Raw genomic sequence first — 144,179 nt, 5'->3', positions numbered from 1 at the left:
ATTGAGATAGAGCTTTATTAAGATAAAGCAATTCATATCACTTTTTTTTTTTTTTTTGATTTTTTCGAGACAGGGTTTCTCTGTGTAGTCCTGGCTGTCCTGGAACTCACTCTGTAGACCAGGCTGGCCTCAAACTCAGAAATCCGCCTGCCTCTGCCTCCCAAGTGCTGGGATTAAAGGTGTGCGCCACCACTGCCCGGCACTATTTTTTTTTCAAAACAGAGTCCCTCTATGTAGTTCCTGGCTGTCCTAGAACTTGCTCTGTAGACTAGCCTGACCTCTGTAGATCCAACTGTCTCTGCCTCCAGGGTGTTGGGAATAAGGTGTGTACTATCATGTCTGGCTTCATATTGCTAATTGCTAATTTCAAGTGTCAAATTCATTGGGTTTTGGTATAGATGTGGTCACTGAATTACCATCGTTCAACTTAGCCGTATTGTGGACTGACCAGTGACAGTCCTCAGAGAGTGAGTACACCTGCATAACCACTGTTTTCTATCTTTAAGATAAGTTACACAAGGCGTCTGATACTTTACAGTAAAATGGATTTTGGATTAGATGGTGTCTCCACTACTGGAAGTCACTGTCAGTGTGGGGAGCCACTTTACCAGAGGCCAGGCTGAGATAGAGCATCAGTGACCAGCAAGCTGAATGGACTCAGTATGCTGTGTGCACTGGGTACTGAATCCAGGCCTACACATAAGTATATATCATGCACCTTCTACTTTGTACCACATCGCTATCTCCTAATGCATTTTCTGAGCCAGCCTAATAGGTCAGGAGAGGAAAGAAAAAAAAAATGCTTCCTCTGTGTGTGTGTGTGTGTGTGTGTGTGTGTATCTAAAGTTATTTTAGCATGGAGTTTTTCTCAATATTTACTTGTATTCATTTCTATTTTAGGCTAATATGACCTTCAAATTAAGTTTAATATAGGATAATAGTTGCTAAAAGAATATTATATATTTTTACATATACTTTGTATGTAATAAAATTTTAAAATAAAATATACTTGCATATATAAATCTCTCTGACGAGTGTCTTCAAACTTTTATCTGCACATTTTTAGTTATAATTGAGAAATTTTTCATGTGTGTGTGTGCACGTGTGTTGGGAGCCGACTTTAGTAGAAAGCGGCTAGATCAACTTTGCAGCCATCTGGAACCATATACCCTGATGAAAGACTTGGTTGGCAAAAGCCTATAACAGCTGAAGCACACTCTGATAAATATATTGTTTATCCCACATAGCTTGTTTTGCTGTTTAGTGACCTCAGCTGTATGGTGCACGTGGTAAAATGTTTTCACCTGTGTTCTCCTACTTGTGTATATAAATACCTCAGAATTCCCTTCAATAAGAGAGACTTGAGAAAATAGAAGGACTGAATCACACCCTGTCTTGTCTCCATTCTTCGAGTCTCTTGCCCCAAGAGCCCCACTCTCTCTCTTGACCAGAGCACTTAGCACCAAAGTGTTGAGGCAAAGTGTTGAGGCAGAATGTGGGCCTCAACACACGTGTGTATTTATGTGTTATATGCGTGTGTACATGTATACATGTCTGTGTGTATGTTCATGTATGTGCTCATGTTTCTGGAGGCACAGAGATCAATGTCACGTCCTCTGTTATGGTCTACCTTATGGTTTTGAGACAGGCTCACTCACTGAACCTGGAGCTCATTGATTTGTCCTGACTGGATGGCTAGCAAGCCCCGAGATCCTCTCGGCTTTGCCTCACTAGCGTTAGGACTTGCAGGAACATGAGCGTGGGGGGGGGGGCGGGGGGCGGGGGGTTGTTGGAGTTCCAGGAGAAGGTTTGTGGTAGAATATATGTTTGTGGTGTGTGCACATATGTGTGCTTGGCTGTGCATACATACTCAAGTGTTTGCAGGTGAAGACATCAGAAAATATGAGTGTCTCATTCTCATTCTCTGACTTGAAACTCATGATCCACACACAGCAGCAGCAGCAGCAGCAGCTCCTAGCACAAGATTGGGACCCTGACATTCCACCACAGATAAAGGAGGTGCCCACATAAGGCAACTCCTTGAGACATCACTAGCTACTGAGGAAAAGGACATTATGTCTTCAGTGAAGAGGACAAGGGAGATGAAGGGATGGATGAGGGTGAGTACAGAGCAATGTGGAGAAATCATGTATGAAACTGTCAAAAGTTTAAAAAATGAAAAAGGCTTCTGAATCCTCCTGATGCTCCCAAGACCCTAGATATAGATGATCCTAGGTCAGTGTATATCAGATCGATTTCATTCTTTGTAACCCCTTCCCAGTATAGCATCATACAGACTTGCTACCATTTAATCACATCCCAGTTCATGAACATTTAAGTCAATGTCAGCATTTTGCTCTGAATGTTGCTAGGATCATAGTTCCTGTGATAGCTTGTTTCGGTTGTCAAGGTGGCTGAATTGAATTGAGAGATGCCCTAAGAATTGGTAAAGCACACATCTGGCTATGTCTGTAAGGGTGATGCTACAGAAGATTGACATGTGGGTCAGCAAACTGAGTGAGGAAGTGTGAAGACCCCTCCAATTTACCTTCCCTTACTAAGCAGGTCTGGTGTCCTCAGCAGTGGTCTGGGGATATCAGACCCATGACTCTAAAACTTCCCACTCGATGGGCAGTTGTGGTGCAGCTGTAATCCCAGCACTTGGGAAGTAGAGTTAGGTAGATCTATGAGTTCGAGGCCAGCCTGGTCTAAAAAGTGAGTTCTGGGACAACCAGTGCCACACAGAGAAACCCTGTCTCAAAATAACCACTACCACAACAGAAACATAAAAAGAAACAAAACAACTAAATATAAAAAAAAAAAAAAAAAAAAAAAAAAAAGGCAAAACAACAATAACAAAAGCTTTCCACTCCACAATACAGAGACTTACACCATGGGCTATATGAATGACTTCTGCACATTTGATTCTCTCTGTCTCTCTCTCTGTCTCTGTCTCTGTCTCTCTCTCTCTCTCTCTCTCTCTCTCTCTCTCTCCTTCCCTCCCTCTCCTCTCTTCCCTTTCCCCCCTCCCCCCTCCCCCCTCCCTTCTCCTTCCTTCTCCTCCCCTCTCCCCACCCCTTTTGCTTTCCTCAGATGTCTACCTTCTTGACTAATATCTAACTACATGTTTCTCTGACTGTGCAGAGAGTGGACAGCCAGCCACTGTGGAACTTTTCAGCCTCTAACTGGATGAGCCAGTCCATTAAATCCCCTTTATACTTACCCTATCTTTATACTTACCCTATTGTTTGTTTCCATGGAGACTCCTAATACAGTTCCAAAGCATGCTATTGTGAACTCACATAGAGCATCACAGAATATTTCCAAACCTTGAATGAAATATAGCAATAGAACTATATATATGCATATGTATATATACCAGAGACAACATGAAATAAGAATCACTGAGACATTAAGAGTACTATGAACTAAAAACATTCAAGAAGTAAAACGAAACACTTTCAATCTTTTTTAGGGCTGGGACTCAAACGGGAAGTTCTGTGTGTATCACATAAGCTCTGCATCACTGAGCTTATTCTGTATGCTTAGCCCTTGTATGCTTTCTTTCTTATAATTTTTACAAATTTAGTCTCAGTGAGTCCTCAGCAAAACATGCAGCCACTTTAGCATTCATATTTACTGTCACCATGACAGTGCATCTCATAGAACTTCTACTTCTCCAGCTTTTATGCCTTAAAGGGCTTGCTCTTTATTCTGATCTCAGATATAATATACACTGCTTTTGTTCTTGTTTTGAGACAAGGTCTTATTATAGCTCAGGTTGGCCTGGAATTTACTATGTTGTCCCAGCTGTCCCAGTCACTGTTCATCTTACCTCAGGCGTATATGCTACTATACCTAACTCATATATTTTTACTTAAAAATACATTTACTGCAAATATTTCCTGACATAAAGAAATACTAAAAACCTTTGATGTTGCTTTATCTTGATATTATTATTATTATTATTATTATTATCATTATCATTATTATCATTATCATTATCATTATTATCATTATTATTATCAGGGTTTTTTTGAGACAAGGGGTTCTGGCTGTCCTTGAACTTACTCTGTAGACCAGGTTGGCCTTGAACTCAGAGATCCACCTGCTTCTGCTGCCCAAGTGCTGGGACTAAAAGTGTGTACCACCACTGCCTAGCTGTTTCTTGATTTTTGTGTTTCAAGAAGTAAACTGATTAACTTACCAACAACTCTCAACCTTATTTCTACTATGCAGTATTTATGGCAATAAAGTTTAGCAATTATTAACATAATTTCAGTAGATTGGTTTGTGCAATTGCTGGGTTTCAAAATAAAAGTCTGTTTTGGCATTTAATGTTATCTACTAAGAGACAGACCCACAAAGTATCCTACTGGTAATAAAAATATACTGAGAGCTTAGAAGAAAGATAGCAGCTCTCAGTCTTCCATGAGGTTTCATATCTACTGTATAGTCCCAAGCATTTTAAAAACAATGATTCAATTGTCTGCCCAATAATTACAGAATCCATTAGTGAATAAACCAGAGGACAAAGGTCTCCTAAACCATGTTACAAGATATTCCTCTGTGGTTTCGGTGGTTTCCTAATTATGTCTTACACAAGAGTCATGAGCATTAGAGGCGAGGCCACTGCCATCTTATTACTGCTGTCACTGCACTCAGAGACTTTCAGTGCATGTTCATCAAATGGCTAGGTTAGCCATAGAGTAGTCATGGTTTAAAGAACTAATGGCCACCACCCCTAATGTTTCTATTGCTAAATATAAGTACCACTTACTGCCTATTTCCTGAGACCCTAAAAACAAGATTAGTATAATTTTGACAGATGAAATGACTGTAAAATATATCACCACAAACATCTTGTTAGCATAATCCAGAATATAAATCTGAGGATGGTGTTCTTTAGCATCTTCAAAAACAGTTTTTCAAAACTTCTCATCTACTCATGTGACAATTATGGTCTCAGCTGGAATTGTGGTTGAAACTAACCTGAAGAGAATACAGGATCTAAAACCTTCAAACAGGAGGTTTTAACTCCTGTCAGTGCCTTTTAGTTTTAAAGTGTTAGTGGAGATACATCTCAAACCAAAGTACTGAGAGGTACTTTCTTAAGAATCTAGGGGACTGGCAGGGGTGGGGTTTCTAGATAGCAAAGTGTTCAAGCAGACAGAAGACCTACAAATCCCCAAAGTGCAAATAGCTTTTGATGTGGATACTTGAACATCTGAGTTGCTGTGAATTGCCTGTGAACTCTATGAACTCATAAAACATAAGGGAAGTGTCATTAGGCCCTTCGTGCAGACTCCACCCTAAACTGCAGTCACCTTTCAATATGTCTGAGAGTCCTGTCAAGAAAAGACCCAGTATCCACATTTCTTATTCAACAAAGGATTTTAATGGGAACTAACAGTGGTGCCTAGTTTAGGGGGTATCTTTAAAACTTTAAAATATACAATTAGGGGAGAGTGCTAAGTGCTTTAATATTTGAAGACTCACAACTATAATGAAGAAGGTGGCTTAATGAATTTTGTACATCTCTATTACCTTCTTTACAATCTCAAACAGTATTTGTGTGTATTAAAATTGTCTTCTTTGAAAACTGAACATCTAAAGTGTCGAGAGTCAAGGATAAGAAAATATAAAGGCTGACTGAGCTAGAATCCCAAACTAAGGCAATTTAGAGTGGCAGCCATGCTGAGATTCATCAATGTGGAATTTATTTATTCTACTTACACTATGTAATATGGGATCAGATTCTCCATGAGCCCTAATTTCCTTCCTGAGAAGCCATGAAGCAATAACTTGTGATTGAAGAATGATAAACCCAGCCTACATTTTTGCATCACTGAGACACTTAATATGCATACTTTAAATTAAAAACACTTTGCACAATGGAGAGTCCTTAACAAAAAGAGGGGTGTGTGTTTGAAATGAAATCATTGTCCTATTAGCTCCTTGAAGTATACATAACTGACCTTATAAAAATTCTAGACTATTAGCATTACTTGGTAATGTAAACATTTTATAAAATTCATTGAAACATACAACAAAACTTCACACTCGCTGTACTTCCTGTACATAGTAACTGCTGTATCCAAGAGACTTTCCCAGTACTGACCTTCCCCAGCCTTCTACAGGATGAGTCCAGCAGAAAAAGATTCAGAAAAGGCAGGATTTAGGAGGTCAGACGGAAATGAAGTCTTTAGTCGGTCACACTCTCCAGCAGCCTATGTCAATGCATAGATTTTCTTTGCTCCTGAAATTCTTTGTGTTTTCCTTTAACTCTTTCTATGTGGTTACAGACGTTAATGTTTCTGTGTTATTATAGTCAGGTCTTTTTGTAGACTATCTCTCATGCCTCTTCATACGTCTAATTTCTGTGAGTGTTAAAGTACTATAAATGAGTAAATGTTCACAGCATTTTTGTGATATTCAGAAACTAGAAACAACCCAGATGTCCCACAACAAAAGAATGGATACAGAAAATGTGGTTCATTTACACAACGGAAGACTATTCAGCTATTAGGAATGAGGACATGCTGAGTTTTGCAGGCAAATGGATGGAACAAGAAAATATCATCCCGAGTGAGGTAACTCAGACCCAAAAGGACATGCATGGTATGTACTCACTAATAAGTGGATATTAGCGGGGGAAAAAAAAAACAAAAAAAAAGTACAGAATACCCAAGATATAGTCCACAGAACTCCACAAGGTCAACAAGCTGAAGGGCCCAGGTGAGAACACCTCAGTCCCACTTGGGTTGAAAAAGAAAGCAATCACAAGGGGGGCGGGGGGGGGGGAAGGAAGGAGAAACATGGGAAGGAAAGTGGATGGGGGAGGGGAGAGAGGAACATAATGTGGTACTGGGCGGGGGTTAAGGGCTGAAGTTTTAAGGGCCAGCAGAGAGAATGGAAACAGGCAACCTCAGGAGGTAGGAAGTTGGGGGAACCCTCCAGAATGTATCAGAGACCTGAGAGGTGAGAGACTCTCAGGACACAAAGGGAGGGACCTTAGATGAAATGCTAGACAGTAGGGAGAGGGAACTTGTAGAGTCCACCTCCAGCAGGAAGACAGGGGCGTCAAGTGAGGGATGGAGTTGCCATCCCACGGTCAAAATTCTGATCCATAATTGTTCCTGTCTGAAAGAACTGCAGGGATGGAAATGGAGAGGAACCTGAGGGAAAAAAAGGCCCAGCGACAGACCCAAAGTGGAATACAGCTCAAGGGGAGGCCCCAAGAGCTGACACTATTACTGAGGCTATGGAGCACTCACAAAAAGGGACCTATCATGACTGACCTATGAAAGACCCAACAAGAAGCTAAAAGAGTCAGATGCAGATATTTGCACCCAATCAATGGACAGAAGCTTCTAACTCCTGTAGTTGAATTAGGGAAAAGCTAGAAGAAGTTGAGGAGGAGGGTGACCCTGTAGAAGGACCAGCAGTCTCAATTAACCCCCGAGATCTCTCAAACACTGGACCACCAACCAGGCAGCATGCACCAGCTGATATGAGGCCCCCAACACATATACAGAAGGGGACTGCTGGGTCTAGATTTAGTCAGAGAAGATGCACCTAACCCTCAAGAGACTAGAGATCTCAGTGAGTTTAGAGGTCTGGTAGGGTGGGGGGTGGGGGATGGAGACATCCTCCTGGAGACAGGGGCCAGGGAGGAAGTATGAAATGTGGAGCAGTCGGAGGGTGAACCAGGAGGGGAATAAACTCTGGAGTTTAAAATAAATAAATAAATAAATAAATAAATAAATAAATAAATAAATAAAGTTAGATTATAGATTTCAGACCTGAAAAAATTAAAGGTAAACTTGGTTGAGCTGAGCTTGCTGTGGTAGTACAAACCTATGTTTCTAGCATTTGGAAGGTAAAGGAAGGAGAATCAGGTCATCAGCTGTGCAGAGTTGAAATCCAGCCTGGGCTACAGGGATCCTGCCAAATGAATGAATGAACAAATGAATGAAAGCTTGATTCCTAGAATCTTAGCTTTATAATACCTACTCATAGAAACATCTGTAAAAACCTATAAATTCTAACTCACATTTTAAATATTATATTCCTTCTTTCTGTCTCCTTCCTATTTCTCTACTCCTTACTATTTACTGAAAAGCAACGTACAGGTGCAATGGATAGGAAGGCAGTCTGGCAAGCCTAACAGATGACTACACGTAAGGGAATTGAGCAACTAAACAGCAGGACCATTATCTTCTTACTGTCAGGGCAAGAGGACACTTCAACAAAGAGTGACTCTGTAATAAGCCATGATGAGAAGATGTAGAAACCACAGGTCTAGTTGTGCGCTCATGGTCAAACATAAATGTATATAGTGATACACATACGTGAACATATAAAGAGAACACATATGTAGGAGCAGTGTGTGTATAAATCTGTCTCTTCACCGAGAAATGCCTGACCAGCACCATCTGGCACCCACCAGCTGGTTTCTAATACCACTCTCCTCAAAGAAATGACTTCTTAGAGAAATGGCTACTTTTAGTATAGGGACAAAGAAGTGAACCTGGATCATCCAACTGTGCCAGAAACTGAGGAGGTGCTGAAAGAATGCTAGGGACATGTCAAAGGGACGCAGAAATCAACCTGAGCATGGTGCCTCATGTCTTCAATCTCAACACTGAAGGGCCGGAGGAAGGCAACTACCAGGCCAGCCGGGGCCTGTCTCAACAAAAATGCTAGCACTCAGAACACAGGAGCAGAAGGATCAAGAGACTCAAGGTTACCTCAGCTACAGAGTGAGTTCCAGACCAGTCTGCAGTCAGAGCTTCATGAGATCCTGCCTCAAAAGTAAAATAAAGAAGCTGGGTGGAGGTGCACATGCCTTTAATACCCGCACTCAGGAGGCAAAGCAAGCGGATTCAAGGCCAGCCTGGTCTACAGAGTGAGTTTCAGGACAATGGGGCTACACAGAGAAACCATGTTTTTAAAAAAATGAAAAATAGAAAATAAAAATATAAATAAATAAACAAGAAAGAAAGGAAGAAAGAAGAAGCAAAAAAATACACACAGCATCCACCTTGAGAGAGCTCATTGTTACTACTCAAATCTCAATTTGGTTACCAAAGTAAACCATGATAGACTACAGTAGAGCTCACTGGGCAATATATGGTTTCAGGAAATCATAATTATATAAACAAATCAACCTATAATGACATAAGTAACATGAATAAGTGGGAATTTAATAAGTAATATGGAAAGAACAAAAGTGCTAAAAACTAGAACGTTTTAACCAATATAGTACTTAATCAGGCAATAAGTGCTAACGGCAATAGACAAAACAGGGCTAGCAGAAGGATAGTTCAGCCTCAAGATTTCTCTTTACAGAGTAATTCCTAATTACAAGTTGTAACAAAATAGTATGCGTCCAATAGAGGAATTTTACAAACATAATCTTGTTTGATTTGTTTGTTTGCTTTTGAGGTAGGGTCTTATGTAGCCTTAGAGACCCTGAACCCACAAAGATCCTCCTGCCTCTGCCTCTCCAGGGTCAGGGATTAAAGTGCCACTATGCCTGGATCACTAAAATAACGAATCCAGACGTCATCAATAAGAGTAAAACACAGACACTGAATGCCAATGATTGGATCTAAGAAAAATCGCGGAATTGTGAAAGTGTTGTCAAAAGGGGGATTGGCACAAGCACTCTGGAAATCAGTCTGGCGGTTCCTCAGAAAACTGGACATAGCATTACCTGTGGACCCAGCTATACCACTCCTGGGCATATAACCAGAAGATGCTCCAACATATAACAAGGACACATGCTCCACTATGTTCATAGCAGCCTTATTTATCATAGCCAGAAGCTGGAAAGAACCCAGATGCCCTTCAACAGAGGAATGGATACAGAAAAATGTGGTACATTTACACAATAGAATATTACTCAGCTATTAAAAACAATGAATTCGAGAAATTCTTAGGTAAATGGATGGAACTAGAAAATATCCTGAGTGAGGTAACCTAATCACAAAAGAACACACATGGTATTTACTCACTGATAAGCGGATATTAGCCCAGAAGTTTGCAATATACAAGATACAACTCACAGACCACATGAAGCTCATGAACAAGGAAGACCAAAGTGTGGCTGCTTCAGCACTTCTTAGAAGGGGTAACAAAATACTCATGGGAGCAAATATGGAGACAAAGCATGGGACAAAAACTGAAGGAGGGGCCATCTGGAGACCATTCCACCTGGGTATCCATCCCTTGTGCAGTCACCAAAGGTAGACACTGATGTGGATGCCAAGAAGTGCATGCTGACAGGAGCCTGATATAGCTGTCTCCTTAGAGGTCTGCCAGAGCCTGACATATACAGAGGCAGATGCTCACAGCTAACCATTGAGCTGATCATGGGGTTCCCAATGAAGGAGTGAGAGAGAAGACTGAAGGAGCTGAAAGGTTTTGTGGCCCCATGAGAAGAGCAACAATACCAACCAACCAGAGCTCCCAGGGTCTAAACCACCAGCCTGGGAACACATAGGGAGGGACCCATGGCTCCACCTGTATATGTAGGGGAGGATGACAGTGTCAGGCATAGGGTGAGAAAGTCCTTGGTCCAGTGAAGGCCGGCCGCCCAGTGTGGGGGAAATCGTGGGTGGGGTGGTGGGAGTGGGAAGGTGGGTGGGGCCATATCCTCATAGAAGCAGGAGGAGGGGGGATAGGATAGGGGGGTTCCTGGGTGTGTGTGTGGGGAATGGGAAAAGGGGATTACATCTGAAGTGTAAATAAAATATCCAATAAAAAAATTTTGTAAAAAGGAGGGGGATTGGCTAACAGAATTATAAAGAAATTATTAGATAAAGCCAAATTTAGTTCAAAGGCTATTTCTGTAACACCTGACCTGTAATCTTCATAAACAATGTGGCATCAAAGTCAAGGAAGAAAGAAGGAACTGTCTGAGGGTAAATGACATTAGCTGCCTCCCTGAGCCTGGACTGCATCCCTGTGTCATAAAGAACATTGTTGAATCCGCTGGCCAGGAGGGTGGCTCTGGGTAAAAGGTTGCAGATATTTTTGTGCTACATTTGTAACTCATATCCAAGTTTGAAACTGTTCCAAACTGAAAAGTGGAGAATACAGTCTCAACTTCTCTGTCAACTCTGTGACTGTGACTCCAGTGAATGGATAGCCACACTAAGAATACCATCTTAACCTGTTAGCCTATGACTATGACTTCCACGGACAAATGTGCATTAAGAAAAGTGGTGCATCTGCAGGACCAAGTTTACTCACCATGAAAACACAGTAAATGCTGAACAGCCAGATACCTGACCAGGCCATTACCAGTTATTATTAAACAGTCATGCAACACTCATGTTGTTATTCATAATTCAGCAAAAGTAATGGCTCCTTCAATGTATCCTTCAAAAAGACCAAAACTAACATAATAACACATACATCCGAGCACCGTGTTACATATGCTTACAAAGATAAGGAAACCTCTTTCAGAAGGCAAATGCCATGAAGGAAAAAAAAAAAGAAAGAAAGAAAAAAAACTAGACTCATGATTCTTCTCCCTTTTATTTCAGGTTACAGAAGGAACAAATCCTGGTGTCTACACATTACCAAATTACTGTTCTGTAGTCGGACAGGAATGACAATGACATCCTGTTTGTACATGGCCAATTAAGTATTATGCTACACCTCAGAAACCCCAGGCCGTTCCCACTTCACCAAGGCTGTGCAATCAAAGTGATGATACTCATTACAGAGAATACTGGTGTCTTCCCGGGGACAGTGCACAAGCTCTCTGTGCTGACTCTGGCTGGGCTGCTGCTTCTCCCTTCAAATCAGAGACCCCTGGACATTCATGTTTGTTACAAGGAAAACAAATTTAATGCTACTTCTTCAAAATCGCTTTCATCCTCCAATGGTTGTGTACCCCAACATCTCTGCTTCCCTCTTCCAACACTGGGTTTGACATAAGCATCTGCTTGTTTCTATCCATCATCATCCCAACCACATTTGCTACATAAAGAAAGGACAATACAATCTCTTGTATGAAGTGACCATACAGACAATATCTCATTGAGAGAGGGGGCCATATACTCATGTGCACTGGGAACCAACTCTAAAGATGGCATTACATGACAGGATGCCAGGGACTTCAGATTACCTACTTAAGCCCACCGTGTCTATGGCACCTCAGATAAAATTTCATTTGTAAGCTAATAGTAATGCACTGAATGTATACTAAGAATACTTGAATACTAACAGCTTATTGACCCTTCAATTTTAACTTTCGGCCAGTATATGAGTATCCCATTCTGCACCTGAGAGTAGTGTGGTACAGAGAGGTTTAGTATCCTATTCAAAGCAGCTGGTAAGTGGCGATTACAATTAGATAGCATCGTTAGTATTCTGGCTTGAGAAACCAAGTCTTATTAATTGGCAAATTTTTCTCTCTTGACGAGGTCTTCTAAGTCATTGCCAACTCCTGTGTTGCCAACTTTTTCCAATTTATCTGGCAGCTCTCAAGTTACAGCATGGCAAATCTAGAATTTCTAGATAATCACTCCAGTAGACATAAGGAATTGACTGGTGAAAAATTATTAGTTAGCTCAGTAAAAGAACAGTTGCCTATCATGCACAAACCTCTAACTCAATCACCAGCACCTGAAAAAAAAAATCCTACTAAGTTCAAATCATATAAAAAAATTTAAGGTATACTTGAAATGGAACTTCATAATTTAATAAGACAAGAGTTCACAATAGACACTGGGGCTTAGACTAATGGATAATTAAGAGAAAATTTTAAATTTTATTTATTATTTATTGTGGTGCTGGAGATTGATATGTATAATTCTATAGCTATTCTGTCAAAAGAATACAAAGAAAAGTACCCCTAGACACACAAACAATTTGCCAAAAAATGAAAATAAAATACAAATAATCACAAGTGGTCAGAGAATAAAAGATGATCTACTTTCAGCAGCGCATATTATTCTCAGCTCCCTTGCCAGCAAAAAGTATGGGAGCAAAAAGGCAAATAGAATCACATGATTTAAGGAGCTGATAATGGGCTGGAGAGATGGCTAAGGCTGCTTGTGGCTGGAGTTCATTCCCAGCTCCTGTGTCGGTCGCATGGCTCACATCCACCTGTAACTCTAGTTCCGAGAGATCTAACTCCTTCTTTTGCCCTCCATGGGTATCCAAGTGCCTATGTTTGAGTGGCATCCACGCACACAAACACCAACATATACGTATAAATGAAAATCTAAGAAAGATAAATCTTTAAAGTGCTAATAAAAATTAGTGCCAGGCATAATGGTTCACACTTATAACCCTATCATTTAAGCACCTAGAAAGCAGAGGCAGAAAGTTCACTGAACATTTAAGGCTAGCTTAGTCTACATAGTAAGTCTGAGTTCAGAGAGTACCATACAGAACTTTATCATATAAACACTCAAATAGTACGAAAAGCTTCATAATAACTTTTGCAAAATATTATTGAATGGACAGACTTGCTAGCCCAGTCTACTTTAGTAGCAACAGCCAAATGTGTTGCTACATGAATTTCTGTATAAATTTAAGCCATAATTTTTCACATATACAAGTCATATTTTAAGTGCTAAATAGTTACAGAAGGTTACAATATTTGACCATATAGAGAATAGATTCAGCATCGTAAGCAGTTCCATTAATGTCATTAAAATTTGGACAATCTATAACTTAACATTACAAAAAAAGAGAATCCGAAAAAGCACATAAAACATTAACACACAACACTACTGAGATGCATTCAGCAAGGTCCAGAGCATACAGTTCTCAACCTTCCTAATGATGTGACCCTTTAAGATCCACAACCATAAACTTATTTTGTGCCTACTTCATAACTGTAATTTTGCTAGTTATGAATCATAAATGTCTGATATGCAACCCAAGGGCTCGTGACCCAAAGGTTGAGAACCTCTGTCCTAGAAGATGGGAAACTACATGGGGGAAAAATAATTCAATAAAAGAGAAGGGACACCCAAGGAGACATGTATGAACAAAGCACGATATATGATCAAAACTGGTAGGATCTGGATTCTAAGACTGCAATTTTTAAAAATAATGGAGGGGAGGTTATGTTCACATGAGATACCAAGCATGTGGAGGTCAAAGGGCAACTTGTTGAAGTTGGTTCTCTACTTCCACCATGTGGATTCTAGGGATGAAACTCAGGTAACCAGGCTTGGCTGCAGGCATGTTCACAGGCTGAGTCCTCCCACTGGCTCATGATTTTAAAGTTTAAAAAAAAAAAAAATTGTCATCAGGGAAATCTAAACACCAAGTACACACCAGTGGAGGAAGCCAGATTGGTCCTGAGTTACCATTCAAACGACATGAGTTATTTTGAGTGTTGGTAATTGCTTTGGTTTTAGACATGGAATAAAGACTCAGGGGCAGGACAGTGAGGAGGGACCTACTGAAAGAATTTTAGCCCTTTGGGGGCATGTTTCTAACAGAAATACTGGGACTTCAGATCCTTCTGTACTTTCTAGCTACAAAGAGCTAAACACCCTCTTCCTCCTCTACATGTTCCTGGCATGATCTACTATGCCACCACAGGCCCAGTGCAAAAGAGACAAGCATCATGGACCCAAAGCTCTGAACCTGTGAGCCAAAACAACAAACCTTTTCTCTTTTAAAGTTATCCCAAGGATTTTGTCACTTAGTGGAAAGCTGAGCAACACAATTATGCTGGTCTAACTTCTGAGAAGGTTTTAAATTTAATGTAAGATTTTACTACAAAATCTTACAACAGCATGTTAAATGAATCTGCTTGAATATCCTCAATTACACATGCTATCTATGCACATCTTAAGATACTCAGCTAGTTCAAAAGCAAAGCTCCTTCTTTTATATGTATGGATAAAAATTAATTTGTAGGATTTGACACTTAACAAAATAATTGGCACTGATGAAAATTCACTCAAGATTTTGCTAAGTGCTTATTATAAAGCAACCATTGTATAGACAGGATGGTAACTCTTTAATCTTAGCACTCAGAAGGCTGAGGCAGGAGGATCACCTGGGCTCAAAACCATCCTGAACTAACACAGCAAGTTCGTTCCCGTTCACACTAAGCTACAGAGTGAAACCGTGTCTTGAGAAATAAATAAAACAAAGGCAAGCACTGTGCTTCTATAAAAATACTTTTATACTGTCTTCAAAACAAAACAAAAACAAAAAAGGTCTAAATTATATAGTATTAAACAATTGTTTTTGAATTACAAAGTTATTTTCGATTTTCTTTCCAGTACTGGAGACTAAATGAAAGTCCTCAAACACAGACTTTACCAGAGTCATCTCCTCTGTCTCACTTTCTGTAACATCCTGTAACAACTGGGTTTTATGTTAATGCAATGGTTAACTTTAATGAGTACCAGAATCACCTGGATGTTGTAAGCAGGAAGATTGCTGGGGCCCAACCCTAGAGTTTCACATTCCTAGGTATGGAGTGGAGGCTGAGGTTGTGTGCTTCCAACAGGTCCCTACCTAACGCTTCCAGTCCATCACTGTGTTATACCAGTTGCCGTCATTTAGAAGCAGTATCACAGCAGTCTATTCACATCTGCTCTATATGGGACAATCCTCTAGATAATTGTTCCAGTGATGCTTTCAAGATTTTTATTTTTTTTTAATTATGTGTACGTGTGAGGGCAGATGCACATGAATTCAGATACCTAAGGAGGCCACAGATTCCTAGAGCTGGAGTTACAGGCAGCAATGAGCTGCCCAATGTGGGTGCTGGGAACTGAACTCTGGTCCTCACAAGAGAATGTGTGCTTTTAACCAATAAGCCATCTCTCCAGACTTTCAGCAATGCTTTAATTGTCCCTTATCAAACTGGGGTAAAGACCCACCTCCCCCCAAAATAGGGCTTAATCAGGCTAATAATTTGGGGGTTTTTTGCTTGTTTTTTGGTTCCCCCCCTCCCCCCAGTTTACTTGTAAAACCATTTTGCCCATTATGGGTAAAACCAATTGCAGCAAAAGAAACAAATTTTAAAAGCATGACCAGAAGAGGTAGGGAGATAGCTCAGTGGTAGCATGCAAAGCTCTGGTTTCAATCTCCAGTATGGGATGGGAGGTGGAAAAGACCTCCAAATTGAAAGTAATTTAAAAACAAGCATTTGAAAATCTACCCTTAGTTTTGGATTTTTAATTTTTGTGGAGCAAAGTACTATTTTATCACTACGTAGAAAATAACCAAAACTTTCACTTCTGTTTCTGGGGAAATGTTAAGACTTTTATCATACCCAAACGCTGTAAAAAGGACTAAGACTTCAGAACTGGGGGTGTTTAGACTTTCAGAAGTCCTACCATACTGCCATTTTGTGCTATGGCACACAGATTCAAGAAAAGCCACACTGTGACCTTTCATCATTCCTATTCCATGTCTTTTCTTCAAATATATATGCAAGGAACATTCCAACAACAACTACTACTACTGTGTGTTCAATGTTTACTGTGTGTCAAGTCCCCTAACTACCAAAGCATTTAATCCTTTCATCAACAAAGCAATCCCCAACGGCAGAGATGACCCTCGGCTTACAAACGAAGGAACTAAGAAACGGATATTAAACTGACCAAGACAAGTCTAGAAGTAGGTTCTATTATCAAGTATGGGCTTGGGTGGCCATCACCAATGATGTCATACTTCACCCCAACAAATCCCTACGCAGTAAGAATGGCTTACACACATCATTTCCCTCAATCTTCTCAAGCTGTGAGTCTACGTGTTACTGGAACACTGACAAGTTTCAAAGGATTTGCTCAAAGAGTTATATTTATGACAGAAAAATGCCAAGATTTAGCACCAACTCTGATCCTCATGTTTTTCGTACAATTATTCTTCTCCAAATCTATCCTCTCCTTAAATACCCCGGTATTTGGAATTTGCATAAAATTGGAACGTTCTCTGGCTGAAGTCTACTAGGAATATCTTTGGTCTTCAAGTACTTTAATATTAATTTGTAATTTTTTGGTATCATTTGCTCATATGGAAGCAACTAAAAAAAAAAAAAACTTGAGTAGTCTACATCAATACTACCCATTTCCAGAATGTCCTGCAAAAAGAAAATTTTAATATAAAATCTTAATCTAAGTGTGATAGTACATGCTTATAATCTCAGGCAGCATCCAGGAAGTGCATACATAGACCTTCTTTCAGAAAAACAATAATAAAAAATTGAACTTCAAATGACAGTCTAACGCAAGACTCCAAGTTGAATTAATTTATTTTGAAGAAACGTTTTTGTGTTTGTTACTGCTAAAAATCATTGTTTATATGATGAAACTGTTACATTAAATAGAACACTGAAATACCATACCAGATTTCTCTCACGGCCACTATAAACAAACTCTTCTAAACCAACCACTCTGGTAATTGGTTTATTTTTCATTTGCAGTGCTAGGACTCAAACCCAGAGCCTTGTACCTGATAGGCAAGCACCTATCATACCCATAACCCCAACTCCCACAAAAACATTCTAAATTATGTGCCTTTTACTCTTGTTCTTAAGCCATCATCCAGTTACCTACAGATTAGTCATTGATTTCCATCTGCATATCCTAACACTGCACTTTTTAGCTTCCTGTAAGGATTTTATGATTATTAATGAATCTATCTAGGCTAAACCATAACACTGATAATCTATTTTAGCATAAGTTTGGATATATGAATCTTCAAATATCAAAGGCTATTTTAAAACTTTGCTCTACAGTAGTAATTTGAATTTAGAATGTTTAACCCATTAATACTCTGTATAAATCAACTCATTTCCCTTACAGTTAACTATTTCAGAAATATCCTTTAGGGGCTGGACATGTAGTTCATTGGTAAGACGACTGCTTCACATACATGGGGCCCAGGGTTTGATTGTTGACACTTTAAAAAGACAAATAGACTTGAAAAAGGGTGCTTGTGCTCGCTTCGGCAGCACATACAATACAGAGATTAGCATGGCCCCTGCGCAAGGATGACACGCAAATTCGTGAAGCGTTCCATATAAAAAAAAAAAGAAAAAAGGTGCTTTTAACTTAAAATTAAAAACCTACATAGATTCATTCATTAGCTTATGTGATTAATAGCTAGCTCTAATAAGTGATAGAAAATTCGAACTTAAATTTTTAACTGAAATGGCTCATATAAACACAACTTTATGCAATGGCCATTTTGCTGTTCTATAAATAAGGATAGAATGGACATGCCGGTCCAGTTCTTAGGTACAAAACAAGGATCAAGAGCTAGTTAGCATAAACTGTTTTGTTTTTTGTTTTATTTTGTTTTGAGACAGGGTCTCTTTATGTATCCCTGGCTGTCTTTGAACTCAGGAGATCTGCCTCCCAGGTGCTGAGACTGAAGGCAGAGTGAAAATTTCCACTGATTTAGAATTGAGGAAGACAAGCGTTATTATCCCATCATAGACTCAGGGATTTGGGAGAGGATCCTGAATTCAGTATAAGTGTGTGGGGGTCTGGGGGGGGGAGGAGAGGCGTGGGGGCGGAGTGTGGGGGAAGCTCCTAGAAAATAGCATTCTGTGGAAACCCCACCAGAGAAAATCCAAACGAGTATAAAACTCAATAGCCCAGCTGATAAAAGTTCTTCTTACACAACTAATTAAAAGCTGCAGAAGTGAAAATACATATAAACTCAAAATGAGACTGTTCTCCTAATGCCTCCAGCTGTTTTTTGGTAACTATTCTATAAACACTCTAGGCGACCATTCCTAGTGAAGGTACATATGACATGGAAGCTCCACTGGATGCTACTTCATTTTGTAACAAGAATCAAAATTCCAAAAAAATCACCTGTGTCACTGAAAAAAAAAAAAAAAGTAAAAGCTCAAAACCAAACTAAGTCCTGCTAGCAAAATGCACTTCCTTTGGTGATTTCAGAACAAACAGCTGTTGGCTTCAAACATAGAAAACATGCTGATTTGCTATATGTGATTACTGGAGGAAGTAAGTCTTCCTGGAGAGAAAAATTAAAGTTCTTCCCTCCTCGTAATTTCACTTTGTTTTTATGACAGTAGAAACAGCACCAGTTAATTGTCTTAAATGGCTTTGCTACTTTTCCTCTACATTTTCTAGGATCCTAACTCAGATCTGCACTACTGTAATGTACCATTTCTTCCTACAGCCAGAGCTAGGACTCTCTGAGAATACTGTTCAGCCGATTAACAAAAAGATTAAAGCTCAGAGCGCATACTGAAAGGTACCTTACATTTTCATTCCACGGCGCATCAGGTGATTATAAAGCTTTCATTTCTCCCAAATGCTACAAAAATATATGAAAAAAATCTGTTTCCATCCAGTAAATAGTAATAAAACAAGTATCTTTTAACTGGATTATTTAGAGACTATATATTACAGTAACTCCCTCTAACTGAATTCACCACCACCTTCTCTATAAATCCATTCCTGTGTTCAAGCATATGCATTTAGTCAACATACCCATATTTACATCAGTCATTTTTTAGGTTCAAGTAACAGTGCGCTTCTGACAATGAACTATTTCTACAATAGCTCCAAGACCCCAAAAAAGTTGTTTTAAACCTGTGTAGACAGATGCATAGCTATTTCTAAAGACTATACACCAAAACATGCTTGTCAGAAAAACTAACCCATGCATTTGAATACACCCCAAATATTTTAATTAATGCTAGACCAACTAAATTAAACATTTTCTAGAATTAAAGAGATAGCATTAAATTGTTTCCAGAAGAACGTTTGACCAGGTAGTTAACTGGTCAAAACCTCCAAAAATAATACTACTTCCTTCTTATCCCAGCGTGTTCCATTTAACTGTGTGTGCACGTGTACACAGTGATTTACCTTAACATTCCATTCATTAGCATTTTGTGTTTACAAAGCCTTGTTTGCAATTTCTTGGCAAAGGCTTCCCCCCAAAAGATACAAGCACAAAACACTAGGCATACACTCTTCAAAGTTTTATTTCACTAACTTCAGGTCAAATTTCCACAAAATTGTTTTCTGGTCAATTACTAGCCTTTTTGGGCTTCCCAAAATGGTAGTACCAAAAGATTTGTGGGTCAAGGAGAAGAGACCACTTTAAGAAGCATTGCATTTACTCATCTTCCACAAGGCAACAGAGTTGGGTATCTGACTGTTCAACAAAACAAAGCTTTAATAGCATCCATGAGGGCAGACAGGCAAACCAGGCTGTAGACACTCTTCAGCTTGTCAGAAATCAGACCAAGGAAAACCTATTCCACACCGATATAAAAGGTACTGCCATTCATCTCTTCTTTTTCTGTTGCCGCAACATTTTTCTCCTTTTAATTATCATATCATGTAGTTTTTCAAGTCCTTCCTTCAGCCCATCTCCTATGATTGCACAGGTGGGCTGCAAATGCCAAGGAGTCGATGAGCTCAGTTCACCCATTGCTAACAACTTCTCAATCTCTGAGAGAGACAGTGAGTTCCTCAGGTCTTGTTTGTTAGCAACTATAAGCACAGGGACTCCCTGATTTTCTGATATCCTAGTTATTTTATGAAGTTCAGTTTTGGCTTCTTCCATTCTCTCAACATCGACCGAGTCCACCACAAACACGATGCCATCTGTGCATCGGGTATATGACTTCCACAGTGGTCTTAATTTCTCTTGACCACCTACATCCCAGAAGTGAAAAGTGACTGTTTTGGAATTGCCCAAGGTTACCTTAATTTTCTCAGTGTTAAATCCTTTGGTAGGTACGGTATTTACAAATTCGTTGAACTGCAGCCTGTATAAAACTGTCGTCTTTCCAGCACAGTCCAAACCCAGAATAACAATGTGAAAGGACTGAAAGGACGGCAGGCTGGACAGGATGGAAGTCTGGTCTGACAGTCCATTCCCCATCTCCAGCTGCAAATGGTGTCCCAAAACGAACGCGTTCTTCTTATCTGCTTACAATTTCTCTTCCTGGGTGACCGAGCTACACGATTGCTGGGGAGGAAATGAGTAAGTTATTACTGAGAGCGCATTAAAAATGGGGTTTCTCTACTTTCGCCAAAAATAAGCACATGAGGGACTTAATAAAACTCGCTGCGAGTAAACAGACCAGACGAGATAGTAAATAAACTCAACCCAAAACAAACGATGAGTAACTGTCACCGAAAAGCTTTGATTCACTCTAACTGCAGTAACGTGTACTCTTCTCTGTTCTCTGCGATCCCCGAAGCTCAAAAGCTCATTCTGGAGACAACCCAGGCACCACTATCTCTGGTTCCCGTCACCGTATCCATCACCAAAGTGCCTTTTCTTGGCAGAAAACTCAAAAAGGCAGCCCTATCTGGGAGATCTAACCCGGCACGTCTCACCGCGTACCCAGGCTCACTTTCCTGGCTCTGTCCCCGATACCAAAGCTCTCACCTCCGGGGCTGGAGTCCGGATTCCAATGGGGGAACATTGGCTGGTGTCTCTCCAGCGCGAGGATCGCGCCCCAGCTCCTCTCAACAGAGACCTCCGCGCCGCTCTGGCGGCAGCCCCACTGGGAAGCCCAGACTCGGCCTCTGGCCACGCCCACCCTCACGGCCCACCCAGGCCCCGCGATCCCATTGGTCAGCGCATCAGGGCGGCTATGCCACTCCCGCCCCGGCGCCCTAATTGGCGAGGGTGCCTGCCACTCCCAGCACGGCCGCACCAGGGCTCGCTCTCGGCCCTCCGGCACCACCTGTTGCCCTAAGAGGGAAAGGAGGCTTGGCGGAGGGCGTCGAGCCTTAGCCGCAGGTTTAGCCGCCCCGCGCACCTGCAGCCCGGGCCACGGTGACGCGGCCCTACACGGCGGGAGCCGCCCACCGCGCCTCAGCTCGCCCTGCGCCGGAGCTCGCTGGGCCGCGCCGGCCCCTCCAGCGGCTCCGGCAGTACGGCGTCCACACGCGGGCCTCTTCTCCAACGTGACCCCACGCCACTCACCTGGCTGACGGTCCTCCGTCGTCCCGCCTCCGCGGCTGTCAGCCGCCGGGGAGTCTGTCCCCGGGCAGCGGCGAGGCCTGACGGCGGCCGGGCCGACGCCGCCCGCCAGCCGGGCTAACGGTGCTCGCCAGCCTCGCTACGGGCCGCGGCTCCGCCCCTCGCGCCGCGCCTGCCCGCGGGGGTCGCGCGCGCGCGTGCTGGCCGCGTCTCCTAGCAACGCTCAAACAAGGTCACGTTCCGAACCTCTCGGCGCCAGCCGCGGGCGCAGACGGGCGGGGCTTCGGTCTCCGTTTCTTGCTCTTTCTGCCGCCCCGGGGCTGGATGCAGGAGGGCGTCGCCGGTACCGCCCTTCTTCCTGTCACCCTAGGGCGGCCTCTGGGCGTAGGCGGTGATTCAGGGTCCGGGATGTTGGAGGACAGTGGCCGGGTGGGTCCCTTACGTCACGTCACAAGGCAGCCTGGGGGAGTCTGCGCGGCCGCCTTCCCCAGCACGTGCTGGCTAGGATGGTAACCTACCTTTTGTAAGCCAAGCGTTACCTCCTGAGTCTAGCTACGCCCCCACAAGTTGGAAAAGGAACCGGTGCCCCTATTACGGAGGAAGAAATGCACTGAAACGCTAAATATTGCCCGTGACTCAAGAAAATCTAGTGATGAAGGTACAGCTGGTAACTTACAACTAGTGGCTAAGCACATTGGGTTGCATAATGTAATTGTATCCCACTATGTTTGACCATAGGAGGCAAACTGTCCTTTTGTGACTATTCCAGTCTTTGTAAAACAGAATGAACCAAATTGATCATGAATCCATTATAAAATGTGACCAGCAATCCTTTCAAGATGTTTATAAAAAAAAAAAACAAAAAACAAAGGGCATTTTAAAGCTTGGTAAAACCCACAGGAATTTTTTTTTTTATCTGGAAGGCTATAAGAATAGTATAAAAGTGTATTTTAAACTAGATTCTGGCCAAGCACTTGGGAGGCAGAGGCAGGCAGATTTGGATGCTTCAGTGCCAGCACGGTCTACATAGAGAGATGCAGGCCAGCCAACTTAGTGAGACCCTGACTCAAAAAATAAATAAAAATTAAGAAAAATAAAATTAGAGATTGTAACTTCTCTAAGAAATGACATGGCTGGGCAGTGGTGGCGCACGCCTTTAATCCCAGCACTTGGGAGGCAGAGGCAGGCGGATTTCTGAGTTCGAGGCCAGCCTGGTCTACAGAGTGAGTTCCAGGACAGCCAAGGCTATACAGAGAAACCCTGTCTCGAAAAACCAAAAAAAAAAAAAAAAAAAAAAAAAAAAAAGTTACATGACATTACATGATCTCAAAACTACCATAGCCAGTGGTGGTTATTTTATGAATACCAGAAAGGGCTGGACTTGTTTCTGTTGTTCTTGTTTCTTTGTGGTTTTGGTTTGGTTTTCTTTTGTTATTTGATTGGGGGGGGGGGCTTTGTTTGTTGGTTGGTTTTTTTTTGGGGGGGGGGGTTGTTTGTTTGTTTGGTTTTTCAAGATAAGGTTTCTCTGTGTAGCCCTGTACCAGGCTGGCCTCAAACTCAGAAATTTGCCTGCCTCTGCCTCCTAAGTGCTGGGATTAAAGGCATGTACCACCATCACCACCTTATTTCTGTGTTTTTAATAGCTGATATAAAAATCTAAGGACTAAGCACAGAGCCTAGCTTTAAGACCGCATCATTAATTTAGGAAGAAAAAGCTAGAAATCTCAAATGAAATATTCTATAAAATTATTGAATGTAATCGGAGCTAAAGATTGTAATTAAGTATGGTATCTCATTAGCCATTTACAGTTATTAGCCTAAAAAGTGAGAAAAGCTTTTGTGCAAGAACTGCTCTCCTTGGGAATTTTAACAGGGATTCTTTATTAAGCTGGAATTGCTTGCAAATCTCCTTAACTAATTTAAGGTAAAACTGCACCGTTTACAGTAAGTAGTTTTGAGATCAAGACCCTACTGGTGTTTCATGCTCAGTTGCAGTCTTAGAAGCAAAACAGACGAAATCTGACAAAACTGAGACTCCAGCCTAGCAGAAATCTCCATGCTGAGCTGTGCTTCAGTGTGTTACTCTGAGCTTTTGGTTAGGACAGTCACTAGCAGCCTTCAGCCTGGGAGTTGAATTTGAGAGATAAGGATTTTTCACGTCGTAAAGAATTCCAACAGAAAGAAAGACTATTTAATATAGACAGACCATCTGTGCCCCTACAAAGCTTCAAGTATTTGGCCTCTACCACTGTATAGAAAAATGTCTGGCATGCCTAATCTATAAGCAACAATAACCATATTAAAACAGCAGCAAATGATTTAAAAGCCACAAAATTTCTGAAACCCACTCTTCATTTTGCTGCACAGAGCCCATTTAGGTTTTTTACTTATGTGCTCTTTGTTCCAGAAGGATGTTACCTTTGGGCTATAGTTCAAAAACTGCACTGCTGCACCCTAATGTGCCCTGGAGAACATCTGGAGGGGCTGTAGATTTTATTTTTTGAGGACAATACTGCCATCTGTTGTATTGTGTTTGAAACTACAACTGTTGAGTTTGCATCTACCTAAATAAGTGCAAGTTTGAAACTCTCCTGAGAAACACTCAGGAGAGTTTCACTATGTCCTGAGAACTTCTACTTTTTAGTTTCAGTTCTCCAGACTCAGCTCAAGACCCCTCCAGTCAGAACCATCAAAAGAGAAAGAGGGGATTGATGATCATATTTCAAGTAGGTGTTATGATTAGCTAATGACAAGCCATCTTGAGCAACTATTTTAAAAATGTATAAAGTTTTCCTTTCCAATAACTCTGCTGGTAAACTGCTACTGTTTCCACTTTAAACCACAACCCCAACCTCAGAGCAATTCTAATGTTTGTACTGTCTCTGTGAAACAGAGAAACAGTGAGAGTTCATTGCTGATGTTCTCAGAATGTCTCGATGTACCCAGAGATTTCCCCTCTCGTCCTGACAGAGATATGGAGAAAGTCTGTGGTACCTGCTGGATACTGATAGGTTAAAAGGATCATAGTGCAAGAAGACTCTCATCCTTAAACTTCTCTGAATCACATATTTTCTCTCCAGGAAGCCTGCTCCAAATTCTAATGCAGATCAGAGCAGATGTTTTTATTAACAGGAAGAAGTGTTTAAATTCACTGGAATCATGTCCATGTAGAAATTGGCAGAATACACATTGGAGCCAAGGTACCTGGGTTCATGTCATGCACTGCCAGTGTTGACTAGTCTCCAATCTCTATTCTATTAAGAAAGGTGATTTTCCTCATTGTAGTCCTATCTAATTTTTTGCCTTAGGGCAGTTTTGTAGAGAAATACGAGTCACAGTATTAATGTGTATTTTATTATTTTACTTTATGGTAGCATCATAATCTATAGAAAGAATTACAGATATACAATTATATGTAAATGATTATGCTCTGGATTTCCTTGTGTACTGAATGCTTAGTCTTCACTGTGTTGGTGTGGAAACGATGAAAATCTTAAAAGATGGGGCCTACTGAAGGTAATTAGATCATGATGGTACTGTCCTCAGACCGGGACCATGTTGGCATCAAGTAGCTAATCACTAGAGTGGGCTATTAGAAAAAAGGGTGAGCTTGGTCTCTCCTCTCTCTCTTTCTTTTTCTCCATGTTTCCCCTTTTCTGAAGACCTATGCCATGAAGCCCTCTACCACAGCTGAGGACATCTGCACCATTCTCTTGAATGTCCAGGGTTGTGAAATGCTTAAAATTCTTGTGTTTATAAATTACCTATTTTAAGCCGGGTGGTGGTAGTGATTAATGCCACTTTAATCTCAGCATTCAGGTAGCAGAGGCAGGTGGATCTATGAATTTGAGGCCAGCCTGGTCTACGGGGAGTTCCAGGACAGCTAGCTACACAGGAGAGCTACATGCACATTGTTGAGAACTGCACTAGCCCCACATTGGGCGCCAAAAAATGTTGGGAACCTCACTAGCCCCACATTCGGGCGGCCAAAAAAATGTCGTGGCTCAAGCAAAATGTTGAGGCCCGGGCTGCCCCGAGTTTGAGGGCACTGTATCCCAGTCCAAGCTGCCGCTCCAAGAGAGAGAGTGAGGACAAATGCAAAGAATGGAGACCAGACAGAGTGTGATTCAATCCCGTTTATTCTTCAGTCTCTCTTCTCTCCAAGTCCCAAGTCTTGAGTTCCTAGTCCCTAGTCCCTAGTTCCTCCAAGTTCCAAGTTTCTTCTTCCAAGTGCCAAGTGCCTAATGTCTAATAACTACTCCAAGTTGTTCTCTCTAAAGTGTTTCCTAAAAGTGTCTGATTCTCTCTGTCTGTCTCTGCCTTTTATATGTCTCACTTCTAAGCCACGCCTCTAAGTCACACCTTTAATCATGCCCTTAGGTCTTGTCTCTAAATCTTATCTCTACACTTCTAAGTCATACTCTTAAGTTACACACCTTTAATCTCACACACCCAAGGTATCTAAACCAAGATTATCGGAGTGTGCTCAGCTGTTGTAGGCTATTGTAATCCAAGACTCATGTCAGGGTATATGGCTCAAGATGGCTGCAAAGCTGATAGCCACTTTCTGCTAAAAGTCAGCCCCCAACAGCACACACTAGGGCTTGTGCTTGATTCAGTTCAGTGGGTCTCTAAATGGCTCTTCAAGACACAGATAACCAGGATCTCCATCTGACTAAGCTAAGTATTCTCCATTGGTATCAGGTAGAAATGAGGTTGACCCCTTCTGACAATGACCTTCTGGGTCTTTCTGCCCTTCCTAAGTTGTAAATATTGCACAGATATGCCAATATATCACTTGGAAAGAACACCAGTGTATCAGCTTGGGAATATATTAGCTTTCTTGAGAAGACCCATCTTCCTCTCTCTTGGTACCCACTCTAATACCTTTGACTTTAGATTATTACTTGTGTTTGACAGTTTGGTGCTTTATGTATGTGTTTAAACAAAGACCACTCTGCATGGATCAAAACAACCTAAGCACCCTTTAAGAGTGGGCTGATAAATCTGAATCCACCCCTTAATGACTCCTAATGCTTCACATTTAAAAATTTGCCTATTTCACAAGTAGACAAAAAGATTCTTCTGTTATATGAATTTGATTATGAATGCCTTAGAGAAACTAATATTTCATTATTTGGTCCTTTATTGTGAATTATATGCAAATTACTAGTTGGAAAAGAACAATGGTAAATACTCAGAGCCATTTGTCAAAATGCTGAAACCATTCTGAGTAAAAATTCCAGTTTCTTCTCTGATAATTGGTAAGTTTGTTGATAAATTTGTCTCTGTTACAGAAGACAATGCCTTGTATTTCTACCCTTCTGTCTTTCTGTTTCCAAGACTTTGCCTTTTGGGAAGTTATTCCCTTCCCATAATGCTCTGGGTCACATCTGCATCATTTTGGGAGGCGTACATCTCTTCTTCAGTAGATGTGAGGGTAGACCAAGGATCCTGGGTTTTGAGCTGAATACAGCATGAGTTTCTCAGCTGATAGAGAATTTGGATCTCAAAAGGTGTTCAGTGGTCCAATAATCACAGGCATTTGTGGGCCAGGCATTTCAATATTTGGCAAAATAATTTGTTCAAACACAGAAGACTTCTGGTCCATTTGGTTCCAGAGTTGCATGTGACAGAAGCCACAGCCAAAGGCTTTGTCTGAATAGTGTCCTGACTGTTATTAGCTCTTTCTCTTTTGAGTTAATAGCAGCTACATTCAACATGAAACCAACACCATTAATCTGATTTTGTGTCTGGCTTGGCTCACATTTCTGGAAAGCCCTTGAGCAAGGTCTGAGTGACATCTTTATCTATGGTTACTTTTGTTTACAGACACTGGTGGCTTTTCCAAGCTACTAATCCTGAGTCAATCCTGATTGCATGCCACCTGATGAGAGTAGAGTGGACCTCCTTTCATTTCTGCTTAATTCCTTAATCCTGTTCCTCAACCTGGAGTCCCTGATTTGGAGCCTGCTGCTAAAAGCAGGAAAGAGCAGTTCATTCTCATTAGTGTCTTAAATTTTTCCCTTAATCTTAATCTTTTCCCAGGAGGAACATAACCTACCTTCTTAGTACTGCTGGTAAAAGTGTTACTGAATGTTTTTAAACTATAAAAGGATTGCTTTACTCCCAGCCTACGACATGTGTTTCCGACCTCTCAGCCAGTCCACTATTAAAAAGGGCCAAACACCATCATAGCAAAAACCCCCTTCTGACACCAGATTTTTTTTTTATTACACTGTAAGATGGTCTGCTTTAGAAAGAGAGAGGCTTCAAATGCTATGGTTCAAATACCACAGGCTCTTCTTTCTGTTTGCCCATCTTAAAATGAACAGAATCTCTGCCATTTGCTACTGGCTTCTGCCTCTGACCTCAACAAGGGTATCCAAGTGTTCATCAGATGGTGAAGAATGGAACAGAAGAGTGGATGGCTAGAAGCTTCCTTTTGAAGAGAGTGTTGAGAAACATGCCCTCTTAGCTCAAAAAGCTGCACAACATTTTCCAGAACTGTCAAGTGACCACAATTTTGACGGGTAGAGGATCAGTGGATGAGATCTACAAAAATATGCAAGTGGGGTTTCTGTTGTTAAATGGCAAGATAGAACACAAAATGAAGATATCAAACTAATCGATAATTTTGTTGTCCTTTCAATTTATTTTGTATCACTGGGGGTTGGGGGGGGGGAGGAAACGTGCATATTTAGTGTCTTAGTTTGCCTTCTATTGTCTCAATAAAGACCATGACTAAAAGTAACTTGAGGAGGAAAGGGTTTGTTGGTTTATATATCCTGAGTCATGGTCCATTCAGGGAAGCCAAGGCAAGAACTGAAACAGAGACCATGAAGAAGTAACTGCATGTTCTGATGGGTTAATCAGCCTGTTTCTTTGACTACCTAAGATTTCCTGCCCAGGGGAGTCCCCACTCATAATGGGCTAGGCCCTCCTACATCAATGGTAACTACGAAAATGCCCCTACAGACTGGCGTTACGGGTCAATTTGATGGAGGCATTTCCTCAGCTGAGTTTCCTCTTCTCAGATGAGTTCAGCTTGCCTCAAGTTGACAAAAGTAGCCAGCAAATTTAGAAACAAATGTTTTTAGCTTCTAAGTGACTCACAAAGTTCTGTATTTTCAGCAGAGATATGATTTTAAAAATTCAGACTTAATCAGTCCTAAGTTAGCAATCAGCAGGAACATTATAGCACATTTTGTTTCATTCTCTGTGCCTTTGGCATTACTCTCGGGTGTATTTTCAGTGCTGTGGAGAATACTCTAAATTTCTACCTTGTACTTCCTGAATTGTTCCAGAAAATCTGAATTTCCTACCAATGTGTCTGATTTGTGGCAGACATAAAAAGTGGGAACGGGAATGTAGCTGAGGTGGTAGAGTATTTCCCGAGCATTCATGGAGCCCTGGGTTTGCCCATGTGTACCTGGTATGGAGGTGAAGGCCTGAGGACAAGAAGTTCAAGGTCATCAGGCTACAGAGTGAGTTTCAGGCCAGCATGGGATACTTAAGACACTTCAAAAAAAAAAGGGAAAATAGTAAACAAGATAGTTAAATGTTTTTATAAGAAGTGGAATTTTAGGGGAAAGGAGTGTGGTGTCTTGAATAGGAATCACCCCCATAGGCTCCTTTGAAAACTTAGGCACCAGGGGATGGTACTAAGGATTTGAAAGTATGGCCGCTTGGAGGAATTATGTCACTGGGAGTGGGCTTTGGGGTTTCCGAAGCCTAAGCCAGGCCCAGTGGCTCTCACTTCCTGCTGAAATTTGGATCCAGATATGGATCTCTCAGGTACCATGTTTGCCTGCAGACCATCAAGCCCCCCACCATGAAGATAAAGGATTAAACCTCTGAAGCTATAAGCAAGCCCCAATTAAGTATTTTACAAGAATTGCCATGGTCGTGATGTATCTTCACAACAATAGAACACTGGCACGGGTGTTTTTCTCCTTAGTTTTTACTTCTCACCTCTGTGAATATATATACAACAAACACAGCTGATCACCGCTTAGTTGAGACTACAATAGCAATAGTTTCTGCCTTTAGCATCTCCCTGCTCTGACCACCACTCTTTCATTCATTCACTCGGTTACTGAGCTTTTCCTAAGTTCACTTTGTTTTTCCTAAAAGCTTCTGAATAGTGAAATCCATGTATACCCAGTGGGGTGTGTGTGTGTGTATGTGTGTGTGTAAGGATGAAATGTGGAATACTGCACATGCTACATAAGTGTTCTACCACTGAATTATTTGGTCTTGGTCACTGAGGTCTTCCCCTTGATTATTCCTTCTTTTCATTTGCCTTCCACCAGGTTCTGCTCCCCTCACCTGTAGCAGATGCCGATATTTTCCCAACTTATACTCACCAGTGAAAGTCTGTGAGGTAAATAAGTAGGTGTAAAACATGCTTCGATACAGATAAGCTGAAGCTGAAAATCAATGCCACAATTTAGCACGTGTACTCAGCCACTAATGATAGTGCCAAGGTTTCCCTGAGGTCTTTTGAAGGACCTATCAAGATACCTGGCACTGTTCCATGACATTGCATCAACACTGGACTCAACCACACTGCTTTCAGACCAACCAAAAGAAGCTGAAATGCAGCAATCCTTAGTTAATTGTATGCTGGATGTATATAATTTGCTTCCTGATTTTACAGGGGATTACAAATAGATTGCCTGAGTTTCAGAAGACGGTTTGGACTTTTAAAACAGTGTTGAGACTGTAAGACTATGGGGACTTTTGAATTTGGACTGTTTGTGTTTTGCACATAACAGTAAGTTATATGATTTGTTACAAGCCTTTGTGGAGCAGGGAGTGGAATATGGTGGTTTGAGTGAGAATGTCTCCCAAAGGGACATTTGCATGCTTGGTCGTAGTTGTTACACTATTTAGGAAGAACAAGGAGGTAGGCCACCAGGGTTAGGCTTTTGAGATTTCTAAATCCCACATCAGTCTCAGTCCTGCCCTCTCTGCCTCCTGTTCGTGAATCAGATGCAACCCTAAGGTTTCCTTGGGGTCTTTTGAAGGACCTTTCAAGACCCTACTCTCTGGCCACTACCCTGGCACCATGCTTGCCTGCCTGATGGCACAGATGATGCCATGGTGGAAATGGACTAACCCTCTAAAACTGTAAGCAAGCCTCCAATTAAATGCTTTCGTAAGCTATCTTAGTCATTGTGTCTCTTTACAGCAATAAAATAGTAACTAAGATGGGTATCACAAAGGGAACTGGTTCCAGCAAGACTTAACTAGAATTGCTGTTCTACCTGGTAGGAAAAGTGATTGCTAGATAACCGGGGAAAATTATACTCTTGCACTGGATAGCAGCGCAAGACAACTTGACACAAAAGTCATCTGAGAGGAAGGAACCTCAATTTAGAAAATGCCTCGATAAGACTGAGCTATACACAAACATGTAGGGCATCTTCTTAATTATTGATTGATGGAGGAGGGCCCAGTCCATTGTGGGTGGTATCATCTTGGGCTGGTGGTCCTGGGCTCTATAAGAAAGTAGGCTGAGCAAACCGTGTGGAACAAACCAGCAAGCAACACTCTTCTGTGGTTTCTGCATCAGTTTCTACCTTCACATTCCTGTCCTGTTTGGGTTCCTGTCCTGACTTTCTTCAGCGATGAACAGTGATATGGAAGTGTAAGCCGAATAAACCCGTATCTCCCCAAGTTTCTTTGGTCATGCTGTTTCATGTGTTGCAATAGCAACCCTAACTAAGTAATTAAACTCTATTAAAGTACCTTTAATTCTTATTAAGAAATTAGACACAATCCTATGTTTTTGTGATCAGCTTTTTCATTAAAAACTGAGGAATCATTATTTTGTGGCCATCACTACCTATATTCTTTCTGAGCTTAGAGCAGTTTTGGCTCTGGAATACAAAGTGGTGTCCCTGGGTCATTTATATAGTTCATAAATGAGAAGGACTTGACTGTTGTGCTGGCAGGAGCTGCTCATCCTAAGGAATATTGTCATGAAATTATTAAGAGGTATTGTGAATTCCCAAGGGCTGTGCTCAGGTCAGCAATTCACATTCACTAAGGAATTCATTGTCTCCCTCTCCTTCCCTCCCTCCCCCCACTCTCTCATATGTGCACATGTGTGTGCATGGGTGTGTGTATGTGTGTTTCATCTAGTGTTCATGTAAGTTCATATAAAATAACATTTGCCCTTGTAAAGCATGCTTGACATTTTGTAAGCACTATTATATTCGGAAGTCAGAATCTTAACACAGTGATTTTTCTTGTTTGAACCTGTACCATTAGAGGCCCACTGGCTACCTGAGGACCTGCTGATAACATCATTCTAGTAATGTCTTTACTGGCTGTCCAAATTCAGAAAATCCTATGGTCAAGAATAAGAAAATGGTACTCCAAAGCAAAGAGGAAATGGGGGGAGGGGGCTGGTGTTTCAGCATTTTCTTATTAAATCAGATCATTAGTTTAAAGTATTTCTAGTTTGATTAAACACCACTGAAATCTTCTCCCAACTCTATGGTGTCCACAGATGCTCTCTTATGCTTCTAATTTTCCAGTAGTGTTCCCAGAGTTCTTCAATCAGCAGTAGATGTCTGTGAACCCAGCATGAGACATTTCTTTTTACCTGGGTTTGTGAATTTCCAACTTGAAACAACAACAGCAGTTTTATGAGTATTGGGACAGAGAAGAAACACTATCCATATTCTCTCATCCCCTGGTCACCATCTGTTTTTTTTTTTTTTTTTTTTTTTTTTTTTCTATTTTAGAAATAAAGCTATAGGTCAAAGGTATGTTTGACAGAACATAGAAACGTCTATCAGTTTTTTCACTGTGTCTGCTTTTAACCAATACCCCAACTACTTAGAACACTAGCTTTGTTGCAAACCTTTCTATCAAGGCTGACTAATAAATAGCCCCATGTCCCAAAGCTATCCATAGACCCTAGCAACGATGTGTGGATTTTGTATGTTATCTCTCACAACAAAAGAGACTTTGCAGTGTAATAATAACACTGAGATAAAAATATTATCTTGGATCATTCCAGGACAGAATGATCCACTAGACCTAAACTAAACAAAAGGCTCCTTATCAATGAAGGAGAGAGACAGGAGAATCAGAGTAAAAAAAAGAAAAAGATATCACCAATAACAAAGAAGAGGAGGCCAGATATGTGGGGTGGGGGGGACACAGGAGGAACTGGATAGAAGAGAATGTAGGGAAATGATAAAATTATATTTTAATAACAAAATGAAGACATGACCAATGGAGGAAGAGTCAGACAGGGACACAGATTTTTTAAAATACAATTTTGGTAGTTGGTAAGCAAACCAAAGAGTTCAGATAGTCACTAGAATCATGAAAATGAAGGAAATGGATTCTTCCCTAGAACTCCAGAATGTATCTCTGTTCACCTAATTTAGAATTCCTAACATCAAAAGTATACCACAATCTATGTGCATTGTTTCAGGTCACTGAGGCTGTAGTGGTTTTTATATGGCATTAGAAAAGAGATTCAATATGGAGCTCACTAATTGGACTTATAGGGTTATTGATAACAATAACAATAATATAATAATAAAAATGACGTTGGAGGAAGTTGGAGAGGTGTAGTAAGTACATATGATCAATATACATTGTATATAGATCTACGAAATTTTCAAAGAATAAATAAAATGTTATTTAATGAAAAAACTAAGAGATCCAATTAGAAATTTGTATAGTTAGTAAATAATGCCCTATATATTGAAGTATGAAATATATAATATTTGAAAGCATTTAAAAGATTACCTCATGTATATACCTCTATCCATACATATAGGTCTTGGATGGAAGATCTATTTAAAGAAGCTGGGATATGATAAGTGTAGCCAACTCTGTTTCTTACTTGGTCTTTTTTTGTGAAACACTATATTTTTAAACATGAAAACTCCTGACACTTCAGTTTAGGTTGTTTTCTTTAAAATCCATCATAGTAACAGAACGCTGTGTTTCTACTTAAAGACTAGAATTGTTCTCAACCTTCCTAATGCTGCAAACCCTTGAATACAGTTCCTCATGTTATAGTGATGCCCAACCAGAAGATTATTGCATTGCTACTTCATAACTACAATTTTGCTACCATGATGAATTATAATTTAAATATGTGATGTGAAGATTTCTGATATGAAACCCCCAAATGGGTTGTAACACACAGGTTGAAAACTACTGGTCTAGAGTATAGTCTACAGATTCTTAGCTCTGGCACTGTAGACATAATTCTTTGCTGTGGTAGGTGACAGTTATCCTGGGCATCATGAGATGTTTAGAGCATCATCCGGCTCTGCTTATATGCCAGCAGCATTAGGATGTTCATGGTTGTGAGAAACAAAAGTGGATCTAAGTCTTTACGGTTGTCTCCTGAGAAACAAACTTGGCCCACAGGGATATTTGGATGTTTTGAGCAGGGAAATTATAAAAACAACATAGATGGGTGTTTCCACAAAATTCACATTTATGTGTAAAGGAAGTCAACAACCATGGACAGATGGCTTAGGGGTTAAGAGCACTGACAACTCTTGCAGAACTTCAATTCCCAGCAACCACATGGTGGCTCCTAACCATATGTAATGAGATCTGATGCCATCTTCTGGTGTGTCTGAAGACAACATTAGTGTACTTATATAAATAAAATATGTAAATAAATCCTAAGGAAAAAGATTTTTCTTTAAAAAGATTTCTTTTTAACTTTTCTTTAAAAAGATTTAAAGAAAGTCAGCAGTGACAAGAATGCATTCTCTATGATAACTTGGTTCTTCCTGGCTGCTTTGAGATCACCACATAGTTGATGGAAAGTTCCAGGGCTCAGCACTTAATTTATCATCTCTGTCAGCATTCATTTCCTAAGCTACACACTCATGGGTTGTTGTTGTTGTCCAGGTTTTTTTTAATTGGATATTTTATTTACATTTCAGATGTTATCCCCTTACCCCATCTGACACCCCCCGCCCCCGCCCCGGCCAGGAACTTCCCTATCCAATCCCTCCTCCTCCTGTTTCTACGAGGATTTCCCCACATCTACCACCCCCAGTCCCTCCCCACCCTCAAATTTCCCCACACTCGGTGTTCAGCCTTCATGGGACCAAGAATCTCCTCTCCCACCTATGCCCAACAATGCCATCCTCCCCTACATATACAGCTGTAGCAATGGGTCCATCCCTATGTGCTCCCAGGCTGGCAGTTTAGACCCTGGGAGCTCTGGTTGGTTGGTATTGTTGCTCTTCTCATGGGGCCTCAAACCCTTTCAGCTCCTTCAGTCTTCTCTCTAACTCCTCCATTGGGAACCCCTTGATCAGTTCAATGGTTAGCTGTGAACATCTGCCTCTGAATATGTCAGACTCTTGCAGACCTCTAAGGAGACAGCTATATCAAGCTCCTGTCAGCATGCACTTCCTGATATCCATATCAGCATCTACCTTTAGTGACTGCACACGGGATGGATACCCAGGTGGAATGGTCTCCAGACGGCCCCTCCTTCAGTTTCTGTCCCACACTTTGTCTCCATATTTGCTCCCATGAGTATTTTGTTCCTCCTTCTAAGAAGGATGAAGCACCCACACTTGGTCTTCCTTCTTCATGAGCTTCATATGGTCTATGAGTTGAATATTGTATATTGCAAGCTTCTGGGCTAATATCTAATTATCAGTGAGTACATACCCATACCGTGTGTGTTCTTTTGTGATTGGGTTACCTTACTCAGGATGATATTTTTCTAATTCTATCCATTTACCTAAGAATTTCTCAAATTCATTGTTTTTAATAGCTGAGTAATATTCCATTGTGTAAATGTACCACATTTTTGTATCCATTCCTCTGTTGAAGGACATCTGGGTCCTTCCCACCTTTCCAATAGTCCTTTCTGGCTATTATAAGTAAGGCTGCTATGAACATAGTGGAACATATGCCCTTGTTATATGTTGGAGCATCTTCTGGGTATATGCCCAGGAGTGGTATAGCTGGGTTCTCAGGTATACCTTGAACCTTGGTAATGCTACCAAGTTTCTGAGGAACCACCAGACTGATTTCCAGAGTGGTTGTACCACTTGCAATTTCACCAACAATGGAGGAGTGTTCCTCTTTCTCCACATCCTCACCAACATCTACTATCACCTGAGTTTTTTATCTTAGCCATTCTGACTGGTGTGAGGTGGTATCTCAGGGTTGTTTTGATTTGCATTTCCCCGATGATTAAGGATGATGAACATTTCTTTAGGTGCTTCTCAGCCATTTGAGTTTTCTCAGTTGAGAATTCTTTGTTTAGCTCGGTACCCAATTTTTAATAGGGTTATTTGGTTTTCTGAAGTCTAATTTCTTGAGTTCTTTGTATATATTGAATATTAGCTGTCTATCGGATGTAGGATTGGTTAAGATCTTTTCCCAATCTGTTGTTTGCCATTTTGTCCTATTGACAGTGTCCTTTGCCTTACAAAAGCTTTGCAATTTTATGAGGTCCCATTTGTCAATTCTTGATCTTAGAGCATAAGCCATTGGTGTTCTGTTCAGGAACTTTCCCTCTGTGCCTAGGTATTCGAGGGTCTTCCCCGCCTTCTCTTCTATTAGTTTCAGTGTATCTGGTTTTATGTGAAGGTCCTTTATCTACTTGGACTTGAGCTTTGTACAAGAAGATAAGAATGAATCAATTTGCATTCTTCGACATCCTGACCTCTAGTTGAACCAGTACCATTTATTGAAAATGCTGTCCTTTTCCCACTGGATGGTTTTAGCTCCTTTGTCAAAGATCAAGTGACCATAGGTGTGTGGCTTCATTTCTAGATCTTCAGTTCTATTCCATTGATCTTCCTGCCTATCTCTGTACCATTATCATGCAATTTTTATCACTACTGCTCTGTAGTACAGTTTGAGATCAGGAATGGTGATTTCCCCAGAAATTCTTTTATTGTTGAGAATAGTTCTTGCTATCCTGGGTTTTTTGTTATTCCTAATGGATCTGCAAATTGCTCTTTCTGTCTCTATGATGAATTGAATTGGAATTTTGATGGGGCTTGCATTGAATCTGTAGATTGCTTTTGGCAAGATGGCCATTTTTATTATATAAATCCTGCTAATCGAAGAGCATGGGAGATCTTTCCATCTTCTGAGATCTTCTTTGATTTCTTTCTTCAGAGACTTGAAGTTCTTGTCATACAGATTTTTCATTTGCTTGGTTAGATTCACACCAAAGTATTTTATATTGTTTGTAACTATTATGAAGGGTATCATTTCCCTAATTTTTTTCTTAGCCTGTTTATCCTTTGAGTAGAAGAAGGCTACTGATTTGTTTTAGTTGATTTTATATCCAGCCACTTTGCTAAAGTTGTTTATCAGGTTTAGGAGTTCTCTGGTGGAAGTTTTAGGGTTGCTTAAGTATACTATCATATCATCTGCAAATAGTGAAATTTTGACTTCTTTCTTTCCTATTTGTATCCCTTTGACTTCCTTTTGTTGTCTAATTGCTCTGGCTAGAACTTCCAGTACTATATTGAATAGGTAGGGTAAGAGTAGACAGCCTTGTCTAGTCCCTGATCTTAGTGGGATTGCTTCAAGTTTCTCTCCATTTAGTTTGACGTTGGCTACTGGCTTGCTGTATATTGCTTTTACTATGTTTAGGTATGGGCCTTGGATTCCTGATCTTTCCAAGACTTTTAACGTGAAGGGATGTTGAATTTTGTCAAATGCTTTTTCAACATCTAGTGAGATGATCATGTGGTTTTTTTCTTTGAGTTTCTTTATATAGTGGATTACATTGATGGATTTCCAAATATTGAACCATCCCTGCATTCCTGGGATAAAGCCTACTTGATCATGATGGATGATTGCTTTGATGTGTTCTTGGATTTGGTTTGCGAGAATTTTATTGAGTATTTTTGCATCGATATTCATAAGGGAGATTGGTCTGATGTTCTCTTTCTTTGTTGGGTCTTTCTCACCAGAGACTATAAAAGCCAGAAGATCCTGGACTGATATCATGCAGGCCCTAAAAAAACCACAAATGCCAGCCCAGACTACTATACCCAGCAAAACTCTCAATCACTATTCATGGAGAAACCAAGATATTCCATGACAAAACCAAATTTATACAATATCTTCCCACAAATCCAGCACTTCAAAGCATAATTGATGGAAAATTCCAACACAAGGAGGGAAACTACAACCTAGAAAAGGCAAGGAAGTAATCTTCCAACAATCCCAAAAGAAGATAGCTACACAAACATAATTAATTCCACCTCTAATAACAAAAAAACAGGAAGCAACAATCATTTTTCCTTAATATTTCTTAATATCAATGGACTCAATTCTCCAATAAAAAAATGTAGACTATCAGACTGGATATATAAACAGGACCCAGAATTTTGCTGCATACAGGAAACACACCTCAGTGACAAAGACAGACACTACCTCAGAGTAAAAGGATGGAAAACAATTTTTCAAACAAATGGTCCCAAGAAACAAGCTGGAGTAGCCATTCTAATCAAATAAAATTGACTTTCAAACAAAAGTAATCAAAAAAGATAAGAAAGGACACTTCATACTCATCAAAGGAAAAATCTACCAAGATAAGCTCTCAATTCTGAACATCTATGCTCCAAATGCAAGGGCACCCACATACATAAAAGAAACTTTACTAAAGCTCAAAGCAAACATTGCACCTCGCAAAATAATAGTGGGGGATTTCAACACCCCACTCTCAGCAATGGACAGAACATGGAAACAGAAACTAAACAGAGGCACAATAAAATTAACAGAAGTTATGAATCAAATGGATTTAACAGATATCTATAGAACATTTCATCCTAAAACAAAAGGATATACCTTTTTCTCAGTACCTCATGATACATTCTCCAAAATAGACCATATAATTGGTCACAAAACAGGTCTCAACAGATACAATAAGATTGAAATAATCTCTTGCATCCTATCAGATCACCGCAGACTAAGGCTGGTCTTCAATAATGACAAAAACAATGGAAAGCCCACATACATGTGGAAACTGAACAATGCTCTACTCAATGATGACTTGGTCAAAGAAGAAATAAAGAAATTAAAGACTTTTTAGAATTTAATGAAAATGAGGACACATCATACCAAAACTTGTGAGACTCCATGAAAGCTTTGCTAAGAGGAAAACTCATAGCTCTAAGTGCCTACAAAAAGAAACTAGAAAGAGCATACACTAGCAAATTGACAGCACACCTGTAAGCTCTAGAATAAAAACAAGCAAATACACCCAAGAGGAGTAGACAGCAGGAAATAATCAACCTCAGGGCTGAAATCAACCAAGTAGAAACAGAAAGAACTATACAAAATATCAACAAACCCAAGAGCTGGTTCTCTGAGAAAATCAACAAGATAGATAAACCCTTAGCCAGACTAACCAGAGGGCACAGAGACAGTATCCAAATTAATAAAATCAGAACTGAAAAGGAAGACATAACAACAGAAACTGGGGAAATTTTAAAAAACCATCAGATCCTACTACAAAGGCTTATACTCAACAAAACTGAAAAATCTGGATGAAATAGACAATTTTCTAGACAGATGCCAGGTACCAAAGTTAAATCAGGAGCAATAAACCATCTAAACAGTCCCATAACCTCTAAAGAAATAGCAGCAGTCATTAACAATCTCCCCACTAAAAAAAGCCCAGGACCAGATGGTTTTAGTGCAGAATTCTATCAAACCTTTAAGGAAGACCTATTACCAATTCTCTTCAAACTATTCCACAAAATAGAAACAGAAGGAACACTACCCAATTCGTTCTATGAAGCTACAATCATGCTCATACCTAAACCTGAGAGGCTTTCTTTTTTTTTTTTATTGGATATTTTATTTACATTTCAGATGCCATTCCCTTTCCCCATTCCCCCCCCCCCAGAAAACCCCTATCCCATGCCCCCTTTTCCTTTTTGTATTTATACACTTTTTAAAAATGTTAATCAAAGGCTTTATAAGTTTGGTAATGCTCAACCAGAAGTGTAACCCAATACCCATCCTAGATATACCAACTATCTTTGACTGGTGGAGACACGTGAACATCTGCCTCCCTGTCTCCCCCCTCTTTCTCTCTCTTTCTCTCTCTCATCACCTAGCTTCTCCTCTCCTTCTTCTCCTCCTTTCCTTACTCCTTCTCTTCCTCTCAGTACTCCTCCCACCTTAGCTCCTCCTACATATCACCCTTCCTGTTAAAATAAAACTTTTCCTGAGAGGCTTTCTTATTTGTTAGATATGTTTCCTCTTCAAGAACTTTGTGTTGCCACTCCTTCCTGGTCTAACCACCTGGTTTTGATTTTCTTTCTACCCTTTATTGTTAAAATATCATACAGCCAGTGCGACCTGCTCAAACTACCCTATTAAAGCTACTCCCAGCACTTCTCTGCCAAAGTCTGTCTACTGTCTATGTTACTGAAGTTCTAAATTGTTTCCCAAATTCTGGCCCCAAGAGCCTGTGTTTTTTATACACTTGGTGATATTTTCAATATGTTATAATCATCTAACCATAGAAAAGTCATTTAACTTACATCTGCTGTATCTACTTTTACATAAAAGTATCAAATTATAAAATTAATAGTTATTAACCCATCACATTTGACTAGAATGTCACAATACAAAACAGTTTCCAAAAAGATATATTTTAATGATGAAAAACAGCATTCAATGCATATTCTTTATGATATTGAGCATGTGCTATCAAATGTATAAAGTTAAACTTACAGAAAAAAATTGTTTTATCATGAAGGGCCTGTGATTTTAGTTTTCCAAAAAAGCTAAAGAAGTTCATCTTCTATAAGGACACTTCTATAAGGACACTATAAGGGAGTGACTGGCATCCAAGTCACATGGACCTGAGATGGGAAACAGCAAGGCATTGTGAAAGCCACACGCAAAGTAAACCTTACTGCAAACAGAGAATAACGAGAACGGGAAACGCTTAGAAGCACTGTGGCTTTCCTCTCTGGTATAAAAAGACAAGTTTGGCTAGAAGTTGCTGAATTATAAAATGTCTTCCTCAGAAATTCCCCTAGATTGCAAAATTGATCTAAAACAAATGTTTGCTTTAAGTTGTTTCAATATAGTAACATACAACAATCCCCTTTGAAAGAGAAGGAGAAGAAAAGGAGCATATTAATTTTATATATATATATATATATATATATATATATATATATATATATATATCAATTTGGCAGGCAGGGTTTATCTTCAAAAGCCGATAACAAAAAGTAAACAAATCCCCAACAACAAAGTGGGGCAGCTTCCCTGATGCAGCCAGAATATTTGTTGGGTTTTTGAAACTCGGTTTACCACTTGCTAGAATCCCAGCCCAGAAACCAGCCTGTGAATGTGGGGGGCTCATGGCCTTGTTTAATGATGACAATTGGTGTCCTCTTGTCTCTTCCAGAAGGGTCTGTCTCAAGGTATGTTTTGGCTAAAAAGAATTGAAAAGACAAAAAAAAAGTTCAGCTAGTTTCAGTTAAACTGAAATAAATATACAATGAAACATTTTTTTCAGACAAGTAAAAAAATGAAATTCCTTTTGAAAATGAAATTCCAGGGAAAGTAACATTAAAAAGTGTCATTGCTCCCTGAAGGGATTCCAAACCTTATGGAATTATCCTTGTGATATAGTTATTGTGACACTTCAGTAAATAGAAAACCATGCTAAAAAGGACACAATGACCAAACACTTTCAAAAGTAAGCATATTGTGAATTTCATAAAGACTCATATTCTAAGTCAGGCAACAGAACAATTTTCTTGTATCATGAAGCTCTTTCACTTTAAAAGATACAATTATTCAAGTTCTGATGGACAGCTGGACATCTAAGATTTGATGTGAATTCTTTGGAAGTCAGGTTAAGAAAGGATAGCCAGGCTGGCCGGGATAATGCTGCTGCTGAGTTAACTGCTACAGTTGTCCTAGGACAACTTACCAGACTTCACTGACTCCTTTTTCTCAACTTCATTGGCGTCTTTGCCAACCCAAATAAAGATCTGGGGGAAGAAACAAACAAACCCGCGATGAGAGCAAGTGCTATATAGGGTGTGCTGGCCTCTCTGGCTACAGTTTACACCTGAACATGTTTGCAAGCGGTATTCTAGTTACAAAGGGAGCTCGCTTGCTTTCTCTCAGTAGGTCAAGAGCTTCTTGCTTGCGTTTACATCTTTTTGCTGAGCCTCCATCCCAAGCTTCATCCAAGCTTTCCGCATATTGTTCTATATAATTTGATTCTTAACATATATGTTTGTCCTTTTCACAGTTGTTAGTTTTCATAAGGATTTCTAAAAAACCACCATGTATGTGTGTATGTGTATGTATATATACATATATACATATATACATATATACATATATACATATATACATATATACATACATACATATACATATACATATACATATACATATATATATATATATATATGTAGCACCTATCAAGCTTCATCCCAAGCTGTAGGTCTAAGCAGCAAAGGACTGCATGTAGGTGCAGGGCTTGTTTGTGGATGTATTCTCAAATCTCTGGCTTCCGTTTAATGCTTTCTGATAGTACAGTGCCCTATAGACTTTGATAAAGTACTATAATGTTCAGTATTTAAATAGCAACAATTTAAAATATTGTTTAAAATGTCACACTTATAATCTTTATAAATACGTGAACCTGTAATCTGTATACATCCATTCCTTTGTCAAATGTGTAATGCTGCAGTGCTCTCCTGAATCACTTTACTCTTAAATCACCCTACAGTCACTTGGCAGAGCAACGTTGGTCAAATTAAGTTTCCATTGTGTTTTAACTGACACACAATGTGTTGGTGCACAGAAGACACCACGACAGCATAGTGTCTTGGATAAAAGATATAAAGAGATGAAATGATATTCTGGGAGGATATGAGGTTGAATCCCCAATTCAAATATATTCCTTAAAGAACCAAGGCCAGGGTATTGTTTACTGAGTGCTTTAGCTGCCAGAAACCAATCTAAAGGCTCAGGGGTTAAGAGCAGCTGTTCACGCAGAGGATCCAAGTTTGATTTCCAGCACCCACATGGTAGCCCACGACCATTCATTAATTCCGTTCTAGAGGATCCAATGTCCTGTTATGACCTCTGCAGGCAAAACACTCATGCACATAAAATATATACTCCTTTTAAAATATTTTTTAATTTTATATTTATTTTTTATTATTGTTTGTGTGTATGAGTGTTTACCCTTTGTGTGTATCACATGTCATGCTTGGTGTACAAAGAAGTGGTGAGCCTCCATATGAGTGATGGGAATCAAACCCTTATCTTCTAAAACAAGTATCTTTAACCACTGAGCCAATTCTGCCGCCCAAAAAGAGGGAGGGGGTGGAGAGAGAGAGAGAGAAAGAGATTTGAAAATAAGTTTGTGGTTGACTCTAAGAGGAGGCCTAATCTATTGTTTCACATATTGCTCTATATAATTTGATTCTTAACATATATGTTTGTCCTTTTCACAGTTGTTAATTTTCATAAGGATTTTTAACCACCATGTATGTGTGTATATATATATATATATATATATATATATATATATATATGTAGCACCTATCAAGTCACCAGTGATTTTCTCCTAAATTAAGATCTGTAAAACAGTAACGAATCTTACTATTTAGTTTCAAACCTATTCTGTGCCTGATTTTTTTCACCAAGGAATGGGTTCCTTGGAAATTTTATTGAAATTCTCTATATTTTGGTCTTTCCCACAGCATTGCACATATTCATGCACTTATTAATGTAATGAATGGACAAATAAATTAACAATGAGTATAGTTTATAAATAAATGAAAAGTTGAGGATTTTGCCTAAAGCTAAAAAATGTAAAAACTATACAATGATTTTCATAGTAAGAAATCAACTTGCCCTATGTATCGCTTTTATTGCTAAACTCTGTGAAATATCTCTTGAATGCAACCATTACAGCCCAGACACATTTATTATTTGAATTGCCACTTCTCAAAGCAAGTATTGTCAATCCCTGACAGTCTCCTGTTATGGACAAAATATAGCTGTACCTGTTCCCACGCATCAAGTAGCATGACGTCATCTTCGGCCAAGTCATCCTGGGTGAACTCTCCCGGAACTTCTTCAATCTGAAATGTTTGAAGAACTTTATGACCAAACAACACAGCAAGGGAATTTATGATACACAGGAGACAAGTGCTGTCTAGTACTTTGGATGGCAGTGAAAAGCTCGATTAGTTTTTTTTTTTTTTTTCTTTACTTAGTTTAGGGTAAACAGGCAAGCAAGTGGGTTTTCTGGAGAAGGCCCACCATTTTGCATGGCTTGCAATGTGTGAGGTCTAAGAATGCAGGGTCCTTAAGAGACTTCATCCTAGAATTGCTTCTTGCTGCAGATATGCTTTTCCTGTCACTATTGCATAGCCTAATGATTCCTGGACATCAGCCTACCCTATTGGACAAATTCCCTGCAGATCAACATGAAGATGAAATTTCATAAATTAATGCTATTTAGAAGAATAATGACTTTATATAATTCCTAACTTGATTCAAATACTTTTTAAGGAGATGGTTTTAGTTGTTTCAAAAAGACATAATGAAGTTATGAAGTCAGGAATTGAATGTGGCCCCTCCTCATAGAATAGTAAGTCAAGACTGCATAATAAGGAGGACCATGAACTCTCACAAGTACACTAAGAAGAGAAATAGGCTTGGGACAAATTTGTAATCAAGAAAAAAAATCATTCATTTTGACCTAGGTCAAGTCCAAGGATGAGGCCACCCGTGTGCACTATGATAAAACAAAGCCATGGGAAACTGTTGTTTTAAATTTTTAATAAACTTATAGAATGAAAAACTGCTTTGAACTTACTATCAACATCCTCTGTAACTCCCCTTTTGTGTAACATTTTATCCATGTGGTAATATTCTAAAAAAAAACCTTTTTTCTAAGAAGGTATTAAAAGGCCAAAGAGAAGATGGAAAGTGGTATTTTGGGGGACTCTCAAATGTATATTTGTACATGTCTGTCTGTCTGTCTGTCTATATGCTTGTATATACATATGTATGTAGGCATATGTATATGTAAGTATAAATGAACACTTGTAGAGTTGATGAGACAGGTGGTTGGGCCTAACAGGAATGTGTATGAAATGTGTAATTAAGCCTTTTGTCTTCTTAACACCCTGATGTTGCTGACAGGAATCAATTATCAAAAGCCAGCAACGTTAGGCCTTAAAATAACAAATAATTATAAACATAACTGCCAAAAATAAAAAAGTTTTGGCCACAATCACTGACTCCATACCTCATTGCTGCCTTAGTCAGCAATGTGGCTGGGCAGGTCACCAGCAAAGATTATCATATTCATATATATATATATATATATATATATATATATATATATATATATATCATATTCTTGTGTGTGTGTGTGTCAGGGGTATGTGTACTTGATGCATAAGATTAGCAAAAAGAGAAAAGAAAAAGAGAAGCCAAAAGAGAGTGTCTTGGATTCTTTGCACCTGACGTTACACGTGGCTGCGAGCTAACCTACAGGAATGCTGGGAGCTGGACTTCACAAGCTCAGTCCTCGACGTTAACCACTGAGCCCTCTCCTCTATCCTGCACTGCCATTTTACAGAACAGTTTCCAGTCATCTGATCATTTAAAAAGACAAAACTTGAAATGTCACTTCTCTGCTGTGTATTGTTTTAATTTTTTTACATACATCATTAACACAGCAACCATGTGAAGTAAATACTGACCTTTTCCACATTTAAGAAATGGGAACATGTGTACAGAGAGAGAACATAGAAACTGCCTAAGGTCACCCATCTAGCATGTAACATGAGTGGGTGATGTCTCATAGGAAGATTGTTTCTAAAAGCTGTGTTTTCCTGCATATCACCCTTCCTGTTAAAATAAAACTTTTCTCTCAAAATACAATTAGAGCATAATTATGCCTATTTGTACCAGTGAGGTACAAAATAATCCTAATACCCAGTCCATCATTTTGTTGACTAACCAGAACCTCTGTCATCTCTCCTAACTAAAACACTTAGTTCTGGACCTGGCTTTTTTCTTGGCTTTAGAATGAATGTCAGCTGAAAACCATCCACTCAAATCTTTTCTCTCAAGGTAAATAGCCAGGATTGGCTATGAGACTATAAGTTTTCAACCCTGTCAGAAATCCAGAATGACTGAGTTAACTAAAATTATGGGAAGCACAAAGGAGCTAAGGTGAGAGAGGAACCGAGAGGAAGAGAAGGAATAAGGAGAGGAGGAGAAGAAGGAGAGGAGAAGCTAGGTGGTGAGAGAGAGAAAGAGAGAAAGAGAAGAGGGATATGGAGGCAGTTGTTCACGTGTCTCCACCAGCCAAAGATAGATAATATATCTAGGCTGGGTATTAGGTTACACTTCTGATTAAGCATTACCAAACTTATAAAGCCTTTGATTAACATTTTTTAAAAGTGTATAAAAGCAAAAAGAAAAAGGGGGCATGGGATAGGGGTTTTCTGGGGGGGGGGGGGAATGGGGAAAGGGGATGGCATCTGAAATGTAAATAAAATATCCAATAAAAAAAAAAAAGCTGTGTTTTCAACAGTGGACTCTGCTGCCATGTACTAGGGTATATGCTTAAATCTATTTCCTGATGGTTATTGTAACATCAAACATATGTTGGTAATAATTCTTTTTCTTGAACTGTGAAAGGAAGAAGCAAGTTTCCAAATATCACAGAAGAGAAAGAGTAAATACAGAAGAAATGTGTATTTCTGATAGTGGGTAATATGAGCATGAGCAGGCAAAGAAAACCAAAGACTAACAACAGAGACTGATAGATAGTTTTAAAATCTGACTGGGAATGAAGCCAGAGTACCTGTTTTTTTACAAAATATATCTTCCTGAGACTGTGAGGGTACCCGACTACAATGGTTAATCATCTTCTAAACTGCAAGCTCAGAGAACAGCACAAAAGAGAAGACAGAAAGATTGTAAAAAGTCAGATGACCAGGACCCCTGTGGTACTCTACAGGGTACTACAGGTTAGGGGGAAGCCGCCCTGCCTCAAGCCTATCCCCAAACTCAGGACTTAAACCCCCCAGTCCCATGACTCAGGGGCTGTCATTATGTGTTTGCCCCCAATAAATCTCTTGTGTGAGGTTTGTTGCATGGTGTGACTCTGTAGTATTCCTTGACTCCTAATTGCCAAGGAAAGCTTGCGTTGGAAAACTCTTTCAACCCTAACTTCTAGGTGGTGTCTTTTAGTTGAACCCATAAAATCTCAACAATATGCTTTCCCAAACGAGACCTGAATAAGGACAATACTATTTCAACATGCCAACATAGATGGGGAAATTTCCAAAGGCCTTACCCCTATATGAAGAGAGACAGGAAACCAATGGCTGCTGAGAGACTGAAAATTGATTTTCCCCAAAGATGAACCTCTTCATATCCAATCCCAAGCACTCAAACTATAATACGTGTACATACAACTAAATGTAAAACACTAAATGAACTGAATAGGGAATATATGTGAGTGTGTGCGTACCAGGAAGTGGTCATGAGAGCATGCGGGGCAAACATGAATGGCATTGGATGGAGAAGAGGGATAGATAGAAATGATATAGTACTTATGTATCAAAATTATAAAATAAAATTCTTAGTTAAGAATCTAATTTATAGCAATATCATCAAATAAAACAAATTATATAAGCATATGTAAACCATATGTGAAAAAGAAGCTGTTTGGATATGATATAATATTAATAATCAATAAAATAGACTTTTCATACAGTGAACATAAAATATAGCAAGTTCAAGGCTTTTCTACAATAGGTGAGAAACTGTGGTCCCAACAATTAATATTTATCACTACCCACCATTACATCTTAAAATTTCAGGTCAAATCATTTGTAGCTCCAAGTATGTTTTTAATGAATGGACAGTTCCTTTAGCTCTTTATTTCCAGTACTGAATCTGATGAGCACTTAGGAAGTTTTATGTGATGAAAACTAAGTTTTTATTCATCAGGATGAGAAGAATCTCTCCTTTAAGTTCACACAGAAGTCTAGCATGTCAGAGATATCAAACTTTTCTGATTAAGTTGACATAAATGACTATAGCCAGGATGGAATTTCAGCACCCAATATAAAGTCACATACTGTTGTGGACTGCATGTCTGTGTTCAGAATCCGGAGGCGGAGGCTGATGCTCACAGCTAGGTTTGGTTGAGGTCACAAGGATAAGGCCCTGTCATAACAGCAGTGTACTAAGAAGAGACAGATTCAGTTCACTAGATGCTAGAAGGGCCCTTCCAGACAACAGATATGCTGACGCCTTGGACCTCTCAGGTTCCAGGACATGAGAAAGCTGTGGTTACTGCTTAAACACTCCAGTCTACCACATGTGTGTTACAACAGCTAAAACTAAGACTTCGTTGTGGGGCAACTTCCTCCGGGTGAAACATTCCGTCTCATTTCAGGATGACTCAGGATGTTGTAAAGGAGGGTGAGACAATCCCTCCCTGAAGGATCCATGAGGAAAACAACTGAAAAGCTTCAGGAAGTCCTGACACTGATTAGATATGTTAGCCCCCCTCCCTCCCAAAGCATATCTAACTAGTAAGGACTGCTGAGACACACTCTCAGACCAAGACAAGATGCTTGAAAGAGACAGTCAATCCACTAAGCCACCTGCAGGTTGCACAGTGTATTGCAAGTTTCCAGTTCTCACCAGAGGTCACCCACGTAGAAGACGGCTTTTGATGATGCAGCTGCCTTTGAGTCATTCCTGCTCCTGTAAGTAACACTAATAAAAACTCATTGGTTCACCAAGTTGGACTTTGGTGGTTTCCATTCTTTGGTCTGTCATTGGCTGGGGCATTATTCACATCTCCCTAGAAATGGTGTCACACAATGCACAGTCTCCTATGGTTACTTTTAACTGCTTGAATTGTAAAGGTCTAGAAAACAAAACATTACTCTTGATGTCAGGTAATTGTCAAGGGAGCACACAAAGTTCTCTGAGACCTTGGTCAATGATCTTAATAATCCCATGTTTGTTTGCTTGTTTCTTTGTTTTTCATTCAATCAGTCTGAGAAAAATCTGTATTTCTCTGTTTACACATAGATGAGAAATAATGGCTGTGCTCCCCAGGAAAGTATCCAAGTACCAAATGAGCAGAACTAGCCATCCACATTTCACAAAGAGACACTAAATGCCAATACAGATGTGAAGTAAATATTTTTGAGAGCATTTTGATTTATATACTACTTTAGAGTGGTCTAGATGTTTCTTCATCTGTCACATCACTTGTGCCTTAAACTACTTGTACAGAGTAACAATTACCACCCACAGTGTACAGAGAAGCCAAGCCTAGGACTGATAGCTGTCCCACATTTCAAAGTTCTCCAAGCCAGGACAGGATGCCTCCCCTAAACATTAGGCTCTGTCTACTTGAGACACTTACAATGAATCTTCCAGTTTTGTTGGAGCAGCCGTAAAGCCGAGGTGGATGGTCTTCAGCCCCTGTTTCTAGCAATGGTGAAGTCTGGTAGTCTCCTCTCCCTCCAAGAGAGTTCCAGAATTCCTCTATGAAATGCACAATGAGTTAGTCAGTACATATTCAGGAGCATATATACTTCATAGGATTCTACATTAATGGCAATATTATTTTATCCTAACTAAATTATATCAGGTGCCATCAACACTTGCAATTAAAAGAGGCATCCTTACACAACTCTAGTAATAAGAACATGATTGTTTATTGAATGAAGTCAATTAAGACAAATAAGGTGATGACCTTGGGCCCACTGCACACACCTGGTTCCTTGCCTTCTTGAATTCTTGTGGTTTTGCACTTGAGGACATCAGCTACATACTCTGCTCCTTTCTCCTCCTCCTGGCTAGCACCTTTTCCTATCCAGATGAAGCCATTGTTTCTCGGCAGTTTTAGGACAAAGGTATCATTAGAATTCAATGAATTTGCATCAACATCAACCTAGGGCATGAGGGAAAACAATACAATGATTCCAATCTACCACCGAGGCTGTGGGGAGCCATCCAGAGCCTTCTTCCTGACCTCGGAAATGCAAGGCACAGATGCAATAGTTGCCTGAAACACTTGAGTGAGCACGCCCTGGTCCATGACATATGATGTTCAGCTGCTCTTGGACAATAAAATACAGCTTTAAAATGTCACCAGTTTGGCAGAGTGTGATATCCCAAGCCTTTAATCCCAACACTCAAGAGGCAGAAGCAGCCAGATCTCTGTGAATTTAAAGCCAGCCCGGTCTACATAGAAGTTTCAGGGCAGCGAAGACTACACAGAGAGCCGTCTCAGAATTAATTAATTAAAATAGCCAAGCTGTCAGTCAAGAATAGGGTTTTGGCCAGGTGAGCAGGAGATATTTCACTCCTACAATCCCACCACTTGGGGGCTGAAGCAGAAGATAACAAAAAGTCCAGCCTAAGTTATACAGAAAACTCCATCTCAAAAACAAGGCAAGAGGGGCTACAGTGGCAGCTCAGTGGTTAAGAGCACATACTGCTCTTCTGGAGGACTTGAGTTGGGTCACCAGCACCTGCATCAGACAACTGTAAATTGCTCTAACTCCATGAAGCTCCAGGAGATCCAACACCCTTTTGTAGTCTAAAACATGGCAGACCAACATAGTGGATTCTCACATGGACATACACTCACAAAAATGAAAAAACAAAACAACCCAATTGATGACAAAGTGATATAAAAAAATATTCAGATAATTACACAGGGACAAGACAAGCTACATGAACAAAGGGTGCAATATCAAATGGCAAACATAAAGATGATACTTTTTCCCCACTAAAGAGTATTTTGTAGTATTAATTAGAAGGAACCCTGAAATCCATAAAACAGAGAGGACAACGATGATTTCAGGTTTACTACCAGTGTTTTCTAACTCAGATAAATGCCAGCTAAAATTATAGAAGAGGATGATTATGTGAAGAGGATGAGAAGCAGATCTGGTACACACCTTCCTTGTAACCAGAAGCTAGGATATACTGCCTAGGGTCCGCCGAGTACAATTTGGGTTCCTGTGTCCACAGAGGAAAGAGCCCAGATGGGTTAGACACACTGTGAGTGGGGCCTATGTTGACATAAGATATGGACAGGACCTCTGAAGTCTCTGACCTGGTCATAATCATGAGCATCCTAGTATGGGCTTGGCTTAGGACTCTGTGGTTTGGTGACATCATGCTCACATCTGTGAGAATTAGTCTGGACACACAGTCACGTAGCAGCAATGTATGATTTTCTGAGTAATTGTGGAACTGAGTATGATACAACTCCCAGGAAGACCAGGAACAACCAGTAAGCCAGATCGAGACAGAGCAACCAAGAGAGTGAGGAAAACAAGAAAGTGGCTGTTACAGTAATTTTTTTTTACAACAATATTTTTAAAAGGCTATTTCTTGGGCCAACTATCTAAGTGGAGGCAGCTCTGCTTAGCTCTGCCGCCATGTTCTCCGACCAGATGCCACCGCACATGCCACACCTAGAAACAGCCAGCCAGAAACACCAGCCCTGCACCCAGGAGATGCCAGCGTGGGAGATGGCTCCGCCAATCTACCATGCTGTCTACACAATGCTGGCTGAGCCCAGACCATGCTGCCATCCTGCCATCCACGCGGTACACGGCAGAAATAAAACTCTAATGCTTAAAGATTATCCAAAAGCTTTATATGTTTGGTAATACTCAATTAACATGATGCCCACACAATTGGAGGTGTTACCCAAATAACTAACCTAGATATAAGTTGTTACCCAGGACTGCTCTGGATACATGCATGGTCCTCCATGGCTCCTACATCCCTGCCTCTTAGCCCCTCCTCTTCCTCTCCTTACTCCTCCCACATAAACTCCTCCCAAATTACCAAGTTTATGGTAAATTTGGGGGTGGGGGGGTGATATCCCACTACAAGTGGCCTAGCCCACTTCATTGGACTGCCCGGATCAAGGCATCTGCTGTAGGAGAGATGGATCTTGCCAGTTTGTAAGGGCCTGACCCTAGAGAGAAAAATTAGAGGAAAAAGGAATGGGCTAGTGGAGTTTAAAAGACAGTATCTGGGGATTGATCGTATTTGGGAAAGTTATGATTGTCTTCTTTCACCAGGAATGAGGCCTCCTGGACCAAGTCCAAGGAAATCAGTGTTCCATATGGTGAAGAACACCAGTAACCAGGTCTGATTTCAGGACTTCTGATTTCCAATCTATATCTTTTTTATTGCAGAAGAAGCATCCAGGAATATGAGCAAAGGTGACAGGAAGCCAGCACCCAGATTAGGGTGAGACTGGGAAAGGAGAACTGTCTGTCTAGGAAGACCAGCTTGCCAGGAAACAAGACAGAAGGCCACATAAAATCATCATAACCAATGTGTCAGAGAAAGTAAAGAGATAAAGGCCGATTGGAGATGCTGCAAGGAAACAGGGTGATGCACTGAATTCAACTGATGCCCCCCCCCCCCCAAAGAAACGTCAACTATGGAAGAGGTCAGGAATCCAATAGCCGAGCACTGTGATTGACTCTTCCATATAAAATCAAATCCACAGATAAGAACTCCACTATCAACTTAATAGATTAAAAAAAGTTACAATTGAACACGTGAGAATCTGTGCCTAGAGTGTTGTGATCAATATGGAGGCTGAATTTAAATGATATGACCACATGAGATCACCTTGGCCTGGAACACTCAATGCTTAGAGGCCAAGCAGAATAAACCTCTCTGCGAATGTGGTGCTATCTCCCTCATCAGAAAGATATGCTCAATAAACAGTACTGGTTGACTGTGGCAAATGCCAGTCTGTGGCTAATTTAAAAAAAAAAAAAAAAAACAAGATCAGAGAAGTGGAATTTGAAAGTGCTGCTCTTGTTCACCCTACTTACCATATCTAGGCTTTCAAGAATGTGTGCTCTCAGAAGGACAGAACTGAGAAAACCTAGGAGAAGGCAAGAGACAGTTTCTACAGAATTTGTTTTCAAGCACATCTCCTGGTTTCATATCTCCTGGAAAATGATCCAGGATACAAGAATAAATTTGCCATGTATATGAGGAAAAAGGAGATTACAGCCTGCAGTCAGAATGAATGCTGAGTACTGGAAAAATTGTGAGTCTATACAAGGGCATCTGAAACCAAAGAAAAGCCTAAGCAAAACCAGATAGGGCACCGTAGGCAGAGACAGACAGGAGGCTGGAGCAATTTGGCTTTAGATAAGAGCTGTATCTTTTTATTCTAAGTAATAAGTATTTATTAACCAATTTAGCAAATTACTACAAAATATATAATTTATGGGTGACATTGATATTAATTGATAAAACACCTCATCACTTTTGTATAAGTCACTAATATCTGAATTATTCTTAAGAGTACGAATCAGTTGATGTTTTTTAATTATTTCATAAGCCAGAGGAGAGGATAAGATCCATGTACAGATGTAGCGAGTGAAATTGTGAGTGTGCAGATGTGGTGATCTGTGTGTGATTAAATTTATGTTCTCTCTGAGAGAAGGAGGAGGTTGTTGAAAGGAAGAACAGGGCAGAATAGAAATGACAGAGACCATGGCCATGGCCATCACAATGACAAGGCAGAGGACAGCAGAAGAGGGCTGTGGGTGGAGGGATACAGAGGGGTGGGGCGGGGCTGCATTGGTGAGGAGGAGGCAGAGATGAACCAAATAGAAAGAGAAGCCAGAAAGGCCTGGGTGAACAAGGACAGCCCCCCGCCCCCCATCCAGGGGGTCCCAGTGAAAGGAAACTTCGAGGAATTACAGCTTGCACTGAGAGGCGTGGTGGAGTCAGTCTTCAGAGGGCAGGCAGAGATGAGGCAGGAGGAGACTCAAAGAGATTACTGGTAAATCAAAACAAGACTGGTTGAATGTTCAGATCTGGGCTAAATGGCTCCTAAAACAAACAGATTGGAAGCAGCTCCAGATCTGGAGAAACACAGGGCAATGGAGTGGTGGGAGAGGCCTGCATTTCAGTGGTGACTAGAATTCGAGGTGGGACAGATTACTCCAGTGTGGGCAGTGCTAACATTGCTGATGGCCAGGTGTATTGGGAAGCACATACCCAGAGCATATTCACGGAACGCATAGCTTTACCTCCACAATTCTGGTGATAGATGCCAAGTTCCTCCGGACTTGAAAGAGGCGTGTAGGGGGAGCCGGTGCCTGCCCTCCTTTCTTGGATGTTCCATTCTTATAAATAATGAGTGGTTTATCTTTGAACAAACTCAGCAGGTGAGCAGGCTCTTTGCCTTGAGAGACACGGACCTGGGTGCACAGGGCAGGGAGACAGAAGGATGAACGAGAGCTTCCAGCGGCCAGGCAAAGTGGGATTCAGAGGCATTCTTCATTATAGGGACCTAGCGAATACTGAAAATCACTGACTTCATTCATAGACATAGGTCAACAATTACACATCCAGATGGCGGGCAGCTACCTGAGAAGCATCTTCTGGCACGGCCACAGTTTGGAAAGTAAAGGAGGGAGCACTGAAAATAACTAATGCTACACAGCCTTCAAAGAAAGGGGACTCGCCAACGTGAGGCGAAAGGGCACTCACAAAGGTCAGCACTTTACTCCAAAGGAGAGGGGAGTGGAAAATGGGTAGATGGAATTGCTTAATAATTTGTTTACGTACTTCCAAGTCACCTACTTCACCAAAAACACAAGAGCAATGCAGAACTCCAGCTATTTAAAAATAATTATTGTGAACCACTGCCATCTAGTGACTCAATGAGAAACTAGTATTTCACCAACTGTAAGATTCAACTAGCTAATTCCTAGAAATTCATTAATTATTCATCATCTACCATATTGTGAAATTTCGGAACACAATGTGTAGCTATCAAACATTTTGAATCGTTTGTGAGGAACAGCTTTAAGCTCAACTACACGGCATAGGTGATATCTCTTCATAGCTAATAAATATTATACTCCAACGAATGAAATATTTGATTAGGAATGGAGCTGCCTGCACCTAAAGAACCTAACCATTTTATTCATCGAGTTTGTTTATAAACAGGGTTGATGTGCTCTTTACAGGTAGAGCCAACTGTCTTTATGTATCTATTAATTTATACCAAGATGGGAAGAAGCCAATTAAAAGACCAAGTTCAGCCTCCACATCGCCGATCTTATGTTCTAAAGTATCTGACTCACCTTTCCGCTTAATTATTTCACTTGAACATCAAACCTCACGTTTATAAAGGCTTGAAAGCAAAACATCTTTTATGCCACATAGAACCTGGGCTCATGTGACTTCAGACATGAGGTAGCTAAGGTGACACATCCTTGTGAAGAGAACACTTCACACTTCGTGATGCTGAATCAGAAATGTCATAAACAGGTCAGTGGAGCTGTCTAGAAGATGTTTTTTCCTAGTACAAGGGAACAAATATCATCCCCCAAACCAGCCAGAGAATACAGCTAGGTGGTAAAGGAACCGACCCAGTTATAAAGTGAGAGGAAACAGAAAAGTAAGACAGAGACAGAGATCTCTAGCTAGGTGTAAGGCCAAGGAACAAGCAGATAATAAGAGTAGACAGACATGCTGCAGGTAGAGGAAGGAATTAAATACACAGACACTGTACATTTCTTGTAGTTATTAATAGCAGTCATGAAATGTGCCAGACACTCCAGCATAAGAGGAAAAGCCAACTTGAAAAAAGAATGTTGACACTGAAACTCACTGGAAATAGCCCCTTAGACACAGCAGAGACACTTCAACATAGTACTCATACTGTCTGCATATTGTCAAACATTAGTTGCTGGTCCCTCTCATAGAATCAAATCATGTATGTGTGTGTGTGTGTGTGTGTGCATACATGTGTGTATGCATGTATGTATATGTGTGTGCCTGTGAGTGTACGCATGTATGTATGTGTGCATGCATATATGCATGCATGTGTTTATGTGTGTTTATGTGTGTATGTATATATATGTGTGTATGTGTGTATATGTGTGTGTGCATGTGTGCATACATGTGTGTACATGTGTATGTATGTGTGCATGTGTAAGTGTATGTATGTGTGTATATGTGTGTGTGCATGTGTGTATGAACATGTATGTATGCATATATATGTGTGTGTGTTTATACGTATGTGTGTGTGTGTGTGTGTGATTTTGACTCAGGGTTCAATCATTCTAAACATGTTTTTTTTTTCATTTTCAGAAATGCCAAATGCAGGATCCTGCAACATGTTTCTCTCCTCCCCTTCTTTCCCTTTGCATCTCTTTTCCCTTCTCCTGTGCCCTCTTTCCTTATTTTCTTTGTTCTATCCCCTCCCTGCCCACTTCTGTCTTTCTTTTCTCCTCCCTGATACTTCCATCACTTTTGGCCAATGGACTTTGTTTCAAACAAGATTCTGATCCCTAAGAGGGAAAATATGGATCTATGTATCTGCCGAGGTTAATTTCAGTTTGCCCGTGTGAACCATAACTTAGGGATTTCTATGACTGTGAATGTACAAAATATTGTTCTATGTTTTTACCTATATTTTACAGTTACCTATGATTGCAGCCCGAAAACTGTCCAGTTGTGCTTGCTTTGTACTGTTGTGATTTCTTGTTGCTACTGTAGTAATTATCATACATAAATCCATCCTCTTGTACTTCAGTAGGATCTAGAAGTGAGTTACTACCTAATTTAGTCACTGGGTTAAAATCTACAATCATTTGCTCACTGGGCTAGAAGCTGGCGAGTGCAGCACAATTATTTGAATGAGAATGGGTCCCATAGGCTTACATCTTTAAATGCTTGGTCCCCTGTCAGTGGAACTGTTTGGAAAGAATTAGGAGTTGTGGCCTTGTTAGAGGAAGTATGTTGGAGGGGGTCTTTGAGCTTTCAAAGGCCCATGCCAGGTCCACTCTCACTCTCTCTGCCTAATACCAGTGGATTAGGATGTAAACTCTTAGCCCCTGCTCCAGCACCATCCCTGCCTGCCTGCTACCATGCTCCCATCATGATGGCCATGGTCTGTCTCACCCTTTGAACCTGTAAGCAAATCTCTAGTTAAATGCTGCCTTTTATAAGTCACTTTGGTCATGGTGTCTCTTCAAGCAATAGAACGGTAACTAAGATATGCAGGGACTCTAGGGTGATGTGTTCTTTCCCATGACATTTTTAGCTCCTCAAGGTTGCCTCTATTTTGGGGGGCCCTTTTCTCCCCTAAAGCCAGCAGTGGTCCATAAAGTCTTCATTACACTCCATCACTCTCACTCTGCCTCTCTCCCTAGTTGACTCCTAAGCACACCGGTGAATGTTTTGCAACACCCAGTAATCCCAGATCATCTCCCTCACTTGAGGCCAGCTGATGAGCAACTATAGCTCTGTCTTCGATTTTAATTCTCCTTTGTTTTGTAACATAACATTTTCACAGGGTCTCAGGGTTAGGCTGAGCTCATATCAATACGTAAGTCTGTCTATTATAACTGTTCACAGCTGGAAATGCCTAGTAACCGTGGCATATGATGGATTCTAAAGAGAAGAGACTCTTTGCTTTCTTCTTGGGCTCCTAAATTATTAGTTTGTTGATGTTTTTATTCTATTTGCAGTGGCTTCCTCTTCTCCAGAATCTGAAATGACTGGTGTGTTATGAAATATCTGAATTTCAAAATTAAAAGAAATCAAGATCCCTACTGAACGTGGGAAGTGAGCTTTCGTCAGGAAGAGGGCTAAGAAAATGGGGAATTACATGAGTTGGGAAGGTAAAGTAGACCAACCTGCACAGCCTGCCCTCCAAGGGACCGGTCCAACTGCACAGTCAGAAACGCAGACATGGTCAGCTCATCTCTGGTAGCATTTGCTCCTTGCCTAGGGGAATGTAAGCAAGTTACACTGGCCTGTAGTTAAGTTGTAATACCCTCTCATGCAGCCATTTCAAAAAGAGACTTGATATTGTAAGATATCAAAAGGAAGCCAATAGTTCAATGAGACCAGAGCAATCAAAGCTACTGTTTGTTGTTTTGTAAGTACTAATCCTGGATTGCCCTGTGTATTTCTAGAAATGTAAACATTGGACAGGACCTTTTCATTTCCATTTTAAAGAATCTGGGCCTTAGCTCCTTATATGACTTTGCTAAGTAATCCATGTCTGTCTAATGCTTGTTGTTTTGGGAAAATCATCCCCACAGAATCTGAGTTACTATCTGCATGCTATTCAGATAATCAAAGGACAGTTCTACCTCATGCTGCATAGAGTCCACTCATTGGTATGTGCATGGCCCATGACACTTGCACGCTGGAAAGACTCACCATGTGTAGATGATCTGTCCTCTGGGATAAGTGTACAGGATAATGTAGCAGTCACCACCATAAAACTCGCCATACGAGCTTGGGTCAATCTGGACCCTACCACTGTTCTCTACGCGCCAGATCTGAAAGAGACAGAGTAGACATAACCTGTTAAAAGTTCACTGACCTAAAATACTATTCATAAACTATAAGTCATTTCTACTTTAGATTCATTACCAAGCAATGTTTTAGTTATTTTTCTAAATAGTTTTTAATCCTGCAAAAGCAAGGTTAACAGATTTCTTGATTTTTAAAATCCTCTCTCTCTCTCTCTCTCTCTCTCTCTCTCTCTCTCTCTCTCTCTCTCTCTCTTGTTTCCTCTACAATATTTCGTCAGTTCTGAGAATTTTGCTGTTGATGGTTTTGTTCTTAAATTTTGTTGTTATTCTGTTTTGAGACAGGACTCCCCTATGTATTCCAGGCTGATCTTGAACTCATGATCCTTCTGCCTTAGTCTGATAAGTGCTAAGAAGATGGACGTGTGCCATCTTGCCTAGAAGTTTTGATACTATTGATGTGTATGTGTTTGTGTATTGTTTGAGTGTGTTTGAGTATGTGTGCACACATGTGTATGAATCAATGAAAATAATATGGTACTACTACAATAAGACTACAAGAAGTCAGCTCAGAAATATGCTTCAAATTTATAGTAAAAACTTTTCACCATTTGTGAAGTAGCCAGTGAGCAAGAGGTCACCAGGCACTACATTGTGCCCCTGTAAATGGCACAATTCCTCCCATGTGGGTGCTGGGGAAAAGCAAGTCAGTATATGGCTTTGGAATATGGAGTGAACAATCTAGAGAACAATGCAGGGCATCTGGGGAGAAGCATCCCTGCACCATACCTTCTAGAGAGCAGAGAGCTCAGGAACAGAGCCTCACCAACCTCAAGAACCTAAGACACTAGGTGTTAGCAGTGCCAATGTGCCACAGGATGCCTTCTCAGAGAAGCTGTAGCCAGAGCCTAAGCCTGTACCACAGGCACAGCTGGAGATGAGGAGCCCCGTCTGCTCAGAGTGCTCTCTACAAAGCCCCAGGTGCAGATCTGCAGTGAGGATACCGAAGCAGGAGAGGGATGCAGACCAGGAGGTTGATACCCATCTGACAGTAGCATCTGAATGCTGTGATCTTGTTCCCACATGCAAACACCTATGCAGCTTAGCGTCATACTTCGGTTCTTTGAAAAGAGGAAAAATCATTCCCTAAATTCGTCAATTATACTTGGTTCAAGTGTTATGATAAGGCCTAAGAATGTAGATAGAAAGGACTTAACTCTTGTCCTCAAGGAACTGATGGAAAGATCTAGGAGAAATCCATGAATAAATAACAGATTGTGACACATTTGGTAACAATGATGTGATACATTTAGATAACAATTGTGTGGCACATTTGATAACAATTATGTGTGATACATTTGGACAAATCATCACCTATATCACTGAGAAGGCCCTGTCAGTGCTGAGGAACAGCTCCTCAGAAGAGGGCATACCTGCTACTGGAGTGAGTTGCTAAGAATGGAAGCTGCTTGAACATAGTGCATGGAGGAGAGAGAATACTTCAGATGCCAAGAAGGGACCAAGAGTCAAATCCTGACGTTCCAGCAGGAGAGAAGCTTCAGGGAGGCTGGAGAGTCGTACAGATATTTTAGAGGGCAGATGTTGTTAACCAGTCCTCACTAAATCAGATGACTGGAGAGTGGACTGGATCTGAAGAGGTTTGAGTTTAAGACAATTTGGAGAGTTTTAGCAATTTTGATCTAAACTGGGATAACAAATACACTCAAGTTGAATGCTCAGGAAATATCTTGCCTTAACTCACTTTGCTTCAGGAATGCTTCAGACATGTTAGGGAAGCAGTGGATGGTAGTTGGCATGCTCTGAGTACAACCCTATACAACGTCTTTCTGGCAGGAAAAACTGCCATGCCTACCACCACCGTAGAGAAACAACATGCACGTGTGCAAATGGACCTGAAGCCGAGCAGCAGCAGCTCTCAGTTGTAACTCCTATGACTCAGTGTATAATTTTAGGCCGCTTTCCTTACTGAGCAAAACTCACCTTTTAAAAAGGTTTAAAGTTTGCCAAGACTTTAAACCTTTCCCCCTCTCGGATACCATAGAGAGGCCTGATTAAAACACAGACAGAAAGAGAAAGAGATAAAAGTACCTCCACCCCACCAGAGCCATCATCCACCATGTTGTGCTGGGCTGCCATCTGCGGAGAACTGTGCAGTTTGGATGCATCAAATGGAATCTGCTTTATTTGAGCCACTTTCTCTGTGATGTACACCTTCCCAAAGCCATCACTCTGGTCTTTATCCTTCCAGTCCTTAAAGAACTGTTTGAAAATTGGTGTTTCACCGCCTTCTGGAAGAACCTGAATCTGCAATTTAAAAAAAATATATATATAGCAATGGGAAAGTAAGAGACCAAAAAGAATAGCTACAGTAAGAGAAAGAATGAAGTAATAAAAATACTGTCCTCATTTCTATGACTACACTTGCAACTTTGTAAGTCTGTGCAACTATGATAATTCAACCTAGGTTTTTCTGACAGCTGAAGTCATTGCTGTTGAATTTGAATGATAAAAATGAGAAAAATGTTTCATGTGTTACCACTATATAAATGTTTTTCTATGTTAGGTTCACAAGAGACCAAAAAGATATGATCCCACTGTGTTATTTGTGCCAGGATATGTATGTATGTATGTATGTATGTATGTATGTATGTATATGTCTGTATGTGTCTGTGTTTGTATGTATCTATGTGTGTATATACATACACACATATACAGAGAACATCAGTGAAATAAGAAATTCACAGAGAATAAGAGTAGCTAGTCAATGTCTGACTTGATCTGGAGGAAGGCTGCTACTAGGGCCTTCATAATAGTCTAAAGAGTAGTAGATGGTCTTTATGAAAGTGATTTATTTTTGAGACAGGGTTTCATGCAATGCAGGCTGGCTTCAAACCATCTAGGCTGCTGAGAATGGCCCTGAACCAACCCCCTGCTTGCACATACCAAGCACTGGGATTGCAGGTGTGCACCACCACACACCCAGTTTTATGCAGTTTTTAAGATGGAGTCCAGGACTTCATGTATGCTAGGCAAGGATCCTACAAAGGACATCTACAGCTCTGTGTGGCCCTATAGTCTGACCTCCACTTTATACAAAACTTTGCTCACAAAAAGACTATTAGTGACACTTGTGTAAAGACACAAACACACACACACACACACACACACACACACACACTGCTTTGAAGCAAACTTTTCATGAGCTTTTCAGAGACTTCCTGACTCTTAAGTTTTAATGATTCTTCTAGTGACTTCTTTTCACACATACTTGAGTATTGGTAGAATACTTCATTTTCTGTAGAAACTCCTCGGCCGTCTTCATGGCAGTCTTCCTTTCCTGTGGGTTAGCATTTTTACCTAAAGAAAGATACAGGTATATATAACTACAGAAGGGGATATACTACATTGCATGTGACCACATCACCCTGAGCATGCCTAAACCTCATCTAGTCTCAGAATTTAAAAAAGACCCAGCTGGTTAGGCCCTGGGTGGGAACAGACTACATGATCAAGAAATACCTGTGTACCAAAATAATTTAATTTGACTATAGCAATGGGAGAATGGCAAAATCCCCTGGCATATTAAATGCATTTGCTATCACAGTAATTGACAGTATACTTAACAATGTATATTTCTGATACTCAAATGCTTTCCTTAGCTCTCTAACCCTGGCTGAATGGTTCTAAACATTTGGCCACCAGCTGCGCCAGCTAAGAGACCTACAGTCTGTTTCTCAAGAGAGATACTTTTCTTTAAAATCAGGATGTTTGCTTTCACCTCCTAAGAAAAGAGCATCAAATCTAAAATACAGCAACCATAGAAATGGCGTCTCATACCTTTCCATACAAAGATTTGTTTTGCAGCACCATGGTCCAAAATGAAGCATTCTTCAGAGAGCAACATGGCCATGGAGAATGGGTTTTCTTCAGCCACCAGGGTCACTTTCATGGATCCACTTGCATCTGAAACCTAAGAGAAAAGACTTGAATGCCACAATTTCATTTTGGGAAGAACCATTCTAAAATTGTGTTATGGTGATAGTTACACTCTCTAGAGATGTAGTGATTGATATACTGCACGCTTTGAGAGCATGAACCTTACAAGGTATAGAGCAGAGCTGATTCAAAACAGAGACAATACATCCCAATTGAACCCCAAACACTTTTGTAGAAAGATCTTGAAAGACATAAAAACTGTTAATAGAAAGTTAAACTTTGACCCTGTCTCTAAAACATCAGAAAACCGTGGTTATAATCTTGCTGTGTAAGGGCTACCACAAGGCTAGTGTTTACTACGTTGTGTGAACCCTTCATTCCGTCATCATTTATTTTAAAATTTAGAGTAAACTTTTCAAATAGGTGACAACCCTACACTCATTAAATGCACACAAAAGGCTGAGTGTAAATTTGTTTTACTTCTGTCACTGGGTCCTTATCAAATGGCAGTCACTACACTGGAGAAAGCATCTGAACAGTGTAGTTTATGGCTATAGATATTTTCCAATCTAAGTCCAGAAATTTAACTCTATGTTGAGGAAACTATCAAGGTTAATTGTTTTCTGTCACAGTGGAGATGAAGCTTTTAAGGGACAAAGTTGAAGGTGATATTCATGCACCATCTCAGTGCACTGGTTTTCAACGATCAGCTTGTAGGTTGCAAGGGGAACAGCTGACTGTTTGCTAAATATGAAGGCTCCAGACTCAACTTCAATTAGTAGTCAAGTTTTGCATCAACAAGGGGAGTTTGCATTTTATTTATTCAGAAAGTGCTCACAGTGATTTGCCTTCCCAGCCTTATGTGGCCCCAAATTGTACACTATACTATATGTCCACTAGAGAGTGCTATGGTTTAAGATTAATATTTTTCTATATTGAAATATTTCTTTCATACATCAGAGAGGGAAAAGAGTTTTTGATCGATGGTGGGGAATAAATGACATTTGTTAGACTATAAAAAGACTAATGAAGCCACATACTATTAGTTAACAATCTCTGTATGGATCATATTAAAAATATCAGTATTTAGCAGATATGATAATTATATCACCTTTATCACCTAAGAAGAAAAAAAGCCACTTCCTCATTATAAAAAAAAAGTTATGCTGCACAAATTAGTAACTCATCTTCATTCATATCTATGAACTTGGTTCCTGAAAGGGGCCAGGTGTATTGGTACATGCCTTTAATCCTGGTACTCAGGAGGCAGTCAGGCGACTCTCTCTTTGTAAGTTCAAGGTCAGTCTGGTCTACATAGTGAGTGTCAAGATATTCAGGATTACACAGAGAGACCCTGTCTCAAAAGAAGAGGAGGAGAAAGAGGAAGACGGAGAGGAAGAGGAAGTTTTTTAAAAGCCACCATATACAGTTTCTTCCTGTTGAGAAGAAGAAAGTCACTAGGTTGTGCAGAGAGATACTATCCGCTCCATCATTTCCTTAGAAAGTTGTAAGAGAGAGACACTTGGAGACTCTTTTCTTCAGTCTCCTTCTCTGCTGTGTTTTTGTGGCTTTGTTGCTTTCACAAGAGTAGATTCAAAATTCTGTCATTGGAAGAAACTTGAATAGTTGCCTAATAAAACCACTTTCTCCCTTGTCGTTCCACGCCTCCTTCCCTCCCTTTCAGAAAACAGAGCCTCAGAAGAATGTGCCCCACCCAGTCATTCACCACAGAAGCCACTGGACACTAGGTCAACCAGCACCTGACCCAAGAGCAGTTCCACCCTGTTTTTTTTAAGCTGACTTCACCTTCCTGGATCAAAGAAAGGTCTTTTTGTACTAAAAGGATATTCTATTTTTTTTTTTTTTTTTTTTTTTTTTTTTTTTTTTTTTTTTTTTTTTTTGGTTTTTCGAGACAGGTTTCTCTGTTTAGTCCTGGCTGTCCTGGAACTCACTCTGTAGACCAGGCTGGCCTCGAACTCAGAAATCTGCCTGTCTCTGCCTCCCAAGTGCCGGGATTAAAGGCGTGCGCCACCACCGCCCGGCAAAAGGATATTCTAAAGAAGATGAAGATTTTACAATCTTACCAAGAATTTATAAGAAAAACCTCACAAAACGTTTTATTCTATAAAGGAAACATTCTTGTCAGGTGTACTATATCAAAATGTAACAAACTAACAGGTAACTAAACAATACTATGTAAGTTAAAGCAGTAACTTTGTTATCATTAACGAGAACTAAAAAATCACCTGCCCATTTCTCTATGAGGGCAAGGAGAGCTCCTTACTACAATAGAGACAGTCTCTCCAGTGACCAACTCAGAATTCCACCCTAGAAACTCACCATGTAGAGCTTTGCCATCTTCCTGTTACTTATGTCTGCTATGACATCCTCGTCATTGTCCCCATCTGGAAGCTCAGGCTTTGCCCCTAAAACCTGGGGAAAAATGAGGAAGAGGGGGAAAAAAGTTGTGCAGAATTTTAAAAATGATGAACCATCTTACGTTTATAAAGATATCGATTATAAAATCTATGAGATTAAAAGAGCAGAGTCATGAATTTCTCATCAATTTGTATAACACAGGCCTCTTCCCGTGGGTCAAAGCAGTGGGTGGCATAAAGTAAACAAATCCTGTGCCTGTTGCTGGCATGCACTTCCATGAAAGCCCATGTGAAAACTCAGGAGCCCCTCCCCCCCCCTTTTTTTTTAACAGGGATTAAGTGAAATGAGTCCTGCAGCTCAATTCCATAACAGACAAGATTTCTTCTGAGGCCTTTTGCTTATAGAAATACTCTAGTTTCTACTAATTCATTCCTTAAATTAAGTGATTGTTTTGAGGTAAAATACAACGATGGTTAAAATCTTAACCATCAACTTGATAGAATCTAGAACCTCCTAGGTGATAGCCCTGGACACGTCAGTGCGGCATTATATTAGTTAGGTTGAGGTAGGAAGATCTACCCTAGATGTGAACGCATCATTCCCTAGACTAGAGTCCCAAAAGTATATAAAAAGAAGGCTAGCTGAGTATCAGTTTTCATCACTCCATACTTCCTAACAATGACCAGCCACCTCAGGCTTCTGCCATGATTGAATGGAACTCGGAACTCAAAGAGTGGGCTAAAATAAACCACCTCTTTCATAAGAGGGTTTTGTCAGGATATTTTGTCAGGGCTCATACCTAGCATTGTTGGTATGCACACCATACCCAAAGTATACATACCTTGGGTGATGTGGAAGTCAACCTTGTGAAGGAAAAAAGTGGGATGGAGAGCAAGGCACCACAGGCTATTGGGACTCCTCAAAGAGTCCTGATCTGCCCTACATGGCATTAGATCTAAGATGGCTCCTGGAACCCCAGACATCAAAAAGGAACCTAGGCCAGGGTGGTGGCTGCTACCCTCATCTTCATGGGAGTCCTAACAGGTAATGATGCCATCCCCCCTCCCCCCTCTGATTAACCTCATTAGGCAGGGCTTTCATTGGGGCATGGTGACAGCGTGTCGAGATATGACTGGAAGAGGATATAGGGCCTTGGGATTGGCTCAAACACTGTATGTAAGCTTATGCCCTGTGCAATAAACTCATATTTGTGCCCTGATGCTGGCATCCAGAGTCAGATTTCCCCAGATTCGTCCCATGACTCTGTTGCTTCTCATCCCCCATCCTCAGTCCAGCTCCCACAAAATACAGTTTGTATCATGGACCACAATCAAACTTTGTTTCATGTTGTGCTTCTAGTTTTGGAATCAAATCTGAGATAGAGTTGATGTTCCACCAGTATTTATCAGCTGAATAGATAAATACATTTATCCATGCTTTGTATGTGTGATGCAACGCAAAAGCTCAGGTATGTTATTTGGAAAAATATTCATTTGAATCTGCTTTCATTTGTTTATACCAAAGTCACAAAATAGAAGAAGTTTAATTTGCCTAATTCTCAGTGGGAGATGTGCCTAATCCTCTAGAGACTTGAGGCCCCAGTAAAGGGGGAGGCATGGTGAGGAGGGAGCACCTTCTTGGAGGCAAGGGGGAGGATGAATGGGATGAGGAGCTGTGGGAAGAGACCAGGAGGCAGGGGCAGGTGGGCTATGGCTGGAATGTAAATAAATAAAATAATTTTTTAAAAAGGAAGTTTAATTCATTAACTTGACATAAACAACATAGGACAGGCATAATAAATTTCCTCTAGATAACGTGATTGTCATAATATCCATTTAAATATAAATTCAAAAGAGGGACAGGAGATATTCATATAGATTCAATAAATGGTTAATGACAAGATGTGAGCTCTCAGCTGTTCATCTCACCATGCCTTCACTCCACCATCATGGACTCTAATCGTCTGAAGCCGTAAGCTCAGTTTAAATACATTCTCCTATAAGCTTCTTTGGTCACGGTGTTTTTTGTTGCAGCAAAAGAAAAGTAGCTATGACGTTGGTGTTGCATGAAAATATCCATTACTGAATGTCAAATAATACAAGCGTACCCAAACCTTTTGTGAGCATGTGTACAATCTCAAGTTTGGAAATTCACCTGGGGACAAACTGACATCATTTATTTATACAGTAATCAATAAAACATTTTAATTATTATAAAATCTAAAAGGTTGCAAAGGAATTGTTTTGGGTTGTTTGTTTGTTAGTTTGTTTGTTTTTTGGGGGGGGGTTGATAAAAGTTAAATTATATCCCAAATTAAAATATTTGAAACCAAAAGCTCTTTTAAAGGACATTCATAGTTTGATAAAAACAAGTGTGGCAGGGAAGAATCACCCAGTCTCCTCCTGAAGCCTCGGCAATTCTACCCTAACCAACATACCGTTAGGAATAAACAGTTCTGGTTAAGGGTATAACTAATCCTGGCAAGTCTCCAGTTGGGCCAACTGAGTCTGGGAACTGGGGGATACTTTAAGTTTTAATTTCCAGACAGCAACTCCCATGTTAGCCAAGTGTCTTAATCAGTCTCTCGAAGGATGCAAGCACAGTTGGGAATTGAACCAATGTAACTTGCTGAAAACAGGCTAAGTCTAGCATAGAAGTGGCACATGCTCACGTCTCTCTAAGGATCACCTTAAACATCAGTTCAACAACTAAGCATTTACCAAGCACCTCCCTGGGGGATGTAAATAGGTTTCCAAACACCTTGACTGTCCCTTAAGGATTTTACACCCTGCCTAGAAAGAACAAAATAATTAAGTTACATCACTTTGTAACTATCCTATACATTCTGATCTTTGAAAACAGACTTCTCATGCACCTTGTCTACAGTTCCAGGCAAGATTGAACATAAGTGTAGAACGGCTTCATTTTCAGTTCTGTATGGTTGGCATCCGGCCCATGAGGCTTCTGTGTGTGGAATGATGTGTTCTGACAGCCATAAAACTCTCCTTGTTCCAGCTCAGACCTGTCACTCAAGCTTAGAGTTTGCTTGTCTTTCCACTCCTGTAAGCATCTGTTTGAAATATCTTCATCTAGCAAATTCCTGACTAGCCATTCTCATTCCCCTGTTTGCATCAGGATATGTCCAACCCCCCTCTTCTTGAACTTTAAAGCCCGCTCTCCAATGAGTCACTAAATGCTCCCTCTTACGGTCATGGTAAAAGGTCCTTCATGTGGACTGTAGTGAAGGCCCCATCCTTCCTGTCATTGGTCACGGTGATGCTGCCAACTCCCTCCTGCCTTCCGACTCACCTCATTTTCTCATCATAAGCTGCCTAGCATATTAGCAGCTGATTTTTATTTTATATTGTTCCTATGCTTTGAGAATATAACTTGACCAGGGAAGTCCTGTCCAATGGAAACATTTATGAACCTGGAAAACATTCTGCTAAGTAGAACAAGCCAGATGTAGGAGGAAAGATACAGCATGCCCTCACTCATATGTGGAACCTGAAGTATTGGAACTCATAGAAGCAGGAGTAGATAGTGGATTCCTGAGAGCAGTGAATGGCAGAAGTTAGACTTTGGTCTCAAGGTCCAGATTTCAGTGATAAGATGAAAAAGTTCTAGAAATCTAATGAATAGTATAGTAACTAGTTAAAGGGCTGCATACTTACATTTTTCCAAAAGAGTGGATCCTAATTTTACACACATATGCACACATACACACATATACATGAGACAGAGAGAGAGAGAGAGAGAGAGAGAGAGAGAGAGAGAGAGAGAGCAGTGATATTCTAAATAGTTTGATTGTGATAGTTATTTCACAAATATACATGGATACCAAAACTAAATGTCACTTTGTCTACCTTCAGTAAGTATAATAACTATCAACCATACCTCAAACGATAGAAAATTTAAAACAAGATTTTTAATTATTCTATAGCAATCATTTTTAAACCTCAGGGTGTTCAACCAGCATCTGCGTGACTTGACAAATACAGGCTGTCAACTGCCAGCAGCTAAATCAACAAGTTCAGGCTAAATCCTCTGGATCTGCACTTCAGCCCCTTCACACTTGGGTACTTATTCTATCAAGCCAAACCTCCTCAATGGGGATCTCTGCAGCCCCATTGTTACCAGCCTAGTGCTGTTTCTCAGTGCTCTCTCCCTAGCTCCTTTCTCTAATCAGGATGACATCCTCCATGTCCCTTGTGGGAGTCATGCCCCATCCTTCCCCTGGGCTTTTCCTCTTGCTGGATACAGCTTCTATCTGGGGTAATGGGTGTGGTGCAAGCAAAAACTGAGCAATTAATCCTTACCTGGCTCAGTTAGTTATAATTAAGTCCATAATAGCCCCTGTCCATTGAATGGCTGTGAGTCACATCAGGAACTTTTGTTCTGCTATTTCATCCTTATTAGAGCTCTATGCACCAGGCACGGTCACCCAAATCCCACAGAAAGGGCTGATACTCAAAGAGCTGACACAATTTCATAAAGCTAACTGATAGTATTGAGAGGTTAAGATCCCCACTCATGTTCTCCTATTGCCTTAGTTAATTTGAAATAATTGCTTGCATGCTTCCGTAAATCAGGGGAAACTTTTCAAGTTTTTGACTGAGACTCTAAGAATTACTTCACAGATAATGTTCAGGGATACCTGGAGCAATCTGATGCTCTGGGTGTCTGCATCTTTCCTGTGGTTAATGATCTAGTGCTGTAGAAAATAGATGACATCAAGCGATTTTTGTTGACAGAGAAGCAGAGGATTTTTTTTGTCTGGTAAAAATAGAATTCACCTCTACATTGCACAAGAGGCCAGCATTGCACCTATTCAGAAGTTCACTTCCACACACATGCACATGCCTGTCTTTGAGGGTTTCTTTGTTATAATGTTTTTGCGTCTCTGATTAAGAAATGAGTTAAACACAATCTTTGACCTCAGTCTGCGGTGGTCGGAATGAGCATGGCACATATATTTAAATACTTGGTCTGCCTTGGTGAAGTTGTTTGGGAAGGATTAGGAGGTGTGGCTTTGTGGGTGTGACTTTGTTGGGGGGAGGTGTGGCTTTGTTGGGAGAGGCGTGTCATAGCAGGTAGGCGTTCAGGTTCCAAAAGCCATGTCATTCCAGTTGGTTTGCTCCCTTTCTCACCGTTGTTCTCTCAGCATTTCAGCTACCTCTCCAACACCATGCCTTCCTGCCTGCTGCCTATACTCCCTGCCATAATGGTCTTAGATTATAAGCTTCTAAACACAAAGGATCTCAACCTGTGGCTTGGAACCCATATAGGGACTGCCTATCAGATACTTACATTACATTTCACAATAGTAGAAAAATTATAGTTATGAAGTAGCAATGAAATAATTTTATGGTTGAGGTCACCACAACATGAGGAACTGTGTTAAAGCATCAGAGCATTAGAAAAGTTGATCACCACTATTCTAGAACCATGAGCCTCCAGTTAAAATCTCTCTTTTATAAGTTGCCTTTATTATGGTGCTTTGTCACAGCCATAGAAAGTAACTGAGACAGTCACTGAATATTGCTCTAAGACTTCATTCATTTGGTTCTACTTCTTTGAAAATTACTCTTAAACATCAGCACTCAACCTTGTCTAAGTCACATGTATTAGACAGGGTCTGTGTATGCATTTTTCCCCTTACTAGTCATTACGTGTTTCAGCCAGTACTTCTGAGTACCATTATAAGCAATGCCGGGTACTTTTAAAGTCTGGTTTAAGAGATGCACCAGACACCTCTCTAAGTGTCACTTAAGTGACACACCTCTCTATTATGCCACTTCATGTCTCAACAACCCTAGGAGTTAGCCTGTTATTTATCCCATTTTACAAGTGCGTATTTTTTTTTTAAAAATGAGAAGATGAAAAGGCTGAGTACCTGGCTCAAGGTTACTCTGCTTTAAGTGACAAATCAGTTTGAACTCTGGTTTCAGACTGCATACTCTTAACTAATATACCATGCCTGCTTTGCAGATACTTTCAATGTTTCATTTCTACACAAACTGCACAGGAAGTACTTTTGGTTATCCTATTGGGATTAGCCCAGGGTGGTGTTGAGGCTGCAGCATACTCTCTATTCATGGGAGTTAGAGCGGGTAACTCCCTACCCTACAGAACTTGTTTCTACCTTTCTCCAATACCTATTTCTTTTCTTTCATCTTCTTAGGTCTGCCTATGCTGTGGCCATTAAATTCTGAAACAGAGAAATTCTTTCATGATATTAGAGTGTTATATGGGTGAACAGACCTTAAGAGAAGACTCAGTGGACAGCAATGGAGCTCAGTTGGGAGAGTGCTTGCCTGGGATGCATGAAACCCCAAGTTAGATCCTACATAAAGTTGGGCATGATGGCACACACTTGTAATCCCAGCACGCAGAAGGTAGAAACAGGAGGATCATAAGTTCAAGGCCATCCTTGAGTTTGGGGGCAGGCTGGGATATGGGAGACCATGCCCCAAAATAAAAATAAATAAAAACACTAAATAGCAAGGATCAACGATCTATGATGTGAAGAAAATGTGACCAAAAATCACTCTCTGACATGAAGGAAAATTGTAGAAGGTGATTTACCTCTATATAACAGAAAGGATACCAATTACTTAACTCAATAGTTTTTATCATGGCAGTTTACTCTAAAGCAAAACTTAAGCCTGGCAACAGTGGCACACACCTTTAATGTCAGTGCTTCAGAGGCAGAAGCAGGCAGATCTCTGCGAGTTTAAGACCAGTCTAGTCTTCAGATCAAGTTCCGGAAGAGCCAAAGCTACACAGAGAAATCCTATCTCAGAAAGAGAGAGATAAATAAAATATACATAAAAATAACTTGAATTTTCATGACAATGTTTTATATTAAAAAGAGCAAACTATTGAATGCCTATCATATAAGGGATTGATTACATTAAAGTGACTATAGTCAAATGGTGGAAAACTATACAGACCATAAAATTTATAAAATTATTTATGGGAAGGAAAATATTCATATTTCAAGTAAAATTTTAAGCTATAAGTATATTTATTTCTTTAACAAATAAAACAGTAAACAATTGTGCCACACACAAAATACTTCTTGCTTTGTTTTGTGTTTTTTTTTTTCTTCCTTCCAGAAGAGAATCTATGTCCTTACTTCACATGGAGTAATTATCATTTCCTGTTCATTGAAGTCTCCCAGATTCATCACAGGCCACTCAAGTCAGCAAAGCATAGGAAGTGTTCTTAACTGATTCCTAACTCTCCTAAAGCACTGTATCAAAGAAGTGATAACCTGAAGATCTAAGTGTAACTATGAGGAGCCTCAAGTCTTCAGGAAGAAATAAGTAGCACCTAAAAGGTGGGATTTGAGAAAGAAGTGGGAATAGCTTGCATTCTGCTCAGCTGTGTCAGGAAAAGTGCTGAAAACAATTTATAACCTGAGGCTCCTTTCAGCACACAAGAGGTTGAAAATCTATGTAAATCTATCTTTTGGTTGTTTGTTTGTTTGGTTGGTTGGTTATTTGGTTGGTTGTTTGGTTGTTTGGTAGGTTGGTTGTTTGGTTGTTTGGTTGTTTGGTAGGTTGGTTGTTTGGTTGTTTGGTTGTTTGGTTGGTTGTTTGGTTGTTTGGTTGGTTGGTTGATTGGTTGGTTGGTTGGTTGGTTGGTTGGTTGGTTGGTTTGGTTTGGTTTGGGTTTTGTCCTCTATCAAAATTAACCATTCTTTCTGCTGCTTTTCTATCTTCAGCAAGAGCTCGGTTGTAAATAAGTCAGAAGATTCTGACATTAAATAATGGAGTAGTAAATAAACCATCTCTGCTTCAAATGTAGTCTCCGGCCTCAGAACTTCCTGGTTGTCATTACCAGCACCACGACCACCACTGAAGTTCTATGCATCAAAAATGAGGCAGCCCACTCGTGTCTTCATCACTTTAATATACATGGCTCTCTGTCTGTTCTCACAATAAGCAGAGAAAGCCCCAACGTTTCATGGGGGAACATTTTAATCCTCAATAATTTTTGCATCCATGTTCCTTTCCCTAAATGAAAATCAAGCACATAGAGCATAGAAGTCCTAATAAACATGAAAGCAGGTTCTCTGCTGTATTTACTTGCCACAGAGCAATTTGTGCCTTAGGTAAGACAAATATTTGATAATAGGGAAGATGCTGATAGGAATAAACACAGGGACTTCTGAGGAAGGGCTGTTGTGGCCTCCTGTAGCAGCTACCACTCCCTGGACATGAGAACCTAACACTTGCTCTCTGCTATGAGCTTCCCAGCTTCTTAAATACACGTATTCCTCCATTGTCCTATCAGATTCAGAAGAATTTGCTGTGTTGGGTTGTGAGTAGAGGTGTTTTTAGAGTGCAGAAAGCATGAGACACCTATTGATAAAAGGCTGGGGTCCACGAAGCACCTGTGAGAGCACAGGGCTACCCACTAGTACTCACTACAGTGATGAAATGCCCCCACAGCAGTGTTGCTGAACACAGGGGTCACCAGGCATTTGTCATTAGTGATCCCACCTGAGCAAATAGGAGAAAGGAATGAACACACATCCATGTAGTGTCGGCGTTCTGAGTTACATGATGGAAGAAAGAGACACTGCAGGCTGTGTTAAGGCATCCTAGCAGCAGGGCCGCCCAGTCTCTGATGGGCTGAACTCTGGACTGCCTCACAGGAGCACTTTTATTATTGTTAAACAAAAGGCCTTTAGCAAGTCAACTACAGTGTACCCAAATGTCTTCTGACCTACGTTCTTAAGGAACCATTACCTAAGCAAGCACAACCATAATATGAATTCTAGGTTTGCCAGGAATGTCTTAACAACTGGGCTCATGCTAAGGCTCTGAAATTCTTAAAGAAAAGCAACCTCATACCTTCAGAAAACAATCACAGAATTTTTATAAGAGATTACTTCAAGGCTAAGTGACCATTACTCTGGAATAAATGCCTGGTACGATAAAAATCTGCTGCAACTTATTTCTATGTCTAGATATATTTAAAGAAATGTGGGGGTTTTCAGACTCAGATTTTGGTGGTGGTAGTGGTGGCGGCGGCGGTGGCCGATGGCAGACACAGTGTTTGAGGCAGGGTTTCTCTGTGTAGCCCTGGCTGTCCTGTAGCTCACTCGCGCAGACCAGGCTAACATCGAACTCACAGAGATCCACTGGCACTGCTTAAAGGTGTGTGCCACCACCACCCAACTACACAACTTTTTAAAAAGGCATCCGATCTTCAAAAGACCAATGGCCTGTCCCCAAAGCTGTTTCTGTTCCATAATATCCCTGAACCTCTTCCCTAAGTAAGTAACTTCTTTTTTATTTTTACCAACTTTGGAGAAGGTTTCCAAAGGAGAAACATCAAGCTTGATGAGGGGAGGGGTCCAGAACAAACTTCCTTTTCCCTCCAGTTTCTTTCTATGAGACAGAGAAAATCTACACAAGTGTCTCTCAGGAGAAGCATCAGCTATGCCTCCATGGTCATTGCTTTATCTCATTTCATGTACACAAGTAGTTTTACCATCCACCCCCCTTCAAAAGAAGGTAAAGAACCCCAGCTTACAAGTTGCATTTAGCTACATTAGGCCTGCTAATGACAAAATATTATTGTCATTAGCAATTATAATATTATAATTATAATAATATTATAATTATAATAATATATATTATATATAATAGCAATTATAATATTATAATTATAATATTAATAATATTATAATAATATAATTATAATATTAATGACAAAAACCTCCTTTATTGACATAATCCAGAAAAACTCTACACACCAAAACCTAATTCAGCACACTTGGCATAGCTTCCATACACTTGGATAGGTAGGTAGGTTGGAAAGTATCTGTACACCTTTTGCACTAGACTAAAAAGAATGTATTTTTTTTCTAAAACAATGCCTAACCCAATGATCCTAGATGTAATGCATCAAGGGAGAAGAAACAGCTGAACGCTGATGAAGGGTCCAGCTGCTCCACCCTTGGTGAGCATCTTATGATTGAGACTACAAATGATGATAGCAAAGATACAAAATACAGTAAGCTTTCCAAGCTGTCTGGCAAAGTGTTTTCAGATTATTGAATAGCTTAGGGGTTCCAAGGTTCTGGATAGTCTAGAACATATGCCCTAAGCTGGGCATGGGGGTCTCAGGTCTCTAGTCTCAGTATTTGAGAGTCTAGGGCAAGAAAATTGCTGCAAGTTTGAAGCCAGTCTGAGTAATATGTCAGCTTAAAGTCTTACCAGAAATTAATTAGTTAATTCACTAAACAGAAAATAATGTTTGCTGTGAAAGGATTCCCCCCAATGACTTATTCTCATTCTCATATAAGCTAGTTCCAAAGCCTCTTGAGAACTCATTTTTCTTATCTACAAAGAGAAGACATGGCAGGAGCTCCCGAGGCTCTGCCCAGGACATCCTTGTCCTGCCTCAGAAGTCATCAGGAGTTTGTGTCCGAAATGTGGAAGAAAGCCTGCTTCTCTCTTCCAGACAGTAGCAGCAGCTACAGAGCTGTTCATGTTCATACACATGAACTGATGGGTTTGAGCATTGAACCTCCAAGGGTAAGCCTGAACTGCTGAGAGATAGGCTTGCAGGTTGAATCTTGTAGTCACCCCAGCCTTCCATGGGCCAGTTCCCAAACATGTTTCACAACACCTCTGGAACCGAGACCCAGCAGCTGCTCCATAAATCACTAACATGTGGCTGCCATATTTGACTTTTACCTGTGCTGTCAGGAGCATCTTCCCGATCACAACAGTCCTGTCTCTGAGTCAGGTGTCAGGGGGACATAGTCCAAAGAGGAGGGTAATAAATGTATCCAGATCACAGAACTGCTGTCACGGAAGCAGCTCCTTCTATAAAGCCCATGGAAGGTGCCACTCACACGTAAAGAGCTGCCGTAGTGGCAATTATTACCTCCTTTAGGGCAAATAACATCTACTTAATTATGTAATTTCTAAATTAATAAAAAGCTATGCTATCAAGAAAATTGCAATGAGGATGAATGAGGACTAAGGAGAAAATTCATCCTATGATGAGCAGGCTCTGTCCTGACAGACCACTGTCCAGAGTTCCAAGGCAGACAGTGAATATCACAAGCCAACTATAGGACACTTACTGCTCACTCCCAGACACTTCCTAAATGTTCTGTCTGTCTCATGTACATGCATGCTATTATTAAAATTGTATTTTTGTTGTGGTAAATGTTTTAATTTAGTTACTGTAACAAACACTGTATTTAATTTCTAGAGTATCTGCAGTTTAAAACTTCATTTATTTACACAAAGCTTGTCATCTACAGATGTGAGAACATTTTCATTTTTGTCATACGGTAGTATCTTTTTCATGATTAATAGGAAATATGGGCTCTCTAAAACCTGAATTATCCTAACGGTATTCCCTCCCTTTATAGATGGCATAATACTCTATTTACATGAACAATGATTTCCTTATAAGATCATTTAAGATTTTATTTTTATAAATATATTTTTTCAAACAACATAACTCCAAAATGGTGGTGCATTAGATACTCATGTGACCATGACTGCAATAATACCCATCTGTACAAATACTGTTAACATAATACAGCTATGACACACCGGGACTCTTGGCTCTGGATGAAGTGTTAACACCATAGTTCAGACATCTTCCACTTCAGGGACATCTTTATGCTACAGAAGCAGATTTCTTCGTGGCATTCAACATATGCTAATTGTAAAATAAATGCTACAGGGATATGAGTTGATGGATCATGAAACTTTTTTTAATATCCAGGCTCAGAACATTCTTAGCACAAGATTTAACAGGAAACTGACATAAACTTACTGTTACTGTTCATTGTTTTATACTTCAAAATTATGTCATTTATAAAACAGACACAAAGGAGTGTAAACAATTAAATAAGAAATTTGGCCCTTAATGTCTGGGGTTGGTTAATCTTTAGTATAAAAGACCAAAGAGAAATGGGCTCTCTATTGGTTTTTTATTAATATTGATAACATATAATCAATATTACAGTAACATAAAGAACACTAAGCTTACAGAGCTGACGCCAGCATTCTAGTTCAGTATTTATAGTAGTGTATCTACTTTAATGTTTACATTAGCTTATTGGTTCAAATGTATCCTCTGGAGGCCTTGCTTCACCGCCTCCCTGAGCTCCTCACTAAGTCTACCTGCGTTGGAATTGTATCATCCCATTGACAGGCTCTACTGCTAGTCTCTCACTTCCACGGCAAAACAAAGAGAAAAGTTACTCATTCAGAAGTACTTGCCATGTGGTATCAAGTCACACTGACCCTATAAATGTGGTATCTTATCAGCAAGGTCACAAGTCTCCACACTGAACTTTGATGAGACAACAATTACCTAAGATACTGTCACTTTATTGCACCAGATGGTTGACTCGATCTTACCTCCACATCACTTATCTTGGTTCAGAGTATTTCAATTCCTCTCATCAGAAGAATTCGATAAGGAGCAAAATGAATATGGGAGTTAAATAAATAGCAGAAATTAATAGATTCACTGAATTAAGCGACTGAGTCAAGCCAGGTGGTGCAGGCCTGTAATCCCAGATACTCTGAAGGCTAAAGCAGGAGGACTGAATGTTGAAAGCTTGGCTGATTACAGAGTGATGTCAAGGTCAGCTTGGACAACTTCATGAGGCCCAGTGACAAAATCAAGAGGAAAAAAGAAGGAAGGGGTATAACACAGTGGGAGATCACTGGCCTAACACGGTTAAGGCTCTGGATTCCATCCTCAATACTGACAAAAATAAAACAATTAAGTTAAGGTTGCTTTGAACAGTGCTTGGCCATAAAATAAATGCAAATAGCTACAACAACTAAAATGTACTGTTTGCGACTGTGCTTGCTTAGCTATCAGTTATTCAGAGTATCATTGCTTTAAGGGAAAATGAAGGAAAATATCTTCTCACAATGGGACAGTGAGGAGAAAGAGGAAGGCACCTACACTTTGGTACCTCTTGCACTGCATCTATTCTGTACAGGTAATGCAACCTCAGGACCAATCTAGACAGAGTGGCAAATATTTGATCCCTTTAACTAAATTACTTTGAAGAGTAAACTATAAATGAGAAAGTCCTCTCCCACCCAACTCTCGTAATAACATTATTCCAATCAGATAATAAACTCTGGTGACCATCTCCCATGTGCCAGGTGCCATGCTATAGAAATGGGAGAGTCCAAAACATTTAAGACATTGTTCAGTTTCTCAAGGACTTACAAAAAGGTCCCAGAGAGCAGAGGGAGAATCAATGCAGAGCACAGCACTGCTGCAAAAGCACACAAAGACAAACATGGTTGTGCCTATTGACCAAACAAACTTCTCAGGCAACTCACATTTCCATTCCTACACATCGCAGTTTAACTAACAATGAAATAAATGAGATAGCTACAGAAAACTGTTTAAGGAGTGTGGTTTTTCTTTTTTATTCTTCTCTTATACAATGAATTTTCACTGCATTCTCCCCTCCCTCCACTCAACCTCCCCTCCCTCCACTCAACCTCTCCTTCCTCCTCTTGTGATTTTTCTCACACATGTATTATAGACACTGAACAATCTTAGGTCTTTCTTATGTTTATGAAACTCAAAACGCCCATGTTTGTTCTCTGATGAAAAGAAGTAGGGTGGTTTTATTCTTATTAATAGTATTTACCCACGAAGCTTTAGAGAGTTTTTTTTTAAAAAAACTGTATTGTTGCAAAATGATTGCAAAAAAAAAATTTCACACCAGTACCCTGGTTTTATTATTACGCTTCTTTGATTGACCTCATTCTGATTCTACAAAGAAAAATGAAGAATGGTTCATCTAATCGAAATCATTCCCTAGGAAATAATTCCCCATCTTTATAGAGGATATTTAAGAAACTATCAGTTTGAGTTAAATGAATAGCAATGTTTTAGTTAAAAGATTAAAACACAAATGCCGGGGCTGGAAGGATGGATACAAGGTTAAGCGTACATACTGCTCTTGCAGAGAACTGGAGTCTGGTTCCCAGCACCCATGTCAGGTTTGACCAAATCCCACATCTGATCTGATCCCAGTCTGATCTCTCCTAGTAACTTACATCCTGAAATGTGCAGTGTGGACAGACGATATATATGACTGTCCCAGGACTGAAATCAGCAAGTTCAAAATCGTCCCAATCTCTATAAACTAAAGCCATGTGAGACCTTCAGAAACATCAGAGATGTGCGTAGACCTTTACGGTTTAGTTGGGGGGAGGAAAAGACATAAACTAGATGACTGAAAAAAACGAACTGAAGCTCCAGAGCTGTGCAGTTCCATGGGGTTCTAGCATTCAGATAAAGTCAGAGTGACAGACAGTGTGCTGGTAGATCTTGACAGAGCGAGCAATACTAGCACAATAGCCAGGCCAATTGGCCAAGGCCAGTGGGCAGCAGTGCTGTAGCTTACAGGGAGAGGTGGATCAGGCTTTTATGGCTGCTGAACAATATATAGGAAGCTCATCTGACCTAGGAAGGAAATTTTTACAGAAGGGGAGCTACGCCTGGTTATCAAAGGAACAGACAGCTTCAGACAGCAGCTGCTTATATGCCAGCAGTCAGGACCTCATCTGGGACACATGTTGTCTGCTGGCAATGTGGATTGCTGGTTCAGTCACTATGATTATCTGTTACTTTCTATAACCATCTACCAAAACAAAGGTTAGCCAAATATGTGAGCTGTTCTCATCAAAATGCCAGTCACTCCCATATAAATGTAGTTGAGCTTACAATGTGTCTCGATCAAGAATAGGGCTTTGTTCATATATTTGCCAACACTGTCATCTCAAGCTTTGGAGAAGAGAAAATAGACTCGGTCTGTGGTATATGTGCTTCATACGATTACAGCATTAATCAGTGATGCATTAAAGCTGCGAGAGGCACTCACATATGACAGCAATGCCTGACCTCACGGAACACGAAGTGGCATGCATAGAATACACATTTAATCTGACCGTATACTTTGCACAAATACTACTAACACTTTTGCTCTTTGCCTAGATGGAAAGTTGGGAAAGTTCATTTTAAAACCGTCTAAACTATGCACCTCCCATCTTTACTTACCAGATTTCCAGATCTGTACATATTAAATACCCAATCAGCTTACAAGGAGACTGGATAAGCTATTTTATTAGCATTATTTGTGGCTAATAAAAACAATAGCACCCCAATTCATTGACTTGGAGAGGCTTTAGGGGTTAACCTACTCGTGAGTATCATAGAGTCTGATATATGAAATCCATAAGACTTCCAACAGACATTACACCCTGCTCTGGGAAGTATGTGCTCCTTAGCACCCACCTTCACTCTTCCCTTTCCTAGTGCTTAGCTCCTCTGCTAGACAGTAAAATAAGCTGAGGCTTCAATCTTTATTGGGATCAACCCTTTGGTGGTTTGAATGAGAATGGCCCCCATAGGCTCATATATTTGAAGGTTTAGGTCCAAGTGGGTGGAGTGTATAGGAAAGATTAGGAGGTGTGGCCTTGTTGAAGGAGGTGTGTCACTGGGGGTAGGCTTTGAGGTTTCAAAAGTCCAAGCCAGGCCTAGGCTCCTCCTAGGATCAGATGTAATCTCCCTGCTACTTCCCTAGTACCATGTCTAACTGCCTGCCTGCCACCATGCTTCCCACTATGACGATCATGGCCTGACCCTCTGAAACTGTAAGCAGGCCCTGAACTAAATACTTCCTTTTATAATTTGTCTTGATCATGATATCTTGTCATAGCAATAACTAAGACAAAAGCTGAATGTTCAATAAACACCATGAGACACATTGTGATTTTCTTCCAATTTTTTCTCTATAGAAAATCCAAAACAATGTTTGAACATATAACTTTGCAAAGAGCCTTCCAGTTATATATATATATATATATGACAGGAGACAGCTCAGTCCCTCAGCAGCTACCTGCATCTCCTGAACTATTTGTTTTTACAGCTAGTATTTGCCACGAGCATTTATAATGATTCTATAGTCAAGTTCATTACATTATATTTAAAAAGAATCTTTCCAATTTTTAAATAACAACTTTCCCCACCTTTAGTCTCTCATGCTACCAGATGCTGCCTTAAAAAAAAAGTTTATAATCAGATAGAGAAATTATCTTTCTCCTTGGGACGTCTTTCAGCTTCCTGCCTAATGTTTGAAGAAAAATACAGACAAGGTATAAGCTTTGAGGCCTTGGAGCTAGTGAGGTATTTAATTTCCCTTCATGTTCAGTGGTTATTTAAAATATGAAAAGAAGAAAGACCAGGAAGAACCTTTATATAATTTATGTGCAGCCTTTCATGACAAATACTGGGGGGCGGGGGGTGAGCACAAAGCAAAATGTGAGTGGCTTGACTTTTAGTGGTTTCCTCACATAGGATCGCTCTCACGGTTAAGCATATGAACACAGCAGAGAATAGAGCAACCACACACCCTGTGTCCCCAGACAGTCTTGTGTCTTTACCATGTCCTGCCTGCTCTGTAATTTTGCTTTACAAAGTGCTTTAGTCTGAGATAAGACCTATTTAAATTGTGTAAAATAATGGATCAACAGACAAATAACCCAGGTGCTATGGCCGTGTCCCACACATGCCCGAGCCCTGCACATTAAATACATAGTCACAGACAGTCACGGACACTGGATCATTCCGTGGGAAAGCCTTGATTTTGAGGCTTTACTAGCTTTTTCATGTAGATATTTAGTTTCCAGAGTTAAGTAACTTAAAATATCCTCCGAACACACGAATGAGGGTGAAACGTAAAGGGTATTTTGACAGATGTTTAGATGTTTCAGCCCCCTCTAACAAGATCAACACTGCATTAGAGTCTCAGAAGAAGAAATGGCATTTCATTGTCTTACACAAGGAGACTGGGGTACAAACTATGGACCGTTCCTGAGGTGTATGTTAGAGAAAACTTTGGTTCCCTCCAAAAAAAAAATGATTTTAGTGCATAAAATAAAATACAAGAAATTACAATAAAAATACAATTATACTGGAATACAACTATCAACAATCTATCATCTACCTGCTGGTTGTTTTGTTTTGTTTTGAGACAGGGTCTCATGTAGCCCAGAATGGACTTGAACTTGCTGCATGGCCAAGAACACCCTTGAATTCTTGATCTCTTCCCTTCATCTCCCAAGAGCAGAGATTCTATTTACTGTTCTATTCCCAGGTTATAAATATATTTTTAAGAAGCCAGTTAATATATGAGCTTCTCCCAAGTGTAGTGGAGCACACCCTTAACTCCCAAAATGATCTCTGTGAGTTAGAGGCTAGCCTGGTCTACATAGTGAGTACCATGGCATCCAGGGCTAGGTAGAGAGACCCTGTCTCAAAACAAAACAAAAACATCATTTTCTCCACCAGCTCATTAAACATTACTGGATGGTAGATATCAAAAATAGCCACCAAGTTGTGATGAATCTAACTGCTATTTTGAGGTTATCCACAATAACTGAATTGTGGTCTGAATAGTCACAGGAACAGTCACACTGCCCTGGTTTGCTGCATTCACAATTCGAGGAAATGCCACGTTCACAAGAGCATGAAAATAAAGTTGTAATTTTTCCAACCAAGTTGAGGTCTTGGATTCGATTGTCACAGTTACCAACTCTAAACATTCTAGGAATTAAACTAGTTCATAGTCAGTCCATCAAATGAGCCCTGCTGCAACTGGGTTGCAAAGCAGCCATGACAGAAAGCTCACTGTCTGCTTCCTTCTACTTCAGGAAGGCCCTCACTGAAGGTTCACTTCAGTCCACCGTGCCCTTTGAGCTATGAGGGAGGATGCAGCACAGATACTAGCCATACTGAGTAGAGACACAGTGCACATATTTTTAGAAATTAAAAAACCCAGACAAGAAGTCTCTGAGAAGCAGACAGTGTCTTGGGAATTAGAACTCTTCTATACTTCTTGGAATTCAAAGTTCAATTTGTATTTTTAGGTTTTATTTGCCTTCCATTAGCATTTTCATATTTTAACAATATAACACAATGTATTGGAAGTTCAAATTTTCTCCTTCGGTTTTTTGAAAGAAACACAATAAGCAAGGACCCCAAGTGTGAGCATGCAGGCCATGCCACTGTGACTGCTTTTTTATCTCATCCCGGACCAGCTACCCAGGTGTGGCACCACGCCCTGTGGGATGGGTCCACCTACATCAGTTAAGGATATATGCATCACAGACTTGCCTGTAGGCTACACTGTTGGGAGCATTTTCTCAGCTCAGGTTCCTTTTTCCCAAATGATTCTCACTTGGGTTATTTTGACATAAAAACTAGTCAGCACATAAAGGGTTAGTTCTACAGAGCTATGGATATTTAACTCCCATGTTCACTTAAAAACTACAGTAAAATCATAAATATCCTATTTATAAGATAAGATTCTTAGCTTGGTTAAAATATATTTAAAAAGCTGAGATATTTAACACTTTGGTACAAGAGTTTCCATCTTTTTTAAAACTTATTTTTGGGGACTAGAGAGATGGCTCAGTGGTTGAGAGCCCTGATTGTTCTTCCAGAGGTCCTGAGTTCAATTTCTAGCAACCACATATGGTGGCTCACAACCATCTGTAATGGGAGCTAACGCCCTCTTCTGGTGTGTCTGAAGACAATAAAGTTGTCCTCCTGTGTTCCCACACACAAATAATAACAAAAACAAAAGGGGGGGTTTAAAATTGTATTATTTTTCGTGTGTGTCAGTATTTGGCCGCCTATATATCTGTGTACCACATTCGGGCCTGGCCTGCAGAGGCTACAAGAGCCCATTGGATCCACTGGAAGTAGAGTTGCAATGGTTGTGAACTTCCACTCCCAACCACGTGTGTTAGGAATCGAACCTGAATCCCCTAAAAAAGCGAGCAGCCAGTGCTCCTAACTGGTGAGCTATTTGTCCAGCCCTGGACTTTTCATTCTGTAATGAAGTAGTTGTAACATTGTATGTTAAAGAAAATCAGTACAATAAAAAAGGAATTAAATCTAAAGAATTAAACTACTATATACCTCAAAATATGTGGCATGAGCTGCTCAGTGGTAGATGACTTACTTGCCTATCAAGGCACCAATATTGAAAAAAAGGAAAAGAAAGATAAGTACGATCAACAGATCTTGAGAGAAAGGAGGCATGACTGAATTCCCACGGCGCCATTACTTGTATAACATTAGTGCTTTTAAAAAACTAATTATAGCCCAAGCTGCCCATTTGATAATATGTTTGATCCCACCTCCTTCCCCTAGCCCCTCTCTGTCTCTCTCTGTCTCTGTCTCTCTCTCTCTCTCTCTCTTTTTGTGTGTATATGTGTGTGTTAGTGCCTCTTTCTCTCATACACACAAACACACATTTGCTCAGACTTTTCAACAGACGAATGACAATACCTCCAGGAGCTCTGATGGTTCACTTCCTTCTTCCACCACAATGAGCTGAGCTCTTCCCTTCCTCTCATTGTCCCGGATGCCAGTGGCCACCTGGCTTGCTTTCAGACGCTCGTATTTGTTGCATGAGGAACCGCACCACTGGTAAATTATCTAAAAAAAAACAAGGCAGATCATTTGACCTGAAATATACACAGAAGACTTCCTGCCTCAGTATGAACCTTGTGGTGATTAATAAAGATAGTTTCATAAAGATACAGAGGCTTAGCTGGGCAGTGGTAGCGCACGCCTTTAATCCCAGCACTTGGGAGGCAGAGGCAGGCGGATTTCTGAGTTCAAGGCCAGCCTGGTCTACAGAGTGAGTTCCAGGACAGCCAGGACTACACCGAGAAACCCTGTCTCGAAAAAAAAAAAAAAAAAAAAAAAAAAAAGGATACAGAGGCTTAATAATAATAGTAAATATATAATAAAATAAAAGATGGTAGTTAGTAGAAACTCAAAGTACAAAAAATAAGTGTCTTCAGAATGCTCAACTGTGAATCAAATACCAATATCACGCACCATTTGCCACAGCTCAGAAGACATGGAGGAAGAAGAGGGTGCAAAGATCTTGAGAGCCAGAGGTCAGGGAAAGCTGGGGTATGTCTGCTGGACATGTGGGACTCCTAAACTCATAAATTCACAACAGCTCAGGCTATTGACATAAGGTCTGCACAGGATAAACAGTCAATACTCCAGCATGGACTTGGGACGGGTGTACAGCCCCACACCAAGCTGAGGAATCCCTGAGAGTTGGTATCGGTGAGGAGAAAAGATCAGTTTTCTTTAGGGGTGTTCCCAGTGGATGGCCCCACACCCATGTGTATAAGGGAAGCACTAATTAGATTCAGTGAATTATAAAAAAAAAAAAAAAGAAAGAAAGAAAAAAAAACATGAAGTTGGGAGGGAACCGTGGGAATAGTCCAGGAGGAGTTGAGGGAAGACAATGAGAATGATCAAAGTGCCTTGGGTTATGTATAGAACTCTCAAAGAATAAACGTAAAGATTATATCTGTTAAAAAGAAAATTAGAATCAGCTACTATTAAGGTATGTAAATTTTTATATACTTATCTGCATCTTATTGATTTGATAGCATAAAAAAGCATTTAAATGAAAAAATATATATCATCACTATGTGTATATCTATTAACTATAGTTCATACAAGTAAATTTACATAGATTACTTAGAGTAAGACTTATGAGTACCAGCTGGGCGGTGGTAGCACACGCCTTTAATTCCAGCACTTGGGAGGCAGAGGCAGGCGGATTTCTGAGTTCGAGGCCAGCCTGGTCTACAGAGTGAGTTCCAGGACAGCCAGGACTACACAGAGAAACCCTGTCTCGAAAAACCAAAAAAAAAAAAAAGACTTATGAGTACCTTATTTCAGAAGTGTGTCAAAATCTGTTAAAGTATTAAATTTTGATGATTATAAATTTGATATAACATTCTCATAAAATAATTTATTCATTTTCTTGTTTTTTAAATTAGCCAATACAATTTTTTATAGAGCAACACAGTTAAATAGAGTCAAAAATATGCATAAAAATTGAACCTTAATATATATATGTCTTATATGCACATTTATATATATATATATGTATTATTGAATAACTAAATCTAAGAAACTAAGATATCTAAAATCACTCAACAATTTTTGTCAGGACCATCAAAGGAGTTAATGACCTTTCATTAAGTAGTGATTCGTTTTAACAATTGTTCACAAAAAGAAGAAAAACCTATGTCCACAAGAATTGTAATTAGTGTGTGATCTTAGTGAGGCATGACAAAGCTATTAAATATTCAATAATAAGAAAAGCTGTTTAAATTAAGATGCATACAAAGAAATGGGTGCTAGACTACTAAAATTACTCTTAACAGAGAACAAGGAAAAGTCATCTGTAATAACACAGAGATTATATTATGTGTCATTTGGGTTGAAATATTACAGATTGAACTTTGGTAACAGCAATCATAATATATACGGCTGCAACCATAAAATAAAGACATTTGAAAAGTATTTCTCCTTGCCTTTCCTCCCTCTAAATCCTCCTGTAAGCCCATGCTGTCTAAGAAGAAGAGATGTTTTCAAAAAGAATGTGGTTTAACAAATGAAAGAAGTTACTTGTTTCCCAGGCACCCAGCCTAGCACAGGGATCCGAATTGTCACACACTATCTGTGTGGTAGAAACCTACAGGAACTTCCTGCGTGGGTAGTCTAGCAGCAGACCAAATCGTTAAGCATGCTCCTACTATCAGGATGTCCCATGGTTCTGTACTACAGAAAGGTTAGAACATGGGCTATAATAGGAAAGAAAGAACACCAATAAAGGGATTGCTATGCAACCAGCATATAGGATGCTCAGAGTTGAAAACGAAAGTATATATTCTAATATGGTGTGGAAACCATTCAAGTAAACTATGAAGAATAAAGCAAAGCCACAGGACAACACAGTTAAGTAGAGCCAAAAATATGTGTTGGCTACAAAGAAAGGCATTTAAGGAGGCGTAGCTTTAAGTATGGAGGTGTGACTAACTAGGGGGAAATTCACCACTGTCTCACTCATTTATGTAGAGCTCTGTGTGAGGGCAATTCTGGAGAAAGGGAATTAAATATGACAAACCCACTAGGGGATTCTATGCAGAGAGACACCTGCGCTAACATGGTCTGTTAGCTTCTGTGAGTCTCACCTGGTGAACTGTGGAGACTAGGTACCATGGCAGCTAAATGTGAGGGAGGAAAAGTGTGACTGAAGGGGGCCGGGACAGTCACTCCTCAGTATGACAGTGTGTTTGCAGGTTTTGAATGTATTCAATCATATAATATCTAATATGTTGTGTATTAAAATCAAAATGAAGGCACACTCACACTGTAAGATATCTTCATTCCAGAGTCATTTTGTCACTCAAAGGCACTGCACAAAAATGGGACAAGCTTTCTTGGGGGTACTGGGCACAGCTTTGAACAACACGGGCTTGCAACTGTCCTTCAAATCCTCCTCTTTTTCATGTTTCCACCTTAACCCACAGTCCTCTTTAAAAACAAAGCATGTCTATTAGTAGCTCAAACCTTGGTAAAAAAAAAAAAAAAAAAAAAAAAAAAAAAAAAAAACTAAGAACTGTCTTGTCCATTTCATTCTGTGATATGATTTCATCCCTCGGGATCAACAATACACATCTCTTTCCTGTTTATAACAGACTATATTCCTACTATTTCCTTTCTAGCCCCATTTCTGAACATGCACATTGGAATTCGAGGCATACGTGCAGAACGACTTGAATTCCACATCAAGGTCAGCAATTACAATGCATGAAAACACATGGTTTCCAATGACTATCAGTCACTGAGACTTAAGATCAACAAAGGAGAAAGGGCATTTTTTAAAACATACAGAGATAGATACAGAGACAGAAGTTTCTGTTGCTATCGCACTTCATGTTCAACCCATTCTGAAGTGCAAAAGCACAGACATTCCTGATGTTAGAAGCACGTTTAATTATTTGGCCTGCTGCAAAACTGCCTTCACAGAGAGCCCTACCCAGAGAGAGTTTCTGAGAAACTGCATATTGAAAGTTCTCTGGGAGATTCCAGCACTCACTAGCATCAAAATCACTGCCAGTTACCTTGGGCATTTGATACATACATGGAGCACAGTTCACTATTCTGGCAAGCGCAGCCCAGGGTCTTAGCTCAGAGTCCTTTCCCTACCCCAGTTGACGACAGTCTGCAAATAATTCCTTTCACAGTAGATGCAAGAAAGTAAACTTAAGTGTTGATACTTTATATTACAGTTAATAGTGAAAGTGGATCACAATTAACTCTCTAGTTTCCTGAGATTAATTAGTAACTTTGATAACAGATTTTTCTCAGGTTATATAATCATCTAACTTATGTTTATACTGCATATCAAATTAATTTTATTAAGTAGCGTTTTTCTTTTCATCATATGTTAGTTATAGACAAGTAATGTATTTTCTTACTACATTTGGTTTTCAATGGTAAGAAGTCGAAAGTCAGAATAGTTTGAAGAGTCACCTAAATTAAAGTTCAGCCTGTTTAATCTAATTAATTTGATATGCAAATAGCTGACTGACTTCTGGCAGTAATGTGTAAAAGCTTGCTTCAGTTGTATAAACAGAATTGTAGCAATCCCTTCCATTTACACAGCTTATACTTCACTACATGATGCTGTGTCTAGGGTGTTTTCATTTTAACAGAGTTCTGCTCTGTGGAAACAGTGTAGATGTTGCTATTAATAGACTACACTGCCCAACACTCATTTTATTCAGAGGTAGAAGGTAAGACTGCTTAGCCTTTCCACACAAGGACACTTTGTATTCGGTTGGCACCCTGCTTCAATAAACTCTCCTACAACTCAACTTGGTTTGTTTTCTAGATTTGCTTTAAAAAGCAATTTTGTGTAGAACTATAAAAATAAAAAATAAAAAAAATAAAAAAACAAGAGAAGTCTGGATTGACATGATAGTTTAATATGTATCATTATAGAAAAAGTTCTGTTATAATCTAGGTTACTTTGTTTATAATTCTACCATAGAATTTAACTGAAAAAAAAAAAAAAAAAAAAAAAAACCTCCCATCAGTCTGAGTGTATGAGGCACTGAAAATTACAAAATAAACATGGTTTCAGAGGCAACTGTTTTACCTTCTAAGCTACTTAACTATTTAGCAGATTTACCTAGCTATTTAGCAAATACTAGATGTGGTATTTCTTTGGGCACAGAATATTTTAAAAAAAACAAAACAACAACAAAAAACCTCTGTAAATCTGGACACATCCACACAGTTTGGAATGAAGTTTGCTTAACTCTTTGGCTGTTGGGCTGTTGATATACATTTTGCCCATGCATTCTGTGGTAGTTTGAAAGAAAACAGCCCTCATAAGCCCTTTAGGGAGTGGCATTATTAGGAGGTGTGGCCTTGTTGGAGTAAATGTGGCCTTATTAGATGAAGTGTGCCTCTGGGGGAGGGCCTTATGGTCTCAGAAGTTCAAGCCACGCCATTGTGACTCAGTCTCTTCCTGCTGCCTGCTGATCTAGATATAGAACTCTCAGCTACTTCTCCAGCACCATGTCTGCCTTGTGTGATGCCTGTTGCTATGTTGATAACTGACTAAACCTCTGAACTGTAAGCCAGACCCAATTAAATGTTTTCCTTCCTAAGAGTCACTGTGGTCATGGTGTCTCTTCACAGACATAAAAACCCTAACTGAGACATACCCTTCAGTAGACGTTCACAAACATTTACCATCCAAGCTGTTAAAGGAAAACAGAACTACTCCTACATAACTGGGAAAGGAAGAAATAAGGACAGTAAGACAGCCTGCTATTAGCAATTAGTCTGATCCCAAAGTAACCAGAAATAGAAGCAAGCAAATGACAATTTTAGAAACAGGTATGTTTGAGGAGGGGATACCTATTACTTATCTACACACGCAGTAGTTTCAACTACGTGGTCAAAGTTAATACATAAGACATCAAAGAGCAGGCATACATCCCTTGTGGACAGGAAATAGAAGCAAAAATAAACCAGTGCTCAATGATGCCTTTGGAAGTTAATTGAAAGGGGCACAAAGCAGTTCACGTCATGTTGACTCACGACACAGCAAAATTGGCAGAACTACATCACATCAGACTCTGGTTGCCAGGCTCAGCAGCACATGCCTTTAAAGGCTGTCCCCTCTCAGTAGCCCGCATTTCTTTAAACGAAGGATAGAAGAAGAGTAACTGACATGCTAGACTACTGAACACTTGATGACCAGAAGCAACTACATCTTAATCTGGGCAGAGCAGCAGGAACGGAGGAGAATTGAGGATATTTAGAAGGATTAAACCTGCAGGACTTATGGACAGTGACACTGGGTAGTACCCAACAGCAGTGCTTCTCAAACTATGGGTCCCCCTGTGGGGGAGGGCTGGAGGATTCTTTCCCAGGGGTCACATAAGACCGTAGACAAACAGATATGTTTACATTACAATTCATAACAGTAGCAAAACTACAGTTAGGCAGTAGCAACAAGAATAATTTTATGGTTGGGGGTCACCACAACATGAGGAACTGTATTAAACGGTCACAGCATTGGGAAGGTTGAGAACCACTACACTTAGAGGCTCAAAGAAAGGAGAAAGAACTTGGACAATTCTGGCTTGTCTGCTGATGGTGATGCCACCCACTGACACCAGGTGAACAGCATCAGGAGGTTTCTTGTTCCCACATCAGAGAGAGCAGGCGAGATGGTCTTTATCTGTACTAGCAAAGTGCTTGGCAAATCAAAGAAAGTTTACAGTCACACTGTATCAAAAGCCTTTTCCAGTAACCAAATAAGTGGTGGCTCAGCTATTCAAATGACTTGCACAGTCTTCGTGCCTAGGACCCTGAACTGTCCAACACAATTAGATAGTTCCTATCCTGAAGTAGTTGTCAACATGCACAATACATTAGAATAAACAACCCAGAGAGAAGGAGCTTTAAAAATGATCTACACCGAAGTGTCACCCCAAGCTTTAAATTCAAAATCCTTTGGAATCCAGTGCTAAGCTCAGCATTTAAAAAAAAAATTTCCAAAATATTTCAACAGAAAGGCACAAGTAAGATTTAAATTAGAAATTCTAACATCATCAGTGTTGTCCTTCTTAGGGCCCTTACCCATTCCTCAGCTCTAGTAAGACTGTTCTTTGTCCATCATGCTTGCCCTCCACCTTGTCACATTGTGTACCTCATAGCTAGAGGTCAAAAGTTACCTCCTCTTCACCCTTCCACCACTCGCTACCCACATATGCAATGCCATTGGTTCCTGCTTTTACTGCAGGGTATTGTGTAAGGATTTAGATTGAGTTAATGTTTCTTCTTATCTTTTCTTCTTACCACAAGGCTCTTCTCTTATGAAACTAAGTCTTATGCATTACTATGAAGAAAGAACAAATCTATTCAGAACAAAGAACACTTGTTTGTCCTGTCTATTTTTTTTAACTAAGATTTCTTTAAATGTAGAACAAAGATAAAATTCTGAAAACTCAGTTTTAATTTTTAAAACATGTGATTTTGCCAGGAAAAAAAAAAACCTCCTTTTTGTCAACAGAAAGGTTGAATGTAGGGCATTATGTGTAAGAGGCAAGTACTCTCCCACCAAGCCACAGCCTGGACTGAAGGAGTCCTTATTCAGAGGAAAGGATGATTGTTAAAAAGATGGTTTGTATACCAAGAAGCATGGTCTTCCCCTTAGGTAGGAACCACAATTCCTAGTTCTTAGGCAAGAATATAATATCACACACACACACATACACACACACACAGAGAGAGAGAGAGAGAGAGAGAGAGAGAGAGAGAGAGAATGAGAATATGGTGTGGCATAAGGAAAGTAAGAGAACTGGAAGCAGTGACCCAGGACACTTGCCCTCAGTGCACTTGGCATCAGCATGATTTGGATAAGCACCACAGCCCAGGATGTGATTGGGAATTAGCAGGGCCTTTAGGAGATGGGACCTACCTAGGAGTCTAGAGGTGAGAAAGTAGCATGCCCTTAAAGCAGATATTGAGATTCCAGCCCCTCTCTTCTTCCACCCTTTGAGATGTAAGAGGTAAGTTATTCCTCCCCAGGACATTCTCACTGTGATACTCTCTCCTAGAGGACCCAAAGCAATGGGATCGAGCAACCAGGAACTGAAACCACAAGCCAAAACAGGCCTTTACTCTCCTCAAGTTAATTTTCTGAGGTACTTTTGTTAAAGGTACATAAAGACGACTAAATTCATCACTGACTTAGCCATTCATCCTTGAGCCTGATTACCAGAGCAGAAATGACTGTGGGATACAGTCCAGGCAATCAGACCACAGATGGAATGTGGGTAAAGTGGCTCAGTCCTCTATCGTGGCATGGAAAAAACTAAGCAGCAATCTTGTGATGAGTGAAGCAGTAGCTGAAAGAGGCAGGGAAAGTCTTATGACTGAGATGAGAACATGATATCAGGGGACCAAGGATATTCCATAGAAAAGTTTTAAGAAAAGAAGCCAAAGCACAGAGCTGGGCACAGTGATACCCAACCACAGTCCCAGTATTGGAAGGTGAAGGCAAGAGGATCGGAAGGTCAAGGTCAACCTTGGCTGCATGAGTCTGAGTCCAGTGTGAGCTACAATAAGATCAGGTCTCAAAGATTTTATTTTTTCAAAACATAGTAGAGAATCACATGGTACCTCCCCCCCCCCCCAGCACTTGGGAGGCTGAGGTAGGAGAGTTGTGAACTTGAAGCAAAACTGAGCTACACAGATAAATTTCAGGATAGCCTAAACTAAGAAATATCCCATGACTGAAAAATAAAGAGACAGACAAACACATATATACATACATGGAAAGACAGACAGAGAGAGAGAGAGAGAGAGAGAGAGAGAGAGAGAGAGAGAGAGAGCACACAAAACAGTAAATAGAACCACACTGCTACAGTGAGGTTTCTATATAAGTTAAGGTCAGTCAGACTTGTACTTCCATGCCCAACCTTGTCCCCAGGCCACAATAGTGTGTGTGTGTGTGTGTGTGTGTGTATTTAGATTTTAGATCTTCCCATGAGAAGAGAAGTCCGACTGAGTTGTAGTTGGAAATGAAAATCTCTGATCACAAGCTCTCCTGAGCCTGCACGTCTTCTGCTGCATAGATCCACATTTGTAGTGGAATCTGCCGAATGGCTATAACTCCCGGGCTTTATGCTAGAAACAAATCCATTCAGTGAATCCAGTGAGTGAATGGAGAGAAACTGTGAGAAATGCCTTGAGAGGCAGGTTCTGTGTGGTGACAAGTGATGGATAAGCAGAGACTTTAGACCACAGGTGGGACAGGGAAGCAGAAAAGGCAACCTGTGAAGAAGGTGGCATCTGGAATGTGAACATGATGCTGGTGGGTGTTGGCAGGAGAAAGGTGTCACCGAAGAGGAAAATATTCTAGGCCATCTGGAAACATTCTGGAAGACATCTGGAGGGGACGTGTCACACACAGTAGCAATGGTGATATAAGGATGACAGTACTAGAATAGACCTGGAGAGTGATCAGCTGTAAGGGGCACCCTGGGTGAAGTTATCAGCATGACTTCTGGCTTTGGAGCTTGGCAGCCCAGATGCATAGTGGCTCCAGCATAAGTTAAGGACAATAGGAGAAGTGGATTGAAATGAGGGTGAAGTTGATGGCCTTCTATTCTTATTTAATTAATTGATTTATTTATTTAGATATGTTTAAACTTATCTAGTTTAAAGGTCTCATGATACATATAAGTTGAAACTGAAATATCTAGGCAAGTTGAATATACCTGGAGCTCGGGGCTAGACTATGAAATGGGGAATTGCCAGTGGATGACAGTTAAATTACCATGGGAGTGAGTGCCATCCAAGCGAATGTGTGATAACAGTAAAATAATTAAAAGTGGTGACCCTTTTTAAAATGCTCAGTGGTAGGTGGGCACACAGATCATGCAACAAGAGATGAGAAAGGGTATCCTGAAAGGAAGATGAGCAAGCCAAGCGAGAAGTAGAGCTGGAGGCAAGAGAAACGCACAGTGCCTACTACAGCCCAGAGATGAAGGGACAAGGTGATGGTGGGTGTTCAGAGGCCATATAGCATCAATGATACCACAGAAGTCGTCTGCAAGAAATGACGGGATTACAAATCAGATACTTTGCACAGGGACTGGTGAGTACCAAGTAGAGACTGCTCTTTCAAAGCAAGGTGACTGGACACTGGGGGAGGGGAGGGTCACAGTCAGCAGAGTAGGGCAAAGCTCTGTAGCTGATCCAGTGAATTAAAAGGGAACCAGAACAAGCAGAAGGGCAAAGTTATTAACTCCGTACAAGGAATTCCCCTCCGGTGAGGCTTCATTCTCCACCGGTGGCTGACTCAGGGGTATTTGTGAAAGTTAACCTCATATCCCGAACCTTGAGAACGCAGCCCCTCACAGCATGTTCACATTCCATAGTTACTGGTGCTTTGCTGTGTTTTGTTTTGACACAGGGTCTCTTGTAACTCAGACTAACCTTGAACTTACTGTGTAACTAAGGATGACCCCGAACCCCAGACCCTCTTGCCTCTACCTCTTACGTATTGGATCTGGTGAAGATCCAGCCACATCCCACTTTATTTTCTGATGGCATACCACAATAATACAAATATAATAAACCATCCTCTAAAATACTCACAATTTTCTTTAGTTTCATACTAACTGACTAAACTTATTACTTATTACTTATTTAATAAACTTATTAAACTTATTCAGTGTCGTGTCTCATGCTCAGCAGTTCACATTATAAGCCTAGGGAATGTCCCCACAGCCTAAGATGTTATAGAAGAGCAAGTGTTTCTAAGGCATATAGAATTCATGTTATTAACTCGGTTTATCACAAAAGCTGCACTTCTCAAACACTATAAAAACGGGGCTTGGGTTGCACACATAAGCTAAGTTTTGTCCAGCTGGCTTTGGTTCAGTGACAGCTTTGGGCATTAAACTTGTGCTTGTCAAACATGGGTAGTAAAACAAGCCTAAACTTCGATAGCTTTGTCTGTGCCCTCTAATGCAGATACTGGTCTGAATAATTAGCTCAAAGCTACCATTGAAAGATTCATATGATATATTGAAATATATGCTTCAGAAAAATGTTGTTCAGTCTCCTTCTTGGTTCACTGTACCATGCCCTACAATAAAGTTATCAAGATAATCACAAGAGCTTATCACAATTAGAAACATTTAGCAATGTCAATGGGATAAAGGTTAGTAACTCAGACACAGATCTTCTGAGCATTTAGGCTAAAGTCTGGAGGACTCCTGCCTAAGTGTTCCTTCAGAGGGTAGGAAATGTCCATGCTATGAAAGTTAACTAGGCACACTGCCTCCACACCCTATCTATGAGGCCCTGAAGCAGGAAAACCTGAGCTTCTATGAAGATAATTAACTACATAAAATAAGGATAATTTGAGAGTTGGAGAAATGGCTCAGCAGTCAATAGTGTAGACCTCTCTTACAGAGGTCAGTTCCCAACACCCACATTGGATGGTCCACAATCAACTGTAACTATAGTCCTAGGGGACTCAACACCTTCTGATCTCCTTAACACCTGTGCACATACGCACATATAAACACACAATTAAAAGCAAAAGTGTATCTTCAAAATAAAGATAATTTATTACTAAACAGAAATGTATCTTTGAGTTATGCACACCCTAACCCTTTGAGGTTTTTATGGGTCATATACCCAAGGCTGGCATTGCCTGTGAGAAGAAACACCTGTCACCGGGACCTCAACTTGTCTACCTCATGTAACTACCTAGCGCATTGTAGAACTTGATGTTTGTTCCATAAAATAATAATTTCTTTAAAAAACAACTTTCAGGAGTACCCCAGCCAGATAGATTTGCATTATCAGCTCTGAACTCAGCTGATTCTGAGCTGTTCCAAGCCATTCAGCCACATGCTATCTCACACAACACAAGTTAGCTTTGGCAAGTGACAAGATTGTGATAGAGAGATAGAAGCCCCAGATCCCCTCTGAGATCATCACGCAACATAAGTCACGTGCACACACCTTCAAGGACTTTCATTTCCTTCAGAGAACTAAAACGTTGACAGCTATTTCTCAGCTCTAAGTCTGTCAGGTGGGAGTGAACCCCTGTTAGCTAAGCTAGAGAGGGGACCAGAAGCCAGGTCAGGATGTGGGAATAAGAGAAAACCAAGGTTCCAGGGGTTAATCTTTTGCCCAAGATCAAAGAGTAGATAGTCAGAAAGCTGAATTGGAAGCTATTCGTGATAATTAAATAGATTGTGGCATTTGTGCGATTGCATAATACATCAAACTCAGAAAGCAAAAACTTGTGAGCATGATGAATCACGGCTCTGGAAGGTGCCTCTTGTTTAAGGTCCCCAGAGATCCCCTAATCAAATTCCTACCTTCACAGACAAGAACTTGAGATCATCATAACTAAAAATAGAAGTGAAGTCTTTTATGTCTTTAAAAGTGACATAATTTCATATACAAAACACTCATAAAGGGCTTTTTAAAGTGTGTTTAAAAGCTAAGTGTAGTTAAAAACAACACTGCACAGGTTTGAGGGACAATTGCAGGTGATTTTTAGAACTGCGTGGCTTAATGATGCCTCTGGGCTTTTCCTCCCAATAAGTATTTCTTCATTTTTGATGATAATAAAGGTGTGGCCATCCTACTCAACACAATATATAGATTCAATGCAATCCCCATGAAAGTTCCAACACAATTCTTTACACATTTTGAAAGGATAATTTTCAACTTCATATGGAAACACACACACATAACCCACTGCCAACAACAACAACAAAAACCAGAATAGTTAAAACAAACCTGAATAATAAAAGAACTTCTAGAGATATCACATAAACCCACACACCTATTGGTGCCTGATTTTCAACAAAGCAACCAGAAATACATACTGGAAAAAATAAAGCATCTTCAAAAAATGATGCTGATCTAAATGAATGTCTGCATGTAGAAGAATGCAAATAAATCTATCCTTATCATCATGCACAAAACTCAAGTCCAAGTGGATCAAAAACCCCAACATAAAACCAGACACATTGAATCTGATGGACGGGAAGTGGGGAAATAGTCTTCAACTCGTTGGTATAGGAGAAGACTTTCTAAACAAGACACTATTAGAATAGGCACTAAAATCAATAATTAATAAATAAGACTCATTAAACTAAAAAGCTTATTAAAGCAAAGATACTGTCATCCAGACAAAGCGACAGCCTACAGAATGGAAAAATATATAATTACCAATATCTACATCTGATAGAGAATTAATATACAATACATAAAGAACTCAAGAAACTAAATATCAAAAAACTAAATAATCCAATTTGAAAATGAGGCACAAATCTAAACAAAGACTTCCCAATAGAGGAAATTCAAATGGCACAGAAACAAAGAAATTTTCAGCATCCTGAGTCATCAGAAAAATGCAAAACAAAACTACTTACATATGTCAGGATGTCTAAGATCAATAATATAAGTGATAGCTTATGCTAGCAAGAATGTGGAATAAGGAGAATCCTTTGCTGGTGGGATGGCAAACTTGTACAGCCAGTATAGGTATCAGTGTTCCAGTTCCTTAGAAAAATGGGCATCAAGCTACCTTAAGATCCAGCTATGCCACTCTTGGGCATATACCCAAAGGATATCCTACAACAAAGATATTTGCTCAACCATGTTCATTGCTGATCTATTCAAAATATCCAGAAACACCCTATGTGTCCCTCAATTGAAGAACAGATAAATACAATGTGGTACATTTACACAATGGATTATTACTCAGCTGGTTTTTTAAAAGTGCCATCATAAAATTTGCAGGAAAATGGATGGAACTAGAAAAAAAAATATCATTCTGAGTGAGAAAACCCAGACCCCAAAAAGATAAATATGGTATGCATTTGCTTATATGGATATTAGTCATTAATTAAATCATAACCAAGCTGCAATCCATAGACCCAGAGAAATTAGAAATAGAGGGAGGGACTAGGGGAAACACATATATCATCCTAGGAGAGAGAAATAGAACAGATATTTTATGGGTGAACTGGGATGGGGGGCAGGAATGGGAGAATTGGGTGGGAGGGAATGGGAGATGGAGATGGAATGCAAGGAGAAATAGATAGAATTGAGGGGCATATGAAGGGTGATATGAAAACCTAATGCAGTGAAAACGTCCTTAAATACATGAAGTTGATACTAATGAAGTCTCCAAATAATGAGGAAGATGGAGTCCCAGCTTCTTGTCACCAAATGAAGCTGCCAGTACTAAGATTAGGTTACATCTAATTGAGTTGTTGGCCATAGGGGTCCCATGAAAATCCCAAAACAACCCAAGTTGTTGTCAAGAGAATGGCTTGCTACCCACAAACTGACAGCAGGGCCCCACTGCTGAAGATAATTCCCAAACAACATGGGACATGGATGTGCTGAGATGGTCCCTACATAGAACCTTCACCCCTATGTTCTAGTGTCTAAGTACAGGAAAGTACTCTGCAGGCTACCAAAGAAGAAAGTAAACACTGACTCAGCCACAAACCCTTTGATCTACGATGCTGTCCTGCCTGCAAAATATACTAGAGCAGTGGTGGCACAAAGCTTGTGAGAGCATCCAACCAATATCTGATTTGACTTAAGGCCCACCCCACAAGATAAAAACCACTCCTACCCCTGCTTAGATGGCCAAGAACCAGAGACTAGATAGACCAGAGACCCAAGGTAAGATCAAATACTGGCTAAAAAGGAAAAGTAGTGACAAAACATCTCCTAATGATATTATGTTGTACTCTTCTTCAGTCATCAGAGAAACTTCCTCCTGCAGCAAATGGGAACAAATACAGAGATCTATAGCGAGACGAGTGGAGATGATTACAGACAGACAGACAGACAGACAGACAGACAGAAAGAAAGAAAGAAAGAAAGAAAGAAAGAAAGAAAGAAAGAAAGAAAGAAAGAAAGAACTTGGAACACCCAGCTCTAAATGACTTTTCTCCTCAGATCTCAGGAAACCCTTCAGAAGAGGGTACAAACAGGGTGTAAGAGCCAGTGGGGATGCAGGCTACCAGGAGAACAGGCCCTCCAAATCAACTGAGCAATGTTTATATAAACTCACAGAAACTTCACGGGTCTGCACCAGGTCCCCTGCATATATATTACAGCTTTCAGTTTAGCATTTTTTTAAGTGGGACTCCTGAATGAGTCCCATTCTTGTGCGTTCTCTTGGGATCTTTTCCTTCTGTTGGTTTGCCCTGTCCAACTTCGACATGATGGGTTTTGTTCTCTATCTTATTATACTTCATTTTGTTATGTTTCCAAAAAGGAAATTATGGTTAAAATTAAAGCTGAGACAAACACTTAATTGTGCACAGGACTTAAGGGACAATTGCAGTTGATCTTTAGAACTGTGTGGCTTAATGATGCCTCTGGGCTTTTACTTCCAATAAGTATTTTTTTATTTTTGGTCTAGGATAATGATGGAGTGCTCTAATAGCTGGTTTGTGCCTGGATGTGGAGGTCAGGTCTTAAATCTGGTTAGCAGAGTGGATTGGGTTTTGAGTTGGAAGGGATTTCTCATGAAATTGACCATGAGACTCATAATAAGAGACTGCCTATTCCCCTGGACAGATGTCCAGAGCAGGATCACACACTGTATTTTGAGCACTGGTATTGTTCAAATCTCAGTTGTACATCCTAGCTGCTATGAACCAAAACAATCAAATATAGGCTAGCTGTATTGAAGCTATAGATGCACCCTAACTTAGAGAAACTGATGGCACTTATGTTTCCAGGACATTCTCTAAACTATAACCTTAACACATTTCAGGAACGAAACTAACCATGTTAGCTCCATGTTCAGAACCCTACTGCTCCCTTCTCTGTGCATGAAGAGTAAACCCTTTTGACATCTGTCTGATGCTTTATCTCAAAATACTGCCCAGATAAAATGGCCAAACAAAATGCTTAGAGGAGAATCCACAACCTGGAGTCTAAATCTGGCTTCACCATGTATTGGCTCTGCCACTCTGAATGGGGTCTAGGCAACTCAAACTGCATGCTATGTGAAGCTATGGACTCTGTGCAAGAAATAACTGTCGGAACGTGGCTGTGAATCGCATGGTAAGGGTGAGGGTCATGAGGAAGAAGGGAGGAAAAACAGAATCAGGAGGAGCCATCTTGCCTATATTTTTAAAATCATGGCACATGGGTCTTCAATAGCAGGGAGTGCCCTCTACTTTGACTTTGAAAGTCTAGAAGACACAATATCAACCCTACCTATGAGGCTCTACCATAGGCCTTACAATTCTTTGTCATAATGATAATAATTAAGAAATGTGCCTGATATCTGAAGGGCCTAGTTCTTGGGAGAAAATGTAAATTAGATACAATATGTCACATGCCATTAAGATGATACATAATATTTGTATTTCTGGTTTTTATCTAATAACCCTAAGATCACTGAAAAACATGCAGCATTAAGGTATGTATGCACATGGGCACACACACACACACATGTATGCTTATGCATTAAAATATTTTCTTCTTAGTTCTTCAAGTTCTTTAGACTTATATACCCAGCTTAAATTCTAGAACCTTTGGTTACCTACAGACTCACTTCTCTGCCCACAAGCCCCATTTTTTCACACACAATCAAAGACAAGAATAATCAGCGGAAACTCTGTCCAGAGTCATGAGGAAATCGACTGAAAATTGTTCAATTTCTGTTCTATGGTAGGAAGAACTAAATCATTCTTCTATTCCAAACCTATCAAAGAACAAAGAATCTTTGAAGTAGTCCCTTTTCATGTGTCATTTAAATAACTGCCAAGTGTGTGGAAGTGGTGTGCACATCTTACTTGATGCAGCAAATTCCACAGATCTCCATGAGCCCATAAAACTTACAGTGCCAAGGTCAATGATGAAGCAGTCACCCTTGTTGAAGCTCTGCCAACTGAGAGGAACTTCCGTGGCCCTGACCACTCTCCGACCCTTCACATGCAGAAGTCTTTTCGCTGACAGGTCGTTGGTGAGGACATGGTTTAGTCCAGAAGCCACACCTCCAGCCTGACCATGGGGAGCAAAACACAACACAAAACAGAGAGAGGTGAGTCTGCTACCCAGACACAAGACACAAGCTGCAAGGCAAGAGTGCATAAATACACCACCTCAGCACAGGTGGAAAGTGAACTGAGGAAAGAGAGTTACTGGTAAAGTCAACAGCTGAGTTGGTTACTCTATTTTCCACATCATAAAAATTTAATATAAAATTAAAACTATTTCCCAAGGTCACTGCTGCATAAAAAGAAAAGTCAATATTGACTGATCGCCCATATGTTTCCCAGATGACTCATGTCATGCAGATGGTTGGTAACAAAGCAATAGGAGGCTGGAAAATTTGGAGGTGAGGAACGTCAACCACAGTAGTTCAGAACAGGTACCCAATCTCTCCATTGTCACTCACAGAAAAGAGGACCCCCAACCTTCCCACTATCACAGAGCAGAAAATGGAAATGAGGGGAAAGTGGGCTGTTCCTATGAAGAGTACAAAACCAAACCAAACCAAAAACAAAAAACCAACCCCCCCCAAAAAAAAAAAAACCAACAGGGCTTAGTATTAAGTATTTTTACCTTAAGTTAAGCATTATACAGAATCATTATTCTACATCCCCAAGCACAACAAAACAAAGAGCACTGAGTGAGAGCTTCTGAAGACAGAACTATGCCTAACACCTACTTCTTGTAGTATTGTAAGCACGTTGTACATTTTCTCTTTTCCTAATTGAGTTAGGAACTGTATCCATTCTCATAATCAGCAATAAGATGATTTTGACAGATTTGTTAATGATACACTCTGTCAAAATGAACTGTTTCCCAGGTACTCTTCCATCATTTCTTTGTCCTGACATATGAATCACTTATTTATGCCAAGAGAAGCAGAGAGTGGTGATTACCAGCTCTGCCCCCAGGGTGAGACACAGTCACTTCTGTTAGAGACCAGTCGAAAGTTGCATAGACTCAGTCTTGCTTTATCATCTGAACGGAGCAATAACCATGGCAAATGCACTAACTGGAGGTTTATACTAAATGAGGTCAGGTGTATGCCATGATTAGCATAATCTGTAAACTTAAAGTAAAAGTGGGTGAAAGGGCATCACATGGTCATCTGGGCCATTTTCAGGGACTAGTTATCTCTGGAGCCGCTTGTCCTAGGGAACTGTTGTTCCTGCAGTCATTCACACCAGCATTGTGCTGCTGATGAGGGAGTCAGCTGGTCTTGATGACCTATAGGACCTGCATTTACAAACATCTCCTCTGTGAAAAATGCTGATTTGTGGCAGCATAAATGTTGATAGTTATAAGATTATTATAAGATATTACCCAACAACTACAAAGTGACTTTTTATTATGTCCACTTTTGCATTGTATCCAAGGTCCTGTTAATAGACGAGTTCACCCTGAGTATGTGGTATATTAGAATTTTATTGTTTATTGTAATGCTTAATCCCCATGCAATACCTGTATGGGGAAATTGTGTAAACTGCATTGTACACTCCAGAAAACCAAGGGTTTTAAAAAGCTTCTTCACTTCCCTGAGGTAAGCCAGACATCTGTGGATGAAATGGTTACTAACGAGGTGACTTTACCTCTCTTGCTTTGAACAATGTAAGCTTAAAGTTTTGCAAACTTGGCTTCGTTGATGTGAAGGAAACTTCAGGATCTTTTAACACAAACCAGAAGCACTTATGGGAATTCAATAAAACGAGAGGTAGCAGTCTCTTGTTTGAAGTTTGCATCCTAGTGTGAAATAATGATTTCAAGAGATAGATGAAACCTCATGGTTCTTTTGCTCTGATCTCGTGGTATTGCAAATATTTAATCAAGGATATAATCAGATGAAAATAGACATAAGGCTGACACCATTTGGTCATTATTTTGGGGTTTGGTTGGTTGGTTAATTGGTTTGTTGGTTGGTTGGTTTTTGTTTTCAACTTTGATATAGAGTGTGACCCTATAGCTTACACTATGGCCTTGAACCCATGATCCTGCTGCCTCAACTTCCCAAATATTGGGAATATGTGTATGCACCCCCAAGCCTGACATAAATATGCCGTTTAGAGGGGCAAATTAGTATATTATCAGAAATCCTATTTAGCTCGAACGTCTTAGGGATACAGCAGGAGTGGGGCAGCAGCTGTGCAGGATACCTGAGGCCCATGTCTTCCTAGAGAAGGCTTGCCTCTGGGGTTTCCATCTGGGAGAGCATTGCTCCCTCCATGTTTTAACTGAATATGTGGATAGGGAGGTAAAGGAGTAGGAAAGGATGATCCAACTATAAAGCTCACTGGGAGAATTCGGGTGAGGGACAAGGTCTAGCTTTTACTATTCATCGCCTTGGACAAGATCTAGCCTTTACTATGGATAGCCTTTAGAGGCCTGTTTAACTATTAAGACATACACTTTTTTATTATAAAGGAGCTAAGAATGCATCTCAATCGGAAGAGTTCAGCATTTGGAAATCTCTGGGCTTTGTCTCAAATATACCATGAACCAGGTATGGCTGCACACACCTATGATACCTCTTAGAGTAGAGGCAGAAGGATCAGGAGTTTTATGTCAAATTCAACTACATAGTGAGTTTGAGGCTAGTAGTGTAAGGCTATGAGGGATAGTGTCTGAAAAAAGATGCCATTGTAAATGAATTATGCTATAATAATTCACATCATATCTTATATTCTGAAACTGAGTTTCATTTACTGAGTATCTCATATGTCTGGCAAATATGAAGATAAATCACACACACACACACACAAAACTCAAAAACAAAACCAACCAACCAAAAAACAGATTCTGAGACAAAAAAACAAAACAAAACAAAACATGCTGTCCATAAACCTATAATCCATGAAGACATGAAGTGTGGATGACCAGGAACATAAATTGGTTGAAAATAGCACAATGGAAAGTGTCAATGAGAAGTGGTTACCTTGTACTTCAGACCGCCTTTGAAATAGCCCACAAAATCAGTCGACTCGTAGCCCTGAAGCTCTCTGCTCTGTACTGGTTTGCCACCCAAATAGTCGTCCATCTGGACCGTGAAGATGGCCGCTGCTGTGCTCTCATCCTGCGAACACTCCTTTCCTGAAACCGACACAGACCCTCAGCTTCTTGGGGGAAAACAACAGGGCAGAAGAGTTAAGGCACAGGACACCAGAAGCTCTCTTTCCTTTTTATTCACTTATTTATACATTTTAATTAAAACATAATCATTCCCCTTTCTCCTTTCCCTTCCCTTCTCAAGTTGATAGATACGTGTATATGCATATATATACATACATGCATATATGTGTGTGTATATATATATACATATATATGTGTGTAAACAGGATGTACAAATATATTGATACAGCCTACTGAGTTCATTTTTGTTGTTTGTGTGTGTGTGGTTTCAGGGCTGACAGTTTTGTATTAGGTAACCAGTTAGGAAGTTCATCTTTAGCAGAAGCTAATTCTCCCTCTGCCAGCAGAACATAGCAATGTCCATGGACAATTTAACATGGAGAAGCTTTTTTTTTTTTTTTCAGTGATCTTTTCCAGACAGTAGTCTGAGCTGAAAGATCCCTTATCAAAAGCAACACTGTTTGTCTCAGAACCAAGAGCTTTTCATGTTACTACTTTTTCTGGTTTCTTTTAAAATTTTTAAAAGAAACACCACCATGCAGATCTGCTTGTGGAAAAATCAATATATGCCAGCAAGACTGAGGCGAGCACTCATTTCATGTAGTTAATAAGATCCAGCCTGGAAAATGTTTTGGAGTGCCTTATCATCATGCTGCAGGCTTACAGTGTGCCAGTGAGAAATACGAACTTTGTGGGCCACAATTAAATAACAGCATCATTTTTAAGATAGAAAAATGAATAAAACTTCACCTTTGATGCTGTTTCCCCACTTTACTATCCCCTTCCTCTTGTTGTATTAATCACTGATAGCAAGGCAGTAAAGGAACTAAGGTGCTGACATCTCTTAAATGCTATATATCTGATAGAATATAAGACAGTACAGAATTAATGTTCACAGTTATGAAATAAAATCTACCTAGGCAGAAGTCAAGTTCATGAGTAGCAACGTCTACAGTGTACATGATGTTTAGAAGCAAAACAGGCTAGAAGATGACTCACAATTCGTTTTTTAAAAAGTACAACCATAAGCCTTCAAAACCCTCACTACATCCCAGCTGTACAAATAATTATAATTGCTAATAATGCAAATTACAACTCATTTATGCTACTCTTGCCGTAGGCCACATGGTACTAGTATTTTATATGAATGACATTCCAGTAGCCCCAGGAAACAGACCTGTTTTATACTGTGCTACTGAGGAGGTCATGGACACACTGGGAGAGGCTGAGTAATTCTTAAGGTTATAAAAGACTTTCAGAACAAGTTTATAGAATTCTAAAGAGCAAGCTCTTAGGAAGGACAATACATGTGCTTTTAAAAAGACTTTTAAAAATTACTTATATACTTGTCTGTGTGTCCTGAGAGCCAGAAGAAGGCATTGGACCCTCTGAGTTGAAGTTATAGGCAGTGTGAGTCACCCAACGAAGGTGCTGGGAACAGACTTCATGTCCTCTGCAAGAAAAGTAAGCACTCCCAGCCAATGAGCCATCTCTCCAGCCCCACATGAGTTTATTTATTACAATTATTATTAGTAGTAAATTCTTAGGTGATCACAATATGTAACTTTCCTCTAATGAGCCATAAATTTAAAAGCAGTCACAGTATTTCCCTGAATAATGCCAATTGAAATTTATCAAAATTGAGGAAAGGAAACCAGTTACCCAGACTAGGGGACTAATCACGTCCCTTTACAGTTCCACTTCTCTATTCACAGGTGACCCTACATAGCAAAGATCTTCTCAAACAAAATTTCAGTAGCCAAAACAGTACTTGATACCATAACAGTTTTGTGATTTTTCTTTGGCCAAATGTATTTGGATGTCCAATTCTGCAATCTGAAAAGATGCTGGTGTCATCATTTCTTGCCTATTTTCTCAAGCCTCATAAGAGCAGATCTTGATGTCAATTTCATGTGAAGATGCTTTAAGAGAGACTCTGAAGTCAAGGTTGGTATCAAAGTTATTAAAGGTGATGTATTTGGCAGAAACATTGCTATCTGACAAGTTAAAGCATGAGTCTTTTGAGGTAGGTATGAATGGTAGGCAGGAAGTTAATGAATGAGATGGAGATAAGTTAATTAGACCCATGCTCTCACCTGCTGATGTTTGTGTGCTAGGCCAGAGAATATAGAATAAATAAGTCAAAACCCTTGCCTGCAAAAGTTGAAAAGATTTAATAAAGCCAATATAACCCTTTTTAATGTATTGAACTGAGTGAAAGAAAGTCTACTGAATCACGATGAACTTCTAGTAGGTACTCAAAAATGTTTATGTATGAATTCTGCTTCGGACTTCATTTGATTTCCCACGTGAACTGTGTTTGACGTCACCCCTTGCTTTCCTAAACTAGTTCTTCCGATGCCTGTTATGCCACACTGTGTTGTGCTGCTTTACATTCTGGTGTGTGGCGCGTCACACTTGCATGTATGATGGGTATGAACCTCCTAAAACTAGGAGACAGGACGGTTTTATAAACAAAACACAGATTGAAAGAGAGGTCTCACCAATAGACGTATCTAGTTCTTGTCCCTGATTTTAAAATCCCATTCCCACATTAGGGACAGAAGAGAATGAGCACCCTCAGAGTGATGAGTAGCATCCACTGAAATCACACAGAAGCGGGTAGCACTTCTGTAAAACTTGAGTGCGGCCCCATATTGTATGATGGCCCCATATTGTATGATATACTGAAGTGCACAGACTTTTGCAAGGGAGCAAAGCTAGGATCCCCACAGAGACACAGCCTACCTTATTTGTTCATCCTCAGTGTTACGAGTTCCCCTCTGATGTATCTATGTGAAGTTAGTTCTGTGCAGTTTTACCACATGTGTTAATTCACGTGTCTGCCTTCAGAATCCAGATACCAAAAACCTCTGGTGTCAAAAAAAAGGCCTTCATGTTATTTTCTTTAAATTTTTTTTCTACATTTATTTACTTAGTTTAGGTAAGGGCCTGTTTATGTGGAGATCAGAGAACAAGGTTCAGGAGTTTCTTCTCTCCTTCCATCATGTAAGATCCAGGGATAGAACTTGGGAAGTCAGAGTCAGCCTTGGCAGAAAGTTCCTTTACACACTGAGCCACCTTGTTGGCCCAGTGGTCATCAGTTCCTTGGTATTGTCACCAGCCTTTTGTATAATATGAGAGCCTTATATTGTATATTATATGTTATATATTATAATCTAGTCCTTTTGTGTCCCGGTGCCCTGTGTAACATGCAAGTTAGGACATAAATGTTGTTTTAAAATAGATTGAAGTAACATCTAAAGCAGGAGAGGAGAAAGGGTGAGGGAAGGTGTTTATAATATAGGTTGGAGGTACAATAGCACCTTTAAACTAACCCCTGCCTGCAGACTGGATGCTGTGAGGAACCAGAAGCAAAAGGTAGGTACACTTTAATAGCTAGGTATGAAACTGAAACATTTGCTAAGAAGAAACAATGTAAAACGTTTGAAGTTACATCAACGACTTCTTACTTTCCCTGCCTCTAGACATAGAATATGACCGCAGTTACCTAAGATATGCTCTACTGTCATGGAAACATTGAGTGGACGGATCTAAATTATCTCCCCATCTTAGTCCTGACTCCCTCCCATTTCACTGGCTTCCTCCTGTTGGGTCTATCTCCTCATCTGTACACGGTGTGCCTCTCTCATGCAGCCTCTCTTTAACTTCATCCCTGCACTTTTGGGGCTTCCTCCTAGAACTTGCTTCAGTCGCTCTCTCTAACTAATCCTCATGAACTCTTCCCTACTCGGATCTTCAGAATAAAGAATTTCCTTTGCCGGAAGAAACTGAAACAGCAAAGGCTGCTGGGAAACTCTGAAGGTGTCCTGACACCTCTTCTGCTTCCGCTTATGTCTCGGCACAGGAACCTCCCCCACTTACCTCCATTCCCCCATGTCCATCGACACTACTTGTCCTTCCAGCACAGAGCCTATACATCTCTCATGTCACTAATCACATTCTACCAGTGGTTCACCTTTTTTTTTTCTTATTGCTCCTTTGGGGTGATAAATTCTCGGGAAAGTTTCATAATCTATCTTTAGTGACTTAACAGGCTTTTGGACATCTTGAAAGGTTATAGATGAATTAGGTTGTAATTAATATACTATTAACTTTAGGGGGATTTTCCAGATTTTTAGGATCATAGGCTGTTTCTGCCCAGATTATATCCTATTATAATTGTGAAATTGGTTAGCATTGAGTGGAAAATTAAGTATAAGTGAGTCAGGCACTCGGGATGTAGTAGCAGGAGGGGAGAGGAAGAGGGGCCAATTTGGGCTACACTTAAGTTCCAGAGAGTTATGTGCCATCCTGACTACAAGCCCCTGTCTCTCTAAACCTGGCAAAGCACCATGCATAAGGAACCTGCTTGGATATTGAGAAATTTACTGAATTAAAAAATAGTCTTCTTGGAGCAGTCTTCTAATAAAGCCAAATATAGCTGCTGTTAACAGCAAGCTGATTTTTCGTCCATTTAAACTCACCCAACTGACACTTCAGACACTCATCCATTCTAGACCCCATATTCAGTGTGAGAATGCTGTTCTACTTAGGGTCACTGTTCTATGAATAGAGCATATATTACTGTGTCGTTTGTATTATGACTGGAGTGGCATTACAAGGGGGGAAAAACAGCAATGGGCCCTCAACTACCGCAAGCACCCAGGGTTGTAATTAAAGACACTATCTTTCCCTGTGTGTTTCCTGTCTCAGATGCTTGCTCCTGGTGTCTGCTAAGGCTTAGGAAATCCCTTCTAAATGTTTGTACTTGTTTCTTAAATTTTTCAGTTATTAGAAATTAAAATGAAATGGTGGCATTCAAAGTTCGTGGTTTTGAGTGTTTTCCCTCCTGAGCTCAAGAATAAATCTACTGAAACACGGGTATGAGGAGGGACGCTAGCTTGAAAAGAAGGCTCAGATAATCCGCACGTTGTTAGACGGGGTGTGTCTACTGGCACAAGACCTCACAGAGAAAGGTTGAACATTCAGGATGTTTACGGGTAAAAGTAGAAGGTGGAGAAAGTGGAACACACGGCCAGTGTCCTCCTGAAAGCCTGGCACCAAAGCAGCTCAAAATAATTACACCCTCTGAAGGAGCTGTTCTGGTCCACACTGGGTCCTTGTTAAAACAGATGAATAATAAAGGAATAATTTGAAACAAAGCCTATCTAAAGAAATACACCAGCCAGCCAGGGCAATTAAAAAAAAAAAAAAAAAAAAAAAAAAAAAAAAAAAAAAAAAAAAAAAAAAAGGATGTTAACTGTTAACTGTATCTTTTCCCAAACAGGCAAGCGGGGAGTTGTTGTGCGGGGAGAATCTTAGTTTGGGAGGTGCATAGATAAGTAATCACAGGTAGCGTAGTGGGGACATTTAAGCCGGAGCCCCAAGGCAACAAATACAAATAAATAAAAGTTTGGAGCTGGGAGTGGAGTTTTCTCTCCAGCTGCAGCAGATATCTATAAACATGTTTGAGTTCATCTCCACCCTGCCTGAAAAACCAGGACTGAATTTGCCGGAGGGTACTCAGTAGTTGGCTGGCACCGGGGGTTCTCTCAGGCAGGTAGTAGCCCAAGAATAGACTGGGGTTTGGAGCTAAAGAGGAAAAGCCAGAGAAATGGGTATGACACCCACCCCCTACCCAACCCACCCACCTCCTACCTGCCCCCCCCCCCCCCCAAGTAGTTTGCTCAAGACTGGCGAGTCCTGGATGACTCACATCTCCGGAGTTTGCAGCTCGCCAGGAGCTGACCTGGGGCTAGGAGAGGGTGCTGGCTGAGTGTCACCTAGCCCGCCCAGGTACAGACCCTGGACCCACCGCTGCCCTGTGTTGCTCACTGCTTACCCAGCCAGAAATGCAGGCGGTAGGAGAAGCCGCTGCTTGACTTGGTATGCAGCACCAGGTAGGCGTCTCCGACGTAAAAGTCACCATAGGCACCCTGGGGCACCGGTACCAGTTCCATCTTCTCGATCCTCCACACCTGCAGCCCAGCCTGCTTGCCTGCCCGAGCGAACTCGGGGTGCTGCAGCTCCTGCGCCATAGTGCGCGATGCTGGCCGGGTCGAGGACTTGATCCGCACGCCCTGAGCCCAAGGAAGAGCCAGGTGACGGCGAACCTGCTCTCCCGGCTTTTATGTGGCTCGCCTGAAGCGGAGGCGGGGTAGGGAGGGAAGCCAACAGCCACGCCCGACCCCAGGCGGGAACCCGAATCCCAGTTTGGACCCGGCTGACCAAAACTCTAGGAAATACCTCCCTCCTAAAGCAAATAAGTAAATAAATAAATATTATAAGAGCTATTTTACCTTGCAACAGATGGATTTTGCTCGCATCACCCGGTCCGGTACACACTGGTCCCCGCCGCCCCAGTTCTTTCCCTGCTGGTGTTCACCCTGTGGTGCAAGGGTGAGGAGAGAGAGCGTTAAGAACTAGAATCATCCACTCTCAAATCAGGTCTGTCTATGAGGACCACAGCACATAGGGTACCATAAGGGGTCAGAATAACTGGCTGTATCACTTTCGAAAGCTCGAAGAGTTGTATTGCACTGTCCTTTAAAAGTCGCCTTGCGCATTGTCGGCTCCCCTGATTCATTCTGGACAGCCTCCCAACTCCTCACAAGTTTCTCTTTGGATAGGTTCGGAAACTCCATGTACAACGGTACGACAGTTTTTCTAGAAAAGATAAAAATCAGACAAATTATCTGCCTGCCAACGTCACAGATCCGCAAATCCCCTGGCGTCCCGGAATTGTGGTAACGTGCCATCTGCCTGCCTTAGCCAAGAAAATCGCTGAAAAACACATCAGCCGCCCGACCGGGACGCTCTGTGCTGAGCTGTCCATGACTGTGATTTTAAGCCTGACCTGTGTTTTTAATTACCTGATTTCAAGGCACTCGCTGCTCATTGTTTTGCTCACTGAAGAATGACTTGAGTTCATTTCATTGCATTCAGAAACTGATGTGGTAAAGAATTCCACTACTGAAAATGCAACTCAGAAACTGCACAAAAGATTAGAGAGTTGCTTGTTTTTAATGCACGTCATTGGTTCACTTGGTCCTCAGATTGCAGAGCTCCATGGAAGGCCGTTAATAGGAAGGGCACACTTAGATGCTCTCTTTAAAGACCATCTTAAAATAAGCAATACATGAAGTGTTTAAGAATTAAGCAGCATAAAGTCTGTTCAATAGTGCAGTGTGCTAGCCTGTAATCCCAGGCTGAGGAAAGATGTTCTTTGAGGGATCCAGGCCAGCCAGGGCTACATTGTCAAAGCCTTTCTCTAGACGAAAACAAAATGACAATAGAAATTCATTTACATTTCACATAACCACCCCACTCCCTTCCCCCAAAGGTTGCCAGTTATTTTCCTTAAGAAATTATTAATCAACAAGAATATGCATAATGTAGTATGCGTAGTTTCAAAAACGATCCTGAATCTGTATTATATATGTATATCTCCTGGGGATTTTTGTTGCTGTGGGGTTTGTTTTCGAGTTTGTATTTGTTTGTTAAGACAAGTTCCCATGTAGTACATGTACCCACACTCACCTCGAACTCAGCATTTAGCTGAGGACGAGCTAGAACGTCTGCCTCTCTGCCTCTCAGTTAATGAGTTAAAAGGGTATATGACCACAGCCCAAGTTTATCTGGTGCTGGGGCTCAAACCCAGGGCTTCACGCAAGCTCTACTTACTGAGCCATATCCCAGCCCTTGTTGTTTGCATGTGTGTATCTTAAGATCAGAAGAGATTTATAAAGCCTCCAGGAAATACTCCAGGGAAATATATCTCCTGATAACATTTTACCTGGCAACAGCGCATGCACACACACACACACAGTAAGGGGAGAGAGAGAGAGAGAAGAGAGAGAGAGAGAGAGAGAGAGAGAGAGAGAGAGAGAGAGAGAGAGAATATCAATACTTCATAATCATAGAGCTGCCTTGTTTGTAGACTACATAGTATTCTACCTAATAAATGACTATATTTGCTGTGTTCAAGTTCACAGGCATTTATGGTGTTAATATTTTCCAAATAATATTGTGAGTCTCTTAAATAAACTCTACTATAAATGCCATTATAATTGTGAAATAAAGTCTTAGAAATGTAATTGGTAGCACAGTTGGTCTTACAGCCTCAATGCACAATGTCCCTGAAATGTTCACAGATGGAAGACTTGGTCCTTACTCAAGGAATCCTATCATTGGAAGTAACTGGATCATAAGGGCTCATCGAGTCAAAGCACTGATCCACTGATAAATTCAGAATGTGGTCACACTATTGGCAAGTGGGCTATGACTGGATGAAGTCAGTCAATAGGAGCATTACCTGGGAGGATCCACCTTGCCCCATCCCCTTCCTCGTACTTCCCAAATGTAAGAGGTAAGCAGCTTGGCTTTACCACATGCTCCCCACCATGGGGCTCTGAATGCTGGAAGAACAGCAGAGCCCAGTGAACAGGGACTGAAACCCTGAACTATGAGCCATAAGAAAATGTTGCTCTGTTTAAATTGCTTGTCTAAGGTATTTGTCACACTAGGAAGGGACCCTGATAGATACAGCTGGGATTAAATGCTCTTGCTAAGGATGATGGTAAGCCGCCATTTCTAACAGACTCAATTCCTGCTTTCTCCCTCATGTCATGTGACTATGGCAAGTTTCAAATCCTCATAAAATGAGACTAGAATAGTCTTCATCTTATAAGATTGCTATTTAGGGGATTGGAGGGATGGCTGAGCGGTTAAAAGTCCTTGCTCCTCTCCTGGAAGACTTGGGTTTGGTTTCCAGCACCCACGTGGTGGCTCACAATCATCCGTAACTATAGTTACATGGGACCCGGCATGCCTAAAATTACTTATTTGGGTTTAGTGAGCTGACACAAATAAAAACACCCATGTCTTTACCAAAGAAAATGCTTACTTGTCTGCTTGTGAACTTCCTCTTGTTCTTCTAGATCAGTAGTTCTCGAGATGGGGGTCACAACTCCATTGGGAGTCAAAAGACCATTTTGCAAGGTCACCTAAGATCATCGGAAGACACAAACATTTACATTACAATTAATAACAGTAGCACAATTACAGTTAATACCACTTCTGCTGATTCCTGTTGATAGTGACATGCTGCAGGGAAGAACCCGTCTCTACACTGTGGCTTCCCTACTGGGTAACTTCTTCCTCCTTCATGATTCCACTGACAGTTTGGGCAAGTTACTCAACATTGTTCAGTTCTGTTTTCTCATCTGACAAATGGAAATACTGATAGATGTTGATTGTTGTCTTAGTTACTTTTCTATTGTGATAAGATACTATGTCAAGGCAACTTAAGGCGAAAAAAGCACTTAATTTGGGGCTAGTGACTTTAGAGGATTAGAACCCATGACCACCATGGCTGGGGGCATGGGAGCAAGCAGGTAGGCATAGCTCTGAAGCAGTAGCTGAGAGCTCACATCTCATCCACAAATCTAAGACAAAGAGACACTGGGAAGGGTGTGGCTTTTGAAACCTCAAAGCCTGCCCCTGGGAATGAAACTCCTCCAACAAGGCCACACCTCCTAATCCTTTCCCAACAGTTCCACCGACTAAGGACCACATACTCAAACATATGAAGCTATGAGGGCAATTCTTGTGCTAATCACCACAGTTGTCAAGGGCAAACCGCTTCTGGCATACACCATGCAGCTGTGAAATCAATTGAGACTGATTATTAATTCTCTTCTCCTGATCTAGTTTTATGAGACTAATATTCCTAAAATCCAGATTGGGTGAGAACTACCCATTCCCCAAACAATAAAGGCCTCCAAATCCTATTTCCTTGTAGGCCTTTACATTGCCTTGCTTCCTTCCTTTTCTTTCCCTTCCTTTTCCTTCCCTCTCCTCCCCTCCTCTTCTCTCCTCTTATTTTTCTTCTTCCTCTTCTCTGCTCTGTTTTCTCTCTGTCTTTCCATGTCCCTGTCTCTCTTTGTTTCTCTGTCTCTCTGTCTCTGTCTCTCTCTCTCAAGTATGTATGTGTGTATCCAAAATTTTTCACTTGGTATGCTATGATATATATGATATGATAATGAGAGGTTCCCACCTTCTGTATCATTGCCTCCCTGGACACAGTGAATCAGCTCCCCACTCTGTGTTTCCATTCCCATGGTCTCACCTTTGAGCAGCCACAACACTCTGAACCAAGCTTTCTCTCGTGAAGTCATAGGTCAACCTAGAGACTGACATCTCAGTATTCCCTAGCATTACCATAAGACATGTTGAATAAGTATGGATGAGCTGTTCATTTTGTATTAGTCTGTATTTATTTTCTATCAATCTATAAATTCTGTCATTCTGCAGGGAAGTAGCCAATGGAAACAAGTCATTTACCAAAGCTAAAGGCTTGATATTTGGAGCCTTGTGACGAATTCAAGGTTGGTGTTCTTGCAAGTCAGCAGCACCAGGAACAAAAACCAACCAACCAACCAACAAACAAACAAACAAAACAGCTAGACTATGCAAAGATTTTCTTCTTGGTTTGTTCATTATTTAGAAGGCCTAACTGAGGAGGCTAGGGAGATGGCTCAGTTCTTAAGAGAACCTGCTGCTTGTCCAGAGGACCCAAGTTCAATTCCCAGTATCGTCACTGGTTTGTACCACTTGGAACTCCAGCTCCCAGGAACAGGTTGCCCTCTTCTTATAGCCAGCAACTGCACACAGGTGGCATACACCCACACAGACAGAAATGTACACACAAAAAGAAAGACCTGGAAGATTTAATAATTCTGGTCTTAGTCATATAGTAAAACCTCAATATTTATTTCATCGTATCTACTCACAAAATAGCCAAATTGACTGCTGTAAGTATATTCATTAGTCTCTCTTTATGTATTTATTCTTCTTCCACAAATGTTTTTGATTCCCTATTGCATCTCAAAAACTATATTAATAGCTGCTTTTGAGTTACAAAATACAAAGTAAATTTTTTGAGCAAATGTGGGGAATTATTAATTCAAAATGAGATAAGGAGTTCCCATGGGCTTTCCTTTTTGTTAACAGTCTGAACATGTTTATAGTACACTTGTAAGGCTGCTTGTGATATGCAATGTGTGGGGACAGTCGCCATATTTGTAGTCACTGCATAACAGCCACAGTTGATAAAACCAAACACATGTAAATGACAGGAAGTTCACCAGGAGGGAGGTGCTTCACATATGTTAGTTATGACTTTCTTTTTATTATAAATTATAAAATAAATGCAATTAAAATACATCTACTGGCCTTTCTATTGAACTATAATGATTTCTGTTTTATTGACCATACCATTTGAAGGCATAAACATGAAACCTGGAGTCAGAAGACTTGAAGGTTGTGAAGATTTAAAGATTATTCATGTCAAACCCCAAGCACACAGTCAATGAACTGGGTTAATAATTAGCAAGGGCGCTTTGCGATGCTTGGAGATCCAAGCGGGAATGTACTCTGAGGGACAAGGGGATAATTCAGCCTCCCCAAGGAGACAAATAATAATGTTTGGGGAGTATTATTATTATCATTGTTATTGTCGTTGCTATTCGGAGCCAAGGCATGAGTACTAGGGTGTACATGTGGAGGTTAGAAAACAAATTGAGGAGTCTCTTTTCTCCTTTCTCCTTGGAACTTGGCTTCCAGGATCAAGCTCACACTGTCAAGCTTGTATGATCAGGTGGCACACACCTTTGCCTGCTGACCATCTCTCTGGCTCTAGAAGGCTTTTTTTTTTTTTTTTTTTAAGCTTCAATAACAGTTTTGAGCACTGCTACTTATCTACAGGATACTTTAACATTAATATAAAGCCGATACTGTAGAGATATAGTTTCTGGCTCAGTACTAAGGTGAAGGTTTTATTGGTGTAGAAGGTCCATGGTCATGACATTCCTTTTTCACTCATTAACACGCATATTTATTTCTGTTTGGCTCAACCTTTTTGCATTGGTGATGTTTTTAAAAGCAGCACGGTACAGAAGATTACAACTGTTTGGCAATTGCATTTATATTTTGTCAAATGTTTTATTACTACCATCCAGTCAACTCCTGGCCCCTGAGAGGTGACATGGTGGTGACTTGAAAGGTTTACATATCAGAATCAGAATAAGCTGGTGATAATAGTAAAGTTTGAGAACAAGTTTCATCTTCACAGAGATTTATGATTTAAAATAATCATCTTTATTCTAAGTACAAGTTTTTGTAGCTGGAGATAAGATGTTTGGAGAGCTCAAGAAAGCTGGGCTTAAGCTTCTGGACACCGTGGTAGCGTCTTGTTCTCTTTGTATGAGTTTTCAGTTGAGTCTCCTTACCAATGATCGCAGTTAACATGCAATGTCTGATTGCAATCCTGCCTTAGCCAGCTCGTAAGAAATCGCTTCAGCTTTTCAAGGAATCTGTCGCCAACATTTAAATCCCAGGCGTGTGACTGCAGAAAAGGATGGAAACCAAACATGACCAGACAATCATTTTCTTATGAAAGCACTTAAAAAAATACAATGATTTGATTCACCTAAATGAAACCAAAGGTTGGTTTTCAAAGCCATTTGAGGTTTACTTCTGCTAGCCAGAGGTCACTTCCTTTATAAAGTTTCCTCTTTTCCTCTTTGTAGACATCTGCATCCCTTCGGGTGACTCTACACTGAGCAATACAACAGGTAATCCAGTCAGTCTTTACTTCCTCTTATTTTGGTATTTTTGAGACTTCCTTGAAATCACAGGCTTCTATGAATCAGTCAGGTTTGCAGTACGTCAGTCAGGTTTGTAGTTCATATTTCAAGAAACACATTCGACAACCCTTCCTAGACACCTCACACTCATGACAGAGGGCAGTATACTTTGCCAATGGAGCTCTGGGTCAATGAAATCCTGGGACAGTTTTCTATAGCTAAGTAAGACTTTCTGTGCAATTCTCATTGTGCATTTTTTACTACTACAGAAGTTAAACATTGTGGTGGTTTATATTGTCAAATTGATAGGATGTAGAATAACATTGGAGAGGAATTCCTGGACATGTCTATGAAGGGCTAGACTTCACTAATTAAGGTGTAAAGACCCACCCTAAACAGGGGTGGCATTATTGCATGGGCTGAGGTCCTGGACTGAATAAAATGGAGAAAGTAGACTGAGAACCAGTGTTCATCTCTCTGTGCTTCCTGATTACAAACGCAGTGTGAGCAGCTGCCTCAAGTTCCTGCCACTGTGCCTTCTGCCATAATGAGTTATACCCTAAAACTGGGGGCCAAAATAACACTTTCCTTTCTTCTTTTTTTTTTAAATAATTTATTTTCATTTTATGTGCATTGGTGTTTTGCCTTTATGTCTGTCTATGTGGAAGTATCATATTCCCTGGAATCAGAGTTATAGATAGTTGTGAGCTGCCATGTGGGTACTGAGAATTTAACCCAGGCACCCCGGAAGAGCGGCCAGTGCTCTTAACTGCTGAGCTGTCTCTCAGCCCAATGCTTTCCTTTCCTAAGGGCCTCTGTGAGGTACTTTGTCACAAGAAAGTAACAGACACATAAATGTTCATTGAAGTCAAATTTGAAGTTACCAAATACAGATAAAAATCAAGATAATACTTGGTCACAAAACTTAGGATGAACATTAATCACATTTTTTAAATTGAGGCCTTGAGATGAGCCTATATGTGTTGATTGGTAATTAGTTTTGTGGCTTGCAACACCTGGACATTTTGGGGTGTCAGTGGGGCTGAAAACAATACATGATTTTTTTTAATACCTCATCTTTCCTTTTTGGAAAGCCCGGCAGTGTGCAGAAATGATTCTGTGTTGTTTCAGAATCAAAGAAGACTGTACTGTATTTTTAACCAAAAGCTATTTTGACAAAGCCTTACCTAATTGTTTAGACTATGGTGTCCACACTCACATCCTGTCTGCTCTCTTTTACTTCAGATAAAAGTAGATAAATAAGAAGTAAGTGCCTATCTTTGGACAACTGAATTCTATGTCTAAGAAACTACATCACTAAAATTTTGATATATTTTTTCAATAAATTGATACATATTTTTGAAACATTCTGAAATGATTCAGACATGCCCGTGTTCGATACCTGTCTGTCCACCTGTCTCTCTGCTCACACATCCATCTTTCACTGTTGTGGTTGGACCACAGGCTCTGGCAGCAGCTATATCCCTGCTTCTTGATTTGCCAAATCCAGCCATGTAGCTGCCAGAAAGTGACTCTGAAACTCGATGTTCTGAGATCTAAACTGTACTATGCAATAGGATTGTTATAGGAATTATCAAGATTCCTTAAAAGTGTACAGATTAAGTCCTTAAAATTGCTCTTGCCAACAAATATAGCTCTCAATATGTTTACTTGGTACCCATTAACATGAACATCCACATCTACCCACAGGAATTTGAATCAAAATAAAGTGCATGTTTTCAATCAGTCCTGGAGAGGCTGAGACAGGACTTATTCAGTAAGATGACTTTAATTATTTGGTTTTGTTTTTTGAGTCAGGGTCCTCCTGTGTGGCTGATCCTAAATTCCTAATCCTCCTGCTTCAGCCTCTCCAGTACTAATTAAAACATGCTAGTTCTATATTAAAAAAAAAAAAAAAAAAAAAAAAAAAAAAAAAAAAAAACCTTGTGGACTCCTTTGGTTTTTTTGAGACAAGAACTCTTGCAGTCCTCAGACTCACTATGTTGACCTCAAACTCCCTATGAGACCAAGAAAGACCTTGAACAATTCATCCTCCTGCCTCCATCTCCTGAGTGATAGAGTAAATACTAGGCATGAACTTGGCTAAAGTTTTAAGATAATCTCTACTTACACTCCTCACTATGACAATGCCCATTTTTCCATACTTGATAACTAAATTTTAAGAAACTTTCATTTGAAAAAAAAAAATCTTTTCCAGTCTGATGCATAAAACACCTACTTCAACTTTTAGAAGTTGAGTATCTGGTTCCTATCAAAATCAAGTATCATTCTACAGATTTGTTACATAAGTTTATTTCACCTAGAAACATAATATTATGCTATTTATATGTGTGTGCCTTCTAAGCTAAGTGTCCTCATTGTAGTTATGTGTGATAAAAATTAAACTTTGCATTTATGAGCCTTGAAGATAGGTCATTTATTTTCCTCTTATGCTTCCTCTAGGAAGTGTTCCTGATCACACATTTAATAGTGATCTATTCTGTTATAAAAATGGTGGTCGCTCTTTTCCTCTTTGGACTTTTGCCCCACTTGGAATATATTTGTGCTATCATGTAATATAGCAATTTAACCTTTATCCAAAGTGATAATCACATTCATTGGTATGACTTGTGTAATAATCCGCATACAGATACTAAATTGAAGAACAGCATTTTCCATACATAAAATTCTTACTTTGTAGCTTTCTATCTTAAATGTTGACTATGCTTTCCTTTCATCTGACACATTGTCACTGGTTTGTTTATTTGTTTTAGATTCTTTGTTTTATTTCACAAAACTTAATATTCCCATATTTTCCCACAGAAAACTAAGAATGAATTGAACATCAAGTTTTATCACTGCTATCATCTACCCTCTGAGACGTGGTATTTTGTCTCAGTATTTGTTCATATATTAGTATATAGCTGGAAATTATATTTCATATTTTTTAAAATAAACTTTTAAACACTTTATAATAGAATATCATACACAAACAAATAATTAATTATACATGCCTTTATCCTCAGCACTCAGGAAGTAGAAGCAGGTGGATCTCTGTGAGTTTCAGGCAAGCCTGGTCTACATAGAGAGTTCCAGGTTAGCCAGGGTTACATGAGACCCTGTCTCAAAACAAACACACAAAAACAAGTAGTTGTTAATGAAAGGATGTGGGAGGCAGTATCCATAGGCATGATGTTAGCAGGATCATTCTAACCCCATTCAAACACAGCTCTGATCCATCCCACAACTCTGACTTGTGCGTTTGTCTATGTTACAGACTACAAAACAGGAACGGAGCCCCACAAACACTAGATGTAGACTTAGAACCTGAATCTAAGCAGGTTGTTTAAGACCAGACCCCAACAATACAACTGCTATGATTGCCCTGGAGCTGTGACTAAGAGGCCAAATCTTTTAAATTCAGACTCCATTTTAAAGACCCTGACCTAAGTTTGAACTCAGGTAAATTAATGCCAGTACCTAACATTAGTTTCCAAGTTACCTCCTCAACAAAACTTGAGCCTAGCTCCAGTCTCTAGGCTAACACCCCAACAGACCAGTGTCTTGAGGTTATTCCCCCAACAAACCTACACCTCCAGATTACAAGCCCGCCCCCTGCCTAAGGACCACCAATGCAGAGAAAAGCAGAACTTAAGTTTATGATATGACTCCCAACACCAGCCAATGATGTTAAAGGTCATAGTAACTTTACAATTAGATGCTTGCACACTCACCACCACCCCACCACCGCCCTGCTTGCTGCTTTCTACAAAGCCTTGCCCTGATAGATGTTCAGGGATATTCATCACCAAAACCGTCCTGCGAGATGGCGGTGCACTGAGCAGCCCAGGATAGTTCAAATAAAAAAGTCCTACTGTGACTTCATCACATTGGCTCCTGCCTGGTTTTTTTGGGGGGGGGGGGGGGGGGGTGGGGAGGGGAGTTCAACCCTTCCCTTGGCACTACATAAAACTATTCTATTTTATGGCTATCTGTTTGTTTACAATTAGAAAGATTCCAGTTGTAGAACATCAGAGTCCAGTCAGAAAAAGGGAAAAGGAGGGACTTAGATCTGGCATGATGGAGCCATTTGGGAAGCAGTCTGGTGCTATTTAGTGAAAATTGCAGGCATATTCTAACACTTTAATTAATACTTGTGCTCTCAAGTTCTGTTTGTGTAGGAGTATTTCCCAGATGCTCCTTGTAGATACATCAGGAGACATGGACAATGAATGATACTTGCTAGATCTTATTTGTGGTAAAAAGAAATTGAAAGCAGTGCTGGGGTATAGCTCTGATGATGGAATGTTTTTGTCTAGCATGCATAAAACCTCAAGTTCAATCTCCAGCACTTCCTAACTTGGAGTGGGGTACAGATCTAATTCTGGCACTTGGGAGATGGGGGCAGCAGGATCGAGGTGATCATCACTTACATAGTAAGTTTGAGTCTAACTCAAAGCTATGTGAGAACTTGTCCCCCAGAGACAGACAAGCAAACAAAGAAGCTGAATGCATGCAAGGAGAATAAGGAACTGTGTAATTACAGTGTGGGAGGTAGATGCTTGTGAGAAGAAAGATGGATAAAATCAGAGGCGAGAACATCATGGAAGGAAGGATAGCATAGGCAGGTTTCGAACTTGTAATGTCAAGTAAAATAGAGCCGTGAACGTATGCAATGAAGGAGTCATTGCTTATATTAGTAAAATTGAATATCATAGATTGACGTGTTTGCAATGACTGTAGAACATTTGGAATGTGATGTGGAAGAGCATACAGTAACTGCATGTGAGTGGGTGCTTGGTAAGGACAGGAAGGGGGATGAAATGGAGGAACAAACGAAGGAGCCAAGCAATAAACCACCGTGAGAGCCGGAAGAAGCCAGGTCAGTAGTAAATGTGACTCATGCTAAGCCAGAAGGCTGATGACTCAGACCTTTGGACCCAGGGGTTTATGACACAGAGGAAGGAAGATCAAAAGTTCAAGGCCAGTCTAGGCTACAGAGTGAGTTCAAGGACAGCCTGAGCAGCTTAGAGAGAGCCTGCCTCAAAATAAAAAGTAAAAAGACATCCTGTAGAGTACTGAACTAGCATCCATGAGGGCTTAGGTTAAATCCTCAGGATGGAAAACAAATAGCAATAAAAAGCCACAAGCCCAAGCACTGCACCGATTCAGTTCTGCACACCCAATATCCAAAATCATAACATGACACAAAATAAAATAGGAGGAAAGATTTTAAAACATGACAGGAAGGATGGCACACACCCATGATCCCTTTGCTGACAAGGCCACGGCAGAAGGATAGAAAGTTCCAGACTAACTGAGGCTACATAGACCCTATCTCAAAAACAAACAAGCAAAGAACTCAGAAGCTTTTACGTTTTATTTCTGTATTTAAATGGCAGACTTTGAAATGTTTGTATACCTGTGTGCAAATTTTACAGTTGCCTCAATTAAAAAAAAGAAAGGAAAGGAGAGGAGAGGAGAGGAGAGGAGAGGAGAGGAGAGGAGAGGAGAGGAGAGGAGAGAGAGAGAGAGAAACTAAGGATTTAGAGAAAGCTTGGGGACTTGCAAGCATTACTGAAGTTAAAAATAGTGGTAGTGGTTTGGGTCCTATTATTTCTTCTGTATACTTTCAGCTTCAAAAGAAAAAAAAATAATCTTTAACTCAGGAAATGTTTCACATGGACTGTGAAACCCGAGTTATTCATTGACTATTTTATTACCATCTGGTTTAAGAATGTGTAGAGAAATACTTGTATTTATGACCTAAAATTTTCACAGCCTAACAAACTATCATCGTGAAAACATTCAAATGAGTGTTAAAAAATAGTATGCTTCATATAGCGTGGATGTGGGATCGTTTTTTCTCTGTCCATAGACACTGTAACAAGCCATGGAGCATATTTATTTATTGAGATAAGTGTGCAACGCAAAGAGCATGGCTTGCTTAGTGGTTTGAGTAAAAGCGAGCAAGCAGAGCAAACCTCCCTCTTTGCTGCAGTCAGTGGTCCCAGCTGCTATCCTCTTGCACTGATGCTTTTCTGGCTTTTTTTTTTTTTTCATATTTTTTAACCTTTTGAGATTATAATATAATTACATCACTTCCTCCTCTTCTTCTTCCTTCTCCTCCTCTTCTTCCTCCTCCTCCTCCTCTTCCTCTTCCTCCTCCTCTTCTTCTTCCTCCTCCTCCTCCTCCTCTTCCTCCTCCTCCTTCTTCTTCTTCTTCTCTCCAACTCCTCCTGTGTACATCCCTGTCTCAAATTCAGGGTCTCTTTTTCTTTATTTGTTGTTCTTTATGGTTTAATATGAATATAACCTGATCGGTCTGTATATTTTCTGTATACGACCTGATCTTGTATGTATATTTTAAGGCTGACCAGTAGGTACTAAATAACCAATTGACGCACTTGTCCCTGAGTAAGACTATTTTTTCTTTTCCCAGAGTTCCTTAGTTCTTTGTGTAACGCTGAGGCCTAATAAGCTTTCCCCTCTGCACTGACATTTTTCTTGTGACTTCAATACTGGATTAAATAATAGCAATGAAATATTAGTATATGCACATTCATCAAAAATAGCAGGTAAAAAAATGATACAAACTCTTCATTCTCATCTAGAGATAGAGTGAAAATATTTGTGAATAAAATTATTTATTTTCACATATTTCAAGAATAAATTTTGAAAGGGCAGGTGAAATAGAATTGTCCAAGTGATAATAATTATTATGCTGAGTGACTGGCAGAGAGGGCTCTTGGTCCCATGAGTTCTATAAAGTTTAAAGATCTTGACTATATATTGAAAGGATAAACTTGAACATGATGTAGCTTCAAAAATCATTAAACTGTAATTTCCATGGAATGTACTTAAGGCGATGTAGCTAGATGTATCTGTAGGAGTCTGTGGTCCTGATTCTGAAACAACGTTTTTTGTGAGTGAGAATTCCTCAAAAGAAGCTAAGGCTGCAAAGACTAAATTGCACTGCAGTGATGTGGAAAGGTTAGAATGTTGCAGGTCCACAGGCTAATTATCTTATCTTGGGCCAGCATTAGCACCCCCTGTGGATCCATTCAGAAATCAGTTGATTTTCTCCCATAAAACCTGTGCCACTATTGTACCAATAGGCATATCCTGCCTCACACATTTTAATGTAACATGCAATATCCCCAGCTTGGGAAGATGGCTGCTGATTTTTTTCCTCCAGCTGCCTCCACAGAAACTTCCAGCACTATGAAAGCTGTCTAGCAGAGAGAAAGTTGGGAGTTCACTTCTATTATGGTTTGTTCGTGCTCTACAACCAAAGTGCAAGAGTGTTTTCTTCTCAATGGAGTCTTACCATCTAATTCTGAAGTCTGAATATTTTAATTCCGAATGCAAATGCATTCAACCGTGAAGGACAATACTTTGTAGACATTAAGATACGGCAATTAACTTTTAACTGTTTTCAAAGAAAAAGAATTCTTCAACTTAATACACCTTTCTTTCTCTACATCACAATCTGTAGACAAATAGACATGTATTTCTAGGACCCACTTAGAGAGGTAGATTTCAGCAAAGTTTTTTTTCAGTGGCAAAACTAGGAAAGACCCTCTGAAGCCTGTTTCTTACCTTTGCCTGCTCTGAATGCCCTGAGTAGAGTGAGTGGTTCAGAAACTAAACATTGCAATAAAAATGAGTTCTACCCAAATTTCATCTCCAACCGGCCTGCTTGTACAGTTCTGGAGCCACTGAAAATTAATAACATCCTTCACACCCCCTTCTATAAGATGATGGATATATGTATATATACATATGATGATAATATATATAGTTTCATCATATATATGTATGTAAAATATCTATATATGTATATGTTGTAAGTTATAATATACATAACAAACAAATACTTATCATGTTTACGGAAGGCACTCACTAATTACTTATTCCTACTCTGGGATGATGTTCATACTTGATTGTAACAAATAGCAATAAATATGTATGTTTGACACAATAATTATTTTGAATTTTCTGTATTTTTTTATGCAGACAGACTCAAAAACACAGCTCACAGCGTTGCACTTGAAGGATCCTGAAAAATTGTTGCAAAGCCACTAAGAGTTGTCATTGTCTGATTGGCAACTATTTCTTTTGAGTTCTAACATGTATCTGGCTGATACCAGCCTTGAAAACCCCAGGTCTTCTTTCTCTAAAAGAAATGTTTGATAATTCCTACAAAACTTTAATAATGACATACTTCACTACTGAGGTAGTCCTTGTTAAAAAAAAACTTGCTCCGAGTTTTTAACTTTCTCTCAGAACTGTCTCAAAGGGCACTATAAGCTGCAGACCAGAAATCTACAGTTCTTTGACAGTGGAAAACTCAGTTCTTTGACAGTGCATACGAGCCCAGGTCATCGTTAGAACATGTTAACGTAGGTCACTTTCGTCACTGCTTCAATTTGTTATGAATAGCTTTAGCAAGTCCAGATTAAATCGCTATCCTTGTGTACCTTTTTGTAAAAGGCACTTCTGTCAATATTTTCCCCCAAAGCTGCATTTCTTATCTAGTAGGATCTTGATGTTCTCTCTCTCCATGCATTTAGAGACCAAAGAAGTCAATTCAAGAGACATAAAAGGAAAAAGAAAAAAAAGCTCAAGCCGTAAGCAAGTGGAGGAAGAAGAGGAGGAAGGAAGACGGGGAGGAGCCTCACAATGCTGAGGTGCTCACAAACTTGAGAAGCCAGTTAACTTCACTCTTCATAGGTACTTTTGCTCTCCATGTGGGGCTCAGCTTTTCAAGTCATTCAAGGAGTCAGTCACTGAAGCACATTTTTTTGACTGTCTTTTTATTGCTTTATTTGTCACTGGAACTCCATAGAGAGCACATGACAAAACTCCCTGAATTCATGAAGTACCTCTGTTAGAAAGAAGACATGATGGTCAAAGGAAGTAAACACAGCACAGAGAAATATCCAGGCTCAAAGGATCAAGGGCTACTGAAAGACATTTTATGATGTAGATGCTGAAGGGCTTTAAGGAAAGGGATAACATGATACAAACTGCATTTCAAACAAATCAAATAACCACTGTTGTTCTGAGACTAGATTTGAGCTGGGCCTGGGACTCCAGGAGACCTCCACATGGGAGGCCACTTCAAAAATTCAGACAAAAGACAGTGGATTTAGGCTGTTATATTTACTAGAGGCTTTGAAAAGTGCTTAAGCTTGGGAGACAACAGCTTATAGGGTGGGAAATAAAAGAGACAAGGTTGGCTCCACATTATTTTGGGGTTTTGCCTGAGCTCATGGAAGAAGGCAATTACTTTATGCTGAGATGTGAAGCCCATGAGAAGCCGGAGAGGGAGATGAGAGGTGAATTTTGACTCTAGAGAGCTAAGGATTACTGGGTTTTGTAAAGAGGTGCCAAATAGGTTGTCATAGGCAGCCCATAATCCAAGAGTCTAGGTTCAGAAGAAATACCAGGGTGAAGTATGTACATAGGAAATCATAAGTAACCGTAGCAGCAGTAAGGATGGGTGGGCTTGGCTAGGGCATGTATGCAGATGAGAAGGAATGAGGCTGATTAAGTCCCAGGGCATTCCAACCTCTCTTCACGTTTCTGGAGTAAGTTCACCATAGGAATGTACTGAAACCACTACTTGCTACATTTCTGTATTTGTTTTTCTAAAGACTGTCTATAGTCCTGTCCACAGATGATCTGTTAAAACTCTAAGGAACCTAAGTGGTGCAAAGAATCCTTCATTAAATGGCAGAATTCACTGCTTCACCTTTCCAGAGAGAGCTGCTTGTGTACACAGAGATATTAAGACCAGTTTGACCATATTTTGTCTAATTTTCATAGTGAATGAACCCAGAAGAAGATAAGATGAGCCAGTTTGACCTTTCCTCTTCTCTTCTGTGAAATGATTATCAAGCCTCAATCAGAAATGAAACAGCACTGGCCAGTCATTGGTTTTCTTTTCCGAGTGTTTCTAAACTGCCTCTTACAAAATGGTTCCAATGATAAAGAGGAACTTTCCAGAATCTTGAAACTGTGGCTGTCCAAGCCTGATCATCTTCATGTTAGATATTTAATGTCTTATTCTTGAATGTCTTCTACTTTTTAATGTATTTGAGAGGCTTGGACTAACATATTAGGAAGATATAAAAACCAAAGATTTCACTGTTGATATCGCATGCCATAAATACAAGAAAAGTTTCTTCCAGCCCCTATGCGACTTTGTGTGTCTCCTTTGGCTTTTCCCCCTTAGAAATAAACACGATTATAGACTACCTGTCATTACTCTCCAATTCTCAAACTAAGTTTCTCAGAATAATTATTTGCCTGTGCCATAAACAAAACCTTCCTATCTTTTCTCATTGGATAATACCCATTAGGAAAGTAGTCATTTGGTTGTGAGAAGCTTGAGTTCTAGTCACCACACTATCTTCTAGTTTTTAAATAAAATCCTATTTATGTATACCCAATAATTATGCCTTGTACACCGTAGTGTAGTCATCCTTTAAGGGACTATGTAATATACAGACCTCTTTTTCTCTGAAGGACTTGGACATTTAATTACAGTCTCTGCCATAGAGAAGCTGAGTAGTCAAAATGAATAAGCTTTTTTTTTTTTTTTTCCTTGTCTGCCTCTTCTTAGGTAATCTTAGTCTGGAGCATCTCATGAACTTTGAGGAGCAACAGAAAGTAAAACTTCTGCAGGTTCTCATCCAGAGTTGCACAGAAATATCCATACTTCGCAAATGAAATTAAACCCCCGTGACAATAATCACATTCATGTTGCAACAAGGGAGTTTCAAGTTTCATAACTCTGCCTGAAAACATGTGTTGTTTTAGGAGTTTCTTGTGTCGATGGGAGAGTGCAGATTTCACTGGAATCCAGGCTGGTGCCACAGTGCATCAGCATCTCATTAGAAGATACTCGGATCATCTGGTGGGGGGGCGGGGATTTCAGGATATCTATGTTGTTTTTCTCCATCGGCTTTCCAGAAAAGCAGCAAAGAAAGATAAGAACAGACTACAGAGCCAGCTTTAGTAAAGGCTGAGGCTTTGCTCTCAGGCCACTCATGAGTAGGATTGCAAGTCTGACTGCTAAATGTTATCCACTCCATCTCTACTAGGCAGCTATCTGGAGCCAAACTCGGAAAGGCATGGGGAGGAAAAGGCTGAGCCTGACCACAGCTGTGGTAAGAGATGAGAACGTCACCGAGCTACTCAAGTCTGAGTCTTTGTTGTTACTGTAAGACACAGATCTCACCTCAAAGAGAAGAGAGAGCTTGTTCTAGTTCACATCTGAGCGATGCCTTAGAAATGTGGATTTAGGTTGACACAAAAGTGGAAGCAGTTACGTGAGCTTTTATAGTCACAGGACAAAGGGGGGAAAACCAATATATAGATCAAGGCCTTGGCCAAACACACAGAGGTGGACTCCAGGTGGTCACGTAACAACAAAGGTCATGTAAAACCTCAGCTGTGGGTTCCAGATGTTTTCTGATGACATCATTAGCTTTGGGGTTGGTGGAAGCTTAGTGGTCTACTAAATTCATGTATTTCAGAAGTTTTATTTGATAGTAAGAAGGTTGTCAAGTCCAACACAGAGATGGGCAATAAATAGCCATTAAGAGGTTAAAGACAGTCCAGCGTAATATTGGCTATGAATCTTCAATACTCCACCTTACCACAATCGCAAAGTTCTAATCAGCCGATCAGCCTTATAAAATATTTATCACTTTTGCTGGGGTCAATGTACACGTAACTGAGTACTACGGTACAACATGGGTGTTCTGGAGTGTCGTCTTATATAAACATTTTTAACATTCAGTTCCTAATGAGGACTTTGGTTTCCTAGTCTATAAACTATAATAAAAATGCTGGTAAATTATAGCACCTAACTCACCGTGTGGTCTAAGGAAATCAAAGGAAGTCATACAAACGTGACTGTGGGGTGGTCAATGTGCAAAAGTCCATTAAACAATGATAGCATCAAAGAGTCCTGGTTTACACACTTAGGCACTCCCTTCTCTATCCACACCACAGAAATATGGATTCAGATTGACACGAAAGTGACACAGTAGTTGAGTGGACACAGTAGTGTTACCATGAGATTTCTTAGAGGCAAGAAGACTTTAAAAAAAAAAAAAAAAAAAAAGCCCTCTTAACTTAGATACATAAGTGTTAACAAGATATAGACATGGGATTATTTTCTGATTCTTTAAAAGATTTTTTAACCTGTGTTATTTAGGGGGTCTATTGCTGTGCTAATCACCACAACCAAAGCATCCTGGGAGAAAAGGGTTTATTTCAACTTACAGTTGTCGGTCATGAAGGTAAATCAAGGCAAGAATCACAATGGGTCTGTAGGGACAAAAAAGAAGCAGAAGCCCTGGAAGAATGTTCCTTACTGGCTTGCTTCTCCTGGCTTGCTCTTTTTGTTTTCTTATATTATACACTCCATGACTGCCTGCCATGGGATGGCACCACCCACAATGGGCTGGGTCCTCCCACAGGAATCATTAATCAAGAAAATGCCCCACAGGCTTATTCACAAGCCAATCTGAGGGAGACATTTCTTCAACTGTGGTTAGTTGCCTTTTCTCAGATGAGTCTAGCCTGTGTTGATTTGACACAAAACCAACCAAGACAAGCCCCAACGTTCAAACTAAGAGATAAGTGCTTATGATTCATAGAGAAGCTACCAGAAGGCACAAACCTATAGGATTTTCTCCAAGATGGATTTGGCCAGAGTGTCTACTCAAGTCTTCTGTTCCATCTAAATTAACTATTGAAATTCTGAAAATGTTTGGGTTTCTGGTTTCATAGGTAGTATTATCCCTGGAGGAAAGTCCTATGGAAGACCACTCTGGTCCCTAAAAGGCAATTTATGAGTGTCAGTAAAACATTTGTGAATACTGTGACAGTCTGTAGATGAAGCAGGCAGCAGCCACATTCTGGATACATGCTTGTTGTACTACAGGAAATGCAGAGCCCATTCTGGTGCCCCCTCAGTGTGGTGTGGAACTTCCTGTGGAGAGGTAGTCTTGTCAACGTTCTCAGGAGGTCTTTGGAGTGTCATTTGGTCAAGAGAGAAGGTACTGACTACTTTCTTAGAGATTAAAAGATAAGTGGTTCACTTTCAAGAAAGGAAAAGCAAAGGGTGGGATCCTTTTTGCTTGTTCATTGATGACCTGCATGGAGCATCCTGTAGACATAGGAAGTTAATGAGGAGCTGGGTTCCAATAGTCCCATGGGAGCTCCAATCAAAAGGGATACTCCCAGGGCCTCTGAAGATACCAGTAAGAAGTAGCCAGCCAAGGCCGAGGACTCAGGGTGAATTCTAGAGGTAGAGGTTCAGGGAGTGAATTCTGGAGTCAACCTTTCTCAAATGACTTTAAAGAATGTCCGGGGGGGGGGGGGGGAGAAAAAGGAACAAAAATGTCCTCCTGAAACCAGTCACTGCTTAAACACCAGCAGCATAGAGGTGCCAGTGGTCAATCACATCAGTATCTCTTACCTGAGATGTTTTCTCCTCTCTCTCTCTCTCTCTCTCTCTCTCTCTCTCTCTCTCTCTCTCTGGTTACCAACAGCTTGTAGATAGGTTGTAAACAAGAAGCAAGGACATGTTAAGGAAAGAAACTGCAGAATGAGAAGGAAAGGACAACTTTCCCATACTCTACCCCTGAGCTGCTGCTGAAAAGGCTTCTGCTTAGGAAAGTGTAGAACTTTGAACTGACCCTGAGCTCCAAAGAACTTTAAAATGTGTGAGACCTCACTTAGTCTTCAAATTTAAGGCAATTATAGCAGAGCTTCTGATTCAAAGATTTATTAAGGTCTTACATATATACAAAATGCTATCCAGATAGATAGTTGGTTCATTTGGTTTTGGTTTTGACTGGTCCCATTATGCAAGCCAAGCTGACCTCCAATACTTTGCATAGCTCAGACTGGTCTGAAATGTGTGGTCCTACTGGCTCTGCTTCCTAGTGCTACAATTACACCTGTGCACCACCACACCTAGCTTGAAATAAATATAGTGCCACAAAGTAACTATATCCCCAGTTAGAAATGATACATTTCCAAGACTCAGGAGATCCCTCATTGTGCTCATCCCTTCAAATGAAGCCAGCCAGCTTCGTGATTTCCTACTTATGGACAAATAATTTCCTGCATTTGAACAAAATCTTACATGTATGAGATAATGTTTCTAGCTGTTTTTTCCTTTCCTTTCTTTTGGTTTCTTTTCTTTTCCTTTCTTTTCTTTTCTTTTGTTTGAGATGGGGGCTCATTATGTATGTAGCTCTGGCTAGCCTGGAGCTTGCTCTGTAGACCTGGCTGGCCTCAAACTCACAGAGATCTGCCTGTTTCCACCTCTAGAATGCTGGAATTAAAAACTTACCTGACTGATTTTTTTTACCAGTTCCGTTAGTATGTTTATGGACATCATCTATGTTGAACTTATAGCAACAATTGTTTATTTTCCATATTGTTTTAATCCCTTGCATAACTAATATCACTTTATCCATTCTGTTACCCATTGATCCTGGACTTGCCTCTGCTTTAAAGGTTAACACAATAATTTTATTATGGATATTCCTACATATATATTTCAGTGCATATATGTGTGTACATATCATCTTTGCATATGTTAGGTAAACATAACTACAATGAAATCCTGCATCATAAATTATGTATATACATTTAACATTAGAGAATTTTGTCAAATACTTTTCCAAATTTCATTCTTTGACCCTTCGAGCAGTGTACAGGCTTTTAGTTCATGCCACACATCACCCAGTCCTTCACAACATTTATCTTTTCCATTTCAGCTCTGGGGGACAGAGTGTATTATAACCATTGCGTACCTGATTGAATTTTCCTGAAAAGGTGAGCATATTTTGATATCCTGTGTTGTTTTCCTAAACTCTCTGAAATCCCCTTTATTCTGTTAGATTGTGCACCTATTTCCTTCACTAATGACTCTACACCTATCACTCACAAATATGAATGAACTCTGGCAGACAACCCACTCTCTGGGTTCATCTGACCCTCTTGGAAACAGCCGTCCGATGGCTGCTATTCTATGCTCCCCTCACACTGTGGACTCATAGATTAATATTTCTGAATGAGGATTGAATTAGCACAAACCTTCTCTCTCTTCACCCAGAAAGCCTTTAGTTTGAACAGTCCTAATATATATTTTTTTACTTTACAAATTTAAAACATATTGTTTTAAGTTTCCATTCATAAAAATACATGTAAAGCAACGTGTCCTGTAAAGTGTAAAGTAAAGTGTCTCGTGCCCTGCTCCAAATGTTTTTATGAACAGACTTTTGGGAGAAATCAAATTGTATTATTTCATAAGAATCCTACGAACATTCTACAGATGAGAATCTACACCAGGTGGTGAAAAAGTTGCCCACAGTCACACAAAGCCTTATCACTGTACAGTTATGTACTATATGACATCTTGCTATGATAGTGGTTCCAAGGTGCTAAGAACTCCTCTCTAGTGTTGCAGTAGCCCTCAGTGTTCTGCTGCATGTGTTATGCATGGGTGTAGAGGGACACAGATGTGAACAAGCCTATTGTGCTGGTGGTCCTACAAAGAGTAGCACACATAATTGTATACACTTACCACGAAGTATATCATGCTTGACACCAATAATAATTGAATATGTTACTGGTTACAGTCACGGAACAAAAAAGAAAATCATAGATCAAGGCGTTTTCCAAATACGCTGTTGGGGACTTGAGGTAAGGGGGTTACGGTTGAGCAGGAAAGCCTCTGCTAATGGTTTCGGACGTTATCTGATGGCACTCTTAGCCTTCATGCATCTAATAGCTGCTTCCTGAGTTGCTCTGTTCACTGTGAGCTTCTCAGTAGCAGCAGGGAGACATAACCCAGCACTGCTGCCAGTAGCCTACTGAGATCCACACTTAGGAACCTATGCCACTAAAGCTGGATCACAGACTCTGGAGAGAAAACTTCCAGGAGAAGTGGCAATGAAACAAAGTTTACTAAATAGATATAAAGGGGGTTGGAAACATGATCCGGCAGTTAAGAACACTGGCTCTCCTTCCAGAAGTCCCGAGTTCAATTCCCAGCAACCACATGGCATCTCACAAACATGTATAATGGGTCCTGGGAGGAGTTGTTGGTCCTTTTTTATTTTTTTAAATCACTTTTCTTTGTTTTGCATTAAAGATCATGCCAAGCCCAAGTCTCTCCCTCTCTCTCTTCCTCCTTCCCTCTCCCTCTCCCCTCTCCTTTCCCACCCCCTGCTGCTGCCAGAAGATCCAAATATAGACCTCTCAGCTACTTACCAGCACCATGTCTACCTGCCATGATAACAATTACCTCTGAAACTGTTACCAAGCCCCAGTTAAATGTTTTCCTTTATAAGAGTTTTGGTAGTCATGACATCTCTTCACAGCAGTAGAACACGGACTTAGACAAACATCTTTCTTGAGTTCCAGTTGCCTTTTATGAAAACAGACTGACTGGGCACTGAAGTCCAGAAGAGGAAGCATGATAATTGCTGCCATTATATATTCATATCCACATATATATGTGTGTGGATTGCTGGCACAAGATAAGGTGAGAGCCTGTGATTGGGCAGTGGAAAATGAAGGCAAGTTGAGAGTTTTAGAGAGAGCACAGAGAGAGGAAGGAACAACAGATGGAGAGGAAGAAAGAAGATGGAGCATATAGGAGAGGAAGAGGAGCCAGAACCATTCAGTCCTTGGGAGCCATAAGTGTTGGGGATTTCTTAGAACCATGATTAAATAATAAGTAGGGTGCGTTTGCCCCCCATCTAGGTATGTAGCTTGTACTTATATCAATTGAGTTTTGAGTTCATTGTGCAGGCATTTTGTGGGTTGAGAATTTACTAATATAAATCTGACTGATAAATTACAAACCTCTAGAGTTTTGATTTTACTGGATTACTGGGATTTGTGACCACTAACCACAGAGCAGATGGCTGGGAATGTGAGCAGAATCCTGGGTAAGAGAACCACAAGCTGGGCAGTTGCTGCATGGGGCTAGCCATGGAGGCGGCGAGATCGCTAGGGCCAGAGAGAAGCCAGTGCTAGCGTGGAATTGTGCCCTTTTTTTTATTTCATGCAACATACATATACAATCTTGACCTTGGATTTTTTTGTTGCTAGTGTATTCTAAGGGAATGAATTTGATACAATATCAGTTTTGTAAATATCCAGAGAGCTTTGGAGGTTTTACCTCTTTGTTTTGTATCAACAACATTGGTTACTTTGAGCAAGAATAAATAAACAAATATAAACATTTTCTGTACCTGTTTTATTTGTAAGGAGAAAAAAAATCTCTCAAGACCATAAACATTTTGGCTCCAAATAAGCATACGTAACTTGTGGTTTTGGACACCTTGCTTGAAATACCTCTAGGAAAAAAATAGCGATATATGTCCAGGTCACTGCATCAGTTGTGGGGCTATGCCTGACTCTCCACCAGCAGGAAATGTAACTGAATCCCTGTAGGAAGGTCTCTCCCTTTCCTTGTCCTCAAACTTTCCCCAGTCTTTTTATCCTGCCTTAATCCTAGAAGCAATTAGTATGTATCATAGAGCCCTGATGTGTAGCAGATGGATATCACCCATGTAAAAACAACAATCAAAATCATATAGGAGTTCACTTCTCAGTATATCCCTACTGCTAAGCAACATTGAATTGAATGACTTAACTATCATTAATAACCATAAACAATAATCAAATCAAAGTGATGTCAGTGGCTCTGTCCATATATATCATATTTTATAATGATCTAAAACCCGGGAAAATAGTTTCAAATTTCTAAGTAAAAAACTCAATGCCACAAAATTCCAGGTCAACCCGTGCCCTATATGAATCTGCCATTGATTCCCTTGTCATAGGCTGTGTCTTGTACTTCAAGTAAAGAGTCATATGAGAACTGAGAAGGCACAGGGTGACTCAGGTTCCAGTGTCTCCTATAAGGTTAAAAGACATGACCTCCATTTCATAGGTAAAGGCCTGAGAGACAGTCTGTGTGTGTAACATGCCCAGGAGGAACACATTCAAAGTGAGATTCCTGTCCAGGCTTCCTGCCTTCCAACATTACTCCTCTGCTTCCTGTTGTCTGATTTGGGTTTCCCGGAAGCAGACACTGAATCCAAATTCTGCTGAAAATAGAGGTGGCTCTCAAAACAAAGGTGAGAGTGTGGGCAACTGAGTCAGGAAAGCCAATGGAGTACAAATTGGACCTTGACTCTCATGGGGGAATTCTAGGGAACAGTGTCAAGCAACAGTTTTAGTGACTGTTGGATGGACACCACTGGGAACCTCTGGCTTTTCTGACCTGTGCATGGCCCCAGCTCCCAGACAAGGACTCAGGGAAGGATACACAAACACTTCCCTGTGGAATCCTGACAAAAATGTTCTCCAGTCATAAACATTGAGAGGAGAAACATGAGTGGCTCCTAATACTTCTACGAAATCTAAAATGGTGACAATCTACTGATAGTTTCCAAAATCCACTAAAACCTGAGGAAATAATAATTATTTGGTCTTTCAATCTCCACTTGAAATGTTGTGAGCACCAAGTAAATACTTCACCTGATATTTCTGTGATATGATAGTTTTTTTAGGCTAGAATGTGTTTCAGTTGAAAGAGTAACTGAACAGTCATTCTAAAGAGTTGATACAGGCATTCGTCAACATATCCTGAATTCTTGGCTCACCTACTCAGGTGTGTCTTCATAAACTTTTTCCACACACTCCATAAATGCACTGTACATATCCCTTGCTGCCTGCTGTGTGTCTGATGCAAGATGCTACAGAGGAAGCCAGCAAAAGCAAATACTCATTGGCTTTAATGGGTATATTTTTTTTTCTACATTGTTGGCTACGAATCTTTGCTTTAGAGCCAGGCATGGTCATACACACCCTCTAATCCTATACTCAGGAAGCTGAGATAGGGGGATGGCAATTCTAAGTTATATAGTCCTTTCCAGGCTAGTCTGGCTGCATGGGGAGATCCTGCATCAAATGATGGCAAGGGTGTGTTTTGAATGCTCAGCTGTGTACCAAGTGAACTTCTTGTTCACCTAGGCCTTAGAAATTACACAACAGTCTTATTTGATTAGGGTAGACTTTAAACCACCATAAAAGTATGTTTTCTCAAGTGGTGGGGGAGGAGAGAGAGATAGAGGGAGGGAGTGAAGAGGCAGAGAGAGAGAGAGAGAGAGAGAGAGAGAGAGAGAGAGAGAGAGAGAGAGAGACTGACTCTGTCAGAGTTTCCTCTTTGAATGTATTGTTTAAATTCACTAAACTGAGTGCCCATGGGCTCCCAGTAGGAGAGGGGGAGGTTTGGGAAATATTCCTCCTCCTTCAATCTGCTGTATCAATGATGTTCATAATAAGGGGGAAAGAAGAAAGAAAGAAAGAAAGAAAGAAAGAAAGAAAGAAAGAAAGAAAGAAAGAAAGAGAGAAAGAGAGAAAGGAAGGAAGGAAGGAAGGAAGGAAGGAAGGAAGGAAGGAAGGAAGGAAGGGAGAGAGAGAGAGAGAGAGAGAGAGGGGAAGAGAGAAAGGAAGAAAGAAAGAAAGGAAAGAAGAAAGAGAGAGGGGGAGAGAGAAAGGGAGAAAGAAAGGAAGGAAGGAAGAAAAGGAAGGAAGGAAGAAAGAAAGGAAGAGGAAAAAAGAGCAGAATAGTCGAATGATTATATCTGCCTAGACAGAGTAATCAGCCCTTAATAACTCTGCAGCACTAAGGTCTGTCAGATGATCCTTGGCCAGAAGTCTGAAGATCAGATGCTCCAACGTTCTGTATTATAGGGACTGTCCAGGTGTTCAGTGGTCTCTATAAATTGGCTAAATTTTAGAAGCTATCCTTTGTGCTTCCCATAATTTTAGTTAACTCAGCCATTCTGGATTTCTGATGAGGTTGAAAACTTCTAGTCTCATAGCCAATCCTGGCTATTTACCTTGAGAGAAAAGATTTGAGTGGATGGTTTTCAGCTGACATTCATTCTAAAGCCAAGGAAAAAGCCAGGTTCAGAACTAAGTGTTTTAGTTAGGAGAGATGATGGAGGTTCTGGTTAGTCAACAAAATGATGGACTGGGTATTCGAACTATCTCGTACTTTGCTGGTACAAATTGGCATAATTATGCTCTAATTGTATTTTGAGAGAAAAGTTTTATTTTAACAGGAAAGGTGATATGTAGGAGGAGCTAAATTGGGAGGAGTACCAAGAGGAAGAGAAGGAGTAAGGAAAGGAGGAGAAGAAAGAGAGGAGAAGCTAGGTGATGAGAGAGAGAAAGAGAGAAAGAGAGGGGGGGGACATGGAGGCAGATGTTCACGTGTCTCCACCAGTCAAAGATAGTTGATATATCTAGGTTGGGTATTGGGTTACACTTCTGATTGAGCATTACCAAACTTATAAAGCCTTTGATTCACATTTTTAAAAAATGTATAAAAGCAAAAAGGAAAAGGGGGCATGGGATAGGGGTTTTCTGCAGGGGAGGAATGGGGAAAGGGGATGGCATCTGAAATGTAAATAAAATATCCAATAAAAAAAGAAGAAAGAAAGAAAGAAAGAAAGAAAGAAAGAAAGAAAGAAAGAAAGAAAATATAGATAATGACTGTTCACATTTCAAGAAAAAGGCAGGGATCTCTATGTAGTATCTTCATAAAGATAATCTTCATAATCAGTTAAAAACTCCTGGTCCAATGTGCTGTGAGCATCAGTACTGGATACATTCCCAAACCTGCACAGAAGAAGCCAACACCACTCTGTAGATTTCAAAGCTGTGAAGCTGGAGAGATAGCTCAGAAGTTAAGAGTGCTTGCTGCTCTTGAAGATGATGTAGGCTCAACCCACATAGGCACTCACAGCTGTGGATACCTTCAGTTCCAGTTGACATAGTGTTGTCTTCTGGCCTCGGGATTCCATACATCCTCACACATATGCAGGCAAGCCAGATATGGTAGCATATGCTTTTAATTCCAGTACTGAGAGGCAGAGGCAGTTTGATTTCTGTGAGTTTAAGGCCAGCCCCTGAATTCAAGTTCAGGACAGTCAGAGCTACAAAGTGAGTCAGTCTCTCTCTCTCTCTGTCAGTCTCTCTCTCTCTCTCTCTCTCTCTCTCTCTCTCTCTCTCTCTCTCTCTCTCTCTCTCTCCAAAACAAAAAAGTTTGTAATTTGGTAAAAATTAGTTTTGAATCCTACATGTATTCACAAGCCTGAAGATGACAAGTCTTTGTACAACACACGTACTATACATACAAAGACACAACAAGATAGTTACCCCAACACCTGTCTTTGTTGATGATGTCTCTGGCTAGGTAACTGCTTTGGCGATTAGGACCCAGGAAAGGCAAATCACCAAATTTACTTATCCTTTCTGCTAGGTCTGCAGAAATTAGTCTTGCCCTTCAACGCCCAGCATCATACACACCTTTTACTGTCCTAGAAGTCTGTCTCTAAAGCATCTCCTTCCCAGGGATCTTGTAATGTGAATGGCATATTTTGCACTCACTTTGTTTTACTTTTTCCTTGGCATTTCATAATGAGCTAGAGACAACAAGCACATGCAAGGAAGTTGATATGTTCCTCTCAAGTTCACATCGATATAAAAATAATCAATACTAAAATGTGCGCATCATAAGTTACCACAATTTTGCAATTAATTTGCTTCTCATTTTGAAAAGAAGAAAATCTAACTACTATCCTACCATCCAGGGACAGCCACTGTTGACATCTCCTGGAGTTTTATCATGTCCTCCATGAATCCACATCCTGAAAGCTTGGGACACAGTGTGATGCTAACATAGTAGATCCTAAGAGATGGACCCTGGTAAAAGATAGTTAGGGCAATGACATGATGCACACTCAGAAGAATTCAAATAGTTTTTATGGGATCTCAGCCCACTTTGGGCCAGCCTTCCCACTAGAAACTCTGGCTTCCTGTCTTGTCATGTGACCTCTTCTGTGTGGACTCTCACCATGATGCCATCTACCATGTATTGATGGGGTCACCACCTGAGGTCACACTGATGGAGGCACATGCTCTTGGGCTTCATCTTCCCAAAAGGTAGGGTACACAAACCTCTTTTCTTTCTAAATATCTACCCTTGAGTATTCTTTTATAGCAATGTAACATCTTACTGTTTATTTTAGATATACTCACAATAACTAAATATAACATGCATACAATATCCACCCTTGTCTAAATAAGGAGTGTTGTATAATGCAAACTAACCCTAAATGGTACCATATTAATAATGGCACTGGGCATGGAGACATATGCTTGTAATCTCTGTTAGGGTGGGGGGCTGATACAGGATTCTAAATTCAAGACAGCCAGACCTACATGATGAGATCCTGTCTCAAAAACAAATGAAAAGCAGTGGAGAGATGGCTCAGCTGATAAAACATGTGATAAGAAAGCACAAGAGCCTGAGTTTAATCCCTAGAGCATCACATGAAAATGCTTGACGTAACAGCATGCACCTATATAATCCCAGCCCTGGGAAAGCAGAAACAGGTGGATGCCTGGATGTCACTGGCCAACCTAACCTACTGAGTACCAAGGAAAGTCAAAGAGCCTATCTCAAAAGTAAAATGGCTTGTTCCTAAGGAAGGTCGTCTGAGGCTAACCTCTGGTCTTCACACATATACATACATGTATCTATCCACACACACATGAACATGCAGATACATTCAAGAATAATAAATAAAATATATTTAAAGAAGTTTAAAGTCATCCTTTGTTACAAAGAGAATTTAGTGACTGGCTAGGACACTGGAGACCCTATCTTAAAGAGACAGAGTGACATAGACAGAGAGAGAGACATACAGAAAGAGATGGGACTAGTAATGCAGATCGACATTTCCCAAGCAAACCTGGTGACCTGAGTTCAATCCCAGAATCCACTGTGAAAGGAGAGAACTGACTCCCCTAAGCTATCATCTGACCTCCCTGGTATGTGTGTACAAAAATGCACTTTATATACATACACATATCTTAAACACTCACACACGCGAATAAGGACAGGAGGCGGTAATCGGGTGTACTGCCACGAGGACTTTTTACTACTCCACACGGTAAAGCGGAAAGACGGAAGAAACCGGAAGTGGCTCGCTTAAATACATCCTAGAGTGACGTATTCACTTCTGAATGGCTGTTCGCTCACCACCCAATATTACGCCTCGGGATAGGCCAGTGACTTGGCGCTCTTTCTGCCTAGCAGCTGCGCAGAATAATTGTTTACTGCTGGGAAAACACGAGGCCAGCGCCATCTTGGAAAATGCAAATGTGTAGCCACTGAAAACAGCAGCTCACTACATCTCTCCCTGTTTAAATTATTAATATAAAACAGCCTTTCGCCCATTAAACGCAGCACCAACTCAGTGAGGGAAAGCAGAGGCCTGATCCCCTGTGCAAAATGAGATATTGTAATGGGTTTAATTCCCATACCCAATCTCGATGCCTTTTGACGGGGAAAGGAAGCCTCTACCCTGGGGCGCCACCAGGGGAGGTTTTTGGCATCAAACCTTTATGCAATCAGGCATACTTTCGGGAAATCTATCCACACACGTGGAACATTCCCTGTCGAGTACCCACTCGCAAACACCTCTAACTGTTCAGGTACCGGTTATTCAGGCAAGGGCTGACTGGACTTAGACCTCTCATCTACCCAGTGCAATGGGCCGAACCCCTGGTGTGCATAGACTGAGGGTTGCAGTCATAGTCAAATTTCAGGGAGGGATGCTTGCTCCAAGGCTGCGAGTGCTTAGGCTTTAGCTACCTTGTCACGGTTTTTTGCTGGGCTTTGAGCTTACAAACCAACCATCTATGAATACGAATCCACATCATAGGGCTGTACCAAAACAGGCCTACCTTCCCTTTTAGAAAGAAAGAAAGAAAGAAAAAGCAGAAGAAATTCAAGAAGTAAAATCTCCAGGGGAAACAGGTTCCATCCGCACTCCATCAAGACTGGAAATCCGGATTTGCAATTGCTGCTGTACCTGGTCCAACTTCCCATTCCACTTTCCTTTTAAATAAGCAGAAAGATTATGGCTTTAAATAAATGTATCATTCACAAATCTCAGAGGTGAAATACCTGGATGTGGGGTCGCTGACACACAGCTCATTTGGACCACATCCGCGAGCTGTTTCGCATGGGCTTGGAGCGAATCAACTCTCTGATTGACCAACAGGATGCCTGCAACACATCCACTTTCTGTGGGAGGGTCAAAGCCTCAGAGGTTTTTTCTGAAATTTGATTAACAACAGTAGCTGCTGTAACTTGATTAACCATGTCTGAGTCAGCTGTCACAGCTGCATTGTAGGGATGGTAATAGCAGCGATAAGGGCTGCAGTTATATCAAAATCTCTTTTCTTGTCAGAATAAAATCAAGGTCTCAGATGTCTGAATGGGGATAGGGATCAGAGTGGTAAACTGGCTATTAGGCCTGCTTATAGAAAAGCAGACCAGCACTGGAATATAAATCGAGTTACATTGGTACAAGTTAGCAGCAGCAACGCCTTTTAAGAAGGCAAGGGCATAGGTTTTTGAGAAGCAGATAGGTTAGCCATCTAAATTCACTGTATATACTAGAAACCCGATTTAGGAGAGTCCAAATGGGAGCTGAGAGCATCTGCAGATGAATCCTTCAGGGGGTCTTTTTCAGGAACCGCGAGTCGCCATGTCAGTCGCTCTGGCAGCCAAAATGGATTGTCTTCCCCCTGTGGAAACACACAAACCGCTCCCCAGGATCTTATTAAAATAGGATCCGGGCCTTTCCATAGACCAGTCAAAACGTCTTTCCATTTTACTATTTCTTTTGGCCTAGTTGGTTCCAGGCAATGGCGATCAGCCGCTGTGTTGCCCTGACTGTCCAAATTCAGAAAGTTGAGGGTAAAAAGTGCCAGAGAAACAGTAGCTCGTGGCACCGTGGGCAGAGCTTCCTCAACTTCTCCTTTTTGTTTTATCAAATAAGTTTTAAGGGTGCGGTGAGCACGATCAATGATGCCCTGTCCCTGGGGGTTATAAGGAAGACCCGTCAGGTGTGTCACTTCCATATGGCGACAAAATCTTTGAAATTTTTGAGAAGTGTAGGCTGGCCCATTGTCAGTTTTAAGGATTTTAGGCTTTCCCCAAGAACTCCAAGCTTCGAGGCAATGTTGAATAACATGGGCCGCCTTTTCTCCGGTCAAAGGAGAGGTGAATATAACTCCAGAACAGGTATCAATAGAGACATGCAAATATTGTAATTTACCAAAGGATGGGATGTGGGTAACATCCATTTGCCAGATTTGTAAGGGCCTGATTCCCCGAGGGTTAACTCCTGTATGGGGAACAGGTAGGAATTGACAGCAGTTTTGGCATTGAGTCACAATATCTCTGGCCTCCCTTCTAGAGATGTTAAATCGACATCGTAATGTCTCAGCTGTCACATGAAACCTTTTGTGAAAAGCTTTAGCCAAATCTAACTTTGGCGAAAGGGCAATTGCAATTAACCTTGTGGCTCGATCTGCCAGGTCATTTCCACGGGACATAGGTCCCGGTAAGCCTGAGTGAGCCCTAATATGAGTTATAAAGACAGGGAATCTACGCTTAGCCAGGGTAAGCTGAATCTTTTGAAAAACTTCTACAAGTCTGCTAGATGTCTTAATTAACCCAGCAACTTCTAATGCTTTTACTGCATTAACCACATAGAAGGAATCTGAAACAATATTTAAGGGACCTGGAAAGATTTCCAGAACCTCTGACACCACTAAGCATTCCACAATTTGAGGTGAGGTTTCGTGATATTGTTTGGATGTAACCTTATCATTAACCACATAGGCACCCACTCCTGTTTTTGACCCAACCGTATAAACTACCATTCCATCTAGGAGCAGCTCCTGAGACACAATATGTGGAAATATGATAGCTTGAGTTAAGGCAAATTGTAAGATGGGATGCTTAGGATAATGATTATCTATTTGACCATTGAAGGAAGTAACCAGCACTGCCCACACATCAGAGGTCGCCATTAATATTTGGACTTGATGGGCAGTATAAGGCACTATCAAAACCTTAGGCTCTCTTCCAAAATGAGTAATGGCCGCTTTTAGCCCATGAAGGGCAAGTTGAGCAACTGCATCTGGATACCTTTCAATGATCTTTGCGGGAGAAGCATTGGGATGAACCCATAACAAGGGCCCCTCCTGCCATAATACAGCAGTTGGTAAGTGTCTAGTTTTAAAAACACATAAGTCAAAGGTTTTGGTTTCATCTATGCGTTTCAACTGGGCATCTTGCAAAGCGTTTTCTACTACTTGCAGAGCACGGCTCGCAGCTGGTGTTAAGGCCCTCGGTGAGGAAATATGAGCATCCCCTTCTAAAATATCAAATAAAGGTTTCAGCTCGGCCGAGGGAATTTTTAAAAACGGTCTTAACCAATTTATATCACCTAATAATTTCTGAAAATCATTTAAAGTATGTAAATGGTCTCTACGAATCTCCAATTTCTGAGGAATTATCTTTTCTGGATAGATAACTGTCCCTAAAAAGGAACCAATCTCTGAAAATTGAACTTTCTCAGTAGCAACATGTAGACCCCACTGTTCTAAGGTTTTTAATAATAAGGGGTATGAGGTCTGTAAAGTACTTAAATCCTTATGACACATAATAATATCATCTGTATAATGAGCCAGCAACAGCGAAGAAAATTGCTTCTTAATTGGCTCGAGGGCCATTTGTACATACAGCTGACATATAGTAGGGCTGTTGGCCATGCCCTGAGGCAGAACTTTCCACTGATATCTCTTATCAGGTTCAAAACGATTAATAGTAGGTAGTCTAGGACTTGGTCGGTGAAGACCCAGGACAAAGGGAACTCTTGGCTCCTGAGCTGCAGAGCTCAGTCTGCATTGTCTTAATTTAAATGTAAATGTTTTTAATCTCCCGCCTGTTCTCTGAGGCCTGAACTGTATTTTTTTTTTAATACCAGCACCGCTACCCTTTGTATAGGCAGCTGCTTCCTGCCCCAGGCTCTCTTCCTCGGAGCTGCCCAGGTTTATGGAAGCAGGCTCCTTAATTGGGTGCGGGGGTTCCCGCTTCTCTTCACCAGCCAGTGAAGATTTTGTAGCTTTAATAGGCCCTGCAGTGGCCTGTATTCCTCCTGAATATTCTTTCCTATAACCAAACTCTCTGGCCAGTCTCTCTCCAGACTTCTTCGTCTGTTTCTCTTTTCCCAACCCTATGGCTGAGCGCCTGTTGCCACATCCTGGTTCTGATAGCTTGGAGCAGACCTTTTTTGAAACCTCTTGGCTTGCCCTATTAGCTGTGCCTCGGGCTGGGTCCTCACAACAAAAATAGACTGCCAACGAAAACCACACGAGCACAAGGCCAGCTGCTGCAGCAGCGGCAGTGAATGAAAATTCGGTCACAACAAAGGTCTCCACGCCAAGCATACCTTCCAAGATGCACCTTGAGTTCCGCAGTTTTTAACCCGTCCCAAAACTTGGGTGGTCTCCCACAGCGCCTTAAAATTCCCGGGTTCTCGGCACCAGATGTAACGAGCGCCCCCCCAAATCCCTTTTCGCCCGCAAATAAGGACAGGAGGCGGTAATCGGGTGTACTGCCACGAGGACTTTTTACTACTCCACACGGTAAAGCGGAAAGACGGAAGAAACCGGAAGCGGCTCACTTAAATACATCCTAGAGTGACGTATT

At 40.4% G+C, this 144,179-nt stretch overlaps 2 protein-coding genes, 1 long non-coding RNA gene and 1 pseudogene across 4 annotated transcripts; 2 read left to right on the top strand and 2 right to left on the bottom strand.

Moving 5' to 3' along the window:
* The first annotated feature begins 17,943 nt into the window (after positions 1-17,943).
* On the top strand, positions 17,944-18,033 carry LOC117717463 (U6 spliceosomal RNA; annotated as a pseudogene).
* Positions 18,034-19,957: 1,924 nt separating this feature from the next.
* On the bottom strand, positions 19,958-22,092 carry Arl4a (ARF like GTPase 4A). 2 transcript variants are annotated; one of them, XM_034514574.2, is made up of 2 exons: positions 21,940-22,092; positions 19,958-20,970 (listed from the first exon to the last, which is right to left on the bottom strand). In XM_034514574.2, the coding sequence occupies exon 2, from the start codon at positions 20,881-20,883 to the stop codon at positions 20,281-20,283; it is 603 nt and encodes a 200-aa protein (XP_034370465.1). In that variant the 5' UTR covers positions 20,884-20,970; positions 21,940-22,092; the 3' UTR covers positions 19,958-20,280. The 2 variants fall into 2 exon arrangements, with proteins under 2 accessions (XP_034370465.1, XP_034370464.1); XM_034514573.2 differs by lacking the exon at positions 21,940-22,092 and adding an exon at positions 21,397-21,557.
* Positions 22,093-22,246: 154 nt separating this feature from the next.
* On the top strand, positions 22,247-28,546 carry LOC143443856 (uncharacterized). The gene is made up of 3 exons (XR_013113171.1): positions 22,247-22,594; positions 24,581-24,662; positions 28,272-28,546. It is a non-coding gene; the product is annotated as an uncharacterized LOC143443856 (long non-coding RNA).
* A 12,026-nt stretch (positions 28,547-40,572) lies between these two features.
* On the bottom strand, positions 40,573-109,940 carry Scin (scinderin). The gene is made up of 16 exons (XM_034514652.2): positions 109,666-109,940; positions 103,627-103,781; positions 100,545-100,706; positions 84,063-84,212; positions 64,632-64,724; positions 62,193-62,325; positions 61,624-61,712; positions 60,444-60,659; positions 58,240-58,361; positions 57,708-57,798; positions 54,084-54,254; positions 49,765-49,942; positions 49,412-49,533; positions 43,995-44,072; positions 41,894-41,954; positions 40,573-41,389 (listed from the first exon to the last, which is right to left on the bottom strand). Exons 1-16 carry the CDS (start codon positions 109,859-109,861, stop codon positions 41,262-41,264), a joined length of 2,145 nt encoding a protein of 714 aa, XP_034370543.1. The 5' UTR covers positions 109,862-109,940; the 3' UTR covers positions 40,573-41,261.
* Positions 109,941-144,179: the final 34,239 nt, after the last annotated feature.

This window comes from Arvicanthis niloticus, chromosome 11 (genome assembly GCF_011762505.2).
Source record: "Arvicanthis niloticus isolate mArvNil1 chromosome 11, mArvNil1.pat.X, whole genome shotgun sequence".
In the NCBI taxonomy this organism is placed as follows: domain Eukaryota; kingdom Metazoa; phylum Chordata; class Mammalia; order Rodentia; family Muridae; genus Arvicanthis; species Arvicanthis niloticus.
Note: the sequence above shows the minus strand (reverse complement) of the source record. Positions and strands in the feature narration are given on the sequence as shown.

Excerpts from the sequence above, each read along its gene's own strand:
- Arl4a (XM_034514574.2), bottom strand. The coding sequence starts at position 20,883 with ATGGGGAATGGACTGTCAGACCAGACTTCCATCCTGTCCAGCCTGCCG.
- Scin (XM_034514652.2), bottom strand. The coding sequence starts at position 109,861 with ATGGCGCAGGAGCTGCAGCACCCCGAGTTCGCTCGGGCAGGCAAGCAG. Across the intron at positions 64,725-84,062 it reads AACCATCAGAGCTCCTGGAG|GTTTTAGGGGCAAAGCCTGA; the intron begins GTATTGTCATTC and ends ATTTTTCCCCAG. Across the intron at positions 49,943-54,083 it reads CTATCACCAGAATTGTGGAG|GTTGATGTTGATGCAAATTC; the intron begins GTAAAGCTATGC and ends CTCATGCCCTAG.